A 135,402-nucleotide genomic window follows, 5' to 3' on the forward strand; every position below is an offset into this window, starting at 1 on the left:
TAAGTTTTTTATAAGTTATTTATATTATTTTATTAAGTAATCTTATATATATATTATATTATATCTTCCTTAATTTAAAGAAGTATATCGTATTCTATTTTTAATATATAACGCCTTTTTTAAATTTAGTATATATAGTATAAATAGTACTTTATTTAAAAAAAAACGATTAAAAATATTCTCAAAACGTTTTTAAAACGTTTTTAAAATAACTAGACTTACTTAATAATCTTTTTTATAATATTAAATATTTTAACTTTATTTCGTAATATATTATACTTCTTAACGAGGTTTTTTAAAATAATTATATAATAAAAGTCGTTATAGAGTATATATAGATAGGCTTTACTACTTTAGTAAATATAATAATATCGTATTATAAATATATTTTTTAAAATAATATTAGTTATTAAAAAACTAATAATACTTTATTAAGTATTATATTAAATCTACTATTCTTTAATAATTCTTAATATTAAGAAATAAAAAATTAAATATATTATATCCTATAGCCGCTCGATTTTTTTTTATAAATAAAGTTTTAATTAAAATAATAAGCGTAACTCTATTATTAGTAATTAGAAAAAACTTAAGTATACTAGCTATATATTAAAGCTATTATATTATAATAATACTTCGGTTATTTTAAGTTTTAATACGGATATTTAAGCTATTAAAAATAATAATATAATTATTAAAATTATTATTTATAACTTAAATATTATATTAATATTTAATATAGAGGTTTAATTTATATAATACTTATTTATTTAATTAACTTTTTATAAATAGGAGCTCGATATTTATAAAAATTAGAATATAAAATAAATACGCTATCGTAATCTAAATTTTTTTAAATATTTTATAATAAATTAAATTCGCTTTATTAAAATAAAAGTATTAAAATAATATTATTATTATATATAATAAATAAATTTTATAAGAATAATTCTATAAAGTCGGTTATAATAAGTAAATTTTAGTATAATTAAAAAGAGATATAATTAAAAAATATTTTTAAAATAATTTAATAAAGCGTAAAGTAGTATATTCTCTTATTATATAAAACTTATAATATTTAAATTAGTAATAAAGTAATTATATAGTAAAATATTTTTAGCCCATAATTAGTTAAAAATTTACTTAGGGATCTATTAATAACTAAGTACTTACTATTATATACGGGACTCTTACCTCAATTAGGGGGGGTTATTATCAGTTTATCAAATCACTCCATGCAGGTTCGAGTGCAATCCTAAAGAGCCCCATCGAGCGTTGGCATGAAAATTTGTCTTGGCGTTTTGGCATCTGTCGCTGTGTTGCCCCGCTGTTGAACTCTGAACCTCGAGCCGGTACTTTGTATTCGTAGTCGCATATCTGTATCCGTAGAGACAGTACGAACAGTGTAGCGTACCTGACGTCGGCCTTGAAAGAGATGACAGACCACCAAGCGGACACCACCTCAGCCGGCCGATGGTTGATTCGTTGGTGCATTGTCTGCTGCTCGTATCAAACAACCGGTCCCGACCTGCCAGACTGGGCAAGCCGGCGCGCACATCCCAACGAGCCAGTTAACCGCCGTAACACAGAACAGGATGGTCAATGTCGCCATATTTCCGTCTACTTATTGGCGCCATTTCTGTCCAGTGCAGGTCAGGCAATGCGAATGTGAGATTTGCAAATCCCATTGCCTAGGCGCACTGCGAGGTATCCTGCAAAGTGGCCTAAATGACAGATGCGATTTGTGATGCAACATCTATCTCATCTCTTCCGAGACGGCTTGTTGGAATGCGATGATCCGAACTCGCTCAACAAGGCACGTCCTTGCTTTTTGGTATGCCCATGATCCCCGGTACCCCGGACCAACCCAGACAAGAGGCAAGGCACAATCATCTAGATGTGATACGGCACAAGTGTCTGAAAGAAGGCGAAAGCGCTATGTTCGACGTGGATGGCTGGTATGCCTCCCGAGAACGCCTGCTTCAGCACCACATGGAAGAGCCCTGGAAGCCCCCAGACGACGGAAAAGCCGTCGTGTGTATCAGACCAAGAGAGAGAAGATGCGGCACGGGGGAAGGGGGCTTACAGAGTAAGAAGCTGGTCGATTATTGGAAATGTAAAAGCTTTGTACTGCAGGATGCTGTTCTGGCTGTCGATCTTGGGCCACTGCAGCCTGCCATTCCACCCGCAGGTCTGGCCCGATCGAACACTTTGTCGAACTGTGGGTGTTTTTGGATTCGAAAGTTCCAATTACTTTGCCAGAACCTAAGTAGATGGTCATGTTGAAGACTACCAAGATGGCTGAATCAGATCTTATCGAGATGCTGGACTTGTACGGGAGTTAATGGGCGTGGGCAACTTGTGCTGCTCTGCTCCTCTAGTCGCAGGTTCAGAAGACGCTAGCCCTAGGTTCATCGATGATTCAAGTTGCTTATCCGTGAGGCGACTAACAGTATCAGCCAAGGCGAGCCAGTCCTCGTTTGGAGTCTCTCAAAAGGGAGCTTGATTCCTTCGTAGCTTGACAGGTTGTTCAATAGCCGCCGGGCGTCGGGAGTCAAGCTGGCGCTCAGCCTCGAGGATGGAGGTCGGTTCTTGGGGGTACGAGTGCAAGACCCATGGCCAGATGATTGGTGTGACTTTGTACAGAGTACGAGGAGTGCCTACGCAGCATTCGTATGGGGCGCTATAAGAGTCGGTGCCGCAGCGGCCAAGAAACACGATGTCGAAACAAATGAAGCAGATGCGCACTGCGTGCTCCGTACGGAGTATAGAAACGCTGCTGTCAAAGTTGAGGTAGCGCCGACGGTGGGCTTGTGGAGCGAGAGGTATCCGTTGAATTTGATAAGAGCGAGCATGTGCTATCCAGTCGTCGCGTTCTCGTCCTGATTCAGGGCCTGTTCCAAGCAAAACACCCTAGGCCAATAAGTCCACCTGGTTACGCATCATATATAGGCAAGGTAATAGTAGTAACCGCCCAGATGTTTGGAGTGTCTGTAGTAAGTTGAGGAATGAAGTTTGACAACCTGTGAAGTCAGCAGCAAGACGAACCCGATGTTTGGGGAACGGGGGAATCGGGATATTGGAAATATAACCGGTTCGATTCGGCTGGCGTCATTTTTCGAATCAGAATCTGGACGTCTCAAGGGACCGAACCCTTGGGGAAAAAGCAACGATGATGGTCTGTTCTAATGGAATGAATTTGAAGGACTTGGCTGGAAAGGGCGTCACTACCACGACAGGTGGAAAGGAAGGGGGAAAAAAAGAAGAAGGTACCTTTGGCCTTGGCAACGTACCGTGTGAAATGGGAAGTTGCCCCACACGGGGCCGGGGTGGATCTTCCCACCTTTTGGTGATGAGGAGAGAGCGAGCCAGGGCTCCATATGTAGAGGGAGGTAGCTTCGCAATGGCTATGGGAGGCGTCGAGACATGAAGTGTACGGCGTTGATGAGCTTCTTTCTCCTGACAAGCTACCTAGGTACCTTACTGGGACCCCTTCCAGCAACGACGGGCAGGCTAACCCGCAAACGGAGTAGCAGCACTCCCAGTACAAAATACACCGGCTTACCCCTGTAGGGACCTTCCCTCCGTCCAATGAGGTATACTTCTTTGCACTGCCTCCTTCTTGGCACCACATGTGGGAGATCCAAACTCTCACTCATCTTTTCTAGACCATGCCATGGCATGGCACAACCGCCGCCTCCCACGAAATGCTCAACACAGAGGAGACGTGACAAGGGGCAAAACCTCCTCTTCATCCCGTCCTGTGTCTGTCGTCCTGGATTTCGTTCATTTGCCCCCAAGGTCCCTCTTTCCCAGGCCGTACCGAACGGATACATCACTACCAAGACAGCCACCTGATCTAGTCGCTGGCTTGTCTCAAGCTCTTCTTACTCCAGTCTTGGCTCCTAGTAGGCGCTTTGAATTGGGAATGGACTTGGACTGATTCAAACCAACTTCAACGTCCCATCTTTCTCCCATCACATCATTCCCTCGCCTTGTCTCTTTTCTCTGATTGCTTGGCTGCCCATTCCTTTGCGTCCCGCAATGTAGAGTGAGAGAAGGAGATACCAAACCTTTTCCTTTACCAAAACCACTTCTACTCATCTTAGGACGTCGTGCAGTCATACGCACTCGCCGATATCCACTGTCGAGACCGACGACCGCGGATACCCTCATCGATATCACACCACGACGCGCCCTTCCGCTCTGCATAATACAACTACAACACGCCTGCCAACCTCAACCTAGTCTTCAACATTGACGACAGGTTTTCGCCATTGTATCTTCAAAAATATAGTTTACCTCCTTTGGATATCGTCGCTCCTTTCGCCTCCCGGCTGCCTCCTTCCTTTACCGGCACAGCCTCACGCTACCACTTCTTTCGTACACACTGGCGCACTTCATTTGCCTCGCTTCACCATCACACGCCGCCGCAACAAGGCGGCAGTGTCGAGCTTGATTGGGAATCATGGATCCGAATTCTACCCCCGAAGATGGCCCTGCGCCGCAACGGAGGAATCGAGCGTACGTTTGCAGTCAGCGGCATCCGTTGGCCTCTGAACGATTAATTGGATATAGGACTGACTCTCTTCTCTGTAGCCCGACCATCACCATAGACCCGTCTGCCACCGGTGTCGACACCACAAGTCCTGCACCAGCCATGGCTCAGGAAACCCAACAAGACGTGTCCAACTCACCCGGATCGCCCAAAGATGAGGCAGTCAGTCCGACGACCGTACCGGAAGGTGCTGGTGCGCCGTGGTCAGCTTCACAAGAGAAGCCATCGAAACCGAAGCTTCGTGCCGACACCTCTTTCGACGCCAAGGATAGCAGCAGGCCCCAAAGCCCGCACAATGTGTCCAGTCCTGTTGCGACCTTGAGAGGCAACGACCGTGCCTTCCTGGCTGTTCCCAGCAACTTGCGCTCTCGACAGAATTCTATCGATTCCGACGACATGTCTTCCCAGGGCGAGACCATTGCTGTACTGAGCCAGTCAACCGAAAAGACTATGAAGCCCAGTCCCATGTCCAACGAGAAGATTATGAACGACGATAGCGCCCTGCGTCCAGACAAGGGCAGTGAAGGAGATTTCGTTGCGGAGAATAACCCTTTTGCTTTTACGCCTGGCCAGCTGAACAAGATGTTCAACCCGAAGAGTTTGGGCGCATACTACGCTCTTGGAGGTTTGACTGGTATTGCAAAGGGTCTTCGCAGTGATCGCAAGGCCGGATTGAGCTTGGATGAAGTCCACCTAGACGGTCAAGTCTCCTTCAACGACGCAACGGCTCACATTCATTCATCTGGGGATTTCAAGGAGAGCGAAACTCCGGCAGCCCCCGCGAGACAAAACACTGGGCACCACGCTAAGCATGACGACGGCGGATTTTCTGATCGCAAGCGCATTTTTAAGGACAACCGGATCCCCGAGAAGAAGGGCAAGACTCTTCTTCAGCTAATGTGGATTACATACCAGGATAAGGTTCTCATGCTTCTGACAGCTGCCGCGGTAGTCTCACTCGCTATTGGTATCTACCAGACAGTGGGCTTGCCGCACGCTCCCGACGAACCAAAGGTTGAATGGGTCGAAGGTGTTGCTATTGTGGTTGCTATCGCCATCGTTGTTATTGTGGGATCCCTCAACGACTACAGCAAAGAGAGGCAATTCGCCAAGTTGAACAAGAGGAAGAAGGATCGCAACGTCAAGGTCGTCCGCTCGGGAAAGACCATCGAGCTGTCAGTACACGATATTTTGGCTGGAGATGTGATTCACCTTGAGCCGGGTGATCTGATCCCCGTCGACGGAATCTTGATCGAAGGCTTCAATGTCAAGTGTGACGAGTCTCAAGCTACGGGAGAATCGGACATCATCAAGAAGCGAAACGGCGAGGAAGTCTTCACGGCTATTCAGAACGGCGATGACCCGAAGAAACTGGATCCTTTTATTCAATCTGGCGCCAGAATCATGGAAGGCGTTGGCACTTTTATGGTTACATCTACCGGTATCCACTCATCATTCGGCAAGACTCTCATGGCTTTGGACGAGGACCCGGAGGTTACACCCCTACAGTCGAAGCTTAACATCATTGCCGAATACATCGCCAAGCTCGGAGGCGCTGCAGGTCTATTGCTCTTCATCGTCCTCTTCATCGAATTCCTCGTCAAGCTCCCCAAACAACCGGCTTCGGTCACCCCAGCTCAAAAGGGACAGGATTTTATCAACATCGTCATTACCGTTGTTACTATTATCGTTGTCGCTGTACCCGAAGGACTTCCCCTAGCCGTCACGCTCGCCCTCTCGTTCGCTACGAGACGCATGCTGAAGGATCAGAATCTTGTCAGGCACCTCAAGGCTTGTGAGGTCATGGGAAATGCCAACACCATTTGCTCCGACAAGACCGGCACCCTCACACAAAACAAGATGCAAGTCGTTGCTGGCACTATTGGTACTACCCACCGATTTGGCGGATTGCGTCCTGACGGATCCAACGATGGCGATGATTCTGCTCTCGATGCCTCTGCTGATATTTCGATTGCGGAATTCGCCAAGATGCTCAGTGCACCGGTCAAAGAAATCCTCGTCAACTCGATCTCACTCAACTCTACGGCTTTTGAAGGTGAGGTTGACGGCGAGAAGACATACGTTGGATCGAAGACGGAGACCGCGCTGCTTCTCTTGGCGCGTGATTACTTCGGCATGGGTCCTGTTGCTGAGGAACGCGAGAACGCAAAGATTCTTCAACTCATTCCCTTCGACTCTGGTCGCAAGTGTATGGGAATCGTCGTTCAGCTTCCCGGAGGAGGTGCCCGAGTCTACGTTAAGGGCGCTTCCGAGATTGTTCTCGGAAAGTGCAACCAGATTTTCCGTGACCCGTCTCAGGATGCCACCCTTGTACAGATGACCGAGGCCAACTTCCAGACGGTCAACACCCTAATCAATACCTACGCCTCCCGATCACTCCGAACCATTGGCATTGCCTACAGGGACTTCGAACAGTGGCCCCCTCGCAATGCCCGTCGCGTTGATGGAGGCGAGGTCGACTTCGATTTCATGTTCCGAACGATGGCCTTTATCGGTATGGTTGGTATCCAGGATCCCTTGCGCGAGGGAGTTCCGGAGGCTGTTAAGCTGTGCCAGAAGGCGGGCGTTATGGTTCGCATGGTCACTGGAGACAACAAGCTTACGGCTGAAGCTATCGCTAAGGAGTGTGGTATTCTGCAACCTAATGGGCTTGTCATGGAGGGTCCTGAGTTCCGCAACCTCACCAAGTCTGAGCAAGAGGCCATTATCCCGCGTCTCTGCGTTCTCGCCCGCTCGAGTCCTGAGGACAAGCGAATCCTGGTGAAGCGTCTCAAGGCAAAGGGAGACATTGTCGCTGTGACCGGTGACGGAACCAACGACGCCCCTGCGCTCAAGACAGCCGACGTTGGCTTTTCCATGGGAATTGCGGGTACAGAGGTTGCCAAGGAAGCTTCGTCAATTATTCTTATGGACGATAACTTCAACTCTATCGTTAAGGCTTTGAAGTGGGGTCGTGCTGTCAATGATGCCGTCAAACGATTCCTCCAGTTTCAGCTTACGGTTAACGTTACCGCCGTCATTCTCACGTTTGTCACTGCCGTGAGCAGCACTTCAGTCCTCACTGCTGTGCAACTGCTTTGGGTCAATTTGATCATGGACACGCTCGCAGCCCTTGCCCTCGCTACTGATCCTCCCCAAGACAGCGTTCTTGACAGAAAGCCTGAAAGACGCAATGCATCTATCATTACAACTACGATGTGGAAGATGATTCTCGGACAGGCCGTCTACCAACTCGCCATCACCTTTATGCTTTTCTACGGAAAGGAGACTGTTGTTCCTGGTCCGGAGCACATCCCTGATGATCAGATCGCCACGTTGGTTTTCAATACCTTCGTGTGGATGCAGATCTTCAATCAGTGGAAGTAAGTGTTAATTCTCTTCGTTATCTCGAACTCAAGGAACTAACAGCTTGATAGCAACCGTCGCTTGGACAACAACTTCAACATCTTCGAGGGCTTGACAAAGAACATGTTCTTCGTTGGCATCAGCGCCATTATGATCGGTGGACAGATCCTCATTGTTTTCTTTGGCGGAGCCGCGTTCCAGATCGCCGACGAGGGTCAAACCGGAACCCAGTGGGCTATGGCCATTATCCTTGGATTGATCTCCATTCCTTTCGGCGTGGTCATCCGTCTCATCCCCGACGCTCTTATTGAGCGTTTGATCCCCGATTACCTCAAACGCCGTGCCAAGGACTCCGTTCCGGGCCTCACGGTCTCAGATGAGGAGCAGTTCGAGATGTATCCGGAGCCATTGTCCGACGTCCGCGATGAATTGGCATTCATCAAGCGCATGAAGGGTGGACGCTTGAACAACCTAAAGTTCGCTGTACAGCACCCCCGCGAAACCTTTGCTCGCTCGCGCAGCCCGTCACACTCGCGTAGCAACTCTATCAAGTCACCCTCTACGCCCACACGAGAGGACAGCTTCGGCTCCCTCGCCGCAACACCCGAGTCGCGCAAGCGCTCTCGCAGCTCGCGCAGCCGCTCCAACTCGGCCCTCGGTGCTCCTACCGTCATGGCCGGCATTGTGGCTGCTGGCATTGCTGCCAACTGGCAGCCTGCCGAACGGAGACGTCGGGATAGCGACGACTCTGACAATAATGTTAGGAGAGGGGTCTCTCGAGAGAACTCGATCAGAGAAGAACCCCGGGAGGAAACCACCACAAACGAGAAGGCCGGAGATGAGAAGACGGCCAAGCAATGAGGAGTACATTAACTGTTGCCCGGTACTGGCGACATCACTTACATATGGTCACGTGGAGTTTGTGAGCGAAAAGAAAAATTTCAGAGCGCGCAATGTATCTGTACGAGTATTTGGTTCTCATGCGCGGGGTTTTGCGACAACCGGTCATCCCGTTTGAGGAGGCTTTGAGCCCTCACTTTTTTGCTTTCACATTATTATTAGACCGATGACCGTATGCAGACCGAACAGGATAACCAGGGGACGAAAGCCTGAACATATTAAGAGGGAACTCATAATCAGTAAAAAATATTCTTAACGACCTGGCTAGACGAATTTCTCAATTCGCAACTCTAAGGGACATGTGAAGTGAAAGGTGGATTCTTGAGATGCAGAAGTTCTCAGGGCGAAACAGCTGGGCAATGCTTGTATACAATGAGCGATAGAGGCAGTAGCTGAGCAGACAACGGTTGAAGCCGTCTTACTTTGACTGAATCCATGAGAACCCACGATCCACGACAGTGATTGATTGAGGTCTCATCACGAGGCATCGAATGGTTTGGCCAGTCATGTCGAAAGATTGGAAGGCGAGTTAGTTACCCCCCTGCAGAGATCTCAACACCTGACTGTCTAACTTCATGCCTCCATGAGAAACCAACAATACTCACCAGAAATTACTCGATAAAGAAAGGTTTGGCGAGCGGGCGGGTGTTGGAAACACTTTTCGTGGCGGTGTCGCTGATCCCAGTAGGTATACGAGACGAACTTGAACATCAACACTATTCGGACACAAAGAACCAGATGCAGCCGATGACGGGGCGAGGTTGGTTTACCGCCATTGTTGCCAGTGGCACACTGTCAATTTAGCCCGATTACATGGCTAAATGAATCCTACTTAGGGATGCTGTGACCGCAACAACGTCGAGCTGGCTTTCTAGGCAGGTTTGCTGCTGAAGATACGGCTTCTGGTTGTCAGCTGATCGTGCCATCTGATGTACCCTCGTTGATCACGGCGTCGCGTCTGCCTTGAGGCATTGTTGCAAGTTCTCGCTTGAACTCGGCACTTACATCCCCGAACCAACCCTCCCGTCCGCCCCCGCCCTGTAGTGAACTTCACCCAGATATCCTGTGACCAATACAAGGCAGGGCAAAGGTAAGTGGCTTTACCGCCACCATCGAGGCTTGAAAGGGGGTTGGTCGGTGAGGCAAGGTAAGGTATAAGCACGCGAGTGAGGCTCAATGAGAAGAACGGTGATGCGTGGTAGCCTGCTAGGCAGATACACGTAAAGGTAACGCAAGCAACCAAAACCTCAGTCCCGTCCCCGCCCTCCTTGCCAAGCACCGGGCTACCCTCAATCAGTCGTTCGTATAGTAAGTTGCGCTGTTCGGTTGCCTTGCTGGGTAGGTCACACCGGTGAGCAGGCTGTTTGGACAGCCTTGAGTTGCCACTCGACTTTTGAAGTATGGTTCGCGGGGGTGGATGCACTTTGGCGCATGTAAGACGGGTAGGTGACAGAATGCTTGAGTCACCACTGCTGCCTTGCTCGAGATTCAACCAGCGTTGCCTCGCCTGGGCCGTTCTGCGCTGACTTGGCTTACATTCACATCTATGTATGTACCTTGCGATATAGCTTGTTCAGAGACCATCGTCAAAGTGCACATGTTGAACTCCTTAGTATCGTTGACATCTTGATGATTGCAATCCATTGATCAACTATCAAAAAACGGGAACCTTTCTGTCTGAGTTTCTGTCTCTAGAGAAAAACGGACATTTGCGCGGGTGCGCGCGTAAAATAAAAGGGAAAAAAAGCCTCTCTAGGGCCCCTCTCTCTAGGTATTCTGACAAAACGAAACAAATCAAAGACACAAGACACACCAGACCGTGCATGGGTTTTCCTTTCGCGAGAGCCTCAAACGCCGTTTCCGCCACGTTCTTCCTTTCCTCCGTCAGCCCTGTTCCACCTCCGTTTTCGAATTAAAAGCCGACAAAATAATAAAGCAAGTGCAAGTGAAAAAAGGGCTCAAAACATCGCAATCTGTGGTATCAGGAAAGAAAAAGAAAACCTCGTTTTGAGGTTTGAGGTTATGAGTTGATGTATTCCTCCGTAAAGGGAACAACGCGATGACCGTTTTGGCTGCCATATGAAGAGACTCCAAAAGGTCGAGATTAGGTAGGGTGAGAGGGCTGGTGCAGAGCGCAACTACGGATTCGCTGACCGAAGTGGTGCGGTGCTGCCCTGTGTTGTGCTGTGGAGTAATAGGAAAAAAACCATTTATGCCCGACGCGCTGTGTCTGGCCAAAACCGAGAAGGGGGCGACGTGGCGATGGCCCGCAGCCACAAAGCCCCGAGACTTGACCGGGGGCAGTGAGTGTAGGTTGCGGTACCAGGCTGTTTCGTTGACGCTTGCATTGCTGCTACCGGCAATAGTGCCGTTCCGTCTTGTGTTTTGGGGGCTTTGTGTCGTTTCGTCGAATCAGGTACCGTATATGGGCATTCTTCCCCCTTCTAAACCATTGACGGGTGCCGCGTGAAGCGCTCTCAGATGCAATTGTCTGAGAAAGCGAGAAGGGCACGAGGGAGTATCTGTAGGTAGAGACAATGAAAGAAGAAAAGCGAGCAAGAGAGCGAGGGTGAGGTGGTTGACAACTTGCAAGAAGAAGTTCCATTCTCAGACAGCGTCTCTCGACCTTCGAGGCTTTCTGGGTCCCTTGGTGGGTTTCGCCGTCTCGGACTCAGTCTCGAGCTTGGAGATTTGCTGCATAGGCGGCGGCGGCTGCTTGGGGTTGACGACCTCAAAGACGTGTCTGCTCACGCACCCGCCGTCCGGGTTCACCTTGACGACCTGGTCCTGAGGCACCATCTCGTGCTCGAGCGGCCAACCGGCGCGGCGGCACAGCTCCGAGACGACGACGTCGCAGTCGCCAAGCAGGTCAATATCAAAGTTGATGTGATTGACGGCCTGGCGCGAGATGTAGATCTGGGGGATGTTGGCCGGTAGCCAGGATACTATCTCAGACACCGGCGTCACCTTCAGACTCGTACCGATAACGATGACGAGGTCCACCTTGTCGCGGTCGTGCTCCGTCAGACGCCTGCTGAACTCATCAGGCAGCGCTTCGCCGAAGAAGGTGATGTCGGGCTTCATAACGCCTACGCTAGGGATGTCGTACTCGCCGTCTGACGTGGAATCGTCGGAGCTGAACCTGCGGCGCTTTCTTTCGGTGCCCGCCGAGCGCTTGCGCTTACTGCTGCCATTGGGACGAAGGTTTTGGATGCAGCGGGGGCAACGCGGGATCTTGCCAGCTTTAACGTCGTCAAAGATCTCTTCGCCGTCGCACTTGAAGCGGCACTGAACACAAGTCGCGGTTGCGAAGGAACCGTGACACTGGATGAGCTTGTCCTGAGAGATGCCGGCCTTGGCCTCAAGGTTGTCAATGTTCTGAGTGTAGTTGGTAAGCAGCTTGCCCTTCTTCTCAAGCATGGAGATGAAGGCATGAGTCGGTGTAAAACGGTTGGTCGACGGCAGAATGTCCTTGGCAACGGTGTAGAAGATGGTCGGGTCATGCTTAAAGACGGAAATGTCAAACACCTCCTGCGGGTCGTTGAGTCCCAGATGCTCAAGTTGAGAATAGAGACCACCCTTTGAGCGGAAATCGGGAATGCCGAGCGAAGTAGAGATGCCCGCACCAGTTAGGACGATGATGTTCTTGCTCTGCTGTAGCAGGTCCACGGCGTCGTCCACTGTGTTGAAGCGAAACAACTTTGCGCGTTTAGACAGCTCTCGGCTGATGGCCAGCGACAAGAGACTGAAGTAGGCCTCATCTTCGGCACCCTCGAGGAAGGCGGGAGGCTTGAGGCCAAAGGCCGATAGTAGCTTCTTGGCCGTGTAGCGTCCGGCGTCCACGGTTCTTCTACAGAATTCTGCGGGACCAAGCGCTCTTAATTGGTGGCGCAGGCCCATGGCCTCGTCAGGCGTGCAGCTGTCCGGATCTTTCAGGCACGAGTTAGCAATCAGGTAATAGAAGCGATCGAGGGTGAGTGAGTAATAAGAGGAACACGTAATCCCCAAAACATAGGTAGCAGGGAATTGTCATGCTCGCCTGCATGAGTAGTGTGTGAGTGGGTGAATGAATGACTGAGATAGACCTACCATCCGAGGAAAGTTTTGCATCGCCCATCTCAGCGATGGCATCCTCCAGCAGAGAGTCGGTTTCCCATGCAGATTCTTTGGCATCTCTGACGCGTTCTTCTAGTTCTTGAAGACCGACGGCGTGCTTGATGTCCTCAAGAGTTGGGTTTTCGGGAACCTCAAACTTGTCCACCTTGTACGCGGCGTTCTTGTGTTTGTTGTTGATGCGCTTCTTGACCGTGACGGCTTTTGTCGCCGCCCGTTGAGTCTTCATCTTGAGCTTCGTCTTGTTGACAACTGCTCTGTGCGGCAAGATGGGAAGAAATGAGGGGATGACGGTGTTGCTGATGAGACCTCCCTTCGTGGATAAAGGGGTGATGAGATGAAGCTTGAAAGTTGACAGATACCAAGCAGAGTAAAGTAGGCTCACTTAGCTGGGCGTACGTGTCTGCTTGTATGGATGGGGTGCGAGACTGCCGACCACCCGACAGGTTTATTTGTGAGACAAGGCGGGATGATAGCCTGGACAAAGACTGGGCTGGTATGGGCTGGGTGAAGGGGAAATGAAGAGCGGCAAGAGTTGGCTGCAGAAATGCGTAAGAGAGAGAAACGACACTTGGACCTCTTCTTCTCTCTGTTACGCTCTTACCAAACTGTCTTGTTCGAGTCTAGGTAGACCGATTGATCAATTTGGTGGATTTGTGCAAAGAGAAGAGAGAAAGTAAAAAGCCGAGTGTGTCTGTGGATGGGCAAGAAGATTTGACAAAGTTGCAGACGGTCGGGCCCTCAAGGGTGTGAGAAGGAGGGTTTAAAAAAAGGATGCCTTGGCTGCGAGTGAAGTTGAGTGCGGTGGCCGAGTTCCGCCTTTTTTCGCTCGAAACTTGTCGGTTATCTCCCTAGGGTGGCGTGACGAATATGACACTGAGCCCTGGTCTTTATTGAACAAGCAGGCAAGCAGGCAAGCAGGTAAGCAGCAGATGGATCAGTTGCAATTCTGCGTGAACAGCGGGAGGCGGCGAAGAACCAACAAACGGCGAGGCGAGTTGGGTAGACGGTAAGAGTTGACACCAAAGTCAAGTGGATGATGGAACAAGTGGTGGGTGGACCGGAAGTTGGTTTCCCTTTGAGTCGCGTCTGATGGTAGGGAGACTGGGATTAAGAGAGAAACCGAGTTGCAGAGTTGCGATGGGTTGGCGAGAAACAAGCCGACCGAGACTGAACGGAAGCGACGGCCTAGAATTGATGGAGGGACTTGTTCAAATTAGATCCCCGGTCTCCGGATAGGATGGGAAGGGGATGAGGGAAAAAGAGGAAAGGGGATGTGGGAAGGAAGTTGAGTGAAAAAAGCGAGCTAACGTCGTCGTCGGTTCAGGTGTAGAGTACCTCAATGACTACTTTTGGTGAGAAAGAGGGTAAGGTGAGGTAAGGTACCAGGCAGGCCATAGAGATGGCAAGAGCAAGAGGGAGAGGAGGTAAGCAATCGAAAGGGAAGGAAGCTGGGCTAATGAGAAAAAAAATAGGCTAGCAAGTAATAGCACTTGTGTGTGTGTGTGCGTGGTCGACTGCGCAGAGAAGGGGATATGAGTTCGGAGGGAGAGAGGGAAAAGGGAAATCACGGAAGCGGGCGAACGAGATCTGGGCCCCCGTAGAGACGATCGAGTAGGCAAATCAGTGGGTAAAAGGTATTCTGGTTGGAACGTGGCACCGAGAGTGAGTGACTGAGTGAGCGACCGACCGGCCGAGTTACATAGCAAAAGTAATTAAAAGGACAAGAAAGTACAGATACGACGAATGATCGAACGAACGAGTACGACGACCTACGCAGTACAGCACCAGAAAACCAAGCCAGGTAAAACGGGAAGGGCAATCAAAAAGGCAAAAAGGTTGACCGGGGGGATCCGTCTTAGTAGACTAAGGTACATGAAAGCATGGAAGCGTAGTTTAGCAATACTCAGCTGAGGCAGATGTAGACGCACGCGAATACAAATCCAATAATGCCATGCTAACTACCTCATCATGCTTGCTCTGTAATCCGATCGGTCTTATTCCAGTGTGTTGCCCCCCAAGTTCTCTACATATCCATCAGCGCGATGGAATTGGACCATTGATTGATGGATGAGACGTAACAAACTATCAGCGCGCTGTCAAAGTATGTCAGTCGGGGCAAGGTTAAGTTAGATACGTGAATTGAGCCAAGGCATCTGTCTCTAGCGGCGAGCATAAGGGCAAGGAATGTGAGGAGAACCTGAACACAATGCTCAGCCAGGCACAGGTAGACAGGAAAGCCACCTGAACCACTCCAAATCGCTCGCTCGATGAAAGCACTCAAACCGTATTATCTGAGTTAGAGCGTAGGGATAGGGAGACGGAGGAAGACGAAAGAAAGAAGGAGTGTGTGGGTGTGCGTGTACAGTACAAATCCGTCCAACCAAATCTAGTAACCAAACACACATCCATCCATCGTTCATCCTCCTCCGTTCTCAACCGCGTACCCGTCCTCACATCAGAGAGTTTCGGAACCTGGCTTCAAATGAAACTCGGCCATCCTTTAGTGGTCTTCCGCTTATCAGCATCGATGGTGAAAAGACTCTCTACCGGATCTGTCACGCTTGATGCCATCTCGGTTTCCCCTCCCTTGCCTCCCCCGTTGCGGCGAACGTCCCTTCGCTCTTGTTCCTTGTTGTGATATAATGATTACCTTGATTACCTGCGCCTAATGTCTGACCGGGGTGGTGGTAGACTGGTGACTGGGTCCAAGACACACCACACACTCACACGTACACGAGTGGCAGCCCTCCAATCAGATGAATCCGTCATGCTCACCGTACCTAACTGTACCCGCCACACTTCCGAATAGTACCTCCATTGAGGCCCATCGGCGATAATCGCTGTCATCATATTCATGGAAGAAATCGTGAAATTGCATCACCTTGCGGTCGTATTTTCAATTCGTTAATCATCGCATCAACTCTGGAAGGCTGCTCTTGTCAAGAAGAGCGTATTTTGGAGTTTCTATTGCGTTGCTCCGTCTCATGCAGTCTCTGACTTTGCTGTGACCTTGGCTTGACTTGTTTGATCCGAGCGAGTGACGCTCCCAGGATGATTAACCCCCTTGGCGTCAAGAAATGTACTCACCCCCTTATCTAACCTTGCCGGACTCCATCACAATAGGAATCAACTCCTCCGGACGAACATCAAATAGTTCAAACCAGATGCTTCACCGCCCGGTTCTCTGAACAATACCAGTCCTTTATGAAAGAAACAATCTCTCTCGTTTGACAGAACCTTCATTCCCATCAGTTACCACCAACACGACTTTACCAACATAACTCAAAGGAAGCCATCCGATACCTCTACATTCAAGGAGAACCGTGGCTCAGCCCACCACCACCCCCCATCCCCCCCATCCCCAAATATGCAACGACAATCATATGCCGCAGCAGTAGGTATCTTTCTCTAAACGGCCGGTAAACGAGTGTTTAGAGCCAGCGCCAATTTTAATGCCCTACCTTTCACCTCACTCGAAGGGCTCCGTCCTGCATGTGACTGACCGGCGCGGTTCGTTCGGTCGCCCACCATCACACACCCGGCTGGTTGCGTTACCCAGAACAAACACTAATTGACCAAATCCAACCCAATGCCAGCCCAGGCTTGCCAGTCGTGCTGGACGCCTCCTTCTTACTGCTTTCTGTCAGAAGGGGGAGTAGGTAAATCCAGTTTCCTTTATTTCAATCATAAGCCAAAACTTGGGCGGCACGGCGGTAAACCTGAATGTATTACACTTGTCTGAAGTGACGGAGTGCCATGATGATCTACGGATAGACATCATCGGGAACGTGATGGTACTCCCTCACAGGCTAGGTACTTTACGCCCGTATCCTTGAGTCTCTAATGGCCATCTATTTTTTATCGTTTTCCATCGATATGTCTTTCCAAGAAGATGAGTTCTGATGTCTGCTTGAACGTGACGGGCTCAACCCCAGAAAGGACGCAGAAACAGCAAAGCATGGCGAACCGTCAAGAAGGTGGTCGGCGACTCTTGAACATCGATTTGCGTAACTAAACGCCTCCGGGCGGGGACCGCAGGTGTCACTCTCTCCGCAAATCATCGCATCATGGACAAGCCTTTGCTCTCCCCCATTCATGAAACATATCCGTTCCTTTCCCAAACCACACCATTCATTCAAACAAAGTGGCATAATTATGCCCGAGTTATCACTTGTAATGAAATCCATCTTGTCCGACCAGAGCGAGCGACGACTCTGGACTATGTACCATGGTTGAAAGAGTCGACAGGGCTTCATCGCATCAGCGCTCCGTTCTTGGCAGACTTCACACCGGCAAAATCTACCTGACCCTTTCGTTCGTCATGTGCCACGCCAACAAACCTGTTCAGTCCACGCAACTCGCAAAAAATGTTGACTTTGCGGGGGGGACTCTCGGCCCACAAACACTAATTCCGCTTTTGCTTCGGTTTTTGCTATCGCGCCATCCGTAACCCCTTGAGTCGTGAGAGTTTCCTCATCCCCGACTCTCTTAGCAATATCAGTAGGTAATAGCGAGTTACTGTTTTGCTCTTAAATGGCACATATACACATCAACTCAGAATCATATGGCATTTTCTCTTCGACCGATGAAGAAATGTCCGGCACGGTCCCTCAACGCCCTGAATTGCGCAACTCTACAAAGTATCAACTCATGTGTGTATCATGTAAACAACTCTGGGATGCCCTGACTGCAACCAAAGCTGTGCTATTTCCAGAGAAAGCCCCCTAAATCAGACTCTCGTACTTATCCAACCCGCTCTTCTGCTGGGGCTTCTGCTGCTGTTGCTGCTGCTGTTGCTGAAGGCCAGCCACGCCGTTCATACCCATGTTACTGTTCATCATACTATTCATGCTGCCGCTAGACGCCATGCTCATACCCATACCAGGCCGCGAGCCCATACTGTTCAGGCCATTCATCGATTGTTGACTCATCATGCCCATGCCAGTGCTAGCTACAGGTTTGCTGAAAGCGCTCAAGCCTGATTGCACAGGCGGCGTGTGACTGGGAGGCGGCGGTAGGCTAAACCCGGAAGATCCGGAAAAGCCACCCGTCGAATTACCGGCGGGCGGTGGCGGCAGGGAAAACGAAGATGACTGTGACATGCCTGGTCTTTGCCCACCGAGCGACATGTTGGACATGGGCGTACTCATTCCACCAAAAGCGGAGCTCGGAGGTGGCGACATGGAGTTACCGGCCGAGAAGGCCGGCGTTGATGTTGACGACGACGACCACGGATTAGAAGTTGCTGCCGACGCCGTGGACCAGTTGATGGATGAGCTGGGCTGTGCCGCTGGCTGCGACATTGGCGAAGTTGGCTGCAGAGGTTTAGAGAATTGAGTCGATGTTGGAGTCATGGTTTGGAAAGAACCCATGTCAGGCGTCACCGTCCGGAAACTAGGTTGAGGCTTAGGCGCTGGAGGTGGTGCTGTCTGAGTAGGACTCGGAGTTGACCACGCAAAGGCCGGAGTTGCTGACCTACTCCCGGGCGCGGGCGAGGTAACTCTGGCTGCCGCAGCGGGTGGCTCTTCCCAGCTAGAGAATGCATCCGAAGTTGACGTTCGTGTCGTTTTGCCCTTGACAAGGCTCTCAAAATCGTCTTCTGTCGCTCCATTGGAGGCATCAAAAGAGGTCCCACTGACGCCGCCAAAGGCCATGAAGTCCTCATTAGCCCCGGCAGTGCTGCCGTTGGTACCAGAGAGCTCTTGCAACTTCCTAGTCTGTTCGTCTTCCACTCTTTTGGATAACTTCTTGATAAGGTCCATGAAGCTCTGGAACTGTTTGAGATTGAGCAAAGGGCCGAGACTCATATGCCACAGAATGGGAAGGATGTCAATCGCCACAAACTCGGCATCGGCTGCTTCACCTACAACTCGCAGAACGCCGTGGGCTGCCATCATGACCGCAGGCTCTTTCGTTTTGATAGCCTTGATCAACGGGATGATCTTCTCCTGCATGGTGTATTTATCCAGCATGCTAGAGGACGAAGTTGATTTCTTCTTTGAAGTACCGAAAGCATCGAGGCCATCGTCTTCCGCGTCGGATGTTCCGCCACACAGGACGACGAATGCTTGGCAGCCGCGCACCTTGATGGCCAAACTACTCGTTTTGCTAAACACGGCCGCAATGACTGGGAATAGCTCATTCTTGATGGTGCTAAAGTCGAGAACTGGTAGAATAGAAGGTAGACCTCTCAGGGCCGCGTCAACAACGGCCGGTGTTGGTGCTTCGATTGCTGCGTAAACAACGGGCAAGATATCTAAATAGCTGTCAGTTTGTCCCGCTAGATATTTTCATGTTGTGGGTGTTGTTACCATCAGTGAACTCCTTGCCATTGCAGTTGTTGCAGATTGTAGACATGTGTTCGAGCACAACCATCAACCCAGCATCCTTCGTCGGGTCCCTCTCAGGAGCCTGGTCCTTCTTCGGGGGTGGGGCAAATGTTGCTTTCAATGCTGGCCGTACTTTTTCGGCAAACACCCTCCTCGCAGAGGGTAGTAAATCAACGATGGTGAAGACGTTTTGAAGAATCAACGCTATAAGATCCTTGTCTTTCATCTCTTCAAGCAACGCTGGTAATAACTTCTTCTCCATAACAGTCTTGGGGAATGAAGGCATAACCTTGACTAGTCCCCTCATGAACTGAGCCTTCTCGTTTGGAGTCTTTGCTGGGAAAGCGTCCAAAAACCTGATTGTCGAAACAAGCACGTTGTTGAAGTATTCACTTTCTTGAAATTCCTTTGCTGTGAGGCGCTGAGCAGGTCGTCGTGTTATCAGGCGCGGCAAAACATGTTGAACCAGCTCCTTGGGTAAAGGTCGTGATGATAAGAATTGGTTGGTAGCAGACGGTACTGTGGATGACGAGGCGAATGTTCTCTTGTATGTTGATAAGCTGCCGTGAGCTTCGATGGGAGACTGATGTGGTGAGTTGTAAAGGGCCACGGCTAGGAGACCTAATGAGAACATGTCGGCAAAGTGGGTAAAGTTGTTGTCAATGACAAAGTCGGGAGAGGTGTAGTCGAGGTTCAGCTGCACAAAACGAGGCAGTCGAGGGTCTGGGTTGAGCACCTCTGACAGGCTGATGGGTTGAAAGGAGGTCGGCTTGTTGGACCCCTCTGACGGCGCGCAGAAAGCGAGACCACTGATTTTCCAATCGGACTGTTTCGAGTCAGCAACAGTGCATGGTTATCAAGACCAGTAGGCTGCACTGACCTTGGCGTTCACGATGATGGCGTCTGGTGTCAGGTTTCCGTGCACCAACCCAGCGTTCTCGTGTAAGAACTCCAGAGCTTTGCTGATTTGCAAGAGACCCTTCTGGATCTCGAGCTCGTCAATCTCCAACTCGCGCCGCCGGCGCACACCATCAGAATCTTCGGTGACATAACGACTCGACCGACCGCCAACCCCACCACTCCGTTCCTGGTCGTCCTTCTCTTGCAGCAGAGCCGCCAGAGAGCCCGTGACAGCTTCCGTGACGAATTGTAGTCCACCACCTCTTGTTTCTTCCACTGGCTCGACGAGCTCGAGAACGCTCGGGTGTCTCAGCTTCGCCAAGCTGGCGGCTTCCTTCTTCAGGCGCTCGATAACCTCCTCAGTGGCTCGCTTGAAGGCGGACGCGCTTGATCTGCCTAGACTGCTTCCATGGTTGTCGAGTCCCTTCTTGTCAAACACAAATACGCTGTATGGTTTTCCGGTAGACTTCTTCTTGCAGTCGTAAATCTTCCATGGGCCGGCGGACGAGGTCTGGGTCGAGGAGATGGAGTAGTTCGCGGTGATGTTGGTCGATGATATCGACTTGAGTGCCGAGGAGAACATGGTTGTGGTATGTCTTATAACGTGGGTCGTCTACGTCGTCGTCAAGGCGGAGGAAACGGAACTTGAGGGAACTCGATCGTCATGACGGTTTGGAGGCAGATATGGGGTTTGCGCCAAGTCGGGACGTTCGTCAAGTCAATCGCGCCCACACTCAGAAGGAGGAACGTAGTCTTTGTCCACGAGCGATGTAGGTGGTGCAGGGTACCGTGGAGGGGACACTTTGTAAATGTCGAGAGGGACCTCCGACGAGGCTTAATCGAGGAAGCTTCCGGAGATGCGCCGGGAGTTGGTATGGACTTGAATTCAATAAAAGACAGCAGACGCAGGGCGCAGTGACATGAAATTGGCAAGTTGGCCCAAAGATGATGTTCTCGTTCAGCCGCGTCGACTTCCACGTCGCTGATAGGCAAGAGCGTCTCAAGTCCAATCAAATTGACCATCCATGCTTTTTAGCGATGATCCCACAGTTGCCAGTGCCCACCCCTGCGTCTAAGGTAAGGTAAGGTAAGGTAAGGTAAGGTAAGGCTTCAAATAAGTTGGGCACACCTTTACCTGCACTGAGATTGGGGGCGCCCACCTTCTGGTCGCAGCTTAGGGGAAGCACAGAAGACACTGAACCAATTGGATGGCTGACCTAAGCTACGGAGAAGGTCTTCCATTTGGGACAGCTTGGCTCTATACATAGGTACCTGGTAGGTTTCCTATCCCCACCATCTTGAAATCAGTACCTGAAAGGTACGTACTGCGTGCTGACCATGCTGCCATGCTGCCATGCACCTGCTGCACCTCAGATAGCGGGACGCTTCCGGAGCCGGGACCCTGAACGAACAATTTTGGATCTCTGGATCTGGCGGCGCATGGAAAGCAACGGCTTAGAAGTCCGATAACGCTCCGAAATCCTGACTCTTGCCGCACCCTACACGCCATCCTCAAATTGCGCCCTTCGCCCTACTACACTTGTCTGTCCTTTATCAAGCATTGGATTGGTCAATTGGTTCACCGTTGACCGCAATTGAGGATTTGGTATCTCGGTTTCCTTTTGCAAAAGAGTCACACTCGCTCTCCCATCTTTGAGTATTTATCTGAGCATCTTCGTTCCTGTGTTTTAAGGTTTTGAGAAAATCCTCAACCTCCTCCTTTTTTTCTTCACTTTCTGCTTTATACCCAACCCAAAACACCAAACAGACCGATCGCCATGATGCGACAGTTCTTCCCCCGCGCCGCCGGCGCTCTCAGAGTCCCCCGCAGCTCTCCCAGATTAGCCACCGCATGGCAATCAGCAAGACTCTACAGCGTCAAGCCCGCCGCCGCCTCTGCGGCCAAGCCTCTGGGCCTCGATGCCTCAAAACTCACCATTGAGAAGACAAAGACTCCCGGAACGCTGGGCAACCCCGAGGAGCTTGTCTTCGGCCGCAAGTTCACTGGTCAGTCAACTACCTCCTCTCTCAACTGCCCATCACTCAATGTTGCAATTGCTAACCGTTTATCGCAGACCACATGCTCACCATTGAGTGGAATCAAGAACAGGGCTGGCTCGATCCCAAGATCGTCCCCTACCAGAACCTCTCCCTCGACCCGGCGACCTGCGTCTTCCACTACGCCTTTGAGTGCTTCGAGGGCATGAAGGCCTACAAGGACAAGTCCGGCCAGGTCAGGCTCTTCCGCCCCGACAAGAACATGGCCCGCCTCAACAAGTCCGCCGCCCGCATCGCCCTGCCCACCTTCGAGCCCACCTCCCTCATCGAGCTCATCTCCAAATTCGTCAACCTCGACAAGCACTACATCCCCGACGAGCGCGGCTACTCCCTCTACCTCCGCCCAACCATGATCGGCACCCAAAAGACCCTCGGCGTCGGTCCCCCCGGCTCCGCCCTGCTCTACGTCATCGCCTCCCCCGTCGGCCCCTACTACCCCACCGGCTTCAAGGCCGTCTCCCTCGAGGCCACCGACTACGCCGTCCGCGCCTGGCCCGGCGGCGTCGGCGACAAGAAGCTCGGCGCCAACTACGCCCCTTGCATCGTGCCCCAGCTCGAGGCCGCCAGCCGCGGCCACCAGCAAAACCTGTGGCTCTTTGGCGAGGAGGAGTACGTCACCGAGGTCGGCACCATGAACATGTTCGCCGCCATCAAGAACAAGGAGACAGGCCAAAAGGAGCTCGTCACCGCCCCTCTCGACGGCACCATCCTCGAGGGCGTCACGCGTGATTCCGTCCTGTCCCTCGCCCGCGAGAGACTCGTGCCCGAGGGCTGGATGGTCTCGGAGCGCAAGTACACCATGAAGGAGCTCGACGAGGCGGCCGAGGAAGGCCGCCTCATTGAGGCCTTTGGTGCCGGTACCGCTGCCATTGTCAGCCCTATCCGCACCATTGCCTGGAAGGGCAAGTCCATCAACTGCGGTCTCACCGAGGCCGAGGAGTCTGGCGAGATCACCCTGAGAATTAAGGGCTGGATGGAGGCAAGACAGTATGGCGACGAGGAGCACGAGTGGAGCTACATTGCTCCGGATGTTGCTGCATAAATTTGGTTGTCAGAACGGCATGTAGACTTGTAGATATCCAACTGGAAAGCGTGCAATATGATTGTTAAAAAGAAAAAGGCTGTATTTCAATTTTGGTAGTGAATGAGTTTGGCATCGGCGATAACCCACCGCCCTCCTTCTATGATTGATCAGATTTATTTCTTGGGCTACATCAATCCGTGTTGAAACGACGGCCAAAGGTTTGATAAGAATAAGTAGCTTACCAGAAGAGGTCACATTAGTAGCTTTCCTCAATATTCACTTGCTAAAGCTCCATTGGCGCCATTGGATGTCTTCCTCGCTATACACACTCAACAATATCAAATGCTGAGTTTCGAGCTATTGTCACGAAGCTCCGTAGCCCTATGCCATGCGTCATCAATAGCAAATCTAGTCATTGCAGAAGGCTCACGAAGATCGAAAGGCCCTCACGGGGTTGAGTAAAAAAAGGGCGGTGAAAAAAAAGGAAAGCTAGTTCAAGGGCAGGTCATATACACTTTTCCCCAGGGAAATCGAAAGAGACACCGTCGCCGTGAGAAGTTATCGGCAGCGAGCTTGCTTTCCCCTTCTGTGGAAATATTTCTTTCTCTCCCTGTTTCTCCGCTCCATCCTTTCTCTAAAACATCATCTTCCATCCTCGCGGCTCGGTTTTCTTTGTGTCTTCCGTTCCGTTCCTTTCTAAGGTGATATGTCTCTCAAAAAAACCAAGCTCCGGGTAAAGAAAAAAGTTGATTCAGTGGTTTGTTCATGGCAAGTGGTTGCAGGAATTGGCTTTTTTTTCCATTTCACTTCTCGGGGTCCGGCAGGATGCCCTCCTTTTCTAATCTCCGCCTGGCCTCCTCGAGGGCCCAGGTATCGAGTCTGTAGTGCGGGCAGGTAATGTTAGCCACATATCAAACAATCCTGATGTCTAAATTGCCTCATCCCGGCACAACCGATATTGAGAGCACCCTGAGCCTTTCAAGTTCTATTCGATGCATTCCATGTCGACGGGTCTATGCGGCGGAAAGAATGGCCACTCACGAAGTATCAGGCTTGAAAGCAAGGACAACGCCAGTGGCGATGATGCCTCCGCAGAACAGGGTGTAGAAAGGCGTCTCCCAGCCCTCCTTCTCGTACTTCTCACCGGGCTTGACGCCCCAGAGCCAGCCGGAAGGGGGATCAAAGTCGGAACCGCCACCAGCGCGACGGGCCGTCACGGAGAAAGCCCTCGTAGTCGGGGCAGCGGCCGCAGAGGTCTTGATGGCGCGGGCGGCGCGGATGGCCGCGGTCGGTCGTATCGCCGTCATCGTCGGGTCGAGAAGAAAGGTAAATTTCTTTTTCGAGAGAGGAGCGAGTGGAAGGTAAGGACGTCTCAATTGACGTATTTTCGGTGATGGGTGAGGGGCGGATGGGGGTTGCGTTCGCGGGCGCGCGGTACTTCGGCTGTTGAGTCGTTTGGCACTCACGGGTGAGGTTGTTGGATTGGAGTTGGATTCTCGGACCCATGTCGGGATCGTTAGTCATCTAAGATCACGTGCTCATTGCCGACTCCACCCGATCCGCTGCCGCTTCGAGCAGCTGAACCCCGGCAAGTGCTTGCCTCTTTCGTCATTCAACGGGATGGTCCTGAACACTGACGGAAGCATTTGATGGCGTGAATGGGTTCCGTAGCTTTTGTTGCTCTGATGTCAAGTTGCGTCAGAACCTCTCCGTTGAGATCAAGTTCCCGAATTGTCGGTACATCTCAGCGACCATCTAATTGGTGGACAGCTCTTATGCGATTTCCTCAAGAACCATGATTTGCAGAGTCTCGTCATACGATTTAGTAATTATGTGAAATGCCACTATTGAGTTGACCTATGATTCTCTCCTTTGTGAACCCTTCGACGTCCTGAATTTCCGTCTTTGATAGTCCAACTAACGCCTAACATCTCATAATCCTGAAACAATTGCCGATACTCCAAACCGTGCGATATCCTCAATAAGCACCGTTCGTCATATCGTTAAGTATATCCCTGAGAATGACTTTATCCTTCATAAGTACCGTCTCTCCAATTCTCGCCCGCTTAGGCCCCGTTCCAAGGTTTTCTTTCCCCATGGCTAGCTTTGGGGCCTTTCTTGGACTGACGCCCTTTCTCGGACTGGTGTTCTTCTTCACCTTCATCGGAGACACACCACTGGCTGTTAACTGCGTCGCCGTGTCGTCAAAATAGTGGTTATCCAATGCGTCAGGCGGCAAGTCATATATCCAATCCTTCTCTTCCATGAGGCCGATGAACTTGCTGAGCATTTCGTCCTTTCCGCTACCCTTCAAGGTGCTCTTGCTTCCGACTACAAGTAGCTTGGTTTTGGCGCGAGTGAATGCAACGTTGATGCGTCGCCAATCCTTCAAGAGTTCACCAATGCTGCAGCTCTCATTACTCCGAACCAAGGAGAGAATTACGACATCCTTGTCTCGTCCTTGAAATCGGTCGGCGGTATGCATTTCCACGCCCACATGTCCGCGAAGGCCATGCTTAAGCAGAGATAGTTGAGAGCGGTAGTGCGTCATCACTCCGATCTCCCCATCGGGTACACCTATTGTAAGCAGGCCCTCGACGAGTTGAACTACAATACGCGCTTCAGCCGGGTTGACAATCCGATTGCCCTTTGCCTCTTCTCTCGTAAGGGGCTGAATGGTATCAGTGTTGACAAACCTGACTCGAGCCTCGCTGTCCAGCAAGTCTCGGAGCCAGCAGCAGTTTTGGTTGATGGAAGTGCATACAGACTTCGGAGTCCCTAGTCTGAGCGTCGATGCCGAATCGTAGTGAAGGCTCTTCAGCGCATTCATGTTGGGCACATCAAGTTTCTTGAACCGAAGTTCCTCAGTACCACACCGCAGTCTCCCTTTGTAGATCAAAGTGTTGCTGAGAGTCATGATATCCTCGCACATACGGTATTGGTGCTCCAAGTTGACCACCGAATCCGGATGGGTGTCGGAGAGAAGCTTGAACAAGCTCACATCAAGCCCGCCTTCTCGGGCCTCTTCATTTTGGACTAGAGGAGGAAGCTGATTGTGATCACCAACAAGTACAAACGTCTTCGCCATCCTGATTGGTCCAAGACAAATAGGCAGCGTGATTTGAGAGGCCTCATCAACAATGCAGTAGTCGAAGGTGCGTTCGTTGAAAAGAGCATGGCCAACGCCGAGACAAGTGGTGGCAACGATGGGCGTGTCGTGCCACGCCTCCTTAATCTGCTCAAAAGAGTTCATAGGTTGACCAGCTAGGATAGCAAATTGCTGGACTTCCGGGTGGACCTTAGCTGGAGCGCCAAGTCTGAGAACCGGGGTTTGGTCATTCTTTAGCTTCAGGAGAATGTTGTCGACTGCAGTGTGTGTGTAAGAAGTAAGAAGGACGCTTTTGCCCTGAGAGACCAAGGCCCGAATGATGTGTGCAATGGTGGTCGTTTTCCCCGTGCCAGGCATGCCAAGAACTAGCGCATAGTCTTGTGCACTCATCACCTTCTCGATCGCTCGATGCTGGTCGACATTCAGAGATTCCCGATCGGCTACAACGTATTGCGTGGGTGCTGCTTTGAATCTCGGGGGTACCAAATCCACCACAGCGCGGCGGATCTCTCGAGACCCGAAGACGCCTTCCGCCATGATCTGTACAAGGTTGTTTCGGACTGTGGCCATGCCATTGCTGAACTCGTCCTTATCAAGACGATAGCGGATTGGCGCTTCCTTGATCTTGCCCTGAGATTGATCCGCGGTGCAGCCCTCAGGGGCGACCTCCATGATGCTAGCAAAAACCTGGTTGTCGTTTTCGTCAAAGCCAGGCTGTTTGATGCGAGCGTTGTGTAGGCGTCGGTCGACTGCTACGCTGATTCTCTGTTTTCGAACAGAAGTAACGTAGCCCAAGGCGAGAGCAAAGTGGCCCTGTTCATCGGAAACAACTATAGGTTCTCCAACATTCAACTGTGACTCTAGGAAAGAATGGCCTGGAGTTGCAATTCGCTTCACGAACGTGTAGTTGAACCGGTTGATCTTGGAGGTGCCCAAGTCCTCAGACGTTGAGCCCTCTTCAATGATGACGTCGGAATGGCATCTTCCCACTTTCTCTCGGTCCTTGCTGACCATCGTCCAGAGTTCTCTCTTCAGCTTCTGTGTCTCTTTCTCCTCTTTCGTCAACAGATTCTCCCATTTGAGGAAGAACTTTTGGTGCTTTGGCGTAAGGTGCTTGACAACCTCGTCGAATTGCTTGTCCATGCCACTCGTCTCTCCATCGCCGTCGTCGGCGAGCTTGTGGTAAATGAAGCAAGACGTCTTCGCATAGCACTTTCCACACATGTTCTTGCTCCTCTTCATAGGAGGCAGCTGAACACTCCGCTCTCGAATGTGACAAGCTAGTTGATTTCGCTGCATGATCATATGGCGTAGCTCGTGTCGGATGGTGGGAATGCGCATTGTTTGCGACGTTTCCATGTAGTAGAGAATGCCATAAACGATGTTCAAATCGTAACGATCGGAAAGCAACAGGTTATAGAGCGCAGTCTGCGCCATGTGATTGCTGTTGGCATGTTTGCCCGTTTTGACTTCGAATGGGACTGTCAGCGTTTTGGTATCCTTGCCGTCCTCCAAGGTGATTTGAACGGTAGCATCGATGTTGCCCTTCAGTCCGTACATGGGCGACCAAACATGTTCCTCGACATCGAGCAGTTTGCTGACGCACATGTTGGCTTTCTTGCCATTGCGGTCGAGGACAACAGCATCGACCTTTTGCTAACATTAGCGACTATCAGGAGAGAGGAAGGTATGACATACATTCGGCTGAGAGGCTACAAAAGCCGTGGCCCAGCAGCTCAACTCCGTCATCTTCGACTGGAGATGTTCCCTAGCGATGCTGGTGCTGACTTTGATCTTGTACAAGTCCTCAATGTGCTTCTCCATGACTCTGTCAATGACACCACTGAGGTACCGAAGGTCCCATTGATTCGCCATCAGAGCCTCTTGAAAGATTTCATGCAACATCGTTCCGTACACCAAGGGAGCAGTAGCCTCGCTAGTCGCTTTAACGCGGTCCTGTAGTACTGCTCGGCGCATGCAGCTAAATGAATCAGCCACGACGGTGGCCGATACCAACTGATCAGGGTGTAGGATCAAGATATTGTGAGAATCATCAATGATGCATTGTCCACTGGCTGAAAACGTTCCGATAACATGCACATATGCCTTTGCGTGTGCCGGCGTCTCGAACCAATCACCTCGAAGGTGGATCGTTTTCATGGCCTTGCTACCTTCCGCTTGAATGATGAGAATCTGGCCACACGTCAGCGATTGTTGTTGGATCAACTTGATCAACCTACCTTCTCTAATCGAGAAAGCCCGCGCTCGTCAGTGTATTCGTTTTCTAGGACATTGGTCACCAGATATCGCTGGATAGCTTTGGGCTTTTGGTTTGTCTACCTTCATCTTAGCGTTTGCTACCGTGGTAGTCGTTGATTGGGACGTACAGCTTCCGCCGGCGAGGCTTGTGGCTTCTGGACCGATTGAGTCGCAGCGAGCTCTGCCGCATCGAAGTCGAAGTCTCCTCCAAAGTCGTCTCCAAAGGCATCGTCCAAGTCGTCTTGTCTAGGGACAGGTACACTTGTTGCGTCAAGATGCGTTTTTGCAGACGCCGGCAATTGAGAGGCCGTCGCTACTGCGCTTTCCAAAATATCTTCGGCAGCCTCGAAAATATCATCGTCCAAGTCACCGAACTCGTCCTCCAAGCCAGTGCTGCTCTGCTTGGTGGGTTGCACAGAAACAGGTGCGGGAGTAGGAGTGCTTGGCCTCGCCTCTTGTTTGGAGTTTGATAGACTGATGCTTGCTTCGAGCTCGAGGAAGGTGTCGTCATCAAACTCGTCAAAGTCGTCGAAGTCAACGTCTCCGTATTCAGACTCCGCCGAAGCCGCTTCCGTTTGCCGTTCCAGACCTAGATCCTGGGCGACACCGACATCAGAAGCATTTTCCGGAGGCTGTAGGTTCGGGGCTCGGGTTGTTTTCCTCGACGGTGAGAGCGATGTCGGCCTCGATGCGTTGGTCTTTCTCTTCTTAAGAGACGGGGACTCCATGTCCTGGTCGATGAATGGATCGACATCCTCCGGTGGGCTATCTTCTTGCATGCTTCCCGTAACAGTGTCCAGCAGAGCTGTTACGAGTGAGTTCTTTGAACTATCGGTCGTCTCCCGCGTCAATGTGCTAGTAAACGAGGGCGCATCCGAGCGTTCAACTCTTCTCCTCTTTGGCCAGTTGAGGCCGCAACTGATTGCTCTTCGTAGGCTGCTGTCACCTGCCTGTACAGGTGCCGTCTTGACATTCCGTGGTGATGAAGAGAACATGAGATTGGCGAGCGTGGGGTTCGTAAGACCGAGTGGCGTAACATTTCCATTGCTGCTAAGGGAGAATCGATCCCAGAGTTCCAAGGTCGGGTCTGCATGTGGCGATTTCAATGCCTCACTGAGCTTCTTCACATTGACAGCAGGCGTGGTAGGCTTTTCGTTTTGTGCGGGGGATGATATGGGCGACGAGCTCCTGGCCCGTTTACGGCCTTTCCTATGCATCATTGGCGAAAGGGCAGCAGCGTAGTTTAAGTCGTTCTTGTCCCTCTCATTGTTCCATAAGATTCGTTCGGTAGGAGATGTTTGTGTTTTCTCTTCCTTGGGAGCGTTCGACGCCATCAGGTCGTGCCAGCTCAGCTTCGTCGATGGGGTGATAGCGATATCGTCTCGGGATTGGCAAACCCAATCTTCCGTCGCGGTGCCATTTTCCTGCACGGCAGTCTCTGCCTTGACTCCAGTCTGGAATTGGAATTGATTGAGCTTATTTTTCGTTTTGTCGGAGACGGGTGCCAAAGGTCGAGATGTTTGGGCATTCACTGGATTGCTCTTCGAACGTTGCCACGAGCGGTTCTGTAACAAAGTCAGCAAATATCGTATAGAGGGGTATGCTTTCCTATTGACCTTCGATGGGAGACCAACGTGTTCCGAGTATGACTTCTTGAGAGGCATATCGGCGGGTTCGGCTTCTCGAGTGCCAAAAACAAGAGATCGTGAACGTCGTCGCTAGTTCCAATCATGTCAGTGCAAGGGTGTGAAGAGGCAGTTGGGGCCCCTCAGGAAGTGCTAGAGTGGTTGTCCCTCGACGCGCTTGGGACGCGTTCTAGCTCCACGTTTGTTTAATACGCGTCGATGCACGTTCCCGGTAATATGTGGGGCATCTGGGGACCTGGCGGTGGACGCGCAGGGCCATCGCCCCTGCAACGAACAAGTCCATCTCCGCCCACATCGACTTTGCACCTTGGGCAAGCGCAATTGAACTCACTGCGGAATGTCTTGCATTCGCATGCTGTGTGGAGCGGAAGGCAATGTCCCTGTCCGTGTATTTATACCTGAATTTTACAGTTGTAATTGCTTCGTCTCCAGTAGTATCCTGGCTAACGTTGAGGTCAGTACTTACTCAATGTTCCCATTCATCCCCGTGGTACATTCGTGTTGGACTGACTGGACTGTCAAATACTTAGACTACCAACTACACATGGTACATTCCTTTACACAACCACAGTGAATCAAGTGCAGAGGCGGCCTGGCCATCTTCTCTCCTTTTTATCCTGAAGGTCTATCATCTCTTGCTAGATACTGCAAGCATCGACTGTGTTGATGTCCCTCTTCGTTTCGGTTGATACAGAGTATCATACGAGAAGGGGAATGCCCAATGACCAGATTTGGCGATACACCGGTGACACGGAATGGCGATCCAGCGCGTGCTCCGACGTCCCGAAGTCGACATGGAGAAACTCTCTGCCGATAGCCCGGGAAGCTCGGGGTGTTGTCTCCACTCTGCCGATGCAGGTGTGGATCCACTAGAGCTCCAACTGCCCACCTGAGAGCTCTGGCCGACTACGTCAGGACTCTCAAGAACACCAACAGGTGAGCCGCCTCTAGAAGGTTGACCATACCATACCTCCACGAACCTCAGCAATCGATCTGACGCCAACTCGGTAGCTCGACTCTCTCCGGCCTTTCATAGCTTCGCCTCGTATCTGTCGGGTCAATTGAGACCTGGCTGTGAAGCCAATGAGATGGCGTTCCCCAACTCCAGCGACGACAATGGCTACGACCTAGACATCGTCGGGTCCCCGGAATACCAGATTCCACCGCCGCAGCTCACACTCCTGCAGCGCCTACTCTTCCGCAATCCCGATAACTACTCTAACAATGTGAAAGCGATGCTCGACACCGCTGCAGCAGGCATGGGCCGCCAACCCACCCAGGATGAGGTCAACGTCCTCAGCCAACTAGCCTACAAAGAAGCCGCAACCGCGGCATGGACTGTCCCCGTCACCGTTGCGTTGGCCGGCTTCTTGACATGGCAAACCCGCGGCACCTACCGCTTCCCTTTTTGGCAACCCAAGTTTATCAAATTCACTCCCGATGCCTTTCCAAGTGCCTCTAGGCCGCTTCTCCAGGGTCGTCTGGCGAATCGCGCATGGCACAATACAAGATTCACGGCCTACTTCCTCCTCACCAGTCTCGGCATCGCTCCTTTTGTCGCCTCATATGCCACTTCAGTGGCCATGGCATCCGCCGCTCGAGATGAGCGCCTCAACCAGTTCCGCAAGGACATGAAGCCGGAGAGGCTGGTCCAGATGACGGCCGACAAAATGCCAGTCACCGCCTTGAAGCGCCAGCGCCACCGGACTGCGGAAGCCATCAGCCAACTCGAAAAGTCGCTAGCCGCGTTGCCCCAGTCGGATGAAAAGATCAGGGAAACAACTCCGCTCATACAGAAACGGATTGATGAGTATCGCAAGATACTGGCCCACATTGATGCAATCCTCGAGAGGAGGGGCGAAGGCAGCGCTGGGGACGACGGGTCAGCGCAGAACAGGGACTACGAGACACTCTCTGCTTCGAGCTCTACGGGAGGGTACAGTTTACCCTCGGAATCCAATTACTCTTCTCCGACAAGCTACTCGAGAGATCCGCCATCTTCCGAGGGCCGATCAGGATGGGGCTCGGGCCAGCAGAGCTCTCCCCAGCGAAGCAGCAGCAGATCCTCAGACGACTTGGACTATGATGATGCATCACCTCTTTCGCCCGCCGCGAGAGCCCAGTCATCATCACCCTCTAGCACCGGCTCAGCGTGGGATCGCCTGCGGCAAGCCTCGAGACAGCCTCCGCGAGCTTCTGGGAATGCCAACCAGAGCCAACAGGAAGAGGCTAAGGGTGCCGATTACTATGCGTACGATGCCGCTGAAAAGGAGAGGAATGCGGAGAAGGATAAGGCCCAGGCCGAGTTTGACGCAATGCTCGAGCGGGAAAGAAGAGGTAACGCGGGGCAGGGCAGTGAGCGGAATAGCCGATGGTGACGTGTATATCTGTTACATGTAATGACACGTTATCCACGGTCGAGATTGTAGAGTGATTGTTGTAAGGTCATGCTTGTGTATACCTGTGTGAATATAAGCGTACTCCAACCTGTATCATTTCCTCAGCTTCCCTCAGGCCGCAAGTTTGCCAGAGGGAGGAGAGGCATACAATTGATCCATAAACGTCGAATTGTCACCAAGGTCCATGGCGTGGCGGGGAATGTCCTCGTTTGAATTGCCCCGCTCCCATGGGTCACGAGTTCGACTCTCGTGAAAAATCGCCAGCACCGATACAGCTGAGGAATAGTACATAAGGAGTGAGCCTGGTGATTTTCGTAGGCCCCCCGTGAGGGGGGCTGAGCTTTTGCATTCTTATCCTTCTTTCTATATGAATTACGTACTTTTTTCCTTCCTCCACTGATTCTTTCATTGATTGCAATAATATAATCCCCCTTCCGCGCGATGGTCGAGGTGGGAGGAGGGAAGCGGGTATGGGGGATGGGGGATGTGGTAGGGCGGCGATGCGGCGTGGTAACTGGAGATACGTATTAAATAAGAGAACAATTGTTTTAGACGACAACGAAGTTTCTGCGGCGAATACCATGAAGCGATTGATGCTTGGTGATCATTGCATATCTATGTAGATTTAACTGTATTCTAAACTCTGTCCGAGTCCTATGTACGGCCCGGTCATATTAAGACTATACGGGTATTTTTTCCTTCGACTATGGCTAATCCTTTCCCCCCTAACTTTTCCCTTCTCCGTGTCTTTTCACTGATCCCTTGTTCTCGACTATCAAAACTCTCGAAATCTGTCTTTCTATTTTTCCAACCCTCAAAACGTAAAATGCGTCGGCCGCCAAAAGCTCGGGTCCCATCGATGCCACGCCGCCGTCTTGGGCGGCGTCTTACTCCACCACTCCCGGAACTGCGGCGCGCCAACCTCGTCCCCGAACCGCTGCGCAAGCCTCGGCATAAAGGTACTCATCGACATCCCCGGCGTCAGCAACCCACCGTCCGTCTCAGCAAAGCTGAAATGCGACGCCCGCGCCCTCCAGCCCCTCTTCTCCGCCGCCGCCGCCACGGAGGCCGCGACCTCGTCTTGCTCCGCCTCCCCCGGGACGGTAGTAGCAAACTCGGCCACGGCGCCCGCGAGCCCGACGTAAAACGAGTCCGACGCGTCCGACGCCTTCGCCAGAGAGAAAACCCGGCTCGTCGACGACCGGGCTGCGTCCCGGAAGGGCATCACGTGGAAGCGGTAGTTGGGACGGTAGTAATCCCTCCTGGAGTACTCGTGCCAGACGCATGCCCTCCCGCGCGGGTGATCGCACCCGACGCCGCGCATGCTCAGGGAGCGGCTGCTAGTGCCCCTGAGAGGATCCGGGAACGGCGTGCCGGACCAGCACGGCAGGGCGGCGGAGTGGTGGTAGGATTTAGACCACCGGAAGTCGAATACTTTGAGGGCCTCGAGCTCGTTGCTGCCCGCAACGAAGTGGTCCGAGCCGTAGGTCAGGAGGGACGAGTGCGTCTCGAAGGGCTGGTACATGTCGCGGTAGAGGACGTCGTAGGGAGACGGGGTGCGGATGTCGAGGAGGCGGATGGTGCCGTCGTCCCAGGCGCTGAGGAGGAGGTTCGTGTGGCCTGCGCCTGCCGGGCCCGGGTTGATTGGTTGGATGGCGCGGACGGTCTGTTTCTTTTCCGTGTCGATGCCGCGGGAGGCGAGGAGGGAGTGGTTCTTGGAAGCGAGGTTGGGGGTGAAGCCTGAAGGGGTGACGGTGAGGTAGCGGATCGGGTCCGTGTCGTTGGAGAGGGCGCAGACGATGGTGTCGCTGTTGAGGGCCTTTGCGGAGTGAATGAACTGCTTCCTGTCGCCCTGGCCTGGAACGTTAAAGGTCTGCGAGTCGAGCGGGAGGGCGGCGGCGGCGGCGGCGGCGGTCTCATCTGCGTCCAAGGAGAAGAGACTGACGGTGGCGCGGTTGCCCGCGATCACTGAAGTCTGGTTCGGTAAGGTGTCAATGGACCCGATAGACGTCCACGTGGTAGCCTCGAGACCTCCAGTGGGCGTGGGAATCTTAAAGGTCGAGAGAGCCTTGCCGGCGCTACCGGGGGCCGCCGACACGAGCTGCAAATCCCCATTTGCCCTGCCGACGAGGAGACCCAGCTTCCCATTGGGCTCGGTCAGGTGGATGGCGGTGACATCACCCACGCCCGCTTCGTAGCCGTTCGTCTTGCCCTCCATACGGAACCAGGCGTCGGACTCGCCGCGACTGTTGTGAGGCCTGAAGCGGCCCACGACGTCCTCTCCAGCGCCCCACGTGGCAAGCTCCCAGCTCTTGTCAAAGACGAGGCGAGCATCGATGACGGGGTAGAAGGGACGGCCGGCGTTAGTGAAGCCCGTGAAGTAGTTCCCGTCCTGGCGGCGGTCGTCCGTGTAGGCGGTCGTCTGGAAGGCCTTCATGTCCCATGCGCGGGCCTGACGGGTGAGGGTGTTTGCCAGCTCATCCCATTTGGGCGGAGTCTTGCCTAGTGGCAGGGAGTGTAGGGGAAAGCAGGTCCTGACGAAGGTGCGCCAGCCGTCCTCGGTGAGGAGGGAGTGCAGGTGTTTACACGACGATGCCAGGCGGGCTACATCGCGTGCGGTTCTGAGATGGGAGACGATCTCCAAGACGATGTCGTCTGGGAGTTGGTCAAACATTTCTTCTTTGGTTTTCAAGAGTCTCTTCTGAGGACTCTATTTATTTGGTTTGATGTCTGGTATCTGAGTAACATGGAGTGTAAGAGGAATGCCAATTGAGATATGATGAGAGGGGGATAGGCTCGGAGAGAAGGGGGCTTGGTGTTGAGATATCCGTACTGACGAGTGAGATGTGTATGTGATGGATGTGGAAAGTGGCAAGGGAGTTGACAAAGTCTTCTAGCTAAGGTTGTGTGGGTAATTCCGTGAAGCAACTTGTACAAGAAACCTAGTTCCAGACCATGTATTCTTCTTGTATAAATATATCAAAAGTCTTTCATCAAATCCCGGGTACGGCAACAATCGAAAGGCATTGAAAGTGTTGTAAGAAATTAGTTGACGTTGAAGTTGTCAACCAGTTCCACAAACAAAGTACAAAAGAGTCACAATGACCAGGCACCGTGCAGTGGCAGCCTGGAGTCAGGCCCAGTTAGGATTGGTCGGTTTTGTCTATGACACCACAGAGGCCCCCGGTAGTTGCATGTAAAGCGGCTACGGCGACTGTAAGCTCAGGGCGTGGTTTTAAGGCAGATGGCCAGTCTGCTCACACCCCATGGGTAGGTGATGGATGCGTGTACGTACCTTGGGCCTGGTCCGAGTTCATGAGACACCAAGTGACAAATGCAGTTGACCCCGCTGTTAGTGCAGGTCAATGACAACTCAGAGCAATTCCCAGATAACACTGGCGAGGGAAGTGATAAGCTCGACGATAACAACCACTTTGACTTCCTCTAGACTGGCTATGAGTCGGGCATAGGGCGTACTTGTCACTCGAGGCCCAGTTGCCGGATTTTCGAGTGATTGCTACTATTTGTTTTATATTCGGGCTTGACCAACCTCAACACCTCGTCTCAATAGACGAAGGAGTCTAACTTGTTGACTTACACGAAAATCCCGGAGCTAGATCGCCGAATCGCACAGGAAATCAACTCACCCTTTGAATATATGAGTTAAAACATACCAGCAAGCTTCACTTACCAACATGGGCTTCAACTTGGTTCCCGTCGCAATTGCAAGCGCAGCAGCATGGCTACTCTACACCCTCATCCTACAACCACTCTTCCTCTCTCCCCTGTCCAAGATCCCGGCTCCACACTGGTCATGTCACATCTCCCCCCTCTGGATCTTATATACGCGGAAATCCAACCGCCAAAACCGTACTCTTCACAAAGCACACCTCAAGCTCGGTCCCGTCGTGCGCATCGGGCCCAACGAGCTCAGCGTCGACGGCTACGATGCCCTCAAGACGGTGTACCAGGGCGGCTTCGAGAAGGACCAGTGGTACTCCATCTTTAACAACTACGGGTGAGTCTACTTACCGGCGATCATGGGATACCTCAGCCACAAGAGAGGGCTTTCTGTTGCTAAACTATATTCATAGCGTCCCAAACATGTTCTCGACACTCGCCTCAAAACCTCACTCCCTCCGCAAACGCATGGTCTCAAACGCCTACGCCAAATCCTTCATCCACGCCTCGGAACCCGCCAAAGCCCAAGCCCGCGCCATCCTCTTCGGCCGTCTCCTCCCCTTACTCTCCGCCTCATCATCCAGACACACCAAGAGCACCAGCACCAACATCGACACCGGCAGCAGTGGCACCAGCAACCCCGGGCCCTCCCCCGGCGCCGGCATCGACGTCTTCTCCACCTTCCTCGCCTCCACAATGGACTTCATCACAGCCTACACCTTTGGCCTCCGCAACAGCACAGATTTTCTCCGCCAAAAGGCCTACAGGGACCACTGGCTCCAACTCTACCTCGCGCGCGCGAGCCACGGCTTCTGGCCGCAGGAGGCCCCGCGGCTGAACGCGCTCGTTACCCGGCTGGGGATGGGGCTGTGGAAGCTGTACCCGTCGTGGGTGGACGACGCCAACGCCGAGATTCGGGCTTGGAACTGGCGGCTCTGCGAGGGGGCGAGGGAGTACGTTCGTGGTAATCAGAAGGAGGGGGCAACCGCTGCTGCAGAAAAAGAAAAAGGTCAAGAAGACAAAAGAGACGTAGCGGACGAGCCAGTCGTCCTCTGCGCAATGGAAGCCGGCATCGAAAAAGAGCGCCGCGTAAACGGGCAAGACTCCATCCTCTACCCGACGACAATCCTCCAAAAGAATGAATCAGTCGCCTCCGAAATCCTAGACCAGGTCCTAGCAGGCCAAGAGACGGCGGGGATAGCACTCACCTACCTCGCCTGGCACCTCTCCCGATCCCCAGGCCTCCAAAAGTCTCTCCGCCAAGAACTCCTCACCCTCTCACCAGACCTCAAAATGCCAACAAACGCAACAGAAACAAACGCAGCTTCTTTACCCGGCTCCCTCCCCGACCCAAAACACGTCGACGCCCTCCCCATCCTCCACGCCGTAATAATGGAGACCCTCCGCCTCCACGCCCCGATCCCCGGCCCGGAACCCCGCCAGACCCCACACTCACACCCGCCCTGCCGCCTCGGCGACTTCCACGTCCCCGGCGGCGTCCGCGTCGCGGCGCTGGGGTACACCCTCCACCGCAACGCAGCCGTCTTCCCGGACCCGGAAGTCTGGGACCACACCCGCTGGCTCGCGTGGAACACGAGTGAGGCGCAGCGGAGGGAGATGTTGCGGTATTTCTGGGCTTTCGGGAGCGGGGGAAGGATGTGCGTCGGGTCGAATTTTGCAATGAACGGTGAGCCTTCCCGTCATGTCTGGTCAAAATCATCTTCTCGTGCCAGAGAGTTCTACCTTTACTGACTTGTTTCGCTACTCCCCAGAGATGAAACTCATAGCCGCAGCAATCTGGACGAATTTCACGACGCATGTGGTTTATGACACGGGTATCGAGCAGGATGACACATACACGGCGCGGCCCGTAGGCGAGCGCTTGATTCTACGATTTGAACATGTAGAGTGAGAAAATGTTGGGAGCGGTGGTTTAACATCTAATGACATGCTTCAGAATCGCTGGCTGATTCGGAGGGAGCACCAATGGAAAGAGGGTTTTGGAAAGTAAAAAGGTCCAGCTTTCCTGGTGGTGACCTCCCCGAGTCGCTTATATCGTTGATCATATGCAGGGAGGGCTGGTATGTCCCCAAGGTGAGTTATTTCCCTCTCGAGAGCGCTTTGAAAAACACCAGGATCCCGTCTCTGGACACCAGTCACGAATCAACGCAGACGTGAACCTGTACCTGGCCTTAGCTGAAGAGCCAACGGCTGGATGTATACTGTAGTTGTTCATACACCAACTCCATGTCGCGGGAAATCATCTATACATTCCATCAAGCGCAACGATTTCGTCAGGGATAAGTAGTCACAGGGGCAATGCCGCGGCATTTGAAAAAGAAACAATGTAAAGTAACAACCGAATCGAATTATTCTCTATTTTCTATGCTAGATATAGGTTATTAGCTTAGTTCAGATCTCGCAGGTTCAGCAACAAGGCAAACATCTCTCAGAGTCAGCACTCCACTCATAGCCTACAATCACAAGCATGCAAACTACGTCGTCATACTACACGTCCAAATGTGCTCACCCTCTACAACATGGCCTCTTTTCCACACGAGGCACTTAGAGGTGCGCAAGGCAGTGCCTCATCCCATGTGCCGGCCATGCTGTCCTTCATATCAGGAGCTGCGCTTAGTCTTACATCATTACCTTGGGAAACACTTGACAAAATCACGCACCAGGCTATGTATGCGATCATCCACAAGCCGACGCGGAAGGCGAGGCTGTCCTTCCATCGGAAAGAGACAACAAACGCAGTATCAAATTGCTACCTATTCAACAAATCGCTGCAAAGTCATACGGCAAAGTTAGGGAACGTGAAAGTATAGTTGGATGACCCGAAAACCATCAAACCGAAAAAAAACTGTACGCCAACAGAATGCCGGTCTAGTGCTGTTTTTTTTGCGTCATGACACACCAATCACTCACTCTCGTACCGGCCACTCTGCAACATTTTATGCCGCTTCGCCTCCGGTTTGCTTCACATTAACAGGCTCGACGTCGGCACCCTTCTCGAGAGTCGCCTCGACCACAGGCTCGCCAGCAGTATTAGCCGCCAGGGTCTTCACGACCTCCTTCGGCGCCTCAGCCCCATCTTCAGCTTCCACAGGCTTAGGAACCTCAGCCTCGGCCACTCCCGCAGTCTCTGCAGCAGGTTCCGTAGTGGCGGGCACCTCGGGTGCTTCCGTCTTGGCCGAGATTTCAGGCTTGATCTCCTTGGTCTCTGCAGCCGTGCTGGCGACCTCGGGAACCGGCTCCTTGGTGGGTTCTTCTTTGGAACCGTCGTCGACCTCTAGAACACCGCTATCGCCAATGCTCCAGCAGATTCTGAGAGGAGAGAAGGAGAGTGTAGGTCCGGACTTGGCCTCAACGGCTGCGGGAGCTGGGCTCTTCGCCGCCGGAGCCCTACGCTGGGGACCACGAGCACGACCTTTCCTAGCATCAGCGAGGGGCGCCTTCTCCTTCTCCTCCGCAACATCCGCCGCGGGGGGTTCTTCCTTCTTCGGAGCTGTAGGTCCCAACTGAAGGCGCTTGTTAAGGTCAGACAAGAAACCGGCCTGGAGCGCTGCGATCTTGCCTCCGGCAGGTTTGCCAGGAATAGCTGGCTTCTGCTTGGGAGCAGAGTCTTGCTCCTTGGAGTCGACGCCGGAAGGAAGGGTCTTGGTAGGGCGAGCAGGAATTTGAGGTTTTGACTTCTCCGAGACAGCCGGCTTAGCCTTATCCTCACTTGTCGAGTTCTGTTTTCTTGGCCGCTCAGGAATGGAAGGTGGTTCTGCGGTAGCGCTCGATTGTGAACCCTTCTTCTGCGGGCGTGCTGGCACAAACGGCTTTTCTACCGGGGACTCATCCTTTGGCTCAGGTGTGTCCACGATAGCCTCGTGCATGGCGCTTTCTGGCGTATCCTCCCAGACGTCGCGACTGGGAAACCGGTTCGACATGGTCGGGCGAGCCTCTTCCTTGGCCTTCTGGAGAGCGGCAGGCACTGGCTTCATCTGCTTTGCATCTACTCCACGGCCTTCCTGCTCTGCGAGTTCTTCTTGTCTGCGGGCAAACTCCAAGGCGGGGTTTTCTGTGGGAAGTTCGGAACGGCGTCTGGAGGAAGGTCGTTCTGATTCTGTGGGCTCCGGGGTCGAAACTTCGGCTGTATAGTTGACGCTATCGGGGGCGTCCTCCCAGACGTCCTTGCTTGGGAACTTGTGACGAGGCTTCGAGCTGGCTGCCTCGGCCTCAGACTTCTTGCCCTCCGGGCGCTCCTCGTCGAAGAGTGGCTCGTACTCTTCAACATCCTCAAGTGGGGTGTGTACCAGGTCGGTTTGTGACTGGTTGTTGTTGTAAATACTAGTGGGTCGACTTGTGGGACGGTTCGGCTTCTCCATCTCAAAGGCACTGCCGGAGCGCTCTGGTGGGGGCTCAACAGCGGGCTGGAGGTCATACGGGTGGACGTCTCCTCCAGACTCGTCTTCGGCCAGAATAGGTGCGTTGTACTTGTTCTCGTGTCCAGGGTCGTGCGACACGAAACTCCTGCGGCGGTTGTGAGATTCGTCGACGTGGACGATACCGTCATCGCTTCCGGTCGCATTGTCCGGAGAAGACACAGAAACCTGAGGATGAGAATCCTTCGAGGGACTTTGAGGAGACTTGATGCGCTGAAGTTCAGGGGAGGAGATGCGAGAGGTGTACTCTGCAGAAGCCTGGTATCCAACTTCCTCGCTGGGGGTGCCAACATATGAAGCGGAGGTTCCTGTTCAAGTTAGTGGCTGCCTCTATACTCGTGGAATCATGTTTGCACGACTTACCCATGCCAGAACCACGGCTGTGGGTCTCCTTGACAATCTTGTTCAGATCCGTGCTGCTCATGGCGTAGTCGTTTTGGCGGTCGTGGAGAGAAGGTTTGCAGTCCTTCTTCAGGAAATCTGGGTGCTTGTCGTACCAGGCCTTCTCAAACTTGTCGGTGGGCAAAGCTGTGCTGTGGCCATGAAGACCGTAGCTGCCAGGAGGGAGCTCGTTGAAACCACGCGAGCTGTGCTTGCGGGAGTGGTTTCGCGGAGTTCCCGACCTGAGGCTCTCGGGGGCAGCGCCAGAACCAGGAGCAGGAGAAGGAGCCTGGACGTCACCCAAGTGGGGGTTCATGGGAACACGCTGGCCAATCTCGGGGATGCCATGCTCCTCATCGCCGTAGGCACTCTCTGACTTTTGAGACAAGGCACTCGAGCTGGCCTTCTTCCTGAGACTGCTGGGTCTGGTGTCGTCACTGCTGGGCTTGCCAATGCCAAAGGAGGCAGCCTTATCCGAATCGGTGCGGGTCACTGCCATAACTCTCTGCTTGGCACTCTGAGCCGGAACAGTGGGCTTAGGAGCGTGAAGCTTCAGATCTTCCGCAGCGAAGCGGGTGTGTTCAGGAGATGAAGGTGCCTTGGGAGGCGGCTTGACAAATCCATCGTTGATGGCATCGTATTCGTTACCCTCCTCACCAACGGAAGGCATAGACACGCTACCGGGGCGGTGATGAATGGGGTCGTGAGAAGAGAGGAAGCCATTGCTCGGCGAGGAACGAGTAGCCTTGGGGCTCTTTGAGAAAGGGCTCTCGTTCAGTGGAGAGGGCGCATATCGATCGGGATTCGGAGAGACGGAGCGGTCGAAACGCTTGATGGGACGAGGAGGGATTTTGGGGAGAGACGAAGTGTTGGTGTTCTCCTCCTTATCCTGACTCCTAGAAGGTCGGGGAGGGATAATCGGTTGTTGTACTGATGCGGTAGACATTTTGAATGTGTGGTTTGTTCGAATACGTAGAAAAGAGAAATACAACGACTTGCAGCCGAGTTGAAGATGATCGGGGGTGCTGCTGGGTGTAGTAGTCGGGGCTGGACGAGCTTTTGATCTGGGCGCGACTAAGAGGGCGCAACAAGTAACAGGGAGCCTAGAGAGCGCGGAAGCTGCAATTAGTACATGGATTTGAGGCGGTGTGTCAAAGCAAAGAGCAGAACGTGCTCGCTTCCCCCTTGTTCAGGCGATTGGTGTGTATTCTGTAGCCGCCTTGTTTTCTAGTGTGGGTGGCAGCTGAAGGCGAGATAACAAGACTGGAGAAAGTGGAATAGGGTGAATTTAACAGGCAAAACAAGACAGGCAGGGGCGGGGAGAGAAGACAAGACAAGCACCGGATGGGCGACCGGAAGAATGCAGCCTTGCTGGGAACAGCGGGTTTGAGTTTTGACGCTCAATCTTTGTTGATAAGGTAAGTGATTTCCCGATGATAAGACGGTGTCATATCACGAGTAAGGTAAGGTACACGAGGGAGGCTTTTGCACCACAAGCAGGTAAAAGCCTCCAGAGAGCTCCATTACAGGAGACTCGCACACACCGAAAGATGGTGATAGCTGAGTCCGCCCCGGCTGAAAAAGCGCAAGGTGGGCCTGCCTGCCCTGTCCTTCCCCAACACCTGCATCAAGCAGGGCGATGGTTATGGTTTTGGTGGTGGTGTGCTGACAATGTGCAGCAAAGCATTGGACGACCACTTGGAGGAGGAAGAGGAGGGTTGTGTGGGCGGAGGAGTAGGGATACCAGTACGGAGTAGTAGCAGTAAACCAAGCTCAGCAAACCGGGGGAAGGGTTGTTGATTGCCGTATGGTGCGGGAGAGGGAGGGAGGGAAGTCCGGTGGGAAACCAACAATGACGAGTGCGGTCTGGCAGGACGGAGTCCACTTACAGCTAAAGGTGGGAGATAAGAGATAAGGTGAATTGAGGTGGTGGGAGTGAGATCCTAAAGAGCTGGGCTATTCCGTGATGCTGTGTGGAATTGGTGTTATCGTAACGCTCGCGAGGTGAAGGGCAAACGGAAGATGGTGAGAGAGCTGATTTGTATGCTGAGTACACACATTGAACAGATGATATGACGAGCAAATCCAGGGGGGGGGCAGCAAGCAGGAGAAAAGTCACCTTGACCCTCGAGCTTTTATATTCTGGCTTGACGAAACCAGCTGGTTCGGTGACGGTGCTGCTGCCCTCTCTCAGCCAGTCACGAGCGACGTATTCCATGGCACAAAAGCAGGGATGCTCGATGCCGGTCCAGCGAGAAAAGCAGAAGAACATGTACACGAGTACCTCGAGTACCTGGCCGTCGAGTTGACGCTGTGCCGGCGATGCGCACTTTGGTGGCACTCTTTGCATTGAAAGCTGCAGGTTTGAGGGCTTGCTGTCATACAGTAAGTCTCCCCCCGTATTGGCACAGTACTGAATGATCTGTTTTTGGGGAATCCACAGTACCCCGCCATTTGCCCACTAATGCATCCTACGGTATGCGCTGGAGACTGAGGTGCTCACCTCGAATTGTAGTGTAAGTTGCCATAATCAAAGTCAAAGTCTTTTTTCTTACCTTCCCACGAGGTCGTGTACTTGTACGAAATGTACGAATACCTATGATACCTCCCATCCAGCAAGGTACCTTTTCTCGTCTTCAACGTCAGGGGACGACCTTCCTCTCAACGATACGAACGGCAAGCTATTACCTACCTACCTTACGGACCAGACAAAGCAACATCGCGTCCAGGAAGCAGCTAGCTGATATGAGCAAGAGGTGAGTTGTTCTTTTCTGTTGACTCGCTTTGTTTGCTGTTACTTTCAGACAGGAACACTTCAACCGACTGCTCCAGGGCCATCGGGAAGAAAGTTGACCAGGAAACTCTGCATCATCCCACCCCCAATCGATCGATCGAACCAAGTGTCCTTCCAACCCAGATCCACGTCTACTCTTATTGCAGCTGCCACTCTGAGAGAGGCGTCAGAGGCTCAATTGAGTGTGAAGATCCCAGCACAGGACAGCACCAATTGCGTTCAAACCAGTCTACAGACCTGGTTGAGGTTCAACGACTCGCCAAATTCGCCGGCCGTCCGCAAACCCGCTTCCAAGGATTCCGAAGCACTCAACTACAAATAGCACCAAAAGACGGGGAAGGGGAAAACACAAAAAAAGGGCACTGTGACTGTGGATTCCCTCGGCCGTCACCTGCCAACGCCTCGACCAGATCAAACGTGCTCTGCTTCCCATTCGTGTGTGCTCGCGTCAGCGTCGAAATCTAGAATCAGCAACGCGAAACCCATCTCGTCCCGAGTCACCTGCGCCCTGGGAATGTCCATCTGGGACACGGGGGGTTCCTTCGTTCCAGTCTCCCAACAGACACGACTTGGCGCAACGTTCACGCACATCCGGCCACCTTGCATTCTTCTTCACCACGTTCTAATTTCAGAGTCACTCTCTGTACGACCTGGGACCACACACACACACACACACACACACACACATCAAAAATCAACAACATTGTTTCCCCTGGCTGCTCAAACGTCCAGAGGCAACAAAGACATGGCCAGCTTCCCGTCCTCTCGACAAGTCGACCCTGGACTCATCCAGCGGCGGGCAGGGCAGCCGGTCCCAGGATACCCACTGTGGCCCTCGCCCATAGTGGACGGCATCTCCACAGGGCGTCGTCTGGTCCAAGGTCGAGCCCGCCTGCGCCCCAATCGAAACTGTCCACTGAGAAAAGTTCGAAAAGTCACCCGCTGACCATGGCCACCGACCCCCCAGGCGTCCAGCCTCAGGCGGGCCAGACCCGGGGCATGGGCGGTCCCGAGAGCAGGTACCTTCTCGATTTCGTCAAGTACCTTTGCCAGGAACCGGATGCGTGAACCGGGAAGAGAGGCCCAGCGAGATACCTGGACCTTACCGGACCATATTGCGTCTTTGGCTACCAACACAACAAGTCTACAGTGCGCCTCGACTCGCCCTAAAAGCCTTTGACCTCTTCCCTCCCCCGAGAGTCCAGTGTCATTCTCCCAAGACCAGCCCCACCTCCCAGACCACGAGATGCTGCAAGCTCTGCATGGAAAGGGCACCGGCCTGCAGCTGGCCAGACGACGGTGCCTCGTCCGTTTGGATCTCGATACAACATTTCCCACACAAACATATGCCCAAGAGAGGGAGCCGTTTTAGACAACCCTGCCAATGGACCATCGTGATCCCTCGCAATACTCTCTCACAGTCTCTCTGTTCAGTCTGTGGTTCATATACTAGCTTACCCTGTATTGCACCACACTGTTATTCTCTGGAATACGTACTCATCTCTCACCGCAACAACTAGAGACATGATCCATTTAATTGGATATTCCGGCTTCTCGGACTGTGACTGCGGGCGCTTGTCCAGGAGCATCACTTGGATCTAAACGGCACCGCCTCTCGGGCTTCCATCTCTGGCAACTCGGAAGCATCTGGACGGGCGCCGGAGCGCGTGCGGGCATGCTCGAGGGATTTTCTCGGGGCGGCAATTCTCAATTGCCTTGGTCCTCGGGCCATGAACAAATGCCTCTCCTGCAATCGCTTAAACATTGAGAGCTGGCTTGTGTCGGACGCTGTCTCCGACGGCCTCTGACGGCCGCTGTCACGGTCTTGGCTCCCTCCCACCGTTCGCGCTCAGCCCGGCTCTTTTTTTCAGACGGCCAGAACGCTCCCTTTTCCGTCAGAATTACGGATGTCTTTCAATTGACGACATCCCAAGTGGAGGTCCTTCCGTCAGACTGTCACAGAGAATTGGAACCAGCGTAGACGGCTCCGTTATCCAGCAATGCACTGTCATTATTAACCGTCAACTGGAGACGGGAAGAGCCCCATTGTTTGACGATCGATCCACGAGTGTCCCTGGAAATTGCTCCAGCACCTGGCTGGCTTTCTTCGGATGATGACAGTTGCTGGAACGCCCTGGGCGAGAGGCGGGACCGGGAAACCGATCGTCTCAAAACAAGCTCCAAGCAAAGGTGATTCCCGAGGTTTCTTCGAAGATTCGAAAAAAAAAAGTTGCGCTGGCCCGGCCGGGAAAATCCTACTCCTTGTGCCAGCTTCGCGACTGAGGTTCTTCTGGATAAGCAAACCCTTCCTTCATCTCGCAGGACCCTTGTGGGGAGGAAAATGGGGAAACACATCGTCACGGTCGATCAGGGCCAGAAGCTCCGTTCACCTTTCTTGCATCTTCACTGTGCCGTTCGTTTCGTCCAGAGCTGGACCACGGCTTTTTTTTAGCAGCTCCGCCTTCCCACGGCGCTGCTGCTGGATGACGCCATGTAGTGCGTTGCCGTCCTCAACTTCTTGGTCTCTACCCATTGAACTTAGGACCAGGTTCATTGCCAGTAATGCGATGGGTGATGATATAAATGCGCTCGACTTTTGACAAACACTATTTGCCATAAACTAGTCGCCAATTACGCCAGCTCTTTCACTTCTCGGCGTCGTACGGATGGATGCTGCTATCTCCCATCAACTGAACACCATCGTCCCCAGAAAATGGAAGGCCAGAGAGAGTCTGTACTCGGTAGCACGGCAGGTATCCACAAAGCTAACCGTTCATCACGTTACACTCCCCGCGCAGGGGAAAAAAAATGACGAGGCATACGTCAATATCCGGGGTTTCACAGGATACGTTTAGAAGCAAGAAGAAGGGAAAAAAAAAAACTTGACTATTCACTCACACTAGGTAGTTCGCGACTAGAAACATGAGGGGCAGATTCCGGCCATGCCCCCCCCTCCCGCTCCAAGCCTCCATCATGGACTATCTAGCTCGTCCAATTGGGTCAAACCCCCAAACGGCGGTCATGGTTTCACGGTCACGCTTCACAATGTGCGTGATGTCCCTCTGCATGAGAAGTAGCTCTTTGGCTGCTCACCTTAGCCCCGAGGCCTGCGAGCTATTACCTGGCTCGCTCCCCGCCACCGGCACCACTAGTGCCATTTTCTTTCGATCCTCACCGTTGACTCGCTTCGCAAGCTAGCTGTGGTTCAAGCTATAGCGACTGAACAAGAACAATGCTAGGAAGCTTGCGCAACATCACTTGTAAGCTGTGAGCTGGCAAGCTTGATGCCGATCCTCTTCTGCCGTACTCCGATCTGGAGCGGTACACGTGCATGGAGGCAGTCGGACGACTCGACTCTGCTCAATGCGCACGAGAGCGAACCATCAAAAGTTTCAAGAAAGCTCCGAAACAGAAAATCCAGTGCAATGAAGAAAGCTATCATAACCTCCGGAGCTTCTAAGAACCAAAAGCGCAATCCGAAGTCGTACACGCAAAGCCTGAGCTTGTCCCGGGACGCCGAGTTTCCTTTCCGAATATGCCGGTCGTTGCATATCAAAACACACCAGTCTCCGCGTTGCCCTCTGCAACCTCTCATAACCCGTTGCGCTTCACGCGCCAAGTGGCCTATCACGGAGCCTCGATACTCGCAATTGTATACACTCCACAACCCTTTCGTCCCCCCATTTTGTTCGTGCTTCCAGGCACTGGATATCACTAATGTTGCCTATACTTGTTCAGCTGTCGTTACAGGCGCCGGCGCTCCTTCGTCCGGAGCTGCTGATTTGGGCATCTCGTTGCCCCGACATTCTAATTGCTGATTCTTCTCCTAGACAATCATCTGGGCAACACCCTGGCCACCAAGCGTCTTGCTGCCGACAAAGGCCTGGCCCTTGACGGCGGCGAGAAGGTAGCAGATGGCCGTCAGCGACAGGAACACACCAGCGGCGATCAGACTGCTGGTAACGATGATGGTGCTGAGGAACTGAATGACAGCCATGCCGGCATAGGCTCCGGCGCGCATGTAGTTGGTCGAGATCTTGCGGATGAAGCCATCAAACGTGGCCGAGGTAGGGCAGATTCGGAGCAACAGAGGGACCTCAATAAAGAGGATCACCAGCGCAGAGGCCCTAGAGGTTTACGTTAGAACGGAGCTCCGGCTCAGAGCGGAGGGAGCCCAGGTAGTCTTACAAGGCGAGCGCGCAGAAGATGATGAGAAGGAGATGGATGGTGAAGATGTTGGCGATGCCCAGTGCTAAGCACAAGATCATCGACAAGACGCCCAGCCTGCATTGATTCTCGAGTCAGCCATTATGCCTCCCAAAGTGTATTGCGCCGAAACAAGCTCTCCTAGAGAGGTTTTCCGCAATCGCAGCCTGCCGCGGGGAGTGTTCATCTCGGATCGTGTCCCCGCGGACAGGCAATCGAAGGGGGGACATTGCGCGAGGGAGCGAGGGATGATGGGCTGAGCAGGGAAGCTCTTACCATTGGCCGTAAATGCCTGTAGTGACAGGTTAGCATCAAGTTCAAGATGAGGAAGACAGCGCCAGCCGCGCAGAGCCCATTGGGAAGGTAAACATACTGAAGTTTCTGGTCGCGAATTCCTCCTTGAGCGTCATCTTGGCGGTAGTGTGATGTGGTTTGCGGTGGTAACGTTTTTCTTTTTAGGTTGGCGTACGTGGACTTTCTGAGCTATTGTGGAGATGGTCCGAATTCCAGCTCACGGAGATGGGATCGACAGCACGGGAGCAAAGGGAGATCGGATTGTGGTAGGATCGGTGAGTTGATTGTCTCTTTTGATGTGGGTGTTGGCTCGTTGTCTGGTGAGGATCGAGCTTTCTGGACTGCTGTTTTGTTGGAATTCGAGGTTTGAAGGTGGAGTGGTTGGGTGAGGTGAGGTTAAGTGAAGTGTTGTTGTCAGCTTTCCCCGGGGCGGCGCGGCCAAGAGAAGAGGAAGCGTCGTACGTAGCCTCTTTTGCCGAATTTGAGGCTTGGACTTGGCCCAGCAGGCTGCGGTAGGTACGGAGTACGCAGTAAGGTAGGTGGTTACTGGTAGGTGGCAGGTCCCTGGGGCGCCCCCGTTTGGACCAGTCAGATTTGGTGTACAGCTGCTGCGGTGTGGGTTGGGGCCTGGCTGGGTGTGCCGGTTGGTGGTGCTGCGGCTTCCTTGGGACCTTGGGGCGTGGGATCTTCTGGCGCTCGCTCTCTGGGAGGAACTTTCCAAGTTTCCAGGGGTCGCAGGCGCGCGGGCGAGCAGAGGGAGAAAACAGGCTTCTTTCTGTTTCTTGTCTGCGGGAAGGGGTCTTTTTTGGTACCACTCTCTCTTTTAAACAGATGCTCAGGTTCTCAACAGCTGGATTGAGACAAGAGAAGTATTCGACGGATTCGAGATTCCCAACGGTCAGGGACGAGACGGGGGACAGGTATTGTGATTGGTTTCCCTTTCCCTATCTTGCTCTCCCTGTCTGCGAGGTGGTTGAAAGCGAGAGCAGGGGCCTTTTTGCGTAGGGATACTGTTCTCTTGCAGTTGAGTGTACGGTAAGATGAGGTGCCTGTTTTTGATCGTGCAGCCTGCCACTCTTGATAAGGTTCTCGTTTACAAGGCAACACGAGATGGTTGGGCTCGAGAGCCGTGTTTGGCTGCTACTGAGGCTGTTATCCCTTTTCTTCGTCTTGTCTCTTTAGCAAATGTATGTCTTGTGCTCTCTAGTGTTCCGTGCCCGGTTTTCTGAATCTGTGCTGCTGTTCCTGTTCAACCCTCAAAGAAGACCAGCAGAAACAGGCCAACAGCGTTGTTCCTCACTTTCTGATGCGCGCAAAGAGAAGGGTGCCCCTCGCCAGACTATGACCCTGTGGTGGAACCAGTGAGGAAGAAATGTCACTGGTCGCTTCAGGAGAGAAGGGGGAGAGAGAGAGAAGAAAAAGATGGGATAGGGTGTAAGAGGTTTATGAAACAACGTCCTGACACTTTCCGGGCCCGGGGGGCACAGGAGGAGGAGGGACCTGAAAATGCACGGCCGATCTACCGGGTGCCACTACTCCAAAGGATTTGTCTGTGTGCTCATCCGACACCCGTGCTCCGTACCTCTTGAGTAGCAACCCCGTTTTTGTTTGGTTCGGTTTTGGCTGGGTGGTTATATTTGGGAATGGGGGTTTGCTTAAGACGACGCTGGCGGGTTGGGTCGACTTCTTGTTTCGACTTATCGTGACGCTTTCTAATACCGCCTAGACTTCGATTCTTGTGGTTGAGGTATTTTCTTTGCGATAGTTGATGGTAATACGAGGAGAGTTTAATGATTTTGCAGACTGTAAGTTACGGTAATCAAAGCGTATTGAACCCTCAGGGCCTCAGACAATGGTTTTCTTCTACCATTTATCCGATGCCACCACCTCCACTACCCCTTTGATGCGCTTTCTACCAGTTTAAGCTGTTCAGGCAGCTATTTTTCTCTGCTTAGTCGCAATGAGATTTCTGCGAATACGATGGACGCCGTACACGCGTCGTGGAGTGGCAGAGAGATGGGGCGATGTGAGCGGCGAGCCTACGTGGACTCTTTCAAAGCCTCCCTCGGGCTCCGGCTGGGGCGGCTCACATCCCCAGTGCCGGCTCCTGATTCGTTCATTACTCAGGTGCCTGGAATTGGTTGATTTTGAACTCTCGAGAATGGGACTGCCTTCCTAAACATTTGTAAACTCACCGTGTGCTCACACAGCTAGGAGCGAGAACAGCACGATGGCGACTCATGATTCCCCAGTCCAGCTATTCATCACGCTTGCCCAAGCCCCTCCAGCTCCTTAATCACAGCATCCCGCTTCTTCCTATTCTCCTCAGAGGTAAGCTCCTCAACGTGATTCCCATACGTCCACCACACCCCGTCCCTCTCATTCTTTCCCTCGTCGGCGTCCTCCCAGTCACACATCTCGGACCATCCGATATTCGAGATGTCGAGGTTGCACCAGTCCAGGTAAGCCGACGTCCACGGCGTCCGGAACTTGTTGAACCCTTCCGGGTACGTCAGCGGCTCCGCGTCCCAGTCAACGGCCCGCTGGCACAGGATCACGGTCCGGTCCTCGACGCTCTTGTCGTCGAGCACGAAGAAGAGGCTCAAGTTGTTGGGCCCTTGCTGCTTGCCATACGCCGAGTCCTCTTCTTTGCCCCTCGCAAGGACCGCGGCTTCGACTTCTTCGAGGGAGCTGCCTTCCCATTCGTTTAGAGGCAACTCTTGCAGTGGTGGCTTTGTGGATTCTGCGTCTAGCGGGAGGGGTTCCGTCTTCGAGGTGACGAGGGTGAAGCAGTCCCAGGTGTCATCTTCGCCGTACTCCCAGTCCCGGATGGTGAGGAGGAAACGGTTGATGAGTTTGATGTCGGCGTTTTTGGCCGTGACGAAGACGAAAGAGCACCGTGACATTTTGATTGTTACCCTGTGGATGGTATTTTGAACACAATGTTACTCCTGCCAAATTAATTCTGTTCTTGGATGTGCGTTCTTATTTGCACCTACGTGACTGACATTCCTGCCCGCTTGGGCGTAATCCTCTGACATCACCGTTCAAGCTAAGCAGGCAGACATCAGGCAGCCAGTCAGCCCTTGGGACGAACTTGGGAGGGGATTTGTTTCTTTGCCGATCTTTGTAGACTGCCGAAGGGCCGTATCCGCCACCGCCTCCCGTCAAAACAAGACCTCGTGGCATTGACACCTCCGGCTCACTTCATGCACATCCGGAGTCGACAGGGTCCCAATCGGACCCGGAGCCGGTGAAGCCTGACCACTCCATTCGAGGCCGAAAGCCCGGTGCACCGTAACCCTAGAACGCCGGAACGCCGGCCCAGCCAACCCGCTAAGCCCGCTTCGCTTTCGGGTGCCAAGCCAAGATTTGATGGCTCAACCCGCCCCAATTCCCTCGTATAATCTGTCGCCAAGCCTTTTACTTTTTCCATTCTTTTCACTCAAGGATAGCTCCGTTGGGAACATGATACATCAGAAAGTTACGAGAGCGAGCAGCACGGAGAAACGTGTGCCCACAGCCCACGGAGGCGCACATGTGGAGATGAACGGCTTGTGTCAGTAAGCACCATATAGACGAGCCTAGACCTAGTATCGACAATTACATCATACTACAGATTTCACACATCGAGGGGCACGCCAACGGCGCAGCCATGCTAGATTCTTGGCGCGGATGAGCCGGTGGAAAATGTAGATGAGAAATCGACAATCTTTCTGTTTATAAGCCCGTCCCCCGGGGTTTTTGCCAGATCCCGATATAAGCACGGCGTTAGCTCCCCATAAGCCCGAGTCAGCCAAAAGTGTGTACGAAGTACACGAATAAAGAACCCCGCTTCGAACAAGTTCAAACTGTCTCCCACAAGTAACATCTCATCTCATCTCATCGAGAGTTGATGAGGGGCAAGACTAGAAATTTCACTACAAACAGCCTACAATAAGCCTGAACAACAAGATTCCTCTCATATACATCTCACAGCATCGCCATGGTCTTGACGGTTCTCACAGACGACCAGATCAAAGAGATCCTGGCCGATCTGACGGCCGACGAGTTTGACGGATTCAGAAAGGTCATCTCGACCGCTCTCCACGAGTACTCGACCAACACGCACAACATTGAGGATGGCACATATCACCAACCGGAGCGCGTCTCAACAGAGAACCTCAAGACAGGCGCGACAACATTGTACATGCCCTCCGTAGGTCCCCAAGGCATGGGTTGCAAAGGTAAGCCTCTCAACCGTCCCCACCCCGCCCTCCATCATCCGCTCACAATTCTCAAATCACTAACAAACTCCCTATAGTCGTAACCCTCAGCTCCAGCAAAGCATCCCAAGACCCCTCAAAACCCTCCATCCAGCCCACAGGCGCCGTAACCCTCCTCTCCCCCACCGGCGAACCCATCGGCTTCCTCCACGCAAAGACCCTAACCGCCTTCCGCACCGCCCTCTCCTCAACCTGCCTCCTCGCCCGCCGCACCACCGTGAAGACAATCACCGTCTTCGGCACAGGCCTCCAAGCCTACTGGCACGTCCGCCTCGCCCTCCTGGTCCGCGGCACGACCATCAGACACGTCAACGTCATCAACCGCCGCTTCTCCGACGACGCCCGCGACTTCATGAAGCAGTTCTACCGCGTGCCGCCGCACATCAAAGAGCGCGAAGGCTGGTCCGAGACGACGTTTGGGATCTTGACCCCTGGGTACGGCGAGTTCAAGAGGTTGTCGAGGGAGCAGATTCGCGACGCGGACGTGGTGTACTGCTGCACGCCGTCGACGGAGGAGTTGTTCGAGGCCGAGGTGCTGACGAGCCACGAGGGACGGAGGAAGGGGAGGCTGATTGCGGCGATTGGGAGTTACACGCCCGCGATGAGGGAGCTGCCTGAGGGTTGCTGCTGCAGGCTACCAAGCACGAGAAGCCGCATTGGCATTTTCACAAGCATGCGCCCGAGGGCGGGGTGATTGTCGTGGACACGCTGGACGGAGCGTTGAAGGAGGCTGGGGAGATCATCTCGGCCGGGTTACAGCCTACGCAACTTGTTGAGTGAGTTCGCTTGCCCTTTCGGACTCGAGGTTTTTAGGAACTGGGAAGCTGATTGTTTACACAGACTCGGAGAACTAATTATGCTCCGCCGGATGCAAGACGAAGAAGACGCAGCCTCCGCCTCGGCCGATAGCGACGCGGCGAGCATCGCGGCCTCGGAGCTCGAAAAGCTCGACTTTTCCGGCACGCCGTCCATCAAGTCCGCCTTCTCGGGATCCGACGGCGCGTCTTTATCGGAGCCGCGGTCGTCCATCAGCAAAGACTCGACAAAGACGTCTGGCAGCAGCGGTAGTGGTAGCAGCAAAGGGCCGAGCATGCTGCGCCGCAGCTCGAGCCAGAGGTCGGCAGACAAGCGCAAGAAGGAGGACGCGCTGGTGAGGTGGCTCAAGGACGGGACGGTGATTTATAAGAGTGTCGGGCTGGGGCTCATGGATTTGTCGGTTGGGATGCACATGATTCAGCTTGCCAAGGAAAAGGGGATCGGGACGCAGATTGAGGGCTTTTGAGGGGGTTGGGAATGGGGGAGTTTGGTTATAGATGGGCTGCAATGTTGGGATTACATGATAAAGGGGGGGGGGGGGGGGGTTCTTACTGTGTTTCCACGATATCCTTTAGACCATGTACGAAGAAATGTTTCCAACGGCTTCCTTCACTATCCCCCAATGCTGACAGCTTATACACCCTACGATCTAACTATCAGCTAGAAAGTTATAGTCTTTCACGATATGGCCCGTAAACAAGTAGAGAGAAAGACTTGGGGGTCACTCGCAGGATTCCCAAATCCGCGAGCTACAAAGGGGATAGAACACCCAACTACCTAGAAAGGTAGCGAACAGACGGAGGTGGTAACCCCATTGGCGTTTAAGAAAACGACTGAAACTGGTGTGGTGTGGTGTCTTGATGTGTACATCTACTACAGCTTCTAGAATCGGTTGCCACATGATGTCTCTGCGACATATCACGTATGCTCGGCAGACACGCACTGCAAGCAGCTCTCAAATTTCAGCATCTCCCAGAGCCCTCAAGGACGGCAATATATGTTTCAAGCTCCCTTCCCTTTCCCTCGCCGTATTCAACCCGCAATACGAGAACAATAAAACAGACACATGGGCAGAATCGAGTCCATTGACCTAGTACTACAAACCGCAGACCAGCGATAGCATTTTTAATAAAATGAGCATCCAGTTTCCCTGCAACGAAGCTATTTCGGGCCCTGAGATGATATTCATCAACAAAGGACGCGAAAATACTACGGATCTGGTCGTCAGACCTAGTAAGAGAGGCGAAGCCAGGAAATATATACTCTACCAGTCATCGTCATCTACAGATCCCCTGGCTCAAGCACACACCTCACACGCGCCCAGCCAGCTGCTCTGTGTGAAAAACCCACCCAGGCACGACAAATAATCCCTTCGTCAACCTGGAGGAGTTGGAAACGAAGGCCATGTAAGACTGGGCCGTGTGCCTCTTCGCGACCATTGCGGCAAGCGGGAGCTGGCAGCGGCAGCGAGGATCTTGACCTTCTACCTGGAGAGGTAAATCTCGCTCACGGAAGACATGAGACAACATCTGAAGCCTGCTGCTTATACTCATCGGCACTGTCTGCTATAGTATTCACTATACAATAATCCACTACCAAAGCCGACCCGATACGACAGTTGGACAGGTCGGACTTTACAAGTCTTGAGATGTGTAAGCATACTCAAGATGAAGGAGTAAACATAGCTGACACCCCTGATACCAAGAAAGTACACCATCATGACAGACTATGTGACTGCTCCTATTGTCGACTTAGACATACAACCGATACCTCCACCTTTTATATCATAAATTTCCTCCCAAATTACACAATAGGACATGATCTACGCACAAATATCTTGATGAAGTATACGCGTTCATTCGCATTTCCGCTACCTACACCTCAACGAAACCTTCAAATCCCAAAGACGCCCTTTCCCAGAGTCTTTACATGCGGTTGGTCCTACAGGTTACTAACTCCCGAAAACGCCCTTGCCCATAATCCATGTCCATCACCGAAAAAAGTTCCTCCCTCCGTGTCTTCCGTGCAAGGCGGTTGTGAAGCACATGCTGCCCCCATACTTTGAGAAGGCGAGTCGCCACTGTACGCCAACTGACATCTGTCAGCTTATGAACCCCAAATGTACGTGCTCCGGGAATAAGTACCCATGCAGTAGACGATCCCCCATATTCCTCCATCCTCAACTCCAATGTGAAAATGCGCGAGGGACATCGTTTGTCTCCTCCACTCGCTTCGATGGCAAAAGTCTATCCCCAGTTCAGCAAGAAACGCCGTCCGGGTGGGGTTTCCTCTAAGTGTCCGAATACGCCATGATGCAGTATACAAGGGCAAATGTCCAACAAGGAGACGATGAATCTAGGACCCAAATGATTTTTTCTCTAAATCCCAGTTTCGTCAACTCATGCTGTACGGCCATACGTCCGCTCCTCAATGAGCCGCCGACTATTGCCGACGCTCCCGTACAGCATCTCCATCAACTTGCCCTTCTGCCGCGTCCGGACACCCTCGAGGTAGCCGCCGACGTCCTCCAGCCCGCGGATCTGGTCCTCGAGCGTCAGGGTGCTCGAGTTGACAGACCTAACGAGCGGGCTGACCAGCTTGCGTCGCAGGTTTTCGAGATTGGCTTTGAGGGCCATGAGCTTGCCGTTGTGCTCGACTAGGATGCTCTTGTTCCGTGCTGTCTTCTCCCTCACGTTCTGTAGCAGAAGGCGGTTGCGCTCGTATTTGGCCACCTCGGCGGCGTTGGCGCCTAAGATGCGCGTCCAGAGTGACGACAACGAGTCTGCGTGCAGGTCGTCCTGCGCGGATGCCTCACGGACAACTGTGCGCGCGAGATTGAGGAATTGGTGGTCGATGGCCTCGAAGAGCGCAAACAGGGCAAGGGAATGCTGGAGCTCCGAGTTGATGGCATCCTCGAGGACCGTGAGGAACTCGTTGAATGTGCGCTGAAGAGTGAGGCGCGTCCGCTGCGGGTTGGACATGCCAAATATGTATCTCGATAGAGATCCAAGGCGAGTCGGGCTACCGAAGCCGTCTTCGAGAACGCCTGCTTCAGAGAGGAGGTTGTGGATGTTGTCAAAGGCGGCAGTGAAGGGCGATGAGGGGAGGTGTTGGACTTGAGAGAGTTCTCTGCGCGCCCAGTCCATGACTATAAGAATACTGTAGTCGATTTTAGAATGCAATGCTTCATGAGTGAGAACACATGGTGGAACTTACCCATCAATGTCGCCATCAACGTTGGCAAAGAATTTGGTCAGCTCAACAGCCAGAGTCTTTAAGCTCTCACTGAGATCATCCAGCTCCTTAACAATGATTGGCGCAGAAGTCATGTTGCTGGAGCGCACGCTCTCGCCGAGGTCCCAGACAGCGACGCCGGTCGCTTGCAGATCGCCGACCTGGGATGCGCCATTCTCGGAAAAGTAAATGAGCGGTTCAAAAGACCGCGCGATACCTGCGACCTTGACGAGGTCGGGCACCGGCTGTTGCGCAGCGGGCTGGAAGAGGTTACGTGTCGCCGTTATGGCGAGCACGGCGACGAGGATGGACAGGATCGTGGAAGACCACGAGTGAGTCAAGAATCGCCATTTTGAGCGGAAGAAATGAACTAGGGCTTCGATAGGTTCCGTACGCTGCTGTACTTCTGCGCGCAACGCGAACCTGATATCTATCGGCGAGGTCAGCCTGATACCCTCCCAAAGCAGTCGTACACACATGATGAAGAGGAATGGGCTTCAGGTACGGGGCCATACAATTGTCTTGATTCAATGTTCCCTCTGAAGGGCTTGTTTCTTTCCACGGAATATCCTCCAACTTGATCGTCCTATCCTCCATCTTGGGCTCGGGGCTGGGCGACCGGGCCTTATCGGGGCTCATGCTCCCCGTCGGCAACCTTGTGCGCATAGCTCTGCGCAGCACCGACTCGCCCTCGTCGCCATCGCTATCGTACTCGGGGCTTGACTCTCTCGACTTGAATCCGCCAAAGCCTTGGTGGTGTCCGTGGAGCTGGGGAGAGAATGCGCCTAGCAGGTCATCACTCCGCCGCCAGAAGCCGCTGTCGCGACTCCCGTTTCCGAGGCGGCGCCAAGCCGGAGGACTGTAACCACCGACGGAGACTGAGTTTTCGGGGTCCGGGCCCAGGTCGCTCTCCGCGTCGTCTGACCGGAAGCTCGAGTGATGCGACGGGTGCCCGAACAAGTTCACGCCCTGGGGACCCCTCCTGCCCGGTGGCGGGGTCGTCGGCTCGAAGTCGCCCAAGGAGGCGTCTAAATGATCGAGAGGATCGAACGTCGTCGAATGTTTCGTAGCCATCATCATATTCGTGCTGGTAATGTTGGGAAGAGTGGCGGTTGCTGCGACGGACGAGTGCGCCGCTGGCCTCGGGGGCGGGTGGTGCGGGTAAGGCCTTGTAAGTGGGTGGTGGTGGGAGGGAAGGCGCCTCGACTGCGGCTTCTGCGGTTTTGGTGGTTCGACTTGTGCGCTTAAAATAGCTGACGTTTGGTAGCAGTGTCGGTTTCCACGAGATCTGAACGATGTATAGGTAGACGAAGACAAAGGACAAGGTCAGCGTTGCTACGTATGTGCTTGGAGCGATTGTAATGCTCAGCAGGGAAACGTTGTTGTTGACGGTGACCAGCGACGGCATGGAAAGCATGAGGGTCAGAATAGGTTGGGCGCACACCCTTCACCGCGGTCGCCTCGGTGTTGCGACAGAGACGGACTTCTTCTGCAGGTCGACGGCTAGTACGGCGCAGAGAAGTACCTTGTTGGCTCACTTGACGTATGGCGGGAGCGCAATGCAGGAGGGGGGGAAGTGGGATGTATAAGGCAAAGAGTTGAGAGCAAGGGGAATGTAAGAAGTGCCTCGGATTGATGTAACCGATCAGGGCAAGTAAGTCATAAGGTAGGCCAGCCCAATGTGAAACTGAACTCGATCGGGAATGATATGCGCGGGTGCGATAAGAGTAGAGAGGTAAGAGTATGGATGAAGAAAGGTTGAATTTGAGTATGGATCTAAGGTAAGGTAAGGTAGGTAAGGTAACGGTGACAGGCCAAGCGCCTCGCAGGATCGCCTGTCTCTACCGGTATCTCTCTCTCTCTCTCTCTCTCTCTGTCTTCTTAAACAGGAGACAAGAGACAGGACAAGACGGGATAGGTCAGGGTTGGGCGGAAAGTGGGTAGAAAGAAGTAGCAGGTGACCTGATTGAGAGTGGCAGCAGTGGAGGGTTGTTACAAGGTAAGAAGAAGCGGGAGAGATGCAGCAGGTAGATGGAGAAGCTCAAGCAGCAACAGCAGCAGCATCCAATTCCTCGAGAGGGAAGGGGAATGGGAGGGGAGCGGAGGGGGTTACGGTGCCTTCCCGTTCCTCTCTTCGTCTTTTCTAATGCAGCAGGAACCCCAGCAGCACCTTCCTGAACCCCCCCATGCCCACCCCGAACCACCTTGCGTCGTCTTTCGAACGAGTTGAAATCGAGAGGTTGGGGAGCTCAAGTCCCCACTTGCCAGGTTCGAGGCCGTCGTCCAATCACAGATCGAATCCTGTCAAGGGAGCGGCCGGATTTCAGGCCCTGGATTGGGTGGGAGGGGCTGGAGAGGGGCCCCTACACCGAACATTGACCTGCGCGAGTACGTACCCTCCTGCTCTGTTCGCTCTGCGCTCTCCCGTGGAGTCTACACATAAACTGATAATGACCCCCCCTAGTTGAGGTGAGAGTACCGTGCACTTCACCCAAAAGTAACGGAAAAATACATACTCCAGGAACCCGAAGACTATTTATAACCCGAATCCTAGTTAATAACCCGAACCCTAGCCGATCCTAACCTCTAACCCTAACCGTATTAGGCTAAAACCGTGCACGGTACTCTCACCTCAACTAGGGGGGGTCATTATCAACTTATCGGATCACTCCTCCGGTGCCCTCGCAGTTTGCCGTCCTTCCACTTGCACAAGAGCCATAGAGCAATAAGGTACAGTTAATGAGCAGCCGGAAACACATCTCAACACCATCCTCCTCCTCTTCCTAAACCGTATCTCCCTTTCTGACCTCTCCCCCTGTCCCCAAAGCACCCATGCGCCCCCCAGCTCAACCCGCGTCGTTCGTGTTTTAGGAAACAAGCGTGTCTGCCCCTCGGACGTTTAAGTGGTTGCATCCCTGGTCACGGGACCCCGTCACCCAATGTCGAGCACGAGAATGGGAAGGCGGGGTCCTGCTTTTCCCACTGACTTTCAGGCTGTCTTTCCACTTTGGAACGTAAACAAACAAACCTCTCCCGAGTCCCGTCTCTTGACGTTTCCAAAAGAGTTGCGCGATCCAATCAAAGTGACTCACCGACAAGGCCTCGGGAGCATCCGATTCGACGGCGACGCCAATAAGACGCGGGTAGTGTGGGCAAGGGAACCCAAGACTCGCGTCTCTAGGGGAGGGAGGGGCCAGCCTAAGAACTGGCACACTGGGTAGGCATTGTATGAAGTCGTGAAGTTGAGAGGTACCAATCGGCGCATGTCCACACATAAGATGTACACAGCCATATCATGATGGATCAAGGCACGAAAACCCCTACCCAGAGCGAAGCTACGCAGTACACCAGTGACCACGGAGCACAGTAGGCTTCTCGCATTGCTAGCCCACGCTCTATCAGAACGAACCTCAAACGAGAACCCACACTCAACCTACCGGTAACCCCCCGTTCCTCCAGGGTACAATTGCACAATTGCGTACGTACCATCGAGGCCGGGCAGGCAATCTCAGGTTTACACGGGACTGGCCCAGTTGAACAAGAGGACCCAGAAAAAACGCAACTGAGTTGGCCCCAATCAGCCACTTTCACTATCTTATCACCCCGCACCAGTGCCCCACTCTCTCAGTCCCGTCACCGAATCAACCGTCGCCGGGCGGGACCCCCCCCTCTTACAGACGACAACGACGACTCTATTCTACTCAAGAGTGACTCCTTAACCATGACGAACGTTCGTTTACCCGTGTCGGAAAAGGTATTTCGGACTGGCATAATTCAGCTGCTCCTTTTCTTGCATTTATCCACCGTCGTCCATGCACAATCACATCGGCCCGGATATCACCGGGGTTCTCATTGCTGAACGCCACCGACTTGTTCACGTTCTATCGCGACGTCTCTTGATAGGACTGAACCATAGACCATGAATAGACTTGAAATTGTAGAATGGAGTATGAATTCAACCCTGTTGGTTGTTGTGTCTGCTGCTAGACCGCTTTTTATGACATGATTAATCGTCAAATCCCCTAGGGAAATAAGAAACAAGTGAGACGCCTCGCGTGGTTCGTATCTAGCCTGAACCACGTTTGCTCTCTTCGTCCCATCCCCAATCGGCAAGCCTTTCTCCCACAAAGTGCCCGGGATATGTGTCTCAGGCCTGTCCAAAATGGAAGGCTTGTACGAACATGATGAAAAGGAAATTGTGTTGCTCATCAAGCGCTCTTGCGCCGATCCGCCTGCTCCACCTGCTCCGTCGGCTCTACCTCCTCCCTCTCCTCAGCCCACGACGCTCGCCTCGCGTTGAAGCGATTCCACAGTCCTGACAGCCTACGCCTCGGCGCGGGATCCTTCTAGTCAACCTTGGCGTTGGCGAGGCTCTTGGTTCCCGGGTTGTTCAGGTCGTTGACCTGCTTGAGAGGGCCTCTCTTGTACTTGCTCTTGTTGCGAAGGCGCTTTCGCGCTACCATGACAGGCACCGAGCTCTTGGTGACAAGATAGTTGGAGAACGAGCCAAGAATCACACTATTCAATAGTTAGCAGGTTTTTGAACAGTGGAGTTGAATGGGGTGGATAGCTAACCCCTTGAGAGCGCTACGGCCTCTGCTTCCCAGGATTACCAACGTAGGGCTGACAATATCAATCACTTCGGTAATGAGATGCTTTGGATTCTTGCAGTGAATGACCTCGACAATCACTCGCACTTGAAGTCGAGTCCTTCGCAACAGCCGCTCAACCCTCTCCTGAATGTCGTTAACCGCACGACGACGTTCCTCCTCAGCGCGGCCGCGCTCCCTACTGGACGGTGCCGGCGAAGAAGAGTCGCTATTGTTCAAGGCCGAGGCTCGCGGAAGGTGAGGGAAAGGCGGGGCGCTGGTCATGTTTGGCGGCGGTGACTTGGCGCTGGACATGGCGTTGATAGCAGCTGCTTGTTCCTGATGCGCGGCACGCTCGTCGGGGACCATGATTCCCTCGGTCGAGTAGATACCAGTCTCTTCATCGACGCAGTAGATACAGATGAGAGTATCGCCGTCTCGCAGAACGGTGCCGATCGTCCATTCCAGGGCGTGTGTCGACTCCTCGCTGAGATCGGTTGCCACCAGGTATTTTCTCAACCTATGATGCTCCTCTTCGGCCGACTTCTGGATTTGATCAAACTCGCCGCGCATGATGATGCGTAGAGTTCGTGAAAACTCGGGGTTGTTGAGGGTTTCTGTACGTGAGAAGGCAAGTCTCTGCGCGCGCTTGATGTCGTTAAGCTCCTCCTCATCGTCCGAGTTCACAGCGGACGCCATTCCCGAGCCTGGCTCGTTGTCGAACGCCGTGGTCGGGCGGATGCCTGCTTTGGATTTTGACTTCTCGCCGCCTGGCTTGGTGAGTGTGATGGAAGGTTCGTCTAACAATGACTTGTATTTGTATTGAGGTTGCTTGGAACTGACTGCCAGGCCTGCAAATTTGTTAGCACCCGAATTTACCACGAGCATGAGTTACTTACGCTCTTCCTCAGCCGCGGCAAGTAGACTGAGCGTCTTGCGGTCACCTTTGTCGGCTGAGCTGCCGGACTTTGCATTGCTCTCTTCGTCTCGAGGCGACATCTTACGTCCTCTCTCGTTCTCTTCATCAGAAGAACTGTGCGCGTCATCGTCGCTGCTGTCTTCCAGCTCCTCTCCATCAGGGCTGAGGTAGTCCTTGGTAAGACGTCCAAGTCCGGCATCGTCTGCGCTTGACTTTTTGCGTCCGGCCAGCCCAGACAGGCCTCCGCCTGAGAATGCCAAATTGGCATCCGACAGCTTGCGGTAGGCGGTTGAGATGTCCACCACCCGGCCGTCATCAAGAATGGCAGTTCCAGGGATCTGCTGGAGCCGACCACTGACATTGGGCGAGCGGGAGCGCATGCTCAGTCTGCCATGAGGAGACTTGGATTTGCTGCCTTGACCTCTGCTAGAGCTTCTCCCACCCATGACGGGATTGCTAGCAATAGAGCCGTGGCGGGCTCTGTCGCCGGGAAGGATAATGCCGGGGATTTCGTTGCCGCGCATGACGTCGACCATGGCACCGCCGCCCGGCTTCTTCACGCCCAGCGCCTTTCCCTGTGTGTTGCGCTTCGGCATAGCAGTTCCGATATTGTTGGTAGAAATATCAGAGAATTGGTAGTCCAGTGTCGGATCCATTCGATTGATTGGGGCGCGCGGGCCAAAGCTGGGCTTCTGGGAGTGTGAATCGGAAAAGGTCCTCGGGTGAGGTGCGCGAGATTCGACCGGAGAACTGGGGCCGGCACTGGCAGCCTGCTTTGGAGCCGAGGTGTTGATATCGAGCATGCTCCGAACGGGAGCCGGAGGGCCGCTGATATCCAACATGCTGCGCACCGGTACGGCATTTCCGAGTCGTGGGCTCTTGGAACCTCCATCGGCGCCGATATCCAGCATACTTCGTACGGGCGAGCGAGGCGTTGTGTAGGGCGATGGCGAGCGTGCAGAGACGGGCGAGCCCGTGTTCCAGTTGGATCTTGCAGCGGTACCCTCGAGCAAGGCCAGAACATCTCTTCTCTCCTCGTCGAGCATGGCTTCCATGCTCATGGGTTGGTGCGACATCTTGAATGGGGTCGAAAGTCGGATTGCGCTCTTGGCAGGGAAGGAGCCTCGTTCAGGACTTTACGAGCGTCGCTTTTGTGGTACAAGAGCGGTGATTACTCGTTCGCTTGAGGATAGTGATGATTTCGTTGATGTAAAATCGAATACGGGGGTCTGGTTCGGGTCGGATATACGTGGTTGTGGTAAATCTAACGGGGGATGATCTTGCGATGTTGACGTTGGCGGTGCAAGTTGGATGGCAGAAACAGCATTGTGTAGGGGCAGTTGGGATATGGAGGTCGGCGGAGGCTCCTTAGATCATGGCTCCGTTGGGGACCAGACCAAAAGTGAGGAAGGTGCGCTGTGTGTGGAGGCCTAAATTAGCTTATGAAGCACGAGTCGAACTGCCAAGACCATATGAAGGAGGAATAGTCAGTTGCGGTGGTAGGGGGAGGAGGAGAAGAGAAGGGTTAAAAAAAGGGTGCGGTGCGGTAAGGTAAGGTAGGAGAGAAACAACAAGGAGTTGAAGGAACCTGAGGGTAAGGTAGCGCACGACACACGATTGGTGGTAGTGGAGTGAGTGAATGGCAGGGTAAGGTACTGTGTAAGGTATCCTCAGAAAGGGTGGAAAGTAAGGTAAGGTGGTTCCTAGTCTCTTCTTTACCTACCGTACTACTTTAGCCAAGGTTACCTTACTCCGGTAGTCCCAGTCCAGCCCAAAGTTCCCCAGTGGCAGTGGCAGTGGCAGCGGCAACACAAGCGCGGGCTGGGAACGAACCAGTACAAAGTACTCCGTAGACCTGAGGTAAGGTAAGAGAAGAAAAGGTGGGGATTGGGTTTTGCGGGTGGCAGGCACCGGAGGCACCTCTAGGTTCTGAGAGACGGGACTTGAGAGAGATGGTTGTGGAAATGGGACGGTGGAGGATCAGAAGGGGTCAAAGGGGAGGGGGGGGAACGTGGATAACGTGGATGGTGGGAAGGGATCGAGGAGGGGTAGGTGCTCCGTCTTTTAGCGTCGACATCTTTGACACCAGTTGACTATTGACGGCGCCCTCCCTCGTTTTCTGTGTACGGAGTGTTAGTCTGTAGTGCGTAGCCTTTCCTTTCATTGCCTTTGTGACCTTGGCCCGTGACTGTGTCTGTAGTACTCTGTACGGATCGATAGATTGACATGCACCGAGCTTAAAGTAGTGGTGGTGCAGACAGGGCCTGAGCAATGCAGTCATCCGATCCAAATTCGTCGTTTTTGTTACGTTCTTGATGAACATATCGCCTGTCCTTTGACTCTTCTGTCCAAGGGAGTTTACCACTTGACATGGGGTCAATTGCTGTGGCAAAGACTCTCTGAACATGGGATGAGATTGGCAATGGAGCCATGGGCACCTTATCCAGCCCAGCCAACCCCATTTGGGCCGTATTCCTCTGCTCTCTTGCGCCCAAACTCATTTCCCCAGAGTCTGAAGAAGATCACCCATTTCGTAGCGCCCTAGTGCTGCAGAGAGACCGAGAGAGACAGCTTCTGACTTGCTCAACCTTTCTCATTCTCCATCTGCGTGCCGTGGGTGCTTCGTCATCACCCATCTTGGTACCACTGGTACCTGCCCACTCAGGAAACCCGGTGAGGTACCCCATCTCATCCCGCTTCACTTATACTGTACAACCTGGAAAAGTAATTGGTGCCATGTCGTGGTGCCCTTTCTATGCCCAGTGAATTCTTATTCCGATGAATCGTCCGAGAGCCATTGGGCTGCTGCCCCACGAAAACTCAATCGAAAGATGGGATGTCACCTCCAACTCTGCTTACGCCGCCCCCAGCGCCCTCCCTTCTCCGACGTTTGTCTGCTGATTTGATGCACGACACTCCATCCCCAAGTATGCAAACCATCCAAAGAGTACATATGCTCTGTGCCCACTCAACCGTCTCAAACAGGTAGGTGTACGTACCCGAGGACCACTGTGCTTTGAAACCAGAAAGAATAAAAAAAGAATGGGGAAACAAACATCTGAGGAAGATCTGAGAAACACTCACTTATCTCTCGATGTTCGAACGAGATCGACAGGGCTGGTTTCAGAGCTGATTTATCGTATGGTATCTAAATGAGAGAAAAGGTCAAATGATTGACAGCAAGTAACTGTCCTGAAAAGAAAGAGTTCTGTGCCCCTCTGTTCAAAGATTTGGGTTGCTAAACACTCAACTGTGTAGCACTCAGATCAAACGATAGAAAACCGACTCGAAAGTGAATGACGCATTCCCTGCCCGCCCCCCACTACAAATATTTGTTTTCGGTGGTTTTTCGTCCACAAGCACAACCCCGTAGGAAACACTCACGTCCCGCGGCCTCCGCCACCGTCCCCGTCCAACCCGTCCTGCGTTTCGCGCTCCGTATCACCCCACAAAGGTATACTTCAGCCTCCACTCACATCTACCGAGCGGCGGGGAGGACGCAAGACGCTTCGCCGCACAGTGCTTCCGACGGTGCCATGATGACGACGCCGGCGTCTTACCGCCAAGACCGGCCGTCTTCTTGGCAGGTGATTTGTTCACCGTGGACGGCGCCGATTGCCTTAGAACACCACTCCCAAGACTCTTTCAGCCGCCCGCCCTGGAGAGGTAGGCCAGCCAGTACCGTACGGGCAGTAGGCGATGACCAGAGCACCGCCCGGGGTTTTCTGGGAAGAAAAGAGAGAAGAGACAGCAAGACAAGACGTCATCTGTCCATCACGTGAAGAGCCATTTTGAAAATGCTCCTGGGCGCCGGCACGACGGTATCGTGGCTTGGCCGCAGTCCAAATCGAATACGGGAATCTTTTCGGGCTGCGGAGAGTTGCAGACGCCTTTTGTTACTTTGGTTATCATCGCCTCGTTGAGACCCCGCCTTTTATCCTTTGGGGCACAGTGATGCATTAGACCTTTGCGAACAACGTAGTGAACTATCTACACCACATTGAGGCTGTGTTGCAGTCTACGTCTGCCGTTTGACCATGCCGGGCGTCATTTCGCAACGCGGTGGTCACGATGGCGAGAGGCCTCTTGATGCTTGCCTGGATTCTCGCCGGAGCCGTTCTCAGTCTTTACCGCAAGGGTAGCGTGGCTTCCTGGGAGAGTTTCAATGGGAGATGTGGCATTCTCGTCACAACTTAGGATTGGTACAGTAGAGGGTCTGGAGACTGGGCTATGAGCCGGGGATGATGCCGTCAGCAATGTGCGCAACGCTGACACAGTGATGCGGATGCTCTCGCAGAATGTTAGAGCAAAATCCGTCCTTCTTGACACATCATGGCTTCAGATTTGAATCACCAACGCACTCTTCATGGCGACAATTAGTCTTGACAGAAAGGCTCCTCTCGAGCTCTGGCATTTGGGCGGGATGATATAGTACAATATACAGCTTTGCTACAAATCTCTCTCTCAACATCTAAATTTCCCCTCCCCCTCTTCGTCTTCGTACAAAACCTGCTCCCCACACCTCAACCCCCTTTTACATATTCTGCTTGACAGGCTTAGCAGTCAAGTTGGCACGCGTCGCCGTACCCAACTTGTGCAGCGCCAACCGCTTCTCCCACACGGACGACCGCCCCTCGGTCACGGCAATCAGCTCGTCCGCCACGCGGTGCGCAAACTGCGTCCGGCCGGACCCCTTGGACGGCTTCTTGTTGACCACGTCCAGGATCCACTGGAACGCCGCGCGCCGCCTCTGGCGGACCGCTAGGGGTGCGGGAAGTTCCAGGGGTCGACCACCACCGGCTCCGCCCGCGATGCGGCGGATCTTGATGAGGGGCGCCACGGAGTCCACGGCCAGTGTGAGGTATAGCACGGGGTTCAGCGGGAGGTGCGCCGGCGGCGGGGCGCCGGGAAGGAGCGGGTATTTGGGGTTGATGATCGGGGGAGGGGAGGTTCGCAGGAAGTTGAGGACCATGGCCATATTCTACGTAGGCGCACGCAATGTCAGCATAATTCTCTTCGCAATTGCCTCGACACACAAGATCTTGTCATATGTTTCCAGAGTTGGGATTGGCGTACTCTTTGCGCCTGGGCCTTCTTGCCATCTCGCATCATCAGGTTGGTCAACTGGTCTAGCACGGGGTGGTACCGAGACTTGAGATGGCTATGGGGCGGCAGAGGGAGCGTAGGCAGCGGGAACTTGTAGGACCGTGACGGGGCGACCTCGTCGGCGTCCCCAGCCTGCGCGAGAAGCCCGCCGCGAGCTATGATTTCGAGATCGCGCTGGCCGTTGCCGTCCGATTGTGTAGGCGGGATGGCGCCCTCGGCGTATAGCATCTGCTCCTGGGCTTCCGTCAGGCCGCCCTGGAGACCGGCGCTGTGTCCCTTTGCCGCCTCTGCGAGCTCGCTCAGTGCCGCGGCAGCTTCAAGTGCCTCGTTTGTTGGCTGCAAGATTGGATCGTCAGCAATTCCTTATTCTCCCCGCCTCGTTCGTCCACGTAGTCTTCCTCCTCCAGGTATCAAAAATTCCATACCTGCTGTTGTCCCGGCGCGGACTCAGGCACCTCCTGACCCTGAGGGAAAGCTGCGTTCTCTGTCTTCTTCAATACCGGAATCTGGCTCCTTTCACCCTTGCGCAGCTCGTCAGAGTATCCTCGTTTTGTCGCCGCCCAGACTAGAGGTTCCTGTCGTTGGGCCAGGGGTCGAGACCGCAGCGCGAGCGCCCGGCAGGCGGTCTGTAGGCTCGGCCGCAGAGACATGGCTGCTCTGAATGTGTTCAAATTACCGAGGTCGTCTCGTATACTTCCGATTGAGGTGCGTCGAGTCGTCGGGACGTCGTAGTTGTTGGAAAAGGTACCCTGAATTCGACGGGCGATTTTCGACCCAGCGCGGCCAATCCACGAAAATTATTGAGTCGCGCGGATGTTGCCGCTCCACTTTCGCAACGTCGACTGCTTACCCACACCTTTGCAGTTCAAGCTGGGCCCGAGCTTCAGAGTCGAGTGGGCCTCCCACCGGAGAAGGGTAGCTCCGCTCTCCGAAAGTAGTGCTGGAAGCTTAGGTAAGGCAGGTACGTCCCCTCTACAGGCTACATCCCAGCTTAAAGCCGGTCGGGGCCGTGCCGCCCACCGAGACGAACCTCACATCATCTTACCTAAGCTAATCTCAACCCACCTCCCGCTCTCGCTCACCGAATATGCAGACCTTCTTCACCAGTACCACCACACCTCTTCATCAGATTCGCTGTGTGATACTCAACATCTTCCTCTGTAAGCCAACGGGCATTTTTCTTCTCATATGCCAGGCACGGCAAGCAGCGCCAGTCACGAGACTCTCCCTCGAAGCGGCTTACAGCTCCTTCAGGATGATCAGCGAGGTCTCTCTTGCGGCCGCCAAACCAACAACAAAATCCAAACATTTTTCCCCTCCCCCATCTCAAATCCCACCTGAAGCCGCAGCAAGTGTCTTGGAAAAGAGAAATCCCTAATTCACTCACCCCATCCCTTGGCCGATGCCCACGGCGTCCACGTCTTGTCGACATCCCGCACTTTCACCATGTGGGTTCTTTCATGTCTCAGTGACACAGAAAATCCCGCCCCCAAACTTTTTTTTTTTTTGCCCATCATGAAGGGACCAAAGTTCCATGGTTCTCAACCACCCACTCAGTCCTTTTGCCAATGCCCCAATGTGCCATTTGCCAGATTCGCCCCCATGGCGGGATGGGGGAACTTGAGGGGACCTACCTATCCAAGTCACAAACGCCACCCACATGTCGAAGCCGCGAATTTCCTCGACAAACAGAATACCTAAAAAGAGCGAGAGAAACATACCACTCACACACACCTACACACACCTTGACACCTAAACCCCATCTCCGAACACCTGCCTTTACCCCTCGCTGCATGTAGACCGAATAGGTTGGGAACAAATCACAATCGCCCCGAAAAAACAAGAGGATGCGTGATTCAAACTGCCTTGCCTGCCACACGCCACACGCTGCATAGACCACCACCGCCGCCGTCACTCACTCCCCCCTCCGTGCAGATTTCCTGCAGTACGGCATTTAGCGGCTCTTTTCACTTTCTCTGCCCGTCGCGCGACATCTGTCTGCCCTCCTCTCACCCCATCCCGCGGATGCGCAAAACGGGGGGGGGGGGGAGTTGTTATCTCTATCTTTTCGTGGATTAGGTAGGCATTCGTATCTTTCACACGGGGGGGGGGGGGGGGGGGGGGGGGGGGGGAGAAAAAAGGGTTTGCACATTTTTTTTTTTTCCTTTAAAACCCCCCCCAGCAAAAAACCCCCGCGGCGGGCTGCCGCACCCCCCCCCCCCTTAATAAAGAGCGCGCTGCTGGTGTCCCCCTCTGGGCTTTCTCCCCCCCTTTTTCTCTTCAAGTGTGCCACCCGCAAAAAACCACAACTTTTGTCATTCCATTGACAAGCTCCCTAGCGCAAAGCACCAGCTGGCAGCTGGCTCAGCTCCCCCACCGTTCATGAAAGCTAGGCTGGCTAGGTTCCCCCTTCGAGATTCTCTCTCCTACTTTACCTTACATAGGCCAACCGCGGACAAACACAACCTAGGTTGACAAGACAGCTCTGCGTTGGCGTGGGATCTGCCGCAGTCCCGTTGCTAGCAGACTCCCTAGCTCATCTTTGTCCAGGGGGGGCGAGGGCGGAGAGGGGAGGGAGGGGAGCAGCCAGCACGCCCACCGTCCGCCGACACCGCAACGACCTCCTGCATTGGTGATAGCAGAACTAGTAAACCCAAGATACCTATGTCATCGTGGGGGAGAGTAGACACAGAGAGAGATTGAGGTGGACAAACGATGTCCGTTCGCCCTCCCCGTGCCAATCGACACCCCCTTCCAGCGCCCGTCGTCTTGAAGAGTAATCAGCTTTGCCATCATGAAGCCACCAATGTCTTTTTTTTCGTTTGTTTGTTCTTGCGTGAGCTAGAATCCCCATGTCATCACCGCAGGCTATAACAACGGAGAATTAATCTCGTCGCACGTGGATTGAATGCAGAGTGGTGTGGGAAGAAGTGGATACGCCCTCGTCAGGAAAAAGGAAGTCTCGTCATGTTGGTCCTCATCTCTTTTGGAAACTTTGCAAGAGGAACCAGCTCCGTTCAACGGAAATCCCTTTTCTACCTAGCTATGCCACAGCAGCATCCCTTGCGCTGGTGGTTGCTTTTCCCATCATTAACGCCGCTCCGTAAAGAAAAACAAAATAAACTGCAAAAAAAAATGTCCAAGATTGCAACCCAATTACCAACCTGGGCCCGGCTTCGCAACGCCGCCCAAAACAACAAGGAATTAAATGAGAAAGAGACTCTCGTGACCCCGTCAACTGTTCTGCCGGTACTGTTTCGCCAAGGTTCTGTCTCGTGTTGGAATTTCTTCTCTCAGCTCCAGTCCCTGTTCCACACGTGTGAGGAGTACAGAGAGAAGCGAGACACGCCGCCGCGTGCCCCTCCCACCGCCCCCTTGTGGATTGATGTGGTGAGAAACAAATGTTTCTTTTGCGCCATTTCTCCTCAACCAACTCAGCACCATCTTCCTTTTCGGAGCCTCCCAATGGACCGTAGGTAGAAATGTAGCCGTACGCCGATGTTCCGTGATGTCCCCTTGTGCCGTGTGGCATTTGGCCAATGTCTCCCAATCTCAACTCCAGGTGTGTATTCGTACAGTTGAACATCCGAAACAAAAGCCCAGGAAAGTAAGAGCAAGAAAAGTGCGTTGAAAGATAAAAGAGACAAAAAAGTGTGACGCTAGACGCTGATGCTCGAATGGATGTTTTCGCTGCAAGTTGCGGGTATCTTTGCACGTCTGTAACCGTCTTTCGTTTCGTTGTCTTCTTTAGTAGCTGCCTCTGCTGTTGGCTGGCGAGCTGGGATTCGAACCGGTAAGGTAGTTGAGAGCCATTTCGGCGGCGTCTTCTTTCGCGTTATTGAGGTTCTTGCCGTCGTACCAGAATCGTGCGGAGAGGGTACGGCCGTGGACAGTTACTCGACTGGACCAAGCGGTGCGGCCGCCTAATTGGAGAACGATCAATCAGTAAGGGGAACAGGCCGGCTAGGGTGATTGCTGGCAAGGTAGCTTACCACGGCGGTCAGAAACGATCTGGAAGACGGGTGGCATTATGTTGGCTTCGCGGCAAGCGTCTGTAGGACAATTGGTCAGCATCGTTGTCCATAACGGCCGACATCTTCATAGCGGATCCCTACCTTCAAGTCGCTCTTGCCAGGTGCCTGCTTGACTGCTGTATGACGAAGCAGACATGGTGGCAGTCGACGTGTATGACTTGCTGGAGTACATGCAGTGCAATTGTTTGGCCGAAGCAACAAAGAGTAGGTTTATAGAGGTATACTGGCCGAGGGGGTTGTCGAAGCAATAGTTGTTGAAGATTGCAGTAGATGATCAATGCTGTAGTAGTCGGTTTGGGATCGTGGATATCTCTCAAGACAAACGATTATGGAGTAGCGAAACTTTGTGGTTCTTATACTCGGGATCAGGTCGGCCGTGAAACAAATGGGTATAATCCCATTGGAGTAGAAAAGATTGTGATGTGGCAGGACGAGATTAGCTAGAAGCTGTTTCTGAAGGCAATGAAATGTTTGCACAACGAATGCAGACGGGTAAGGGATCAATTGGGCTGGTACCCTACGGCATGCTGCATCTTGGGATGGGGAGAGGTGGGAGGAGAGAAAAGGAAGGGAAGATGGAGAGAAAAGGGACATGATCCAAAGAAGTAACGACACAACATCACGTCCCAATTCCGTTTGGGTTTGGTACGGCAGGACCGCGTCGGTTTCCTGTGTCCTTTCTTTTTCTTCATGCCCTGGTACTTGTCTCTGACGAGCAGCAGGAGGAGTAGGAGCGGCGGCGGCGGCGGCGAGGAGGAGAAGAGGGGTGTGCCACTTGGGTGTGAGTGCTTCTGCTTCGTCTGATGCCAGACCACAGACCAGAGACCAGACCGGACGTGGGGAGTGTGGTACTGGCCGCAGAACGTCGTGATAAACTTGGATCTCCTAGCGTCATCTTTTTGGGTTATTATTTCCCTTTTTTTTTTTTCTCACACTCTCTCAAGAGTTTTTTTTTTTCTTGCTTTCTTTTTTTCTCACACACCCCTGGACACACACACACACACACACACATATGCTAGTCGTTGAACCCCCCGCGTGGTCAACCGGTACATGGGTGCCGACAATCATGGGTTTATGAACAGGCAGCTGGGAAATATGGGCTTGCGGGACTTGAGACAAGATGGCATAGCTCCACGGCTTGTAGGTAAGGTAAATACACGCTACTTGTGAAGGGAGACCGGGAAATGGCCGCAGCTTCGAGCGAACAGTTGATTGGGACGTGGCTTGCCAGGCTCCCTTACCCGGCGTCCGGCGGGGTCCAAGGCCACACAGAGCTGGCGTGGAGTGCCGACCCGTCGGGGTGGAAGAGGGAAATGATTGGGAGCTTCAAAGCCGCAGAGGCAAGGGCTTGTACAAGGCCAGCCGGGGGGTAGGGTGAAGGGGGTGGACGATCGAGCAGACGGATGAGTACTCCGTACCTAGGCCGACAGGAGAGCAAAGGGGTGAAAGATGGAGGTGCAAACGGTGGGAAAAGGCAGGGTAAGAGCTGACCAGGGGCATGACTGGAATCTCCAGCCGAGAAAGGGAGAGGAAACGAAGGTTACGGAAAGCGGATGCATACAGCCTGGATGTATCCACGAAAGTGAGCTGCGTGTATCCGTATCCAGGTCATGTACCAAGATGAGTGCCTGACGTGCTACACAGTACATGGGAAGAGATTGAGAGGAGGTTTCGTGCAGATGTTTAATCCGCGGGCGGGAGAGCGAGCAACGAACGGACGAATGAACGCCCCCAAATACGTGAAGAGCCTATTTGAAGATTGCGAGAATGGGAGTGAGAGTAAGAACAGAGCGGCGAGGCTGGAGGGTTAGAGAGAGGGCTACGATGGCACCACGTCCCATGTAGTTAACGCTTCAGCCGACCCGAGCTAGATCGCAACCAGGGCTGGGCTGGGCTGGCTGGCTGGCACTTGTTGATCTGTACATGAACCATGAGACATAAGTCATAAGAGAGAGTGGAGGGAAAAGCGATATGTACGGATAGGTAAATGAGAGCAGGGGGCAAGGGTTCAACAATAATAGCATTGACATCAGCCAACAAGCCGACGATTGGGCAATCAAGCTAGGGCAAAAGTATGAAAAAGAGCGTGGCAGAGCAAAGCAGTGAGGTAAGGTAAGGTACCTTGGAAGTTAGCCTGAGCACCCGAGCACTAGGCAATCCGCAGTGGCATCCGGGACCAGCTCTGGAGACTGGGCAAGCGACGCCAGGACCCTCTCCGGCGGCATCGACTCCGCCAGCCGGTGAAGCGAAACGAACCGGGGGGTGGGAAATACCAAGTTGCTAAGCAGCCCCGATGGTTGGGCAAGAGGAACAGTCTCGCCTCCATACACTGCGATGAAAGGAGACTCGGTCAGCGTCGTTTGGGCCTCATCGAGACCATCCTCACGGCGATGGACTGACGTTGAAGCATGTCGGTTTATTTTGGAAAGAGAAAAAGCAGGGGGAAGAAAAAAGGGCCGCCGAGCCACGTCGATTCAAATGCGCGATGCGGCAGGAAAAGGGCGGGGAGAGGCGAGTGATGTATGTACCACCGTACTGATGCAGTTAGCGGAGGGGGGAAAGGGGGTGGGATCGGGCAGCACTGGTTCCTCATCGTCATTTTGGGGTGGGGTGAGAAGAAGATCAGGGCAGGGCGAAGCAGGGCATTTCTGGCAGGGCGGGCCAGACCACCGATGATGATGATGATGATGATGATACCGATGCTGCTGGTGAGGACAATTATGAAATGTGAAAGACGACAGAGACGGAGACAGATTGGGTTTGGTGAAGAGTGTGAGAGAGTGTCGTGCAAGACATGGCATCTGCAAGACGAGCATGTGGTTGTGAGACCTACGTCCGTTGCTCCCCTGCTCGCCTCGACGCGCTTGTGCTGGGCTGTTTGTGAACGTGTAGCGTTAGCTTCGTGCCTTCGATATCGCAAATGAACATGAAAACAATGTCATGACATCTCGTGTGCCCAGCAAAGGCAAGCAAGGTGAGGTACGTGCGGCTGTTTGGCTAGTCCCAAGCTCTCAATGACTTCAGAGGCCTCATCAGTTCGGGTTTAGATCAGGTCCAGGGGACTTGCTGATAGTCGTGGCTGTATCCATACTTCTTAGCAAGGCACTCGAGTATCCAAGCTCTTCACAGTGAGTGACCTAGTACCGCTTAGAAGCTAGCAATGGTTAAGGACGGGCGGGATCGTCCAGAGTGACAGGCGACCGGCGGGTTTGAGCAACTGCAGCTCGAATGCAGCTAGAGCAGCACGTACAGCAGCTTGTAGAGGAACGGGCACCTCGCAGCTGGAGAACATGGGGTGGATCACCAGTCGTGGCGGTCCATGTTGGTCTGTGGAGGCATTGGCGGCCTTGGTGGCATCGGGGAATGGGAAGAGCCCCAGCCGAAGGGGTCCCTGGCGTCTTAGCCTGTGAGTCTAGGAACCGTCATGCTTCCCCGAAACGAAGGGAGCAGTAGGAAGGGGGGATATGGAACCGGGAAGCCGGGGAGCTGGGCTTGTTGACCTGCGTATATGCGTATGTACCTTATGATGTGTCGGGTTGGATATGTACAGTACTTGCATGGTCAAGGTGGTGGTGGTGATGGTGGATGATAATGAAAGACTAGGTGATGAGAGTGAGAATGAGCGTAAGAGGTGAGGATGAGAGTGAGGGTGAGGGTGAGAGGATGAGAAGGTCGCATGAGAATGACGGGGACGTGGAGACTGGACGGCTCTGAATGAGTGTGAGTCGAGCAAAATGAAAGGCTAAAGTGGAGCGAAACATTGTGACTTGAGAGTTACAACCCCTGGTTGTTTCCCGAGCTTACCTTTGCCATCTTGGTCCTTAGCACAGAGTTAGTAGTCCTTTCATAGTCACGACTCACAAACCTCTCCTCCAAGACTACTCCTCCTCCCCACCCGGGCAACTACTTCTACGGTCAGGTAATTACCAGAGGTACTCGGTACTCCATACGTTGGGGACATTCATCATAAGGCGCGGTCTCAGTGAGGAAATCGTTTGAATACTACATTACTTCGTACGGATGCGCAGCGACCCAGTTGGCTAGCAACACTAGCATCCGTACACAACAGAGCGAAGCTTTGCCGGCGGTTTTATTGTTTCGTTCTGTTTTAGTCTACGGGGCGATGCCGGTGTCCTTCCGTGGAGTTATTCTGCCCTCACCGTCTTTTATGTCTTTAAACTTTTCTTTTCACTTCAGACGGCAGTCGGAAGGGATGCTACTCTAACAAAGCATTTCAGCCTTTCCGCAAGACATTCAACAGGGTTGTCTTATCGAGACACACGCACTACACACTACACTGCAAGTAGCCCGTAATGCAATGCTCATGTTGTGTAATGTTACTCAGCATGTAGGTTAGGTCCTTTGACAGAATGAGGCCGTCATCAAAGAGAGAATGACGGGGCATCTGGTGCTCCATGCGCCCGTCAGGACACGAACGAACGACTTAGAGGAAAAGCACTGAGGCAGGAACAGCCAGGGAATATCTGCGCAGCCGAAAGACTAGGTTGGCCTCGGGCTTGCAGCGACTGTGCGCTGGGACTACATCCGTATCGGTATGGAGTAGCGTACGGAGTAGATGGAACCTTCACAGCAAGGGGCTGAAGGACAAAGAAAAGAGCGAGCAGCGAGCGTCATATCCATGGCATCTCGACTGCGTCGTGTACGAATAAACCTAGCAAGCCACGAACTTCAAGGTTCTCTCGGTGTGCGTGTGTCTCTCTGTCTTTCTCGTCTCCATCTTCTTGTTCTCCCGGGCATCAGGAGGAAGCGGCAGGCCACCATTGGCACCGGAAGACTTGGGGTCAACGTCGGGCAGGCGCCAGGGCAGGGTCCAGGGTTCCAGGTTCGTTCCTCTGGTTAAAAAAAAAAAAGTTTCTGGCCCTGTCCCGGTCGCAAGGCCCCCGTTGTTGAACTCAAAATCGACAAAAAAATCATTTTCTTCACACTTCACACCTCAGCTTTTGTCACCGCCTGATTCCGTATCCGTACACCTAAATGCGACCTCACATCCACCACCCGACCGTTCGCGCACTCGCTAGACGGGATCCGCAGACAGTAGACCCCCTTCGGACTTTGACTTTGTTCAACGTGTTTCCCTCCGTTTGTGCAACCCTCGATAGTTGACGAGGAAACATTTGAGCAAACATTCAACAGCGGACGAACATTCTATCGCGCTCCAGAATGCTCCAAAGTTCAAAGTGATGAGCAGATCGGTGCCGCCCCAATGTTTGCTCGCGGATCGGCGTTCGCCCTTGGCGGGACTGTGACCAGGACCAGGAATAAGGTCAGGGGGCTCCGGCGCTCGACAGCGTGCAGACGCGACTGCAGACTGCAGGATGTGCGGGCGAAACCAGGGTCCATCTGGTTGAAATGTTTTCTTGACCAACCCGTCGGGACCAGTTCCAACATCCCCCGGAACTACCGCAGCCCTCTTCTGCCTCCTTTGTGGCCGCGCCCCTCCCCTATCCCTTTGCCTCTGCCTCTCCCTCTTTCTCTCTCCTTACACAGCGGACGCTCTGATGTGAACCTATCGACTCGTCTGAGACGGAAACTCGCTCCAATGTCGACGCATGGACGCTGCGCGGGACTCGGGAGGGAGGGTGATCATCATCCGTGTAAGTCCATTGGAGATTGAGGACTAGCCAGCTGGAAACGGATAACACCTATGGATACAGATCTCTGCTCCAACTCTTCCTACCTACCTCAGCCCTTGCCGAAGTTATGGCAAGTCTCCGAGTGCGGCTTGGCCGGTAGTGCGCCATAGCTCCCGTGCTTCCCCATGGTTGGCAGGAAATCAATGATGAGCGGTCAGCACTGCAGCAGCAATCCGTTAGCCAGCCCCATTCAACACTGCTTATTGACTGCGCTTGGTCCCGCCGACCTGGGTGTTTGTGGCATCCCGCAAAGGGGCATGATGCCAGTATGCTCGCCGTATCTGGCAGAATCTGTCCTATAGCGTACGGAGTAAACACCGCCGCTTCACAGGAGGAATTCTCGAAGGCTTCTTCCACTCTTATCCACTGATTCGATCATCCCCGGACAAACAAGGGTGACTGCGATATTTCTTTTTCCAAACGGCTCTTCCCACCCGCCACCCGCAGACGTTCACCACCTACGTGCAGCATTGCGACCTAAGGAGACCTGTACTCGCATAGCATGGGGCTGGTCTTTCCAATGACACCGAGACGCGGAAATGGATGGCTCTGCGAGTCTCGGTGGAGTCCGCATACCCGAGCCTCCCCGACTTGTTTGCCAACTTCATCTCCAGTCCAGGTACCGATTACCAACCGATGGCCGAGGCTGGTGGCATGTTGCTGCCATACGAAATCCTCAAAGATGGCGCAACGCGGTCGATAGCCCAAACTAGCTGCTTCGGTCAATCTGTCGGGAGCATACGGTTGCTTCCTCATCCTTCGCCGCCCTGCGAGGCGCCGCCAACGCAGCAACGGCAGCTAAACCGTTTTGGATGCGGGAAGCCGGCGTCAAATGTACATCTCCCGCCCATGTCTCACCAAAGTTCGAATAGAGACATACGGAAAGAGGATGCCACATTGTTTCACAGCAAAGTTGCTGCGTAAAAAGCAGGCTTCCTCTTGATCGAGCTACGTGTCGATGTCTGGAAAGACATTTTCCTTGGCCAAGTTTGCCACATCATCTATCGGGCGGTAGTCCGGCATACGGTTCTCTCCGTGGGACCTCATTTGAGTCCACGTGGATCGTCTCCTTGCTACTACATAGATGTCATCGCCCGCCAGGATGGCCGCATGAAAGCAAGGCCTCGTCAGTGATCGCCCTCGCATGGCTAGGGAGCACTGGAGCAAGAAAGGGGTCTCTCTCAGAGACTCGAATCGTTCGAGGCCGGTACCTGCACGTCAAAAGTTTGAAGACGACATGGCCATCTAGCGCATTGGACCTGGCGACTCGGATCAACAGTATCGTTCAGGGGAGAAATTAAGCTTGGGCCAATGGTGAACACAAAAGGCCATGGCTATCTCGAACTATTGGTCGTCAAGATGCACGAAGAAGGCGTCCAACAGTCGGGCCACGAAAGGATTCCGAATCCCGACGTAGCAAGCTCATCGAGGTCTACATTGACATTCTTAGGCACACATCAGGCGGACGAAAACGAGCGTCGATGGCGATTCCGGTAGCGTGATGATACACATTACGCCGGTCCTGCGGATAGGGAAGACGACATGCAGCGGGGAAAAGCCATGAGCAGTCCTGGTCACGGACGTGATGAGGTATCACACGAATAATCTTGTACTGCCAGGCAACACCGGCAGCATGGCTCGTCACCATCTGCTTGGTGGATCACAAACCAGACGTCCCTATCTAGGAGCGTTTCTTCGTAGCCGATGAGGCCATGTGGGATTAAGCTCGATAGCCCTTGGCAGTGTTTGTCATCCGGAAAGTTTGAGGGGGGCCTGACAGTTTCGCCGACAAACGGATGTCAATCCGACACTGTCGTGTCGAAAATCTCCGGTTCCGCTGTTCCGTGTGTGTGAAGGACGTGCCGGAGTCCGTATGGCCTGTCTCGAGGTTTGCACTTGAGCTTTTACTCAGGGCAAGCTGTGTTGTCATACCCATCATCATCAATGATGGACGTCCTATTCTGCATCATGCACTCCACGTCAGACATTGTTCCGGTGATTGAACTGAGTTGCGGACGGCGACTATCAAATGCCTAATGTCGTTCCTTTAGGTCGGATTCGCATCACGTAGCCTAGATGCTGTGGCACCAACGCCTCGAAGAGCCGCTAGATGAGAGAGATGGGGCGCTGATGATATCGGGCACAAACATCCAATCGTCCTTAGGTGGCGTGCTTGCTGACCAACGGGCAGCCAGGTATCGAGATACCCGGGGGTCCAGTGTGCGGCCCTCGGAAGCTTTGATTATTGACCGATGAGATTCAATATGATAGGGAGCACAGCGTCACATATTACACGCCATGGGGCTTCGTGAAAGGCTGAAGCCAGAGGAACTGAGGGGTGGAAGCGCGGTGCTACGCGTCTGTCTAGTCTGTTGGCCTGCGAAGTGTTGTTGTGCTAACCTCCTTGATGATTCAGTATGTCAAGGATGAAGATACAGTGTGCTGCGTTCTCTGTCAGAATATGAAGAAAGTGAGTGAAGCCAGGCCGGCTGGTGTCAGGGATGAAGCCTTCTGGTTACGGAAATAGTCCCGTGGACGGCGGAAAGATGGCGTCTGGCCATGTGAGAGAGGAACGGCACGAAATGGGGTCGGCCGTGTTTCCCCATGTTCGCTCTAATCGAAAAATGGCCTGGCACCTGGAAACGCGGGGGAGACGGTTGGTGGAGGCCGAGTTACCTCGGTACGTCCCCACTGTCCCAAGGTACCGATCGGGGGGGCTGAGCAGCCGTCGTCCTTTGACCGGCCAGACCGAGTCAGCCAAACTGCCGTCAGAATCACCACTCTGTCCCTTTTTATTATCACGTCTGCAATCTACACCATCTAGACTAGACGCTTTAGAAGTTTGTTGTCTCCTTTTTCCTGTTGCCTCGTTCTGATTGTCGCCCTCGTCCCTCGACCTGTTTCTTCACGTAACACAACATTTCGTACCGAAATCGAATCGAATCGAATAGAGAAAGAAAACGCTCCGATTGCCCAACATGCCTTTCGACACTGAGCTGACCCGACGGTTGGGTATCAAAGGTACGTCAGAGCAGGGCTCGCGAGAAGACGCACGACACATCACATTCGCAGGCGTCACTATGGCGCGCATCCTGATCCTTTATGCCGGGTAGAGTACCAGAGAGGACAACTCATCGCTGACACGCTCTCGCTCGCCTCACAGTACCCATCGTCCAGGGCGGCATGCAGCACGTCGGCACAGCCGACCTCGCCTCGGCCGTCTCCAACGCGGGCGCGCTGGGCATCATCACCGCCCTCATCTTCCCGACCCCCGAGGAGCTGCGCAAGGAGATCCAGCGCTGCAAGACCCTCACAAAGTACCCCTTTGCCGTCAACATCACCCTCCTTCCGGCCCTCGTGCCCCCAGACTACGCCGCCTACGCCCAGGTCGTCATCGACGAGGGCATCAAGATCGTCGAGACGGCCGGCAACTCGCCGGGCCCCGTCATCAAGCAGCTCAAGGCCGCGGGCGTTACGATCCTGCACAAGTGCACGACGATCCGCCACGCGCAGAGCGCCGTCAAGCTCGGCGTCGACTTCCTCAGCATCGACGGCTTCGAGTGCGCCGGCCACGTGGGCGAGTCGGACATTACCAACTTCATCCTTCTCTCGCGGGCGCGGCAGTCGCTGAAGGTGCCCTTCATCGCGAGCGGCGGGTTCGCGGACGGCGAAGGGCTCGCGGCGGCGCTGTGCCTGGGCGCGGTGGGCGTCAACATGGGCACGCGGTTCATGTGCACGCTGGAGGCGCCGATCCATCACAAGATCAAGGAGGAGATTGTCAAGGCGCAGGAGACGGACACGGCGCTGCTGCTTCGGCGGTGGAGAAACACGACGCGGCTGTACAAGAACAAGGTCACGGAGGAGGCGATCAAGATTGAGGAGCAGAGCACGTCGGGCGAGTTTTCCGAGATTGCGCCGCTTGTGAGCGGGAAGAGGGGCAAGGAGGTTTTCATCACGGGTGATCCGGACTATGGCGTGAGTGTATATCCCTTTCCTTCACGTGAGCATGGTTTGAAGTATCGAGCTGACCATTTTCTGCTATAGGTTTGGACGGCCGGACAGGTTATTGGATTGATTCACGACATCCCGTCGGTCAAGGACTTGGTTCCTAGAATAGAGAAGGAGGCTGAGGCGGCGCTGAAGGCGAGGCTAGCGTTGATCAAGCCGGCGGCCAAGTTGTAGAGGGAGAGAAGCTATACAGACATTTTGTCGGAAGAGAGAAAGAGACATACACAGATATGTAGAACAATGACCTTGTATTATGATGAACCTATAAAGTCGCGATATCTCCATTTCCAGCTGCTTGTTGCTCCACAAGTAGCTGCATACGTAGGTTGACTCGAGGCTAGGGTTTCCATGTGGATGAAACAACTATCCTATTGATTTGCACTTGGGATCTTAAGGATTGACTCGCGGTGCATCTTCACATGGAAAAAAAGAAGGTTGCTGCTCAAGCCAAGCCAGCACGTGTTGCACCTGATGGACCAAGCACAAAAGGGCGGCCATCAAGCTCACCAGCCTTGCAGCGAGGTATCATAAGCCGCCAGAGGTCCCGTGACGCCCTAAGAAGGCTAAGAAAGAGAATGCGAGAGAAGAATGGTAGGAGGACGGGACGCTGATCACCTGGGCTGCCGTAAAGTGCTTGTGACGCAAGCTATTGGTGTGCCAATTCCCCGCAAGGTAAGTACCAGGGGAGGAAAAAGTACGGGGGAGGCGGGAGAACGTGGGGACCAAGGTTGCTGTCGCAGCGCACCAGCGGCCAGAAACAGCACCTGCTACCGCTTCAGTGGGGAAGAAGCGAGCATGTGAAAATGGCAGCTAGGTGAGATACGGATACCTTTCCGCACCCAAGTTCTCCAGAGAAAAAGGGTGGGGTTCGGGCCCCGGAGTTTCGTAACCAATGCGGTGTGGTCGCTGGAATTTGGATGCCTCGGCCGGTTTTTTTTGGTTGCTGGACCTACTGGATTGCTGCTGCTGCAGAAAGGTGAGGTGCAGCGCTGGATGACCCCCAGCTGACATCAGCCAGCTCTTTCAAGGTGTACCAAGTACCCTGCTGCTCCTTTGTCAGAGACCCGTTTTTGAGAACATCCGAGGCTCATTGTCCCATCTGAGATCCGAACCAGACATACATCTTGCCCGTCACAGTTCCCCTTACACACTTTTGTATTGATATACCTGTTCCACCTACATCTCCTCTTTTCAATCTCGTCTCTCCATCTGTTCGATCCATCTATATACCCTCTCGTTTCTATCTTCGAAGCTTCATATCTATCACAATGGGTGGTGAGTAGCAATCAACACTCTGCTCGCGGCCACTTCGCCTCTTTTACTAACCACGTCGCTCAAAACAGCCCTCGAGAGATTGACTCAGCTTGGCGGCCAGTTCTCCGCCGGCGGCAAGGACAAGATCCTCCAGAAGAACGCCGACGATGTAAGCTCTCGACCGCTCTCTATCCAGATGATTATAGAACGTGCCCGTCTAATCGTATTCCCCCGCAGGTCGTCGTCACCGCAGCACTCCGAACTCCCTTCACCAAGGGTGGCAAGGGTGGGTTCAAGGACACCCAGGCCGCCGACCTGATGGCCGGCGTTCTCAAGGCCCTCCTCGACCGCTCCAAGATCGACCCCGCCCTCGTCGAGGATATCGCCGTCGGCACCGTCCTGGCCCCCGGCGGTGGTGCCACCGAGATGCGTGCGGCTGCCCTCGTCGCCGGCTTCCCCCAGACCACTGCCGTGCGCACCCTCAACCGCCAGTGCTCTTCTGGTCTGCAGGCTTCCGTGGACATTATCAACGCGATCAAGACCGGCATGATTGAGGTCGGTATCGGCGCGGGCGTCGAGAGCATGTCAACGCAATACGGGTATGTGCCCTCCTTGGCCCTGTGTTCTCATAATCTCAGTAACTGACCCTCTGTCCCATATAGCCCCGCCGCCGTCTCCGAGTTCTCTGAGCTCCTCGAAAACACTCCCGAGGCCGCAAACTGCAAGGTCCCCATGGGCGTTCTCTCCGAGAACATGGCCCAGGACCTCGGCATCCCCCGCACCAAGCAGGACGCCTTCGCCGCCTCCTCATACGCCAAGGCCACCAAGGCCCAGGCTGAGGGTCTCTTCGACCAGGAAATCACCCCCCTCAAGGTCAAGTGGGAGGATCCCAAGTCTGGCGAGACCAAGGAGATCACCGTCGCAAAGGACGACGGCATCCGCGCCGGCGTCACCGCCGAGTCCCTGGCCAAGATCAAGCCCGCCTTCGCAAAGGACGGCGGCATCCACGCCGGTAATGCCTCCCAGGTGTCCGACGGCGCCGCCGCCGTGCTCTTCATGAAGCGCTCGACCGCCGAGCGCCTCGGCCAGCCCATCCTCGGCAAGTTCGTCTCCGCCGCCATCGTCGGCCTGCCGCCGCTGCTCATGGGCCAGGGTCCCGCCAAGGCCATTCCCGTCGCCAACGCCAAGGCCGGCATCGCGACCGAGGATGTCGACATCTACGAGATCAACGAGGCGTTCGCGTCGCAGTGCTTGTGGAGCGCCGAGCAGCTCGGCATCCCGTTCGAAAAGGTCAACCCCAAGGGCGGCGCCATTGCTTTCGGTCACCCGCTAGGCTGCACTGGCGCGAGGCAGATCTCGACGCTGCTGTACGAGCTCAAGCGGACGGGTAAGAAGATTGGCAACACGTCTATGTGTATCGGTACCGGTATGGGCATGAGCGCCGTCTGGGTTGCCGAATAAATGGGTGATGTCGCGACGGGGTCTTAAAGATTGATGATGAAACTTGTATTTTAGTTAGAGCATTTTTGGGCCTGGTTGTATATCAACAGAATGGTTCTGGATTTTAGGCGTATGAAATACAATTGACCTATGAACGTCTTGACAATCTTCGAATCAATCCTTTCCTCCTATCAAAAACACGAGAATCTTCTTCTTCACGACCAGAGTCATGCTCCAGCACGTAATGAAAAAAAGAGAAAAACAGAGCCTGTCAGACGTCCATCGATGCCCACCCCTCCCGCGCGCCCAAGGGCAAGACCGCGAACAGGGGACGAGATCATCACCGTTCTCTATACAAGCCCGAAGGCCCGCCCTCCTCGCGGAGGGTTCGAGAACAACCAAGAGTTTATCACTCTAGGGTATCGAGGATATCAATCATCAACCAGGGTGGGATCTGTAGCTCCTTTAGGGAACCAAGAGTAGGTCGAATACTATAGAAATGATTCTCTGAAGTATTGTCGACATGAAGAAAAAAGAAGAAGAAAATTCCTAAAAGCTGCGGCGGGAGGACGATATTTTATAGACTTGGGGATCGCTACTGCTGGAATGGGTGGGGCTGCGTGGTGAAGAGTCTTTCTTGATGGGACGTGCCCGAGATGGATGAGATTCGAATTTTTCTCTGGGTGGGGGACGCTATGCTATTCACCGATGTAAAGGATTATGGATTTTCGAATGAGAGGTATCCATAATGAGAGATTGGAGTTTATCCATATGTTCGGAATCTTGCCGGCCTGGGCAGCTGAAGTGTGGTTTTGAGGATGTAAATGGTGAAGGGTCTTGGTTTCCGGCTGGAGGCTGTCCTGGAGATGCTTCATATCTGAGAGTTTGAATGGCCAAGGGGAAAACGACGTCACCTGGACATTTCGGTTTCTTGCCTCTTGCGTGCCAATTACAGGCAGAAATGTTGCTTAAGACAACCACGACTGTCTCTGTCTCTTGTACGTTGACGTCGACTCCTGACAATGCTGCTGCTCTCGAGCGCTGACGGGGCAACAGCCCTTCTCAAACTGTCTTGTCCCCTTGTCTCAGTATCCAATCAGGTTTCGTGGTGTAGTTGGTTATCACGTCAGTCTAACACACTGAAGGTCTCCGGTTCAAGTCCGGGCGAAATCAATCTTTTGTTTTTGGTAGCATATCTTGAACATTCTCTCCTCTATGACGATCTGGGCATGTTTTTGCCTTGTTTTCTTTGGATTGGAAGGCCGTTATATGGATCGTGAAGTTCGCGCTCAGTTGCTAGCGACATGAAGTTTGTCGTTGCAGGGCAGCCACTCATTGGTTATGTAGATACCCTCCAGCCCCTGCTGTTCCATATGACCAAGTTACCGTGGACTTTGATCCCATCTCTTTTTGTCCTTTTTGTCCTTTTTGTCAGAGTAAACTTCCTGTGCACTTGCGATGAAACTCAAGCTTACAATCGTGAAAGCCTAAATGTCATCGCGTTGCATATGGTGTCTGCATGTCTACACAATGTATGTAGTTGATTCGAAATCTTTCCTTTGATGCCATTCAATAGCGCCTTTGATTCTCACAGCTTCTCAAATGTCCGTAGCTGACTCTGAATCTTCACTGCTTTGGTGTCCAGAGCGGTAGATAGATAAGGGGCCTGGTTGATACCTTGGTACCTATCCACAATCCCGAGCCTTGCCTCCTCACCAGGAACAAAATCTTTCTCTCGAAAAAAAAAAAAAAAAAACACTGTCCATCTCAACAGCAATGCATATTGCGTATCCATAACACCGAAGAACAAAAAAAGAAGAAATAGGCAAAAGAGACGGTTCTCCCCTTCCAGAATCGAACTAGAGACCTTTCGATGACAATGTAACCATTACAGTCGAACGTGATGAACCAACTACACCAAGGGGAGATTCGAGGACTGGATCCTCGCTCGGTGGGTTGGAGGAGCGGAGCGCGTAAGCTGCTTAACAAGCTTAGGGTCAGGCTTGTTGGCTGGCTGGCTGGTTGGTTCCGTGGTCATGGGTGGAGATGCGGGCCCCGCACTTGACCTGCTCCATCCGGCCTGCCGACCACGTTCACGGCGAGAGGCCCGAAAAGGGTACACGCCATCGTTGATTGTCGATACATGTGTTATTGGTTTGGTCTAGGTGGTTCAAGATCTACAACCTTTGCAAGATTCGTAGCCCTGCTGGCTTTTTTTTTTTCCCCATTTGTAGTGCGCTTTCTGTGAAGCTTGAACTGGAGTCCTATCACTGTTGACAACTCACACTAGTTTTGTCAAGGTGGACGACATTCGATCAACTTCTGCTATTAGGATGTGGCCAAATTGAATGAGGAACATTGCCATTATCTGTAAGTTCTCTGCACATGCCATGAATGTTTCTATCCTCGCCACCATCCGCCTATCGTTCTGGTAGGGGACTTGTTCAGTGATATAACCTGGCCTAGAAAAGCGTTACCCAAACGAGTACATCAACTCATTGTGAGGTTGAGGAATGAAGTGAAGCCTGCGACGAGCATGGTAGCTACTATTTACTGTTATTCTCAATCGTACGCTTGACAGGCGTCCGCGGAACTCGACATAAGAAGCCAAGATCCTTGGAATGGTCAGCAACATCCAGAGTAATTAGATTAGAGTGTTCTCGCCACAAATCATTGTCTGGCCATTACGTCGCGGCTACGGACGGGCCATCTGCGAGAAGGATGTCTCACCTCATACGTGATGTGAGTGAAGCTATAAGATATTTTTCTCACATCACAAGTGGCGCTTTTCAGGTACTCTATCCTCACGTTGATATGAAAATCCATCGTCGACTTCCTTCAAGTTGAGATGACTTCCCAGCCGTGAACACGGAATTTTCCGTATAGATTCCAGTTCCTGTCTGCCTTTTTTGAAATTTGTCGCCCCGATATTCTTGAAGCTAGGCCAGGAAGGAGGACATCACAGGCTGAGAATGTCGACGTGCAAATCCAGATGGCGATTGCCAATTCTCGTCAGACTACGCAGGCGGATAGCCTGTATACTTCGTCTACTCAAGGTCTGGGGACTGTGCCTCCCTTCTTCCCACAACAGGGCTTGTATCCCAGCTCAGGTCAACGACTCTCGGCCTCGACCCTCGGAGGCAGCTTGGCTTGGATACGATGTTAAGGCTAGTGCCCTACCGAGATTTCTTCGTCTGAGTCCATATCGCGAGATGCCAACTCTGACGCTTTCATCCAAGTACGATCATCCATCCAAGGCTATCGCAGGTGTATTCAACAGTGACTAGGCTTATATGATGGTAAGTTCCAAGAGACTTAGAAGGGAAACATCCAAACTAAAGTTACGTAGCAGGAAATAGCTGCCATGCTTGCTAATCACTCTTCCCATATACATGGGAGCGAAAGCCACCCACTAGCTGCTGTCACCTAAAAGCCGGCATTGGAAGACTGGCAAAGCATCATCACTAGCAGCTCCTTACGCAATACGCTACTCTGCAGGCTTGGCCAGGCCAACCTTTCCTAGTAGTCGACGATGACAAGATATCTCAAGAGCCCTCACACTGCGCCTAGCCGTGATTCTTGAAAGTTGGTCATGTCAACAGCCTATCTCTTGAACACAACATTGACGTGAACGTTGGACCCTGGTTTATCTTGCGTTTCAACATGTCAGATGCAAGTTCAACCCCAGTGAGGTTTCGCCTCGACGTGTTCCAAGTATTCTTATAGCAATCTTTGCGCTGCACTCTCCCCTTCGCCGTTGTCGACATAGGATGGCTTCCGCCCACCCTCATAGCTTATGGCCTCCTGAGTACTCGAGAAATGAGGTCCTAATTCTCAGTCATATTTTCCCAGACGAAGCCCGGCAAAACCGAGTGAGCATCACCTCAAGTTTGACACTCGTGTTGGATCCGTCAGGCTCAAGGGGACGCCTCCATCATTACCTAAGGCTGTCATTACGGGCAACCGAACAATCTTCTCATTCCAAAAGTGGACTAATCAGAGAAAGATCCACTCATGCACACTAAGACATCTTCACAATATAGGGACGCCAAGTATTTTTGAACTTTCTATTAGGAGATACTTCATACCTCCTCAAAACCACCATCTGCCTGTTTGCCTGAAGAAACGAGTACCGTTCTGTGTGGGGTATTGGTGCCATCGCAAGCGAGCGAAGCCAGGCAGCTCGTGCGACTCAAACATACAACCGTAAAACGCCTTCCTGGAGAACCATACTGGGTGGCAAATGACGCATCCCACCGAGCCTTCCTGGCAGATCAAGAGAACAGGAGCCACCCAAGGGAGGGATGAGCCGCCAATCTCTCTGCCTACGAAAGCAGTAGAGAAATCTATCCACACATGCAGGCCCCGAAGGATTTGACGACAGGCCCCAGAAAGAGCTGCCGTCATAGCAAAGCATGTCGTGAAGATCCCTCTGGCGTGAAAAAATGCAGTCGATTATGCCGCCTCATTCCAAATAACTTTTCCCAATCCGTGTTGAGCAATGACCTCATGAGCGTTGTCGTTGAATGCTCACTGTTCGTAGAAAGGATGCCCAATAACAAGGGGTATGATGACATAAGGAAATCATGCTCATGACGTTGCGTGAATGTGGAGGAGATGGCTTAGGCCTTAGTCTCCTCGGTCTTCTTCTCGCCCTCCTCGCCACCCTGGGCCTTGATGTACTCCTCGTAGACGCCAAGGGCCTCGTCGACCTTGGCCTTGAGAGCAGACTCCTCCTCGATGCTGCGAGATGTCAGTGAGAGATCAGTGTACGTAGGGGTTGTTTCAACTTACAGGTTAACAAGCTCAGCGTTGTCCATCTCGAGAAGCATACCGGTGATCTTTCCGGCAAGCTCAGGCTGGATAGCCTGGATCTTGGGGAAGATGACCTCACCGAGAATCTGCTTCTGCTGGCCGGGGTTACCGCCAGCGGCAGCAAGCTGCTGCTGGATGAGGCTGCCGCTGTTGAGCTCCTGAGCAGGGGCTCCACGGCCACCCTGGGGGAAGGGAGCGTTGCGGGGAGCGTTGGGGTTGGCACCACGGCCGGCGCCGGGCTGGTTACCACCCTGGCGAGCGTTGGGAGGGAAGCCGGGCATGCCGGGGCCGCCGGGGATGGGCATTCCTTGGGGGACGGGACCACGGCCGCCCTGGGGACCGCCGCGACCGCCGCCCATGGTAGCCTGCTGCACCTGCTGGATGGCAGCCATGAATTGCGGGTTACCAGGCTGAGGGTAGGCACCTCCGGGAGGGAAGGAGCCGGGCATGCCGTAGACAGGGGGCATCTGCTGGGGAACACCACGTCCGCCCTGCTGGGGGTATCCTCCAGGGAACTGGCCCGGACGGCCACCCTGAACGGGAGGCATGGCCATGCCGCCCTGAGGGAAGGGCATGCCGCGACCACCCTGGGGGAAGACGGGTTGCTGGCCCGCGGCGTAGAAGACGGGGGGCTGCATGTACTGCTGGGGCATACCGGCGGCGGCGGCGGCTTGCTGCATGCGGAGTTGGTTGCGAGCCTGGATGCTAGCCTCAAGCTGGCTCTTGCGAACATCCTTGCGCTGAGCAAGAGCGACGTACAAAGGCTTGCCGTTGACCATGCGCTGGTTCATCTCGGCAACGGCCTTGGTTGCGTCGTCGGGGTTGCTGAAGCAGACGAAGCCGAAGCCCTTGGACTTACCATGGGGCTTCTTGTCCGACTTCTTCTCGCTCTTCTTGTCGCCGTCCTCCTTCTCCTCGGTCTTCTCGGCCTCTTCCTTCTCCTCGGCCTTGACCTCCTCCTTCTTGTTCTCCTTGTCCGCCTCCTCGGAAGAACCCTCATCCTCGTTGCCAGAGTCGGTAGCGTTGTCGCGCATCACCTTGGCAGAGGTAATGGGGCCAAAATCGGCGAACAGCTGGCGAAGCTTCTCGTCGTCAACCTCGTCGTCGAGGTTCTTGATGTACAGATTGACACCCTGGTACTTGTTGGCCTTCTCCATGCGAGCAGCCTCGTAAGACTTGCGGAGCTCCTCCTCACGCTCGTGCTTCTTCTGCGCTCTGCCGACGTACAGGTCCTGTCCCTTGAAGTCCTTACCGTTAAGGTCGTCGACAGCCTTGGAAGCAGCCTCATGAGTAGTGAAGTTAACAAAGCCAAAGCCGCGGCTCTTGCCCTCCTGGTCGCGGGCAAGCGAGGAAGAGGTGACGTCGCCAAAGGCGGCGAAAAGGTCGCGGAACTCATCGTCGGTGACCTCGGTGGCGATGTTCTTGACGTAGATGTTGGTGAAGTTCGCCTTCATCTCCTCGAACTTGCTCTGGCGGTCCTTCTTGGGGATGTGGTGGCCGACGTAAACCTTCTTCTCGTTGAGAAGCATGCCGTTAACGTGCTTGATAGCCTGAGAAGCAGCCTCGTCGGTCTCGTAGTGAACGAAACCGTAGCCCTTGGAGTTGCCGTTCTCATCCTGGGCGACCTTGCAGCTCAAGATGTTACCGAAAGCGGCAAAGGTGTCGTGGAGAGCCTTGTTGTCGATGGCAACATCGAGGTTCTTGATGAAGACGTTGCCCTGGCCAGTCTTGCGCAGAGCAGGGTCACGCTGGGACCACATGATGCGGCAGGGGCGGCCCTTGATGAGGGTGTAGTTGAGCTCCTCGAGAGCCTTCTCGCCATCGGAGGTAGTGTTGTAGTTCACGTAGGCGTAGCCGAGAGAGCGGCGGGTAACCGCATCACGGCAGACACGAATGGAAGCGACAGAACCAATCTGGGAGAAGAGTTCGAAAAGCATGGCCTCGGTAACAGAGGGATCGAGCTCGCCAACGTAGAGGGAGGCGGAGGCCTGGGGGTGAGGCGCAGCGGAGCTGGGGGTAGGGCCCGCGGTGTCGGCATTGTCGCCCTGAGCGGCAGACTCAACATTGGTGTTGATGGCGGGGGCAGCCTTGGAGTCAGAGCCGTTGAGGGAAGCGTTGCCCAGGTCGTTGGCGAGCTGGTCGACAGCGCCGTTGTTGGGAGCGGAGGCCATTGTATCGGTAGTAGAATTGACTAGGGGAAAAGATACTGCAACACCAAGTGGACGTTAGAGGCAGGTTGAGATGACGGAGGAATGAGCCCGCGACTTGGAAGGCGGGGTAGCAATTTACGAGCCGCACACTTTGGTGGAAGTCGACGGTGAGGTAGGAGAAGGGGGGATGTGAGGGGATACAGCACATACCAAGTCAAAAAATCTGACGATCGGTCGTTGGACGAGACTGAGACGATGTGGTCGGAGGGGATAAGAGTAAGAAGAGGAGAAGGCGAGCCTTGTATCGTCGAATGAGGTTATGGCGATGTGTGACGTTTGACCGACACACACGAGGGGCACTTGTTGCGAGATTGACAGGCAGGTGCGGAGGTAAAAGCAAGAAAAGAGGCTCGGTGAACGATTCCTCTAGGATTTTCTTGCGATTGAGGAGGGGAATTCCGTTATGGAAGTTGGGAGTTTTTGATGGGGGATTTTCAAGTTTTTTTTTGAAGTTTTTTCTGATGGAAAAAGTGAGCGAGACAGAGAACAAGTACGAAGACGTACTCCTTGCCAGACCCTCTTTAGATGTGAAGGGGGTTGTTGATAGGGTTTGGTGTGGTTGGTAACGGAGAAAAGAAGAAGAGAGAGGAGAGATTTTTCAATGAATGTGGCTTTCGCGGGATGATTTTTTTTTTTTACTGGATCTGCCTACCTGCAGTGGAGGGTGGTGCCTTCCCACCACTCGATTTTGGCGCTCCTGCTCCTCATGCTGTGTGTCCCTCCTCGCCTTCCAGATTTTGTCGAGGGGAGGGGCAGCCCGCGCCAGGAGCAGGGCATGTGCCAGCAAGGTGGGGTACAAGCGGTTCAAGTCCTGGTCATTCGGTCACTATCGTAAATAGTAGTAGGAGCTCACTGATAACAGATAGGAACATCAGGCCAGCATCGACACAAGTACGAGCGTTGAGGTAGCTGGTTTAGTGGAGAAACGTCAGAAATTTATGCGACCATTTCCGATTCAACGGCGAACCCTGTGACGAAAATACAAACAAAAAAGAAGATTGCCGATCTGGAGGTGTCTGGAGCACCTTTTTGGTAGAAACAAACAGGTTCAGGCATAATAAGGAGGAGTAATGCGACATGCTACCTTGACTGACAGCCAGTCACGGCAGACAGAATCGATGAGAATGTCACACTTGGCTGGCCTTCTCTCTTTCTGCGGTGTGCGACAAAACAACGTCAGGGACATTGCTCATTTCCAAAAAAGCAAGGGCGATTTCGCACCAAGAGCCGTGGCTGGGAACGTGGCACCTAAACGCGCTTGTCTGTGCCACAATTGCCCACGAAGAAAGCCGGCACTTCCATCAAATCGTTAGCTGCCGCCTTAGACACGAATCTGAGGGCCCGAAACCGAAGCACCTTAATAATGTTGAAGCCCAAGACACGCGAGACGGCTTGAAGCACTCAGCCTCTCGCCCTTGGGCTGGAATTGAACCACCAACATGCGGGCGCCGGGTTTCTTCTGCATATCTATACCAGTACTCCGTATAGCCCCAGAGCCTGTTAACCGCGGCCCATCTCCTCCTGGCTAATGCTTGGGGGTCTATCAAGAGAACAGACGATTATCAGAGCCCGGATGAATGCTCGTGCAACATGTTTGTAGTTTTGTATAGAGGTATTCATGCGCGTAGAGTCCGTTGGGATTATCTTGATTTGAGAAGAGTCTACCACCATACCTCTCCTGCAGTTTTTCCTGAGCATTGAACATCTTGGATGCTTTTCGCACGACTCTTCAACCTTTCGACAGCAGTGTACCTTCCTCATCCGGGTTCACCTGGGCTGGCATCTTCACCGACATTTGCGCGAGTAAAGAGATGGCAATCCGAGTCAGCCGTGTCTTGAAAGCATAACACGGCCATGATAGACTTCCATTTGCTGCGACAGCCGTATGTTGATGCTACTGATTTTCAACAACTGTCTTGCCTTGTGTTGTGACCTTTCATCATCGGGCCCATCCATCTTTAAAGATGTCATCGGATATGTCCACCATGATTATGGCCAACTAGCAGCAATTAGGTCAACGTCGGTTTGTGTGTTCCTCCCCGGATGGCAGGGTGCAAGGGGGGCGGCGCTTGGACTCATCCGCCCCCATTCTCTTATCCAACGTAGGATACGTACCTGACCTTGCTGTCCCCGGGCCCCAGGACCCACCAGGCCAGAAAGCTCGTGCCTGCACGCGTCACATCGGAACCTTCCACAACCTGACGCTGGGACCAGCTCCAGCTTACCTCACCAAGCCAGGCACCTCGAGAGACTAAGGTAGACCCCACCAGAGCCGATGCCCAAGCCTGTGAATCCCCCTCCAGTGACAGTTCGATTACATACACCCCATCCGAACGTGCTGAAGCTTCTGGAAGTCAACCGCGCTCGCGACTTCCTCATCCTCCACCTTCGCAGCTACCTGCTTGTTGGTTCTGTGAATTTCTTCTTGACATGGTCCAACCTTACCATTTCACTTCTTTCACTAGGCATCGTTTCTCCGAGGAAACATGTTTCCCACCTTCACGGGCAACTCCCGACGCCCCCGGAATGTGAACCTCAGTGGCCAGAGCCTCAATCCCTTTGCCGCAACATCATGGACGCCTGCCGCAGGCTCAGGAGCCTCTAAGACCGTTTCTAATGCCCAAGCCGAACGGGCACAGAGACAGCAGGACCGAGACAGGCTGAAAGCCTCCGAGAAGATTCAGAAAACATGGAGGGGTCACAGGGTTAGGAGGCGGCTTCGAGACTCTCGCCGGGACGCCTTTGATACTCTGTACTCGAGTACCTCGGACCTTGGTACACAGCAGAGACTAGCGACGGCGTTGCCACTGCTGTTGACAACCTTCCAGACCCGACCCGACGATGTTGAACGCTTGGTGCTCTTTGCGAGAGAACTAAACACGACCAACCTCGAGTGCCTTGCCCCTAGCCACCTTCCTGCACCCAGGCTGGCACGTCTTGTTCGGATACTTGTGGATGCTCTAGGCGAACAAACAAAGAAATCGTTGGTGTCCATCTCCGAACAACGCTCGATGTCAACTAACGCTGCCTCTAGCAGTCAAAACAACGAGATCCGACTCTTTCTCAGCCTCCTAACACACATCATAAGTGTTGCCCCCGATTCGCTTTCTAAATCATTCCGACAGTACTATATAGCCCTGGCAGAGATATGTGGAGTACCGGAGATGGATACAGCAGCTTTAGAGTCGACTTCGAAAGCTCTCCTCGTGCCGCTCCAAGCTGCATCCACTGATGAGTATCTGGTGGCCGCTTACGAGGCATTTGCGCTGTCCTTCTTGACTCGTCATGACCTGTATCTTGTCGAAGAGCACTCGAAAGTCATTTCCGAAAATCTCGAATCCGATCGACTCGCCTCAGCCATCAAAAGAATATATAGTGACGGACGGATACGCGGTGTTGAAAGGGACGCCCAACTTTGGCTTCTTGCACATTTCGTTGGCTTATACCAAAGGGCTGGACCGAAGAGCCAGGGGCTTAAGCACCTAGACACATTGCATATTCAGCTTTCGAGCTTGTCCACAGAAATCAGCTTGCGACTATCTGTTCGAGTAGCCGATCCGGCCTCGATGAATGTGGATTCTAGCAACCCGGATGAGTCGTTGATCCGCCCACTGCCTGCATACATCACCAATCAGCTCACATCTCTGGTCAACCGAGATGGAATTTCGGCGCTTTTGGCCGAGCTCACTACGTTAGTGAATCCTTTTCCTACACTCGGAAAGTCGCTTACATTATCCAGTAATTTTGGCTCTCAATCCTCAAGTCATGAGTTCCAAAGCGCAAGCTTGCTGTCCGGGTACATTCTCACTCTTCTCCGTTGTTTTCCAAGCCAGGGCGATGATATCCGTATGCGCCTCTTCCTAGGAGATGTTAGCACGGGCTTGGGGACTTTGCCGACAATCCAGTTTCTTTGGCAGGCTATGAGCCAGACCACCATTCACAAGCAGATTTTGCAAAACTCGGCATCGGTACAAGTCCTGCTGCGCGACTACTTGTCAAAATCGTCAAAGTCAAGTGACTCGCATGAGCAAGAATGGAGACTTGTCCTTCTTTTCCTCGAGCTCTACATCTTTATTCTTCGCTTGAGCGACGACGAAGACTTTTTCAGCGGTATCTTCCCTGACATAATCAAAACTGAGGGGCCAACGTCTCGTCTACGAGCATGCGGACTTTCTCTCAGCGAAGTGAAGAATTTGACCATTGTGCTCAAGCACTTAGCTTTCACGCTACATTACAATGCCGCGGACATTTTGCAAGGCATTCAACATTCCGAGCCGATCTCGATGACACAACTTGAGTCGTATTTTGGAAGCGGCAGTAGTAATACCGCTAAAACCTCGAAGGAGGCCCGAAGCCAAGACTCCAGAACCAATGCGGCTGATACGAGACTTGACCTTGGTAGCCTGCGTAGCATCGTAACTACGGCACTACGACTTTTGTACGAACGAGATTCTCGACGGCCATTTTTGCCCCGAGACCACTGGCTCATGACATCGAAATTTGATATGGAGGGGTTTGTCAGTGCTGTTGTCGCTGAACAAGAACGACAGAACGAAGTCTCCGATTCTAGTGACGACGAAGACGGCGAGGTTGACGAAGACGCGAATATGGGCGGGCTGCACAGCGGTATTATTCACACCGTAGCCGGACAGCGAGTATCACGGCATGCACAAATTGAGAAGCTTCGGGCTCAACAACGCAAAGCACAGAGGGATCGTCTACTCGCCGTGATCGGGCCAAAATTGGAGATTCTGAGACACATGCCATTTGTCATTCCATTCGATACCCGTGTCCAGATTTTCCGCCAATTCGTCTATCTTGACAAACACAAGCGGAGGGAGGGCATGGATGCTGATCAGTGGAGAATGACGATGCTGCACAATCCTCTGCGTTCCCCCGGACGCAGTCCAGCTGGGCGACATCATGGCAAAATCAGAAGAGGCCAGGTGTTTAAGGATGCCTTTGAGCAATTCTATGAGCTTGGCGAAGGCCTCAAAGAACCTATACAGATCCAGTTTGTCGACCAATTCGATACGGTCGAAGCTGGCATCGATGGTGGCGGAGTTACTAAAGAGTTCCTCACAAGCGTCACGACAGAAGCGTTCGGGCCAAGGGATGGCATTTCGCTTTTCACGGCCAACAGCAAGGGGCTCTTGTACCCCAACCCGACTGCAATGGACGAGCTCAGGCAGGTGTTGAAACGAGCTGGAGTTCCAGAACGCTCAGCCGAATGGCAAGACCAAGTCCAGAGTCTACTCCGCCAGTTCGAGTTCCTCGGCCGGATTGTAGGCAAGTGCATGTACGAAGGGATTCTGGTTGACATTGCGTTTGCTGGCTTCTTCCTCCTGAAATGGATCTCGGGCCAGACCGGAGAGAACAGCTACAGGGGCAATGTGAACGACCTCAGGGACCTGGATGAGGAGTTGTACCAGGGCATGTTGCGCCTCAAGAACCATCACGGGAATGTTGCGGATTGGGCATTGGACTTCACGCTTAATGATCAGGTGTCTTTGCCAGGGGAACCTGTTCGCACTGTCACGCGGAATCTGATTCCAAATGGTGAGAATGTTACCGTTACCAACGATAACCGCCTCCTCTACATTTCCTACGTTGCTCGTCATCGCCTCGTTGCCCAATCCGCACAGCAAACGGCCGCTTTCCTTCGAGGTCTTCGGTCGATCATTGCCCCTGCGTGGCTTTCAATGTTCAATCAAAACGAGTTGCAGCGTCTCGTGGGAGGCGACAGCTCCGAAATCGACATTGAAGATCTGCGTCAGAACACGGTCTACTCAGGATTGTATGAGATTGGGGACGACGGACTGGAGCACCCCACGGTTCAGCTGTTCTGGAAAGTCATGGCCAGCTTCTCCGACCGGGAGCGGCGCGACGTGCTTAAGTACGTTACGAGTACGCCACGAGCACCTTTGCTAGGCTTCTCGCAGCTCAGCCCGCGGTTCAGTATCAGGGATGGAGGGGAGGATCAGGAGAGACTGCCCAGTACCAGCACCTGTGTCAACTTACTGAAGTTGCCGCGCTACAAGAACCAGGAGACTCTCAGACAGAAGCTGCTCTATGCGGTTTCCTCGGGAGCTGGCTTCGATCTCAGCTGAGCGAGCGATAGCCTAGAAGAGTGTGCTGGACGGGCATTCATGACGTTATGACGTGAAGATGGAGCAGATCACTAGTGTTCAAAAATGCAAATGTATCATTTTACTGCACCGCAAAAAGGCCTGTAGGTTTGTGGCTTACGATGCGAAGATGCTATCACGTGGCATAGAGTCTTAGTCTGTAGATGGCAGTGGGTGGGATACCAACCCTGAATGGGCACTTTCTTTGCATATCTACTATACTAGCACTATGTAGGGGCAACATTGCTAGCGGTCATGACCCCAAAGATATGTATGAAACACCATGGGCACTATATGACATATGTAGCAACATTTCGACCGCTCTACTGATAACTTCTCTCAAGAAGATGCGGCTTCCTCTCTCTCAGATCCAGCATCATCTGTCCAAAGAGACCATTCGCCCATGCGAACCTACAGATGCCTCGTTAGCAAAATCCCAGTCCTATATCAGGGTAGGGTGAGGGAGCATAAGCGCAGCGTTTTTGCCACGACTTTTTCGTAGCGAAAAAAAACAATAACAAAAAACACAAATCACGTACCATGATCTAGTCCACTTGGAAGCGTCGTGACTGTTCACAGACTCGTGAATGAGGCCTAGACGATCGGTGGAGGCGACGAGCTGGCGCAGACCGCCGGCGATCTCGTCGTCGTCGTCCGAGGTCATGAGCTGGGCGATGAGGGCCATGGGCCAGGCGTTTCCCGGGCCGATGTGGGGGCCGCCGGTGGCGTTGAGGACGGGGCCGCGCATCTGGTAGGGATTCGAGGTGGAGAGGACGAAGCGGCGGGTGTTTTGGTAGATTGGGTCCGAGGCGGAGAGGTAGCCGTAGTGAGGGGCGGAGAGGAGGGAGGGGATGTTGGCGTCGTCCTGGGGTTGTGTATTAGATCAATGCAAAGAAAGGCGTTTTTTTTTTGGGGGGGGGGGGGGGGGGGGGGGGGGGGGGGGGGGGGGGGGGGGGTGGGGGGGGGGGGGGGGGGGGGTTGGTGGGTTTGTGGTGGTTTGTTATGAGGGGGATGAGGAGGGTAGGGTGGGTTTTGGTGGGGGGGGGGGGGGGGGGGGGGTGTAAGTGAGGTCGGGAGGAGGGACTGACCATGATATTGTGGCTGCCGAAGCCGTCGACTTCGTACGAGTAAATCTCGCCAAACTTGGGGTGCGTCGTCTTCCCGTGCGCCTCGATGCCCTCGCGGACGACTTTAGCCGACTCCCTCATGCGTTCGGCGAGGCCGGCGTCGATGCCGTCCATGATCTCGGCGCACGAGTTGAGGTAGCGCGCGAACATCATGTTGGCCGGGACGAAGAGCTGGTAGATGCAGCTGTCGTCGCTGGGGCGGAAGAAGCTGCGGACCATTCCCGTGCCGGCCTGGGTCGGGGCGCCGTTGCCGCTGTTGGACAAGGTCTCGGAGGCGGAGACGGCGCGGCGCTCAAAGAGGGCCGGGGAGGGGTTGAGGGTGCCGTCTGCGGCGTAGGTTCCCGTGCGGAGGGCGTCTGTGGTGTTGAGGAGGACGGCGACGGCTTTGGACCAGTTGAAGCGGGCGAAGAAGTCCTTGTCCGCCGTGGCGGCGTGGTAGTCGTGGGAGAGCTGGAGAAAGGCGGCGAGGGAGTCTAGCTCGTATCTTGATGTGTCGTGTTAGTTGGACGGGGCTTCGAGGATCTGAGGGACGGGCCGGGACAAAGGAGGGGGGGGGGGGGTCCACGTACTTGCACTCGAAGAAGGAGTAGGTCGGGTACTGAGGGTAGATGTGATCTGACGCGCCGCCGGCCTCGTTGTCTGTGGGGGCTATTTCGGATTCCGCTGGTGGTTGGAAGGCATTGCAGTGAGGCGCAAAGCGGACGTAGCGAGCTTGGAGGTTAATTGCGCCGCGGTATAGAGCAGCGAGGGAACCGGCCGAGGAGTTGCGTGTAAGTAGAGAGCGGTAGCTCTGCAACTGATTACTGCTGTCCCGGAGCCACTCGGCGTTGATGTCGCCGGTGATGATGAAGCTGAGCTCCTCGTCTGCATTATCTTCGGCAGCACCGGTCCAAGCGACGGTAGTGTCAAGAGTATTCGGGAACGTGTTCTCAAAGAGACGATAGAGGTCCGGATCTTTGACGAGAGCCTTCATCTCGGTGATGGTCTTCTCGACCTCGGGATAACTGGCCGTGCGGCATTCTGGCGGGGGACGCTGGTAGGCTAGCTTATGGACGCCTTCTGAGAAGGGTTCGTGAAGCGTTGCCGCGTAGTCGGTGAAGTGAGGACAGTTGGGTCTGAGATTAGCTGCCGCCAGGCCGGCGAAGGCGAGGCCGTATAAGAGGGCCATGATGACTATGGAAAGGTGTTTTTCCAACGAGGTTGCGGTCACGACCGCCGGACGTCGCGATGCCTGGCCCTCGGCGGACAGGGCATCATTATAAAAAGAGCCGGAGAGGGGTTGGTCAAGTGCCTGTCCGGGTCCTCATGTTCCTCTGATCCAAGGATGAACTACAGTTCGCGTGACCTTGGATGATGAGCGGGGGAGATGATCAAGATGCGGGGGAGGAAACGTTGTATATGGAGACTAATAAGAGAACGTTGTCGTATTGCAGGAGGAAATGATGTCGTTTTGCTTGTTAGTGTGCCCACCGCAAGTCTGCCAGTACGTCAAAGTGGGGGACGAGAATGGGGAAAAGACCAGGACGAAGAAGATATTCCGGGTGAGGTGGGTAGGTTGAAGTAAACCAACGCTCAAGTCTGTGAAAGAGAGTGCATGGGCTTCCACGACGTTTTAGCATCGAGCAGCCCAGACTGTCCACGAAGCTCAGGCCACGAATTGTGTTTTGAATGCGCCGGCGAGCTTCAACAAGGCAGTGGAAATAGATAGGCATGGTCGGTATGAGCTGGCTCTCAAACGCTGATGGGACCCTGACGCTTCTTGACAGACAAGGATTGTCCCCGACTCAAGCTTCCAGAATAGCCGGTGGGAGAGGTCAAGAATGAATCGAGGCAGTTGGAGCCAGGATGGCAGGATGGAGGAACAGGGTTCTCCGCCTTGATGCAGCTGTTGGATCTCCAGCTAAGAGACGGTAACGTTAGCCCAACGGCAGCCACTCGGCGCCGTGCATTGTGGTGGTGGTTCGCAGGCAGGTATCCTCCGATGAAGGAAGACGCAGTATGCATTGTATGAGATGGATGGGTGGGGGAGAGAGGTCCACCGCGCTGTCGGACCGGATTGCTCGAACAAAAGTTGCTGCGAAGACATGTTCCAGAAGCTTTCTGTTGATGTATCTTGGGTAGAATGTGCTCGTGGTGGAACTGAGCGCGGATAAGAGTCCGCTTGAACTTTCCACTGGAAACCAGAGCCAAGTCGGGATGATCTATGCGCGGCTTCTGAGGTAGTCGCAGGATATGTGACGAGGCCAGCAAACGAGAAAGTTTGCGCTATAATGGACCTGACCGTTACAGAAAATCGGACTACGTCCTGGACCACGGAGCGTCAGTGTGAGAATGAAGGCATGCCGATGAAGAGAGCAGGGAAAGGAGAAGATGATCACAAGAAACGGTGCGTTGTGGAAGGGGCCAACTCGGAGCACGTGGCTCTTTGTCTTGGAGACGGAGTCACAGAGTGTTCTACACTACGGAGTACTTGTATTAGAAGTATTTCTGGCGGCGTTACTGTGAGAAATGGCTTGTGGACGGCTGACTCGGCGACTCGGCACAAACTGCACTAACATTTAACCTTATTTGTGATGACCAGGTTGGTAATTCAAGCAGCTCAAGGCAAGGTTACTGCAATGCGGCCCCCATCACTGATCAGGCTCTGCAGCTGTGCTACCTCAGCTCATCAGCCCGTCAGACCTGCTTGATTTGGCGTCGCTTCATCCTGCAGACACGACATGGTACGCTATTCGGGCCAGATTTCGACACCTACATGACCCATTTCCCCCCTCAGCCCTAGCCAGACTGGGACTTTGGAGCAGAGATTCCGCAATCCAAATGGGTGCCAAGCTTGTATCCCCAAGGCAATAGGTATCGCCATCTCAAAAAAGGGCCGGCCAGCTGCAGACGATCCATCAAGTCAATTGGTAGTCCAGCTACTCTACTGCGTATTGGCGTCGACAAGGTTACCGTTTTGGGCTGGTGGCTCCAGAGCGAGACATTTCAGGAGGCGGAAAGACATGGAGTAATACGGTATTCGTAGGGGAAGAAAAAAATAGAACCCTTGTTTGCCCCCATCCATCCATCCCATCGGGTGAATTGTCATGGACGAAACTAAGTAGCGGAGGGCTTCTTAAACAAGGACTGCCTGCCCACATGTCTCTCGACATGTGTCCTGTTACCCCTTCCGCGGCATGTGCCTTGAAGCTTCGAGCTTAACCGTTCGAAATCTCATCATTATCGTTCGCACTTGCTGCATGAATCCGCTTCGAACCAAAGTAACGGAGCGAAGCACGAGCTGCCGAGACTTGCCTGACTTCAGACTTCAGCTGAAGTTGGAATTGTTGTTCATTTCGTCAGTCGTCACTTTCCGAACAAAGTTGCATCGCACACCAAGGAATGTCATCCATCCCTACCAAGCTCCAACCAGCTATCCGTACATACGTCAGGCCAGAGACACTCGACTATCCCCTTGGTCTACCTTTAGGAGCCGTCTCCACTTAGTTTGCAGCTCTGACTTCTTCATCGTCAACCTTTAACTTCCACCACTTTTATCGACAATTACAATTCTTTTGGTTTGGTGTGATCCGGGCAGTCCTCACCGACATGCACTAACTCATCGCCAGATTTTTGTTGAGGTCACATCCCCATGACCCCATAAGCAGATCAATCACTTCGGCGAGCTAGTCTTCGTCCGGCCCTGGAGGCATTCTGATGGGCAGAAGTTCTGTTCAACTATTTCAACTCTTGATTTAAGGGCATCTGGTGGCTGCTGGTCATTAATCGAACGGCGACCTTTGACTCCAGTCCAAGATGGCCCTCCTCGTCCCAGCCATCGGTCTGTCCCGACCTGTTCGACTGGCGGTATTCGCTGCTGTTGTCATCTGTTTGGTCCTATGGTGGCCTCTCTCCGGAACACGAGGCTTCATCAACCTAATCAGCACCAAGTCCGATTTCAGAGCACAGCGAGCCGTACTGAGATACGTCAATCCGTTAATCGGAACCACCAACGGAGGTCAGTCGGGTTGCCTAATATACTCTGGTATACATCTGACGAAACATCAGGCCATGTGTTTCCTGGTGCATCATTACCGTATGGTGAGTGATACGGCATCTTTGATCACGGCGCACAACTTTTTCTGACATTTCCACTAGGAATGGCCAAAGCCTGTGCAGACACGGACTCCAGAGCCGAGAATGCGGCTGGCTGGGTATCTGACAACTCCAAAATTACCGGCTTCTCCCATTTACATGACTCTGGTACGTCACCACAACATCTGTTTATCTGATCACAATGCTGATTGATCTAAACAGGAACCGGAGGTGTAAGAATTACTCATTCTATCGGCCCAACTCTATATCGTCTTACTTACGTTCGAACAGTCACCTTCTCTAGGCAATTTCCCTCTATTCCCTCATCCTGGATGCCCCAATGATGATTACATGGCCTGCAACTTCACAACAGAATCACGAAGCCTCTGGCGCGTAAACAACTCTGTCGTGGCCCGTCCAGGCTACTTTGCTGTCAATATTTCCAATACTGTTGGCGCCGAGATGACGGCAGGGGAACGGACAACTCTCTTCCGCTTCAACTTCTCACCAAACGATACCGTATCTTACGAAAACGCAGCGGACCTCAACACGGTTGAAGTCGTGAGTAGCCCTTTAATTCTCATTGACCTCACGGACATTGCCCAGAGCAGATCGAGCGGAGGCATTCAAGTGTACGAGTCTGGCCGCGTCGTTGGTGACGGCACCTTCAGACCCTCTTTCGGTCAGGGCAGCTACAGAGCATTTTTCTGCGCCGACTTCCAGGGCGCCCCTATTCGGAAATCTGGCGTCTTCGAGGGAGACAACCCGCGCGTGACAGACAAATATCTAGCCGAGTTCACGCGTGGCATTCACAATCCTACCGGCGCCGCTGGCGCGTGGCTGCAATTTGAGCGTCCCACAAATAACCAGATCCTCGCCAGAGTCGGCCTGTCTTTTATCTCTGTCAACAGAGCCTGCGAGAATGCCGAGAGGGATATCCCCAAATTCGACTTTGACGGTAGCGTGCGTGCTGCGGAATCGACTTGGGCTGAAAAGCTCTCAACGGTGGGTGTTAGCACGGAAGGCGTCAGTGAAGACATGAAGACTGTTTTCTGGTCGGGTCTATATCGCAGTCTGCTGTCACCGCAGAACTACACTGGCGAAAACCCGTTGTGGGAGTCGTCCGAACCGTACTTTGACTCGTTCTACTGCATCTGGGACTCATTCCGAGCACAGCATCCACTTCTGACGATCATAGATCCTGAAGCTCAGACACAGATGGTACGAACACTGCTAGATATCTTCAGATTTGTTGGAAAGCTTCCAGACTGCAGAATGTCTTTTTGCAAGGGGTTTAGCCAAGGAGGATCGAACGCGGATATCGTGATCGCAGACGCATACTTAAAGAACATAACCAACGGGGTTGACTGGAAGACCGCATATGAGGCTGTGGTCTCTGATGCCGAAGGTATGTGATTAGGATTCCTACAACGAAACAGTCTTTAACATGAATTCCTCAGTGGCCCCGCAGCACTATGGCGTCGAAGGCCGCGGCAATCTGCAAAGCTGGTTTGGTCTGGGATACATCGCACAGGATCATATGGACAAAGTATCGACCGGACCACACAGCAGGTCTATTTCTCGGACCGTTGAGTACGCGTACGACGATTTCTGCATCGCCGAGATGGCCCAGGGACTCGGCCACAAAGAAGATTTTGAGAAATACATGCAGCGCAGCGCAAACTGGCAGAACCTCTGGAATCCGGCCCAAGAGGACATCATCCAAGACAAGGACAAGAAGGAGATCGAGAGGACGAAGTATATGGGATTCCTGATGCCGAAGTTGATGAATGGCTCGTTTACGTACCAGAACACGCGTGTCTGTTCGCCCAATACCGAACAGCATCTCTGCTACTTCGACACTGCCCAGGCGACATACGAGGGCTCACCCTGGCTGTACTCGTTCTTCGCACCGCAGGATATGGCAACTTTGATCAAGCTGATGGGAGGTCGGGATGCGTTTGTCGACAGGCTCGAATACTACCACAGCGGCAACATTGTCTACATGGGCAACGAACAGGCGTTCCTTACGGTGTTCCAGTTCCATTATGCGGGTAGACCCGGCCTCAGCTCGCGCACCACACGGAGCTACATTCCTTCGCAGTTCAACGCCACGATCAACGGCATCCCTGGCAATGATGACTGTGCAATGGGCGCTTTCAGTGCGCTTGCCATGATGGGGTTCTTCCCCGTCGCGGGGCAGGACGTGTACCTCGTCATCCCGCCATTCTTCCCCGAGGTGCGGCTCAAGAGCCGGGGCCCTAAGCCCGCTGTTATCCGAAAGGTCGCAAAGGATGACAAAGAACTAGCCGAGGGTATCTACATTCAAAGCGCCACCCTGAACGGAAAACCGTACACGAAGAATTGGATAAACCACGAGTTCTTCTACCAGGGCGGTGTGTTGGAGCTGACCGTCGGCACGAAGGAGAGTGATTGGGGTACCAGAGAGGAAGATGTGCCTCCCAGCTATGCAGCGACACCAAAGACAATAGCGCCGACTCGAACCCAAGGTTGATAGCGCTTGAAGGTGTATAAACAAAACGACAGCGTCATTAGAGTCATGTGAGCATGGCCTGACTGTGCCCAGTAATTATATAAAATTGTATAGAGTGAATGCACCCACAAATGTCTTGTTCTCAACTTCGCAATTGTGTTCGGCCAAAATGAAGGCTACGCCGACGGCAACAGCTGCCCCTGCAGCCGAAACGACATCGGAGGGACCCAGCTCACATTTGAAATTTGCAGACGGTGATTGGACAATTGCAGCTCGGCGCTCCAGACGTTAAACTCTTTGCAGCGTCCGACGGTTACTTGACCTGCTTGAAGTCACTCGGCTTCTCCCGGCCATTGATACGCAGGTACCTTTCAGCTGCAAAAAGAGCATCCAAGGATACCGAGGGTCTACCTGCTGGTTGGGCTACAGATGGCTGTATTGTGCAAGTACTGACCGAGTCCAAACACCATCGACCGGTTTCTCTCGGCTATCACCACCCACAGGAAACCACAGGGCCCGAGCTGGTGGGCGGCAAGTTACAAGCATTTTGACCACCCCTCGCATTACGTATTAGAGACGGGGGGAGGGAACGAAGCTCGTCAAGATCCCTAGTGTGCCGTCTACTGTAATTGAAAAAGATCCGCCGCCATTTTTTTTCTTGTTTCTCTAGGTTCCGCTGCTAGACTTCAACCACACCACTGCCTAATTGACGAACCACAGAGTGACTTTGTCGAGTGAGAGAAACACCAATTGCGCCCGCGTCACTAGCTTTCCCTCGGCTTCCCTCTCTCAAAGCGCACGAGGGAACCGAACGGAGCGAAACCACGCCCACGCCAACTTGGACGTTCCTTGTGGTAGTCCGGTTCACTAGAAAGGGACAGTCCCGATCTACGACACGATCAACTCAAGCATATACATACGCTCGCGCACATATTTCCGTAGCCAAGATGAATACCTCGGCGTCACCTCTCGCGAGGAGTCTTCAGCGCAGCACGCGCAACCTCTCAAGGTGTCGATTCCGGGCTACACGTCCCGCTCAAGCAGGACTCGCCACCACGGCTACCACCAGCTCAACAACCCAGTCAAGAAGCACGACTGGCAGGATACCATCTACACGGGGCTCTGCGGGCGTTACGATCTTCAGGCCTCTTGGCGCACGCACTTTCACGACGAGTAGGACACGACGAAGCAATGAGGACGACGAATTCGATCCGGCAACGATTGAGCGTGAAGCAGATGAGGTCGATGTTGTCATTGTAGGCGGCGGTACGGAACCATTCCACCCCCAACGCCCTCGTGCTATACAACTTGTGTCTGGATCCCAATTGAGCTGACAATGCCTTCAACGCTCCAGGCCCCGCTGGTCTCAGCGCCGCGATCCGACTCAAGCAGCTCGCCAACGAAGCCGGCAACGAAGACTTCCGCGTCCTCCTCCTCGAAAAGGCCGGCGAGATGGGCGCCCACATTCTCTCGGGCGCCGTCATCCAGCCTACGGCCATTGAAGAGCTCATCCCGGACTGGCTGTCCGAGGACAACCCGGACCGCTTCGAGTACGCCACACCCGCCGGCGGTGACCGCATGCGCTTCCTCACAAAGTCGGCCGCGATCCCCTTACCGACCCCTCCGCAGATGCACAACGACGGGAACTACATTGTCTCGCTCAACCAGTTCACAAAGTGGCTAGGCGACCGCGCCGAGGAGCTCGGCGTCGAAGTGTACCCTGGTTTCGCCGCCTCCGAGGTGCTCTACAACGAGGTTGACGGCAGCGTAAAGGGCGTCGCGACAAACGACCTCGGTATCGGCCGCGACGGGAAGCCAAAGGACGCGTTTGAGCGCGGCATGGAGTTCCACGCGCGTTGCACGCTCTTTGCCGAGGGGTGTCACGGCAGCTTGAGCAAGCAGGTCATTAAGAAATTCGACCTGCGCCGCGATAGCCAGCACCAGACGTACGCGCTGGGAATCAAGGAGGTGTGGGAGGTGCAGCCGGAAAAGTTCCAAAAGGGATCCATCACGCACTCCATGGGCTACCCGCTGTCCAAGGACCTGTACGGCGGCGGCTGGATGTACCATTTTGGGGACAACCTGGTGAGCATCGGCCTCGTCGTCGCGCTCGACTACGAGAACCCCTGGGTCTCGCCCTACGGCGAGTTCCAGAAGATGAAGCACCACCCCATGTACAAGGAGGTCCTCGAGGGTGGCAAGTGCCTCACATACGGCGCGCGCGCTCTGATTGAGGGCGGGTTCCAGTCGATCCCAAAGTGCGCGTTCCCCGGTGGCGCGCTGATTGGTGACTCGGCTGGATTCGTGAACCTACCCAAGATCAAGGGTACGCACAACGCCATGAAGTCGGGCATGCTCGCCGCCGAGGCCGCCTTCAACGCACTCTCCTCGTCGTCCAGCAGCAGCGCGGTAGCGGAGGAGGGAGAGGGAGAGGAGGCCGAGGAGAAGCCGCGCGACACCGTCTTCTTGTATGACTACGAAGACAAGCTCCGCGAATCCTCCATCTGGAAAGAACTCAAAGAAGTCCGCAACTTCCGCCCCTCATTCCACACCCCGCTGGGCCTGTACGGCGGCATCGCCTACTCCGGTCTCGAGGCGTACGTCCTGAAAGGTCGCGTCCCCTGGACGCTGAAGCACAAGACGCCGGACCACGCGGCGACGGGCAGCGCGGACAAGTTCCCCAAGATCGAATACGCCAAGCCGGACGGCAAGATCTCGTTTGACATCCTCACGAGCGTCAGCCGCACGGGCACGAACCACGAGGAGGACCAGCCGGTGCACCTGCAGGTCAAGGACTGGGAGAAGCACACGCGGGAGACGTGGCCCAAGTTCAAGGGCGTCGAGAACCGGTTCTGTCCGGCGGGCGTGTATGAGTATGTTGAGGACGAGACCAAGGAGCTCGGGGTGCGGTTCCAGATCAACGCGCAAAAGTACGTTTCCTTTGCAGGTATCCTATCACGAGAGGACGTTTTACTGACTTTTTACATTTGTAGCTGCATCCACTGCAAGACGTGCGACATCAAGGCGCCAAACCAGGATATCAACTGGCAGGTCCCGCAGGGTGGCGAGGGTCCCAAGTACTACATGTCATGAGACCACTTTTACATATCCATCGGCATCATGGCTGGGAGTATTTACTACCGGATAGAAAAATCATGTTCCTTCTCTCATCTGATCTGGACTAAAGACCGTCACATCTTTTCCCCCATCAGATCAAACCAAGGACCATAGCAGGGGATATTTTTATACGATATTGCCCAAGACGGAGGGAGATGGAAGAGTTGGGGCAACATGTGCAAGGGAGTGTCGAGAGCATGGGCTTTGAACATATAGAGGCCTCTTCCCGAATACAATACCGGTGTCAATGGGGGGTTTTGTGTAACCGCACTTGGGGTGGAGGTTGTATTCGTAGTCGGAATATCCGGTCAAAAATGAGGAAAAGGCAGAATATCATGACAAAGAAATTGTCGAAGTTTGCCATGTGATTGCGCAGAGACCGTCTAACAATCCAAACCAGCAGCAGCAGCAGCAGCAGTAATAACTGACTACGCAGTACGGATATCCCTATCAGTCCGCATCGGCAAAGAAGGATACAACGATACCCTTACCTTACTCACCCACTGGGCAGTTTAGTTTGCACATATGAATGACGACACACGCGATTGTTCCCGTCTAGGCTGGTCCGGCAAGCTGGCCCCGACTTGGAGCGTGTATTGTGCATGTGTGCGTGTGTCCAGTGTGTGCCCAGTGTGCGGCATATCAGACGAATGCCCAACGCGTCCCTTGCCTGCATCGACGTCGAAGTTCTGGAAAGACAAGGGGCGCGCAAAAAAGGCAAGGGGTCCCTACTGCCGCGACGTCGTTCCCGTCGGCTCGTGATTGACGATGGAGGGTATGGAAGGATAAGATAGTATATACTTCCCTCACGTGAGAAGCGGAAAGATGGAGGGGGGGGCCTTTGCTGAATCAAGTCGACACGTACATCGCGAGACAGAGAGAGTCCCTGCAGGAAAAATAACATTTCTTCCAGGTCGTGCTCAAGTTGCGACTGTGCGGAGTGGCACCCGATCGGAGGTAGACCCCGACTCGGGCGGAATGCGGGAATGGGAGGGGGGCCAGGTGGGAGGGGGTGAGAAGGGAACGACATCGGAGACAACCAAGGGTGCGATGCGAACTTGCGAGACACTTGTGGTTCATGAACTCCATGCGTTGGGCGAGGCTGGAACGGGGGAGGAGGGGGGGAGGCCCACGATTTTTTCCCACGGGACACATTGCAAATGTGTAAAGAATGCGGGTTCAGTGCCCGTCTCAGTGGCTGGAGTGCAGCCTTTCAAGTCGGACAAGCGTTCTCTTGAATCTTTATTTTGAATCTCGGTCTGATGGCGTGCTTTGCGTGCCAGTTGATTGAGTCGTGTAGCTAGCTCTTTGGGTTTTGTTTGGTTTCTTACGTTTAGTTGGGAACTCTGGGTCAGTTGCTGGGTTCTGCACGCTGCCCAAAGCGAGGAGAATTGGCAGTGCGATGGGCAGCCAAACCTTGGGCGTCGCGATGGAGGCAGAAATAGGATACATACGGTGATAGTCTCTGAGTACCTTGTTATCGAAGAAAGTTAATTCTTTTTAAGTCATAAGTATAAGAATATAGTTTTAATAAAATAGTATAGTACTTACTTAGTACTTAAATTAAGATACTTTTTTAAGCTTATTATAAGAAAAAGATAATTATATTATTAACTACTTATTATCGAGGTTTATAAGTAGTACTATAGCTTTAACTATAATAGCTTTGCCTATAATAAGTAAAAAGTCTAATTATAAGTCCCTTAAAAACCTCTAATTAAGAGCTATAAGAGCCTCTAAGTTAAGTTAAAATGCTTATTAAGATATTAATAACTAAACTAACCCTATAATAACGACTTTAATAAAATACTTAGTAAATAATACTAGAATCCTTACTAACGTTAGGTATAATTTATAAAGCGTAGTAACGTAGCTATAGAGTATTATTAATATATTCTATACTAAAAAAGGTATTATTAATATTAATAAGACGGATAGGGCCGTATTAATATAGTACCTTAGCTTCCTCTTATAGCTCGAGGATAATTACTTTAAATAGTATTAGAAGTTTATTAAAAAGCTCTTTTAAATATTTTAATATATTTATTATTATTTTTATAATAATAAGACTCCCGGCGCTTATATATAAGAGTAGGTTACTTATTTTTAAATAATAATATTAGCTTATTAATAAGCTATTGAAATTATAATTCTAGCGATCCCTTGACGAGGGAGAGGGTAGAATAGAGGAAAGGATGGGTAAGAAAAGGGTTGAGGTTGAACAGTGCGGAATTCGAGGGCAGGGTAGCGTCTATATGTACTGCGGCAATCCTCTAGTAATGCAAAACAATGGAGTTAAACAGTGCGGTGACAGTCTCAGGGAGTGGTGGTGTCAAGTTCGAGGGTGAGGGTGAGCCACCTCCATGTTCCAACGAGGCTGTCGGACTTACAAAGTACGAGTTTGATGTTTGAAGTTGCATGAGTCGCAGCGCAGATGGAGCTTTGGTAGGGCCCGCAAGGCCGAGATGCGGCCTTAAAACCGTATAGAAAAGCAAGCACCTGGCAAGCAGCGCCAGCAAGCAGCAGCTGCAAGCACTAGGTTGGGGTGTGAAAGAAAAGAAAAAGAAAAAAAGGAAAAACCTTGGCCTGAGGTTTGGGGCAATGGGGCTCACACATGCATGAGTCGCGAGGGCAAAGCCGAAGGCGTGGACAAAGTACCTCGACTTGGGAATGGATCCAGAGGTACTTGTGCGTGCACGGACCATTGCCCACAGTCTCGCGATAGACCTGGTACCCGATACCTTGTTGTAAGATTGCAATAAAATTTGCATCTGTAATATTGCTGCAAGCGCCCTTTCTCTGCATCCATGGCGAAGCAACGCCCAGCCATGCTTGGGCTAGAGCGACGTCAAGCGGACACAAAAGGTCGAGTTGAAGAGGTGTTGGCTGCTGGTGAGCGGACTTACACGATATTCAGTTCTCTTTGGGGGAAGACAAGCCGCAAAAGGACCTTCTTTGATGGATGTCGACAGAGTTTTTCCATCGGGCGAAAGTTCGGGTTCCAGAGATGGGTATACTGCGTATAGTCCCCAGTGATGGGCCGCGGCGTGGCAAGGCTCGCGTACCCAGTACCTTGACGCGCCAGTCTTGTTGCGGGGGCCTGGTGGGAGGAGTACGCAGTAGGAGGCGACCGACAAACACGCACCATTGATCAGACTGGCAGACCCAGCCCTTTTTCTCAATGCTCTTCCCCCTTCTCCCGTCTCCCTCTTTACCAATGGCTGGCCACTGGCCGATTGGAGCCGGTCTGAAGTCAATGACTCACACGTCGCAAGCCGTCTGTTTGCTGCCGCGGCCCATAAATTCCTGCCAACAGACCGCGAATGCCCGAAAGCAGTGCAGGCGCCATGAAAAATAGCTGCCGTTTTCGCGTTCCTGCCTGGTGGTCATGACGGTCCCTTTTGTTCCTTGTTGTTCGGTCCCCGCGTTTGTGTCGTGTCCTCGCGTCCGGGCGACATGCCGACAACGTGGTCTGGTGACCCTTCTGACAGGTTTGACGGAGAGGCCGTTCGCTCCTGTTGCTGTTCTTGCCGCTGCCGCCGCTTTGCACTGACTGAGCTCGTGTCGGATGTGATCGTCAGTGAGGCCATCAAAGTAGGGGGCAGGCTCAGCGTTTCAGAGCGCTAGCGTGTGGTAGGAGACTGAGAGAAGAGGGTTGGAAGAGGGAAGAAAACCCTTGGGTTGCTGGGACGAGAGGATTGGAAAAAATCATAAAAAGGGGGGAGGGGAGGGGGCAGGTCAGAAAGGGGTGAGGATGGAAGGGGGGGCCCAGTCGGTGTCAATCCAGACCAACACCCCCCAGTGGTTGGACTCTAGACTCCTGGAGTCGTGGTGGGTGTGCTGCAGCTGCCAAAGAAACTGACTGACGCGGCGCTGAGGAGCCTGTTGGAGCCTGCCTGGCTTATGTTGCTTGGGCTTGCCTGGGACAGACTGGTATCCGTACGGAGTATTCTGACTATGGCTAGTCGCGAGACAGATAGACAGCCAGGCGGGCCTGGCACTGGCAGACTGGGAAGAAGGAGGAAGAAGCGAGCGGAATGGCGGAATGGGTCGGCAGGTCGTGGGTTATGGGTAGCGTTTGTGGTAGCGGCACCCGTACGAGGTAGCGCCGCCAGTGGGATTTTGCATTTGGTTGGCGTCCAGATGGTCTTGACACGGCCCACGGCCTATTACCCGGCTGGATTTTTGGAGGGTTTTGGGCTGAGCTGTCGCGGGATGCAGTGCGGTATCCGTAGTCCATACTCCGTACTGCGTGGTGTGAACAAACGAATACGCGCCATTCGTTCCGATTCCTCTGTTTGAGCGCATGGCTGGAGCGAATGAGATCGTCGTCATGCTCCTGTCAGATGTGGTTGGTTTCGCCGTCATGTCAGTCTTGTTGCTGTTGCTGCTGAGTGCTGACCCGTCGCGTCGTGAGGCCGTGGCGAGCAGTGCTGAAAAGAGTGTCGCATTCTGACAAGTGTGTGAAAGCCGTGTCTGTAGTAGGGAAGCGGTAGGTCAAGGTCGCAGTTTGCCCACAGCTCCGAAATGAAAGCGAGGAAGAAAGAAAAGTGCTTGCGATCGGAGTGGATGATCACGCCGGGTTGCGTTGACGGAAAAAGTGTGGCCATCAGGGATGGGCCAGGAACCTAGGCAAGCGAGTCGAGTCACAGCTGGCAGGGGGCAACGATAAAAAAGAAAGGGAAGAAAAATATACGGATACAAGGCAGGAAAGCAGGCTCCGGGGCAACAGAGCACAAGACAAAAAAAAAAAAAAGGATGGCAGCTGATGATGACATAGGTAGGATCCATCAGGGAGGGCATCTCAGCCTCTGTGGTGAAGGGACGTCCAAGAGCTGGCCAGTGGCAGGTTGGGCAGCTGTGAGAAGGGCACGCCAGAGGCAAGTAAAAGGCAAAGCAACGCAAGGAGAGGCAAAGATTCAATCAAGAAAGACTGGAAGGCGTGGAACTGGAAGGATAAGCACTGGCCAGAATGCATTGTCGCAAAAAAAGAGAGCGACTTGGTTGAAAATTAATGGATTTCACAATGCAAAGTACAGAGACCTTAAACGCGGTGCTGCGATACTTCAGGGGCTGGGGTGGTCACAGCAGGGGTACATGGGGACAGGAAGGAGATAGAATGAAGATTTTCCAAGGCGCTGATTGGGTGCATGCCCTTAGCGTGGCCGCTAAGCACAAGCAATGTCAAGCAGGACCAACCGCCACGGCGCACTGGCTGCCTGGGGCCCCTGGGTTGTGTGGCAGGGGGGTGTCGTTGGGGCGACTGCTCAGGTAGGCCATGGCCAAAATTATAAAGAGGCAGGCCTCCCTCCAACCCGCTTGTTTCGAAATTCTTGCGCGGAAGCTCCGACCGACGGCCTTGCGTAGTCATCCATTCACGTTCGGCCTTTCTAATCTTCCTTTCTCCACCCCCACTCAATCCATCCCCAATCCTCCAATCACGACTCAGAGATACGATTTCGCATCGTCCTTGTCGTCATCGCAACATCCACAAGTCCGATATCCACGATAGACACATCTGCTGTCATCAACCTACACTCTACTTCCTCGCGATCCTTCTGGACAACACAGCTCGCTGTCGCGACTCTTGTTTCCACATCTCGGAAGTCGACTTTTACTCTCTCTTCCTCTCCCTATTAACCACCCGACGAACCCGTCAATCCTCAGAACCCCCAGGCGGTATACCTTCTTAACTGAAAGTGTCCCCCCGGATCTCGTACTCTGAGACGAGAAAAGAACTGGAATACGTTCCTTTCGAGACATATCTTCGTCAGACTTCCCGCGCGAACCCCTTCCGACGACACACCAGGTCGAGAACGAGTCCGTTGCACTCTGTAGACATCGCACGCACCGTCGCCGAATAGAGACACCGTGCTTTGAACCGTGACGAGGTATCCAGAGACGTCGAGTTGATTGCTGGCATCTGGGTCATTCGCGACATTATCGAAGCGACGCCTACGAAAACCACGACCTTCTCGTCGACCTACCTCATTTGATCCATTTGCATCCCGTTCCCGCCGCTGTCACAAGCTCGGCACTGATCGCAAGAAAAGTCGCATCGCAAGATACACGCGCGTACCTACAAACCTACTGTCCAGCAGATACTGTAGGGGAGACATTTATTTGTTCATCTCCAACAATTGGTATGCCCTCCTTCCTTTTCTCTCCTCTCTTGTCGTGGTCGGGGTGCCTTCCTCCATTTGCCTGCCCATCATCTCTGTCGTGCCTTCCCATCTACCACAAACCGGTGGGGGTGGTTGGCGCCTGTGATTGGCCCCCCAACCTCCGAATATATTGTTGCATCTTTTACTTCACCAAAGCTTCCCATCAACACAATATTGCCGCGCTTGACCCATTTTCATATCTTTTCATTATTACTTCACAGTCCCCATTTTTGGAGCCACGCTTCATACTTTTTATCATTATCACAATCGATTCGAGAAACGAGACTAACTAGCAAGGCTTCAGATCTGCTCTTATTCTCGGTTTCAGGTCATCATCCATCCACCGCAATCATGGAGGCGATTCAGACCCATCCCACGAGTGCGGCGCAGGCTAAGGCTTTCACCGCGCCCGGCTCCCTCTCGTTCCCCGGCGGCGCTCACGAGCTCCCTCCCCAGGCGAACGGCGACAAGGCGGCCGTCAACGGACAAATTCCTGTGCCCAACGGCCAGCAGCCTGCAAACGGTACCGGGGTGACACCCGCGACACCTGCTGCGACGCCTGCCGCGACACAGGGTGGCAGTGGCTTGACTCCTACGTTGCAGTATGTATATCACGAGTGATCTTTTTTCTGCTCAATGAGGCTTATCTCGCCTACTCAAGGAACATCGTTGCCACGGTAAACTTGGACTGCCGCTTGGACCTCAAGACGATCGCCCTGCACGCGAGAAACGCAGAGTACAACCCCAAGGTGAGACAATATGCCCACTCGAGTTGCACTGTCGCTGACTCTGACTTCACAGCGTTTCGCTGCCGTCATCATGCGTATTCGTGAGCCCAAGACCACTGCCCTGATCTTCGCTTCCGGCAAGATGGTCGTCACCGGTGCCAAGTCCGAGGATGACTCGAAGCTTGCGTCTCGCAAGTACGCCCGTATCATCCAGAAGCTCGGCTTCAACGCCAAGTTCACGGACTTCAAGATCCAGAACATTGTCGGCTCTTGCGATATCAAGTTCCCCATTCGCTTGGAGGGTCTCGCTTCGCGCCATCACAACTTCAGTTCTTACGAGCCTGAGCTGTTCCCTGGTCTTATCTACCGCATGATTAAGCCCAAGATTGTGCTCCTTATCTTCGTCAGCGGCAAGATCGTCCTCACCGGTGCCAAGGTGCGAGAGGAGATTTACCAGGCCTTCGAGATGATTTATCCCGTGCTTCAGGGTAAGTACCTTCTCTTAATCTCCGGTCTTCACCTACTAATTATTCTTTAGATTTCCGCAAGGTCTAAACAGACACTTGAACACATGGATAGATCATTGACCCAGTCGATGTACTACCACCATACACAAAACCACCGACTTTGTACGACTAGACACTTTTTTCACGATACCACGAATTCTTTTTCGCACACAACCCAAAAAAAATCGAGCGTCCGTCACCTGGCAACATGGTCGTGACACAATCATCGACGCACGTTCTGCTCACTTCATCTTTTTCGTTGCATTGCATTGGCGTTGGTACAGGAGGTAACCTGGGCCGGAAGTTTCCGGTCAGGTGGTTGATTCAAATGAAAAGAATAAGATTTCTCAATCCGCGGCACTACATAGACTGCTCGTGGCACCGTCGACGGCAGATGCGCAGGTCGACCTTGCCGTTTTTAATGGACTCGACTTAGATGCATTGGGGTCTCGGATCGGATGGGGGATGATCAACGGGGATGAGACGGAGTTGAAGTTGCCTCCTGGACAGTAGGTCGGGAGGGACTGCTGGTGGAAGGGGGGAAACCGGTTTTGCAATGATCGTTGCCTAGTTTCAGGCAACATAACCGATCACTCAAGTCTTACTCTACGTTCAGTCTGCGAGTTTGATTCGAGTTGACAAGTCGGCATTATCTTTTAGTACAATGCCAACACCCGGTTTCTATTACATGTCTGTGCCTGCCTTGTGATGGTGACTAGTGACTGATGTATCTACGTACTACTGTCGAACGTACTCATTACACCTCGTAATAGACTCGAAACTCACAACTACTTCAACGCTAGCTCTGTCCCCTGTGGCTCTTGATATTATTTCATGACTGTACATTTTAAACAGCTTTATCTCTACGGTCGCTACATGGTATCTACATTCAGCATATACTTACATCAATGCGATTCCGTTGGGTGGATGGATGGGTGTTAATTCTTCCGTCTACAACTTGGCTTGCTCCTGCTTCAGCAAGAGACCAGGTATGCCTCCTCGGCTCCCGTCCTCCGTCATAATGTGCTCGTACAAATCCGTCACGTCCGCCTTGCTCTTGACCTCCCTCCACCGCCACTTCTCGGTGAAGACCTCGTCGCCGCGGCCCTCGAGCACGTTTACGATTTCGCGACCGAGCACGGGCAAGAACTTGAAGCCGTGGCCGCTGCCGCCGGTGGCGACGAAGAGGTTGCGAGCGGTGGGGTGGTGGCAGACGAGGAAGTCGCCCGTCTGGGTGTCGGTGTACCAGCACAGGCGGGTGTGGACAAAGGGGCGGTCGTGGATGGCGGGGATGGGGACGATGGTGCGGACTGCTTTGCGGAGGGCGGCGACGCCTTCGGCGGGGAATTTGAGGTTCGGGTCGGTGAGGTGGGTTGCCGGGAGGGAAACTGTCGACTTTGTCGAGGGCGGGGTCTGGGGCGAGGGGTGGGGGATGGCGGTCGGGTTGAGGTAGCCGAAGGCGTGGCGGGCGACTTTGAGTTGCAGGCCTGAGGGGGGGATCATGAAGAGGCCGGTGCTGAAGTTGAGGGTGACGGGCATCTTGCGGAGGACCTCGAGCTCGTCGGGGGTGATGTCGATGTAGCCTACGGCCTGGCCCGTGGCGATGGCCTGGCCGGAGAGGTCGACGAGGGCGCCGGTCCAGGCGCCGGCTGCGACGACGACGAGGTCGGCGGAGAGGACGGAGCCGTCTTGGAGGGTTGCGCCTGTGACGGTCGACTTGTCGGGTGTGTAGTTTAGGCGGGTCGCGACGCCGGACACAAAAGTGACACGGTTAAGAGCCACGACTTTGCGCGCGAGGTAGGACATTGAGGCGCCGGCGTCGGCCCAGCCCGCGAGCGGGTTGATGTAGCCCCATGTGCCCGGGGCCTCGGGGGTGCCGAGGTAGTCCTTGATGGCTGTGGGAGTGGGCAGCTCCTTGATGATCTTGTCGCCGTCCTTGCCTGCCAGGGAGACGACGTTGTTGTAGCTTTCGCGGACGTATTCGAGCGAGGTCTTCTTGGCCTTTTGCTTGGCGTCGGCGTTGGTCTTTGCTGCTGAAGCGGAGGAGGAGGAGGAAAAGTACGATGTCGAGGCCGTGGCGACGGGGTCGGCGACGAGGCAGAGGCCGGACTGGCTGTAGCGGCCCTCTGCGCCGAGGTCAGAGGGGTGGGCGGTCTTGCGCCATTCTGTCTGGGCCTCGGCGGCGAGGGTCGCGTAGGCCGGATCGGCGTAGTCTGCGCGGATGATGCGGGAGGAGTCGACGGAGGCGGCGTCCTCGCTGGGGCCGGGGATCGGAGAGCGGTCGAGGACTGTGATCTTTGTGGAGGCGTAGCGTGGGCGCTGGGCGAGCTCGTAGGCCGTGGTCAGACCGAAGATGCCGGAGCCGATGATGAGGATGGAGGAGGGTGCTGGCTCTGTCGCCGCTGCCGCCGCCGGGTCGGAGGGCATCTTGTGGCTCTCGTCTGGTGTTGGTGTCTGTGGATGGAGTTTCGTATGCTATCGGAGCGGGTACCCGGCGCGGGAGCGGGAGGCAGGAAGATCACACGGGGTAAGGTAGAGGTACTTTTGAGAACCTTTGAAGCCAAAAGGGCAGGAGAGAAAACATTACCTTAAGAAATGCGACGGACAGGATAGGACGAAGAAATAATAGTGCGGGTCGATCTCTGGGAGTGGGAATTGGCGGTGCGGAAAGCTCACCGCACGCGGCCACACGTACGAGGGAAGGGCGTTATCGGAGGTCAAAAATTTTTCTTCCTTTCCTCTGCAGACTGCTGGGGGAGTCTGGGCTAGGTTATCGAATTGGGTGGGAGGTCGGTAGCGTCTCCCGACTCCCGGGGGTAAGGTAGGTCTCGCGTCGACTTGCTCGCTGGAAATGGCGTTGGCGGGGTCATTTCATCGGTGTATCGTAAGTTTTTCCTCCACCCCGGACGAGGGACAGACCTGGGAGTTTGTTGGAGTGCGGGCTTGCTTGGCGGGGGCGCCGACCGGTGTCTTTCTTCTCCCATTTTCTGCCTTCCCCTGCGACCAGGCGTGGGATGGGGGGGAGTCTGGAGGGGTCATCATGTAAGGTCAATGGTGTTGGTGGGGGGTTCCGCCAGTTGGGAATAGTCGGGATCGGTAAGGTTGGTTTGCAGGTTGGCCGACACTTGCATGAAGGGAAAGGTTTGGCGGTGGGTTAGGTGTTGCGGCAGTACGAGACGGACGTGGTCGCGTGGTTTTTGAACCTGTACAGGCTTGGCTTTTCCGATGTAAGCGGCGGATGAGTGGATATGTTGGTTTTCTTCTCACTCAAGAGGAAAATGGCAATTGACGATGGTGAGCATAGCAGAGCGTTGATGTTCCTGGACTCCCCTCGGCGATGAGCGATGGTTGACGGAAGATAATCGACGTCATCCTGGCAGGCAATGTGATGGCGGGAAATGAAATCAGTGCGCTGGGCTTGTTGGGCTGAGCTCAAATAGCCGCCACTGTCCCCCAACTTGGATCAGGAGACTGCCTTCTTCCCTGTCTTTTGCAGTCACGATTTCAGGCAGGCGCCCTCGCGGTCTTAGGCTCGCTCGTGCGGGGAACTATCATCCAGCAACATCAGGCCCAATGGTCTAGAGGTATGATTCGCCCTTCGGGTTTAAAAACCCTTCAGCGTAGCTTGAATGGGCGAGGCCCCGCGTTCGAATCGCGGTTGGGCCCCTGATAACTTTTGCCATTTTGATGTTTTGGTCATCTACATGATAATGATTGATCTATGACGGTTTAAGCGGGAAAATACTTCGATATTTTGCGAGGCTGAAGGAGACGGAAGCAAATCAGTGAGAACAGCAGGCAAGTAGCAGAAATCAGGCACTCCAAGCCTTAAGCTGGACCGTGTCAAATAGAGGTTTCTCGTTCCACTATTGGTTGCCATGCATCGCCTGAGCACGCACAGCAAGCGCAACGGCAGGCAGGTCTAGTCAGATATCACATCACCACAAGGCTGACTTAATCATGACCGTTGGGCTTCTAAACAAGGAAACGTTGATGCAACCTGGACCATGGCGAGCCCAGCCCAGCCCAGCCCACCATTCCTTACCTCACGGCTCTTTGTTTTGTACCAAGACCGTATGAATCCCATGGCTCTTCCCACCGCCCACACCGTGCGGGGTTCGTGGTCGCATCCCCGCTTTCAGCTGTCCCACGCTGTCTTCCCTGTCTCAAACCACCTCTCACTCACCCAAATCTTCCTTCACAAACAAAATCCCATCACCCAAAAACAGACAACCACATAATAAAAAAAAGATGGTGAGATTCGGATCGCTAGTCTTGTGTGAAAGACTATCAAATGAGCTGCAGCTAACGTGTGTTTGACAGGCTGCACAGTTGACTCAGGAGCAAAGGGCGCAGTACAAGGAGGTGTTTGACCTCTTCGTAAGTTCTCACTCACCCCTCCGAGCTCTCTCCGTCACTTGGCTGCCTCAATGCCCCTCACTCCCCCTTTCCATCAGGCTGGCAGCGCATTGTGTAGAGCTTGCGCAACAAATTTCTCAAACCTCAAATCAAGCATCTCTACTAACTACTTGCCTGTGCAAAATAGGACAAGGATGGAACAGGTTAGTTTTTATGTTCTCCCATGAACCCTTTAATATTTTGGTTTGCTTCGCCTCCCGCCACCGGCAAACTGGGGGGTCATTGAAACTCGACTTGAACCCTCTTTGGCAGGATGAGCGTCGGAAGAGAGGATCTGGCTTAGACCCCTTTTTTTCCATCTCATCTTGCTCTTTTCATTTTATGCACTTCTTGTTTGATATGCGAGACCTCTATTACTTTTTTCTCCATCCCATCAACGGAAATTGACATCGTCCCTGCAGGTGACATCACCGCCCAGGAGCTTGGCGAGGTGATGAGGTCCCTGGGCCTCAACCCCAGCGACACCGAGTTGAACGACATGGTCAACGAGGTCGACGCCGACAACAACGGCACCATTGACTTCAACGGTGAGCTCGAATCACCTCCGCCCTCCGCAAGACCCCTCTTCCATATGGAACATATGCTGACGGACTTTCCTCCAGAGTTCCTCAACTTGATGGCGCAAAAGGTGCAGGTCGGCGATGCCGAGGAGGAGCTCAAGAACGCTTTCAAGGTGTTTGACCGCGACGGCAGCGGCACCATCTCGGCCGAGGAGCTGCGCCATGTCCTCACCTCGCTCGGTGAGAACATGACTGCGGCGGAGATTGATGAGATGATTCAAATGGCCGACAAGGATGGCGATGGATCAATTGACTGTAAGAGACTTCACGTTTCCCCCCTCTCTGCCTCACTATTGGGTGACTTGGTGGCAATGCTGACTCTACATTTCGATAGACGACGAGTTCGCCTCGATCATGATGAGAGAGTAAAGAAAAGAAAAAGGGGGTTTGTGGATTTCTTGGCGGTGATATCCATCGTTCAGTATTTTGTTTCTTTGGGTTTCCGGTCCGGTTATGTGGGTAGAGCGAAATCTGCCTAGTTTCTCTTTGGGCCTATGGGATTGGTCTCAATATCACGATACTCTCACGAAGTGGGATCTTGGAATGATCGACAACAACAACAGCTCGTGTCCCATTTTTGGTTCTCGTGATCGGTCTCCGTCAAACCTGGCGTGCCAGTGGTCTTGCCATTGAGCGAAGAAAGACTATTTCATATGATTAAGGTAAGTCTGTACTGGAGTCGCGTCGTAACGCTACATGTATTGGAGGATGTTGAATACCGACCTCGCTTTGACTAGCTTGTACTTCTCAGGCTACAGCGGCGCATCATGGCATTTCTCTGTCCTAGACCTGTCGAAGTTCAATAGGCATTGCTCAGCAGTGAGATCTCACAGAGATACAAAAATACTCTGCGTTGATTATGATATATGAATTCATCTGTCTATCTGACTTACAGGGTGAATAATAGTATGCATGTCGATCAAGGATTTCTCGACTATTTAGCAGTGATGCATCGACACCCTATCACTTCATTTCAAACCAGCTCAGTTCCGAGAAGCATTTTCTTCCTAAACCAAGAGCTGGGCCCCTTTAAGCCACATCTTAGTACAAAGGCCCTCAAGCTACTGGTGCATCTTGCTTTTACCCAGCATATTCCGAACTGATTTGGCCTCGGCATCGCCCCCTACTGATCAGCAACTTTCCTCCGATTGTTTCACGGAACCTTGAGAATGGAATTGTCCTATAACCATGTGGTCATTCTCAGTGAGTGCCAGAAGACCGAAGGGCGGGTGTGCTGGATATTCTGAGGATAGGTAGGCGTAGTGACCACCGAGTTCGATCCCCAATGTCAAGGAGGAATGACTGCTGGCCAAGTCCCCCAAGTAAGATGGAGATTGTCTCCCTTGGTGATTGAGCCTTCGCATGAGCAGGTGTAATTCTCTCAACAAGGCTGACCATGAGCGCAAGAAGCTGTGCGTTCTCATTGCGTTCTTCGTGTTTCAATGCGTTTTTCGAAATTTGTGACAGGCGACAAGCACGGTGTTCTCGAGCTCAATATACCAATGCTGGTGGACTACGAATGCATGGACCGTGTCTGTTCATGGTCCTTCATACCACAATGTCCGGCCAAATCGGTAGGAGAGCTAAAGCGAAGCCAGTCAGCACGTTGTTTCCGCGTGTGTTGAGTGATGAAGCACGTCACATGTACTGTCAGAGAACAACATCTGGCATTTCTGTCTGATCCTGCCGCCGCAGAAGCAGATATGGAAGCCGTATGGCGTGGCGGTAGTCGAGTAGAAGGCTGGAGTAGAGGCTGAAATAGAGGCCGTCCGAGAGAGATGGTCAATTTGAACGCCAACATTGAGTACAAAAAGACTGGTGATGCAGTAGATTCTGAGTCTCATCTTGAAGGCGGATATCGATGTCGGCACCAAGACTGAACATGAAGAGCCACAGATAACGCCGGTCTCAATATCTGATGTAGGAACGGCTATTGAAGGTGTCAGCGGAGGATTTCTGCACGTAGTTGAAGCCAAGGCTAGAACTAGAACTAACCATAGCAACCAGGATTGAAAGCTCCCGCCAATAAACTTCTCTTCTTTTTCAGAGGCTTCCATGGGCTTTGGATCAGCCAGGCATATACGCAGTTTGGCACTGAGGCCAGCCGGTCGGGAGTATAAAAGCCGATCTCCTGTCCTCGTTTGAAGCTCAGACAGACAGTATTACCAGAGGATAAAGTTTGGCCGTTTGTCCAGTATTGCCAGGGGATAGCCACCAGTCTGCTGCTATACTTTCGTCTACAGTTGACCAGGCTTGAGACTAGTACGGCTCAGTCGTTCATCGGGCCCTCTTTCTCCCTCCAGCTTATTCATTTCGTATCCTCAGAAAATGAAAACGGATCATGACGCTCATTTGAGCGTTTATTACTAGAGGATAAAGAGGTATTTTAAAAGTACTGTTAAATATAAAAAAGGGGGTTAAAAATTAACGAAAGTAAGGGAAAAGAACCCTCTCAACCTGCCGGCGCAGAAAGAAAAAACACGACACAAACTAAACCCAAAGGGCAAAAACAGAAAACACCAGGGATGGCGGCTGGTCCAGGAGTTGTCGGTATACCACGACGGATACGAAAGGGGGGAGGAAGGCGAGGAAAGGCCGAAGCCACTGGCGGAGGGTGTCGCGGAGGGAGGCGGGGCGGTGGACGTGGATGATGAGGACGGGAGCCCCAACACTGGTGATGGAAGAGGGAGGCTGAGCGGGAGAGAAGACGGGGGGGTGGTCGGTCGAAGGGGTGGAGGTTGGTCGGTTGTGGGCAGAGCCCACAGACGTATCGATTGTGAGTCTTGGTCGTGTCATCTATATAGTGTTAGCATAATGTAGAAGAAATAGACAAAGTTGTTATTGAAGCTGTCTGCAATCATTGCCTTACCTTGATTGTTCTGACGTGGTTGGGGAGAGAGAAGAGTTCACGAAATCACAACAAGCAGAAAACTCCTAATACACCAAGGCCTCATGTCAGAGGCGTGAGCCTTCCTTCTAAGAAGTTTTGGGCGTAACTTTCTCTGCAGGGTGCTTTCAAAAAGAATACAGGAACGATGTTATCGACTGGAGTATCATTTATTGTTTGTAGACTGCTACCTGCCTCCCGAAAGCTCATCTATGACCGAAATCATTTAAGAACGAGGGAGTATGGCCCTAGGAAGGCCAGCACTTATGCCGGAAACTACCCATGATCCGTGCAGGCTACCATTGTGGCTCTGCTTTGATTGGAATCACCACATCCTGATGTCTTGGTTGATCCCAAAAGGAAGCCGCGTGTGGTGGCTCGGTTCTCCATGACCAGACGGCTTGATCTTGATGAATTAGGAACCCCATATCCATCCCGTTTATATCCTTCACTTCCACGACAAGTTTAGCCCTCCATTTAGGGTCAGGGGAATCGTCTTGAAATCCAATCTGACCCTCCCAATTTCCCCAAGGATTCTTGATACGCTCTTTCTCCCATCTTGAGTATTCACTCCAATGAGTGACCAAGATGCGATATTGGAGGCGGAAGAAGTCAAAGATGCTGTAAATGAATTGAAGAAACCAATTGTCGAAGTATATGGTTCGTTGAACAAAACTTTCCCGCCACTCCATGAATTCATCAATGTTGTCTACCCGCGGTAAAAGATATTCCCTGCTTGGGGGTGTCGGTCCGCGTTGAGAGGTTGTGTGGTACATTAATCTCATCCAGTCGGTGCGGGCTATGAGCTCGAATGGACGAGTGGGACCTCCATGTCCTTCTTCCTGGACGTGCTGGGAAAGAACGTCGGTCGTGTTGGCTGCGTTCATGTTGTTGAGATCTATGGCAGCGTCCATCTTGTAATTGCACGGGTGCGATGTAGGGCGTCTTGGTCGGATGCGGTATTGCCGTATACGTATAGGAATATGTGCCAGGGAAGGACTAGTGGTATCGGTCAGTATCAACGTCTTCGAAAGGGGTTCGGGGCAGGCGTTATTACGAGAGCACTGGGACAGAGAAGGTGATGTGGTGAGATATCAAGAGTCAGGTTCTGTCGCAGGTGCATCCTTCTTTATATTCAAGAGAAAACCGCATTTCCATAAGCTACTGCCTAGATTACATGCCGCACCATGACGTGTCATCCACAGCGGTTCTTCGTGGCTTGAAGCATCCGCAGAAGCTGTGAACTTAACATCTCATCGCCATAAGCAAGTAGACCTGTTTGGTGCAAGTGGTAAGTGATGAAAGTGCTTGGTGCGGTCACTCGATCTCGTGGCCGTCTGAGGACTCCCTCGCGGGCTTTAGTGATGTCCCTGATCCAGGGTTTCACTCTTGTGGTCCATGATTGCGCTGACTCGCCTGTGCCATTGTTTTCCCAAGAGCAGATCCCACTCATCGCTTCGGCCAATGATGATCGCTTGCACGATACTCAAGACGTGGACCTCTACATCAAGTCTTGCACACGATGGTGCTACCAAGTGCCCACAATCGCGCGAGAAATCAATTCCAGATACGTGCAGTCTATATCTACAACACCATCCATGGCTACGCTCGGAAGGAACACTTTGTCAGACATGACGGTCGCCAGGATGCTGCTGCCGGCAACAAGTGGAGATAGACCGCAGAGTGAAGTACAACAAGGTGCGAAGTCAGGAAAGTGTGGCTCAAGTCGGTCAAGCCACAGCAGAAAGTGGCAGTGAGGAGAACAGTGCGAGACTTCCGTCTATCTTCTTGCACACAGTGCACGGCGCGACAGGTCCACGGACACACTTACAGAGCGCTGCGCTGATCTTCTTCTGCAACTTTACGAATACAGTCAACTGCGGTCTACGACCACGCGCCTCCTGAACTCGGCAGATTCTCATCGATTCTGACTATGCGACAAGAAGCTTCACAGCTATACCGGTAGCGATGTCATCGGCAAAAGACCTCGTCGAATTCCCCGACGTGGAGGCGAAGCTCCAGAAACCATCCAAGCAATCCGCGTTCGAGAAACAGAGAGCCGAAGCCGAAGCAAAGAAGGCCCGCGAGGCTGCCGAGACCGCCGCAGTATACCAAGACTTTGTCAAGAGTTTCGACCACGATGACGATGACGACCCGAGAACCGGCCGGTTTGGCTCGATGCCTTCACAAAGACCCCAGCCCAAGGTGGCTGGGTTCGGCGGCGCTCCGTTGGGCGCACCTGCACCATCTAGGCGACACTTTGGCGCATCCAATCCCAAGAGCGGCCCTGGTAGTCTAGGTCCTACTCCGAGCTTCAAGAGCGGTCCGGGAAGCTTGGGACCTCCGCCTGGCTCGCTTGGAAGGAAGAGGGGCTTCGACGCATACCGGCAGGAGAGGGACAGAGATGGCAGGCTCGGGTTCGAGGAAAGGGAGGAACCGAGTTCGGTCGCCAAGGTCTTCCACAACAGTGACGACGAGGACGAAGCCAAACCAGACTCGAGAGCCGAGGAAGTCGCAGTGGCTAGACCTACGTTGCGTCTTTCTCAGCTGCCGCCTGGAACATCGCCTGCCTTCATCAAGTCATTGATCCCGACAAGCCTTAATGTTGAACACGTCAAGATTTTACCGCCTATGGGACCTTCGGGCACGGAGAAGAAATGCGCCGTAGCCATTGTCACACTATCGCCAGACACGCCAGCAACAGAACTGGATGCAGTCGTGAGCTCGCTACAAAATCGCTACCTGGGTTACGGCTGTTATTTGTCGTTGCACCGGCATCTATCCTCAACGGTGGCAACCGCGACAACATCGACTCTGGGTGGTACATCCGCCGGATCGCAGCCTTTTGGTGCCAAGCCTGTATCACAGCCGACAGCACCCGGTAACGCGACAACACAGCACGCCTTCCATCGAGGCTTTGCGCCGCCAACTTCGTATGGCCCAAATATCGGTGCTTCAATCAATCGGAGCAGTATTCTTCACGTGCCTGTCAAGCCTCCAAACGATATAAAGATGGTACACCTCATCAACAGGACCATCGAGTCGGTTCTCGAGCACGGCGTGGAATTTGAGGCTTTGCTCATGAGCCGCCCCGAGGTTCAACGGGAGGAAAAATGGGCTTGGATTTGGGACGCACGCAGCGAAGGAGGTATCTGGTACCGATGGCGATTATGGGAGATCGTCACAGGAGCATCTTCTCGGAGTAACAAGGGACGGTATCTACCGCTTTTTGACGGCAGCCATGCCTGGAAAGCTCCAGAGAAAGGCCTGCCATTCGAGTTCGTCACAGAACTCGATGAGTTTGTATCCGACTCGGAGTATAACTCCTCGGACGACGAGGACTTTGACGGGGAAAACCGCGAGAATCAGACTCAGGGGCCTGAAGCAGAGGCTACCTTCTTGAACCCACTCGACAAAGCAAAGCTTACCCATCTCTTATCACGTTTGCCCACAACTTTGTCCAAGATTCGGAAAGGAGATGTCGCCCGAGTGACAGCGTTTGCGCTTACGCACGCAAGCCGGGGTGCCAAAGAGGTCGTCGACATGATCGTCTCGAATGTCGAGAAGCCCTTTGCATTAACGGCGGCCAACCCAGAGTTTCAGTCGAATGGCAAAGAGAAGGGAAGACAAAGGGGCGATTCAGAGCCGCCTGAAGCTGAGCCGGAAGGGAAAACCGAGAAGGAGGGCCCTGACACCAGCGGTGCAAGCCTTGTGGGCCTTTACGTTGTCAGCGACGTACTATCCGCCTCCTCTAGTAGCGGTATTCAGCGTGCTTGGCGGTATCGACAAATCTTCGAAGGAGCACTCAAAGAGCACAATATTTTTGAGGGTCTGGGGCTGATGGCTGAGAAGCTAAACTGGGGCCGACTGCGGGCTGAGAAGTGGAAACGAAGCGTCGGTCTAGTCCTGACCCTTTGGGAAGGTTGGTGTGTCTTCCCAACGGAGAGTCAGGAGTTGTTTGCCAAAACTTTCGAAAACCCGCCATCTTCAAAGACACAAGAGCAGATTGAAGATGACGCAGCCAAGAAGGGTAGATGGAAGGTGGTTGAGAAGTCCTCGATGCCGGCCGCCGATGTTGCCACAACGAGCACCCTTGATCAGAGAGCGCCAGAGTCAACAGCTGACAAAGAGGTGGATGACGTCGAAGGCGAACCAATGGATGAGGAGGATGTTGCCGGTGAACCCATGGAAGAAGACGATGTCATGGGCGAACCAATGAGCGAGGAGGATGTGGAGGGTGAGCCCATGGTGGATGATGATGTCGAGGGGGAGCCGATGGAAGAGGACGCAACCGAAACGGCAAAGGATCAGTCACCGTCAGGCGAGACCAGCAGCAAGGTAGAAGGAACGGCAGAGGCCGCGAAGACTGACGACGCCCCCACTGTCGGACGTTTGCAATTATCAACCCAGCCGAAGGGACAGCCTCGGAAAAGGATGAGAGCAGTGGACATGTTTGCTGACTCTGGGGATTCGGATGAGGGAAACTAAGCGCGCGTGGCGGACGCAGGCGCTGGTTCTTCAAGTAGGCCAAGACGACACCAGGGGCGAGACGGCGGGCTTGGACGATTGATAAAAACTGCTCACCCTATGAAGATCCTGGGTTTGTCTGAAGAATAGTATTGTAAACGCATGTGTCTTGACTGGGCCGTGAGCGGGACGGGGTATATGTGAGAGGGGGATATGGCAGCCGTCCTGCTTCTGCAGGACGGGGCGGTCCAAGTTTAGGCTGCCCGAAGCCGCTTAGAGAGAGCGCGGCATGGCAATGCATAAAGGGTGATGGGCAGACAAGTCCATACGGATGGATATATGAAAGGGATGAGATATGACGGCATAAGTGAAGCGTCGGTTGGCGGGTTCACCTTGGCGTGGAGGTGAGGGCAGTAATTGACGAGCCGTCTACATATTGCCTCTACAGAGATCTCTCCCTTCCTCACTTTCAGCAACATATATCTAGCCCCGCGCCACAAGTTGCGGCGGAGAATGAAGAGAGAAGCCGCCTTAATGCCAACGACACAGGCACACAGGTTACATCACAAAGTGTCCACCCACGGGGTACCTTTTTTCGGAGCGCTACTTCTGCACAGCCATGGATACGCATTCTTCGTGTGAAGCGGTTTCTTGTTGGGTAGGCTCGTAGAGAGAGGGCGAGAGAGCGAGAGAGAGAGGGGTGGTCTGGTTCGACGACCTTCTCGTTGTGAATTTTTGGTGGTGCTTGACCGGATCCGGCCAATCAAAACTTGCTCACTTCCCTTGCCTCTCGAGCCTCTGACGGTGGAGTATGTAGTCGGTTGTTTTTTTTTACTTGCTCGCTCCCACCCTCTTACGGTAGTCCTCGCCCTTTTTTCGCTTTTCTATCTGCCCATGTATTTGTCCCCGCGCTCGAGTTTCCTGATGTAGAGAGCCTGGTCGTGGGAAAACGAATTCATTTATGGGGGTTCTCGGAATGCTTTGAGCCTTGGGAAACCTGTGCGCGCGCGATATCCGTGCGGGTTGTCGTTGGCTGAACCACTAACACGGGGAGGATGAGTGGACTACTGAACCGTGGCGAGACCTTTCAAGACACGAAATCGGATTCAAGTCGTACATGAGATCGATGTTCGATGTACTTTGCACAGTAGGCAATATGAATTTCCTGAAAAGTTCCGACTTTCTTTTCGTAGGTGACCTGATTCCCGGCCTGGAGCCTGGAAGGGGGGAGCCTGAGTCTGGGCCGACCGCGGACTCGGCACCGACTCGCGGGAGTGAGAGGATGAGCCCAGTCAGACGGTCAGCCGTAATGTGTGAGTAAGTGTGAGTGTGAGTGCATGTGTGGTCGCACAGGATCTCAAGAGTCTGGACCCTTGACATGATCTTACAGTTCCTCTGATGACGGAGCTTACAATCGATATGGGGGGGCACGACGACAGGTCAAGGTGCAAGAATGGCATGAAGGAGAAATATGACCCTGAGGGCCTGCTCCCATATTCTCATGTACTGTGTAAAGAGACAGACTGGGTTACGGAGGGTAAAGGGAAAACGGGAACTCGGTACTAAACGGCGATCCAGAGTTAGCTTCTTATCAAGTTGGGCAGCATATCCCGGCAGAAGAAGGGAGGGCACGCGGCTTATTCTCATAGCCGGGAGCGTTGTCTTGCTAGTCAGCCACATCTCTCTCTCACGCCTTTCTTTATCTCTCCCTTTTCCGATGCGTTGCGGCATGTCTTGTGCTGGTAAGTATTCTATCTGGTTAAGAAGCCCACCGACAGTGAGGGAGATAGACGCTCGGGACGCTCCTGCGGCGAACGCCATGTCAACGTGGGAAGCGCGCCGCGTCCAGGCCATAGATTACGGGCTTGAGGTAAAGTCCCAACCGCGCCCGGCTTGCCGTTTTAAGCAGACGCAGAAATTCCTGGGTTGGTGGTGGTGCTGCTGGGTTGGCCCTGTTATCGTGTTGGATAACGTGCCTTAGAGTTGGTTAGAAAGTTGCCGTCAAAAAAAGCTTGCTCCGAACAAGAGTGAAGAAGAGAGATGGATAGTCAGGACCATCTAGAGTCATCCCATGTTCAAGTCTTATGAGGCATTGAGGTTGGCAGTGAGGGACCATGGACATGACTGGGCTCGGATTGTAAGACGAGGTTGAGGTGGCATGGCCGGAAAGGGTATCTGTGAACTGTATGTACCTGTCCAGTGGTTCTAGGTGTACGGACAGACATGGCATGCCGTCTGTGATGAGAGCTGCAGACAGACCCCTCTTCCCGCCCGGGCTTTCATCGCAGATACTGATGTAGGCAAACTTGTCACTGGGGCACTGAGATTTCGGTATCTGTACGGCATTCGTACCCTCGTTGAACTATCTTTGTCATCCATGCGTCGAGTATCCGAGCAAGGCAGAAAGTGAAGCAGGCGGCGGACAGCGAGCGAGGCATGTAGTAAACCCCCCCCGCACGTGGGGCTGTTTCGATGCGCTACCGGGATGCCGTCCCTCACCTGGCTCGCTCACCCCCCTCCCGCCCGCCGCGCCCCATCCATTGCCCACGCCCACCGCCGCTGTCCACTGCTCGTGCTTCTCTTGGGCGTCTCCTCTTGCCGCTGCTGGCTGGGGGGGGGGGGGGGCTCGGAACTGGAACTCACTCACCTTCACAGGCTCACACTGGGCTGGACTAGACGATGCCAAGGACCAAGGTAGGACATCGAGCATAGGGGCCGCTAGTGCTGGTCAGGGACCCAAGGCTATCCGAGAGGAGGCAAGTGCCTACCTACCTGTATGAGGTGGTTCAATGGTTGTACCTCTTGCTGAATTCGGGTCGGGGGAAGGAGTGTTTTGCTGAATTTAGATCGGGAGAAGGAGTGAGGAAGAGAGAGAGGAAAGAAGGGACTTGCCTTGACTGCTCTTCAAGTTACCGACTCGAGCAGGTGCTGCTGGTGTTGACCGTGTTGTTCCTTCCTCAGTCGCAGTGGACTATTCGTACAGGCCAAACCCAGTCTCCCCCGACGCCGACGTCCTTTCCACCTCAAACGGTCCACTGGGCCGTTTCCTGTTCCCATGGACCGTCGCTGTTTCTGCCCTTTGCCAACCCGCCTTTGTGACTTTGTCTTCCCTGACCACCGACCACCACCCACCACACACTCAGCACTACGGATACCTTACCTTGGGTACCAGGGCAGCTAAGGTAAAGGTAGCAACGATCCCACTGCTTTGCCGACCCGGCGCTTCTCTCAGAGTCCCGTCTACTTCCATTTCATTCAATACCCAGAAACCTGCCCTTCCTTACGACCCCCCGGCCTTTGCGCGCAGCTTTAAACCTCTTCACGCTCGAAACGCCGCTCGTTTCTCTCGCCAATTTCCAGCTCTTGCAATCCCGCATTTCTCACCTCGACATCGTTACCGATTTGCTTTGCGCTGGAAGCCCCCGACGACTCACCTTACCGCCGGCGCCCGCTCGATCATCACATGGCCTTTCTTGCCCGCTGAGCCGATTTCACCCATCGTCGCCGGATACATAGCTTGCTTGCCTGCGTCGCAAACAAGCCCACCAAAGAGACCGACCAGCAGCGACCGCGAACCATAGGAACGACCAGAACCAAGACTCGACGAACGCCGCCGCCGCACCTTGAGAGCTGGCTCCCGCCTTCATGTTCCACGCCGCCGCTCACTCCCACCGTCCGAGGTCTATTGGGGCCGAAGCCTGAGCGAGCGACATTCATCGCAGCTTTTACTTTTGCAATTACCTTTTTAGAGAAGCCCGGAGACACTACCGCAACTTGGAAGATCGCCAAAATCTCTACCTCCTCTCACGTATCACAGCAACCTTGAGAGCCACCCCCACCACAGCCCACCATGCCGCTCATCAACGGCCAGAAGATGGCTTGGTAAGTCGCAACGTCCTATTCCTTCCGTTTCTGTCCTCCATCATCTCGTCTTCTCCTCGTCGTGTTTTCCTTCGTCATACTACGGTCATGACTTGCGATTTCTCTGTGCATCGATGGAATCCCGCATCCCGCTTTCCGCAGGACCCTGAGCTGACCACTTCACCCTTCGCCCTCTAGCGAGCCATGCATCCGTGGTCATCGCTCCACCAAATGCACCCATGCGAATGAACGCTTGATGGTTCCCGTTCGAAAGCCCGGCAGACCTTTGAGCACATGTCCTCATCCTCCCTCTCGCGGTTGCGGCTGTGGTAGTGTAACGGCCGCCATCCCGAGAAAGCAGAAATGCGGCTGCGGTTCCAGCAACGCCGGAACCCCCGTAGAATCACCCAGTGTCATCAAGGCGGAATCGCCGGCGAGCGATGTCCCGCCAATGTCTCCGACCAAGGCATCCGCCGCCTCCTTTCGCATACAAAAGTCTGCCCCGAAGGCGGCCAGTCGCAAGCAGTCGTTCGACCCCGTGAACCTCGAGAGGATGGATGCCACCAATATCAACATACTGCCGCCATACGACATGGCCCAAGCGAATCACATGCCACAAGCCAACGGTGGCATGCCGGGTATGCCCGCACCTAGAAATGGGATGGAGTACGGCGGTATGACCATGATGGGCGGCGTTAACGGCGGTTTCCACCAACCCATCATGTATCCAATGTTCCCACAGCAGATGCCTGCGCCCCTGTTCCCCCCGGGAGCCGCGATGTCGATGCCTCAGCCAAATGCCGTACCATCAGCCATCAACACGCCACAGACTGCGACAACGCCTACTCCGATGGCAGCGGCGTCGAATGGGGGATCTTGCTGCTCAGGAAAGACAAATGGGACGCCGAAGCCCGCCCCTCCGCCCTCGTTGACGAGCACCAGCACGGGTGGCTCATGTTGCTCAGGGCCAAGCAAAGCCGAGGGGAGCTCTACACAGCCTTCTAGTGTCAGCTCGAGCCCCAAGACGCAAGCAAAGCCCAAGAAGGGCGGTTGTTGCTCTAGCAAGGCACCTGCGATAGACACAAACGTACATCACATGTCGAATGGCCATATGTCGCCGTCGAGCGCCATAGCCATGTCGCCTTTCCAGACACCTACCACCATGCCCCAAGGCATGTTCAACTCATACTTCCAACCAACAATTTTCACATATCCGCCTCAATACGGGTCTTGGATGTCACCGCTACAGCCTGCACAGTGGAAGCAGCAGATGGAGGCGCAGCAGTATGGTCAACCAATCCCGCCGCCGGCCGCATACGGCATGCCGAACTCGCTTTTTACCCCAGATGGTACAACCCCAATGATGCCCGAATCAACATCACACATGTGCAGCTGTGGCGACGGCTGCCAGTGTGTGGGCTGCGCGGCTCACCCTTACAACGATGCGACACAAGACTACGTGCGATCTGCATACACAAGTATGCTGGACGACTCTTATGGAATGACGAATGGTACGAACGGCACGAACGGCACAAATGGGCACTCGGAGACAGCAACGACCAACGGGACTGGCGCCCGCGGATTGGATGCACACACGAACGGCGAAAACAGCGGTTCTCCTGCTGGGCCGCAAACACCTTCCGATGGAGCCTCAGTGTTGAGTGAAGAGCAGGCACTATCGGCGAACGACTTCTTCTTCGTGACATACCCGTTCAACGGTGACGGATGCGCTGGCGAGACGTCGTCATGTCCATGCGGCGACGATTGTCAGTGCCTCGGCTGCTCGATACACAATAACTCGCCCATGCCCGAGTCAGGATGAGGGGTGTTCGGGTGTGTCGAGCTGGGGTCCGCAAAGGATTAGGTTTTGCGGAATGTTTTACCCTCGACGGTGGATACGAAGGAGTCTTTTGGAAGGTCGGCATTGTTCAGCCGTTTTCGAGTTGCATACGCGGTGTTTGGAACGATACCCTCTACTGGCCGCATCATAGTACTGATAGAATAAATACTCGTTCATAGAACGTTTGACGATCCGGTGATTGAAATCGAAACAGAAACTAATCAACACTTCCCTCGCGTACCGTTCACAGTGAAGTCAAGAATGAGCTGAGAAATACCTACACTGGGCTGACACAGCTAGAAATTGACAGACGATAGAGCCCGGGCTCAAGTGCCGTAATTCAGACATTACTTTCGGAGTTGTCGTGGGCAGGAGAGGGGAACTCGGCACGGTATGTGCTGCCTTCCGGCGCCGAAGTTGGGGTACCCACTGCTCCGGTCCCCAGGGCAGCCACGCCGCGAGACCAGGGGAGTCTCCAACTTTTTCCTTGCCGTCAGGAGGCACGGACGTCGACTTCTCGTACAACAACATCGCCGCAAACGACCAACCTTGCAACTACCGTACCGTACTTTGATATTTAGCACCATTACAATTCCTCACCTCTCGAGCTTCTTCATTACCTGCCGCCGCAAAATTCACCTTGGATAACCAACCCCATTCGGCATCCTCCGAATATTGCCACCCCCCTTCCTTTGGGTGCGCAGGCCAATTTCGGCTGATCGGCTTCACCGTCGCGGCAGATTCTCGCAGCCTGAAACTGTGGTCAAACAAAGAGACGGCCACGATTCGACGTCCGGACCAGAAATCCTTACCCCACACACCTACTACCTCGCTTTGTCAAGTTTCTCTTTGGGGAGAGAGCAGTCGCCATCCTTGTCAAGAGATATCTGACGTGCGACCTTGCTTGTCACATTTTTGGGAACGAACCCCAAAAGCAAGGAGAAAAGCTTGTTTTCCGAGGTTCTTTCGAGAAGGACGTGTCGCAAACAGGCAAGGAGGGGTCTTGCGTGTGGTGTGTCAACGAGGGTGCCTTATCGTGGATCTTTTCATCTTAATCTCATCCCAACTTGGCGCATCCTTGCTCGAGAGCGTAGCTCACTCATTTGAACGTCAATTCGTCCTCTGAAGTATGGCCGGAGACGACGAGCGCTCGGGTGAGCGGAGGGGTGAGGAGCGGAGATACGGACGGACCCGCTCCCGGTCAAGGTCGCCGAGACGGCACCGGGACGAAGTGAGGCGGAGGTCACCCGTCGGCGAGGGCGGTTCGCGTCGGGAGCGGAGTATGAGATCCCCCCGCAGAGACGACGGCGGCAGCCGCCGCGACCGCGACCGCGATGACCCGGAGGATGGGGATTCGAGACACAGGCATCGACGCCATCATCATCATCGTCGGCACCGAGATGGGCCGCGTGACACTGCCAGCGGGGGCGGCACTGCTTCGAAAGAGAAGAAGGCGGCTGCTGCGGCAGCGTCGTTGCCGTATGAGGCGCGCCAGCTGGGCAAGTCGGAGATGGAGGTGTTTCGGCCGCTGTTGGCGTATTATCTCGACCTGCAGAAGCAAAAGGACATTCGCGAGATGGACGAGAGGGAGGTGAGGGGTCGGTGGAAGAGTTTCGTGGGGAAGTGGAACCGCGGGGAGCTGTCGCAGGGGTGGTATGATCCCGAGATGTTTGTCTCCGCCAAGGAGAGGGCCCTCGAGGTCGGGATTGAGGGGCTTCCTTCGCGGGGCTCTGATGGGAGGGGGAGAGAGGAGGTGGTGGAGAGGAGCGAGGAGAGAGATTGCAACCGGGAGAGGACTGATGAGGAGGATGATGGGGATCGTAACGACGAGGAAGATGACGACGACGACGACGATCTTGGACCGAGGCTACCGCCCACCTCGCGAGGTACCGGCCAGCGCTCCGGCCCCGGGATCCCCAACATGGTAGACCTCTCCCTGCAGCGCGAGACCCTCGCCGAGGAAGCGGCGCGCGACCGCTCGGCGCGTGCGTCGGATCTCCGGCAGGCCCGGAAAGAGGACAGGAAGCTGCAGCGGGAGAGGCTGGACGACGTCGCCCCGCGCGCGGAGGCCGGGACGCGGGAGAGGCAGCTCGAGAAGAGGGCGGCGGTCAACGAGAAGATGAAGGAGTTCCGGGAGAAGGGGTTAGGCGGGGATGGTGGGGTGGCGGAGGTGGGCGAGCAGGAGCTCATGGGCGGCGGTGATAGTTTTGCCGAGTTGAAGGCGATGAAG

The 135,402-nt window shown here is 53.5% G+C and overlaps 37 protein-coding genes across 37 annotated transcripts in view; 18 read left to right on the forward strand and 19 right to left on the reverse strand.

Moving 5' to 3' along the window:
- Positions 1–4,468: 4,468 nt before the first annotated feature.
- CABS01_12611 (calcium-translocating P-type ATPase) lies at positions 4,469–8,785 on the forward strand (the record flags this gene model as incomplete). The annotated part of the gene is made up of 3 exons (XM_060545964.1): positions 4,469–4,524; positions 4,600–7,941; positions 7,996–8,785. 3 exons carry the CDS (start codon positions 4,469–4,471, stop codon positions 8,783–8,785), a joined length of 4,188 nt encoding a protein of 1,395 aa, XP_060396195.1.
- Positions 8,786–11,431: 2,646 nt separating this feature from the next.
- On the reverse strand, positions 11,432–13,319 carry CABS01_12612 (Sir2 family protein; the record flags this gene model as incomplete). Its single annotated transcript, XM_060545965.1, has 2 exons — positions 11,432–12,753; positions 12,914–13,319. Coding segments are annotated over 2 exons (1,728 nt in total), but the record flags the coding sequence as incomplete, so codon positions are not given.
- A 4,345-nt stretch (positions 13,320–17,664) lies between these two features.
- On the reverse strand, positions 17,665–20,752 carry CABS01_12613 (clathrin-coated vesicle protein; the record flags this gene model as incomplete). The annotated part of the gene is made up of 3 exons (XM_060545966.1): positions 17,665–19,196; positions 19,252–20,095; positions 20,150–20,752. 3 exons carry the CDS (start codon positions 20,750–20,752, stop codon positions 17,665–17,667), a joined length of 2,979 nt encoding a protein of 992 aa, XP_060396197.1.
- Positions 20,753–21,947: 1,195 nt separating this feature from the next.
- CABS01_12614 (branched-chain amino acid aminotransferase) lies at positions 21,948–23,269 on the forward strand (the record flags this gene model as incomplete). Its single annotated transcript, XM_060545967.1, has 2 exons — positions 21,948–22,176; positions 22,245–23,269. The coding sequence occupies 2 exons, from the start codon at positions 21,948–21,950 to the stop codon at positions 23,267–23,269; spliced, it is 1,254 nt and encodes a 417-aa protein (XP_060396198.1).
- Positions 23,270–24,054: 785 nt separating this feature from the next.
- CABS01_12615 (NADH:ubiquinone oxidoreductase 11.6kD subunit) lies at positions 24,055–24,558 on the reverse strand (the record flags this gene model as incomplete). The annotated part of the gene is made up of 2 exons (XM_060545968.1): positions 24,055–24,130; positions 24,293–24,558. 2 exons carry the CDS (start codon positions 24,556–24,558, stop codon positions 24,055–24,057), a joined length of 342 nt encoding a protein of 113 aa, XP_060396199.1.
- Positions 24,559–25,229: 671 nt separating this feature from the next.
- Positions 25,230–30,283, reverse strand: CABS01_12616 (DNA replication factor Dna2; the record flags this gene model as incomplete). Its single annotated transcript, XM_060545969.1, has 5 exons — positions 25,230–28,010; positions 28,059–28,553; positions 28,601–28,696; positions 28,748–30,184; positions 30,236–30,283. 5 exons carry the CDS (start codon positions 30,281–30,283, stop codon positions 25,230–25,232), a joined length of 4,857 nt encoding a protein of 1,618 aa, XP_060396200.1.
- Positions 30,284–31,353: 1,070 nt separating this feature from the next.
- On the forward strand, positions 31,354–32,643 carry CABS01_12617 (uncharacterized protein; the record flags this gene model as incomplete). Its single annotated transcript, XM_060545970.1, has 1 exon — positions 31,354–32,643. The coding sequence occupies one exon, from the start codon at positions 31,354–31,356 to the stop codon at positions 32,641–32,643; it is 1,290 nt and encodes a 429-aa protein (XP_060396201.1).
- An 835-nt stretch (positions 32,644–33,478) lies between these two features.
- On the reverse strand, positions 33,479–35,338 carry CABS01_12618 (uncharacterized protein; the record flags this gene model as incomplete). Its single annotated transcript, XM_060545971.1, has 1 exon — positions 33,479–35,338. One exon carries the CDS (start codon positions 35,336–35,338, stop codon positions 33,479–33,481), a length of 1,860 nt encoding a protein of 619 aa, XP_060396202.1.
- A 1,021-nt stretch (positions 35,339–36,359) lies between these two features.
- CABS01_12619 (cytochrome P450) lies at positions 36,360–38,257 on the forward strand (the record flags this gene model as incomplete). Its single annotated transcript, XM_060545972.1, has 3 exons — positions 36,360–36,682; positions 36,759–38,032; positions 38,118–38,257. The coding sequence occupies 3 exons, from the start codon at positions 36,360–36,362 to the stop codon at positions 38,255–38,257; spliced, it is 1,737 nt and encodes a 578-aa protein (XP_060396203.1).
- Positions 38,258–39,302: 1,045 nt separating this feature from the next.
- CABS01_12620 (uncharacterized protein) lies at positions 39,303–42,108 on the reverse strand (the record flags this gene model as incomplete). Its single annotated transcript, XM_060545973.1, has 2 exons — positions 39,303–41,089; positions 41,145–42,108. The coding sequence occupies 2 exons, from the start codon at positions 42,106–42,108 to the stop codon at positions 39,303–39,305; spliced, it is 2,751 nt and encodes a 916-aa protein (XP_060396204.1).
- Positions 42,109–43,996: 1,888 nt separating this feature from the next.
- CABS01_12621 (uncharacterized protein) lies at positions 43,997–44,278 on the forward strand (the record flags this gene model as incomplete). The annotated part of the gene is made up of 1 exon (XM_060545974.1): positions 43,997–44,278. A coding segment is annotated over one exon (282 nt), but the record flags the coding sequence as incomplete, so codon positions are not given.
- An 885-nt stretch (positions 44,279–45,163) lies between these two features.
- CABS01_12622 (uncharacterized protein) lies at positions 45,164–45,349 on the reverse strand (the record flags this gene model as incomplete). The annotated part of the gene is made up of 1 exon (XM_060545975.1): positions 45,164–45,349. The coding sequence occupies one exon, from the start codon at positions 45,347–45,349 to the stop codon at positions 45,164–45,166; it is 186 nt and encodes a 61-aa protein (XP_060396206.1).
- A 2,433-nt stretch (positions 45,350–47,782) lies between these two features.
- On the reverse strand, positions 47,783–48,572 carry CABS01_12623 (golgi apparatus membrane protein TVP18; the record flags this gene model as incomplete). Its single annotated transcript, XM_060545976.1, has 4 exons — positions 47,783–48,083; positions 48,145–48,240; positions 48,439–48,454; positions 48,536–48,572. The coding sequence occupies 4 exons, from the start codon at positions 48,570–48,572 to the stop codon at positions 47,783–47,785; spliced, it is 450 nt and encodes a 149-aa protein (XP_060396207.1).
- Positions 48,573–50,720: 2,148 nt separating this feature from the next.
- On the reverse strand, positions 50,721–51,362 carry CABS01_12624 (uncharacterized protein; the record flags this gene model as incomplete). The annotated part of the gene is made up of 1 exon (XM_060545977.1): positions 50,721–51,362. One exon carries the CDS (start codon positions 51,360–51,362, stop codon positions 50,721–50,723), a length of 642 nt encoding a protein of 213 aa, XP_060396208.1.
- Positions 51,363–52,441: 1,079 nt separating this feature from the next.
- CABS01_12625 (UbiD family decarboxylase) lies at positions 52,442–54,003 on the forward strand (the record flags this gene model as incomplete). Its single annotated transcript, XM_060545978.1, has 4 exons — positions 52,442–52,682; positions 52,760–53,253; positions 53,355–53,497; positions 53,562–54,003. 4 exons carry the CDS (start codon positions 52,442–52,444, stop codon positions 54,001–54,003), a joined length of 1,320 nt encoding a protein of 439 aa, XP_060396209.1.
- Positions 54,004–55,936: 1,933 nt separating this feature from the next.
- CABS01_12626 (uncharacterized protein) lies at positions 55,937–57,845 on the reverse strand (the record flags this gene model as incomplete). Its single annotated transcript, XM_060545979.1, has 3 exons — positions 55,937–56,696; positions 56,754–57,201; positions 57,287–57,845. 3 exons carry the CDS (start codon positions 57,843–57,845, stop codon positions 55,937–55,939), a joined length of 1,767 nt encoding a protein of 588 aa, XP_060396210.1.
- Positions 57,846–61,117: 3,272 nt separating this feature from the next.
- Positions 61,118–63,355, reverse strand: CABS01_12627 (universal stress protein family; the record flags this gene model as incomplete). Its single annotated transcript, XM_060545980.1, has 3 exons — positions 61,118–61,289; positions 61,347–62,211; positions 62,260–63,355. 3 exons carry the CDS (start codon positions 63,353–63,355, stop codon positions 61,118–61,120), a joined length of 2,133 nt encoding a protein of 710 aa, XP_060396211.1.
- A 3,458-nt stretch (positions 63,356–66,813) lies between these two features.
- CABS01_12628 (30S ribosomal protein S7) lies at positions 66,814–68,035 on the reverse strand (the record flags this gene model as incomplete). Its single annotated transcript, XM_060545981.1, has 3 exons — positions 66,814–67,260; positions 67,356–67,721; positions 67,811–68,035. 3 exons carry the CDS (start codon positions 68,033–68,035, stop codon positions 66,814–66,816), a joined length of 1,038 nt encoding a protein of 345 aa, XP_060396212.1.
- A 3,097-nt stretch (positions 68,036–71,132) lies between these two features.
- Positions 71,133–71,591, reverse strand: CABS01_12629 (uncharacterized protein; the record flags this gene model as incomplete). The annotated part of the gene is made up of 3 exons (XM_060545982.1): positions 71,133–71,308; positions 71,378–71,437; positions 71,501–71,591. The coding sequence occupies 3 exons, from the start codon at positions 71,589–71,591 to the stop codon at positions 71,133–71,135; spliced, it is 327 nt and encodes a 108-aa protein (XP_060396213.1).
- Positions 71,592–80,051: 8,460 nt separating this feature from the next.
- Positions 80,052–81,255, forward strand: CABS01_12630 (2-nitropropane dioxygenase; the record flags this gene model as incomplete). The annotated part of the gene is made up of 3 exons (XM_060545983.1): positions 80,052–80,094; positions 80,237–81,048; positions 81,118–81,255. 3 exons carry the CDS (start codon positions 80,052–80,054, stop codon positions 81,253–81,255), a joined length of 993 nt encoding a protein of 330 aa, XP_060396214.1.
- Positions 81,256–82,349: 1,094 nt separating this feature from the next.
- On the forward strand, positions 82,350–83,796 carry CABS01_12631 (acetyl-CoA acetyltransferase; the record flags this gene model as incomplete). The annotated part of the gene is made up of 4 exons (XM_060545984.1): positions 82,350–82,356; positions 82,425–82,504; positions 82,573–82,934; positions 82,998–83,796. 4 exons carry the CDS (start codon positions 82,350–82,352, stop codon positions 83,794–83,796), a joined length of 1,248 nt encoding a protein of 415 aa, XP_060396215.1.
- Positions 83,797–84,060: 264 nt separating this feature from the next.
- On the forward strand, positions 84,061–84,258 carry CABS01_12632 (uncharacterized protein; the record flags this gene model as incomplete). The annotated part of the gene is made up of 1 exon (XM_060545985.1): positions 84,061–84,258. The coding sequence occupies one exon, from the start codon at positions 84,061–84,063 to the stop codon at positions 84,256–84,258; it is 198 nt and encodes a 65-aa protein (XP_060396216.1).
- Positions 84,259–88,397: 4,139 nt separating this feature from the next.
- Positions 88,398–90,761, reverse strand: CABS01_12633 (4 family polyadenylate binding protein; the record flags this gene model as incomplete). Its single annotated transcript, XM_060545986.1, has 2 exons — positions 88,398–88,518; positions 88,570–90,761. The coding sequence occupies 2 exons, from the start codon at positions 90,759–90,761 to the stop codon at positions 88,398–88,400; spliced, it is 2,313 nt and encodes a 770-aa protein (XP_060396217.1).
- A 2,525-nt stretch (positions 90,762–93,286) lies between these two features.
- CABS01_12634 (HECT-domain-containing protein) lies at positions 93,287–96,910 on the forward strand (the record flags this gene model as incomplete). The annotated part of the gene is made up of 3 exons (XM_060545987.1): positions 93,287–93,783; positions 93,835–94,491; positions 94,540–96,910. The coding sequence occupies 3 exons, from the start codon at positions 93,287–93,289 to the stop codon at positions 96,908–96,910; spliced, it is 3,525 nt and encodes a 1,174-aa protein (XP_060396218.1).
- Positions 96,911–97,251: 341 nt separating this feature from the next.
- Positions 97,252–99,346, reverse strand: CABS01_12635 (uncharacterized protein; the record flags this gene model as incomplete). Its single annotated transcript, XM_060545988.1, has 4 exons — positions 97,252–97,339; positions 97,468–97,793; positions 98,017–98,539; positions 98,625–99,346. Coding segments are annotated over 4 exons (1,659 nt in total), but the record flags the coding sequence as incomplete, so codon positions are not given.
- Positions 99,347–101,850: 2,504 nt separating this feature from the next.
- Positions 101,851–104,644, forward strand: CABS01_12636 (glycosyl hydrolase family 92; the record flags this gene model as incomplete). Its single annotated transcript, XM_060545989.1, has 6 exons — positions 101,851–102,052; positions 102,103–102,135; positions 102,193–102,297; positions 102,352–102,362; positions 102,421–103,537; positions 103,590–104,644. The coding sequence occupies 6 exons, from the start codon at positions 101,851–101,853 to the stop codon at positions 104,642–104,644; spliced, it is 2,523 nt and encodes an 840-aa protein (XP_060396220.1).
- A 926-nt stretch (positions 104,645–105,570) lies between these two features.
- CABS01_12637 (electron transfer flavoprotein-ubiquinone oxidoreductase) lies at positions 105,571–107,716 on the forward strand (the record flags this gene model as incomplete). The annotated part of the gene is made up of 3 exons (XM_060545990.1): positions 105,571–105,889; positions 105,978–107,553; positions 107,617–107,716. 3 exons carry the CDS (start codon positions 105,571–105,573, stop codon positions 107,714–107,716), a joined length of 1,995 nt encoding a protein of 664 aa, XP_060396221.1.
- A 2,297-nt stretch (positions 107,717–110,013) lies between these two features.
- CABS01_12638 (uncharacterized protein) lies at positions 110,014–110,511 on the reverse strand (the record flags this gene model as incomplete). The annotated part of the gene is made up of 1 exon (XM_060545991.1): positions 110,014–110,511. The coding sequence occupies one exon, from the start codon at positions 110,509–110,511 to the stop codon at positions 110,014–110,016; it is 498 nt and encodes a 165-aa protein (XP_060396222.1).
- A 1,593-nt stretch (positions 110,512–112,104) lies between these two features.
- Positions 112,105–112,350, reverse strand: CABS01_12639 (uncharacterized protein; the record flags this gene model as incomplete). Its single annotated transcript, XM_060545992.1, has 1 exon — positions 112,105–112,350. One exon carries the CDS (start codon positions 112,348–112,350, stop codon positions 112,105–112,107), a length of 246 nt encoding a protein of 81 aa, XP_060396223.1.
- Positions 112,351–114,255: 1,905 nt separating this feature from the next.
- On the forward strand, positions 114,256–115,187 carry CABS01_12640 (transcription factor TFIID; the record flags this gene model as incomplete). The annotated part of the gene is made up of 4 exons (XM_060545993.1): positions 114,256–114,506; positions 114,566–114,653; positions 114,706–115,120; positions 115,171–115,187. 4 exons carry the CDS (start codon positions 114,256–114,258, stop codon positions 115,185–115,187), a joined length of 771 nt encoding a protein of 256 aa, XP_060396224.1.
- A 902-nt stretch (positions 115,188–116,089) lies between these two features.
- On the reverse strand, positions 116,090–117,565 carry CABS01_12641 (FAD dependent oxidoreductase; the record flags this gene model as incomplete). Its single annotated transcript, XM_060545994.1, has 1 exon — positions 116,090–117,565. One exon carries the CDS (start codon positions 117,563–117,565, stop codon positions 116,090–116,092), a length of 1,476 nt encoding a protein of 491 aa, XP_060396225.1.
- A 1,824-nt stretch (positions 117,566–119,389) lies between these two features.
- CABS01_12642 (calmodulin) lies at positions 119,390–120,486 on the forward strand (the record flags this gene model as incomplete). The annotated part of the gene is made up of 5 exons (XM_060545995.1): positions 119,390–119,392; positions 119,462–119,518; positions 119,685–119,700; positions 119,959–120,372; positions 120,452–120,486. The coding sequence occupies 5 exons, from the start codon at positions 119,390–119,392 to the stop codon at positions 120,484–120,486; spliced, it is 525 nt and encodes a 174-aa protein (XP_060396226.1).
- Positions 120,487–122,607: 2,121 nt separating this feature from the next.
- Positions 122,608–123,918, reverse strand: CABS01_12643 (uncharacterized protein; the record flags this gene model as incomplete). Its single annotated transcript, XM_060545996.1, has 2 exons — positions 122,608–122,899; positions 123,428–123,918. The coding sequence occupies 2 exons, from the start codon at positions 123,916–123,918 to the stop codon at positions 122,608–122,610; spliced, it is 783 nt and encodes a 260-aa protein (XP_060396227.1).
- A 1,054-nt stretch (positions 123,919–124,972) lies between these two features.
- Positions 124,973–127,492, forward strand: CABS01_12644 (coatamer subunit protein; the record flags this gene model as incomplete). Its single annotated transcript, XM_060545997.1, has 1 exon — positions 124,973–127,492. One exon carries the CDS (start codon positions 124,973–124,975, stop codon positions 127,490–127,492), a length of 2,520 nt encoding a protein of 839 aa, XP_060396228.1.
- A 2,165-nt stretch (positions 127,493–129,657) lies between these two features.
- CABS01_12645 (uncharacterized protein) lies at positions 129,658–129,771 on the forward strand (the record flags this gene model as incomplete). Its single annotated transcript, XM_060545998.1, has 1 exon — positions 129,658–129,771. The coding sequence occupies one exon, from the start codon at positions 129,658–129,660 to the stop codon at positions 129,769–129,771; it is 114 nt and encodes a 37-aa protein (XP_060396229.1).
- A 1,550-nt stretch (positions 129,772–131,321) lies between these two features.
- On the forward strand, positions 131,322–133,154 carry CABS01_12646 (copper fist DNA binding domain-containing protein; the record flags this gene model as incomplete). Its single annotated transcript, XM_060545999.1, has 2 exons — positions 131,322–131,353; positions 131,531–133,154. 2 exons carry the CDS (start codon positions 131,322–131,324, stop codon positions 133,152–133,154), a joined length of 1,656 nt encoding a protein of 551 aa, XP_060396230.1.
- Positions 133,155–134,301: 1,147 nt separating this feature from the next.
- Positions 134,302–135,402, forward strand: part of CABS01_12647 (uncharacterized protein) — a gene marked incomplete at both ends in the record, with an annotated part of 1,260 nt that continues 159 nt past the window's right edge. The window contains one exon of the mRNA XM_060546000.1: positions 134,302–135,402. This exon is cut by the window's right edge and continues 159 nt beyond it. Within this exon, the coding sequence (XP_060396231.1) occupies positions 134,302–135,402 (1,101 nt within the window).

Source organism: Colletotrichum abscissum (genome assembly GCF_030869225.1).
Source record: "Colletotrichum abscissum strain IMI 504890 chromosome Unknown Scaffold_39.1, whole genome shotgun sequence".
Lineage (NCBI taxonomy): Eukaryota > Fungi > Ascomycota > Sordariomycetes > Glomerellales > Glomerellaceae > Colletotrichum > Colletotrichum abscissum.